Raw genomic sequence first — 144,179 nt, 5'->3', positions numbered from 1 at the left:
ATAATTGAAGAATTACGTGAAGAAGGTATAATATATTAATATATCCACAAGTAATGATCACTGTCACATCATCATTCAATGCAGTAACATTATCACTTTTTTTCTCTTTAATCATATTGAAATAGAATGACTAATGAAGTAAGTGATATCAAACGACAAGTTGTTAATGAATTACATAGACCTGCAAGACGTAATTTTCGTAGAAGAATAACTACCATCAAAGGTTTTGCAGATCTATGGCAAATAGATCTAGCTGAACTACAACCTTATGCAAAAAGTAATGAAGGATACAGATATATACTTGTAGTAATTGATTGTTACTCAAAATATCTATGGACTGTGCCAGTTAAAGATAAAACAGGTAGTACAATAACTAATGCAATGAAATATGTACTGAAGAAAGCCAAATTTTCCCCTAAACATATACAAAGCGATCAAGGGAAAGAATTTTTTAATAGAAGCTTCTCATCTCTCATGCGAGAATATAATATCAATCATTATTCAACATTCAGCACAAAGAAGGCAGCTATAGCAGAAAGAGTGATTCGTACAATAAAGGCATGGCTCTACAAGGAATTTTCGATGAGAGGTCACCACAAATGGCTTGATATTCTTCCAATTATAACTAGTAGATATAATAATAAAGTTCATCGTACAATAGGTATGGCACCCATCAATGTTGATTCAACAACAAAATTGAAATTCAAGGGTATCAATGGAATTGGAGGAAGACAAAGTAAACCCAAATTCCAATTGAATGATATTGTACGTATAAGTAAATACAAAAATATTTTTGAAAAGTCTTACACTGCGAATTTTACCACGGAGCTATTCAAGATTGTTAAAATTAATAAAACCATCCCAACGACTTATAATCTTGTAGATATGAATGAACAGCCGATTAGAGGATGTTTTTACGAAGAAGAGTTATTACGAACCGAGAATCCTGACGTATATCTGATTGAGAAGGTGTTGAAGAGAAGAAAAAATAAAGTATATGTAAAGTGGTTAGGTCTTCCTAGCGAACAAAATTCTTGGATTGATGAATCAAATATGGTTTAAATGTATCTAATAGTGACTTTTATGAATAAAGTAATATTAAAGTTCATTATTGTTTTCATTTCAATTATAAGTATGTGAATTGAAAAATATTGCAGCGGTAAACATTGCCCCAGCCATTCGCAATGTTCTGTGTATACCAGATATATATATATATATATATATATATATATATAATATATATATATATATATATATATATATATATATTTATTAATAATAGAGGACAATAACGATAATAAAAAATATAAAATGAAAAATGTTAATATGTCTCTGTGGATGTGGAACGTTCTTTGACTCTATTCCTCAATAGTTGTTGCTCGTGCGTCAAACACCAACATTGAAAAAAATGGATTCTCCTATTGGGGTAGAGTTGACCAATCTTCTCACACAGATCCCAAGTACTTCTACATGCATTGCATACATGATTCCAACAATTCATGGAATATGTATTACAACGCAAACAACGTTGCAGTGGAGCTGGAACGGCAGCACAGGTACCACAAATATTTCTACAGATACCTATATTGTTAAATATTATAGGTTCGGAACACTTCAGACACTGTAACTGTTGTTGACGATAATCCGATTTTGTTCGCTTCGGTGGATGAGAAGGAGGCGATAGTTGAATCCGCAACACGCAATCACTACACATACTAGTACATGGATTGATTGAATCCTTAGGTCTACTTATTTGACAAAAGTAGCACACAATAGCCCCTGCAATCATCATTGGGTAGACACACACTTTTGGTTTTTCATTCCACTCTTTTGGAAACGGCATTTTACTAATTCGATTAGAAATATTAAGAGATGACTTACAGAAACTCTGAATGCTCTCTCCTATACCTACGATCTCTATTTATACAAATCAACATCATGTGAAAGTATAGTGGGATAACTTCTCCTACTCTTCCACCCTAAACGAGTCAAGAGGGAGTCGCATCACTACCTATATAAGTCGACTTGCAAACCTAGAGTTCATTCATTCACTCTGCAACTGTGAGAAAACGTTAAGATGAATACTCAAAAAATAGTTGCTGCATTAAACAGAATATCTGCTATTGATACAAATAATTGGATAGAAGAGACAGATGATGAGGATGTCAACATTCCGCTAGAGGAAGTGATACTTGAAGAAGGTGTTGGAGTTGAAGAAGGTGTTGGAGTCGATGAAGTGGAGATTGACCTTGAAGTCAACGAAGTTGAAATTGAGGCTGAGAGCGATGAAGATGAAGACTTGGTCGTTGAGCTAGTCGTAGATGGTGAAGGTGAAGATGAAGGGGTTGCAGCAGACTCATATGAAGGTGATAGCGCTTTGAGAATCGGTCACCGAATGCTCAACATCACCGATACCTTAGAAGATCCTGCCGATTTATATTGCGTGATGAATGCGCATGTGCAGATCGAAACGATTGATGGCAGCATAAAAAAGTTATGTTGGTGCTGTTTCCGATTTTATTCAATAAGGAACAATAACGGTGGCTGGTATCAACACGTTAATATCCACGATACGGTCTCTATGATGGAGATGGGTCAATATTGGTGTGAGGCATGTGAAAGACCGCTTACGAATTTCACGAGAGTATCAGCTTGCGTAATATGCAATAATGTGAAACCTGTGGCAGAATAACCCTGGACCTATTGGTCAAAAAAAAAAACAACAGCCCTTTTCAGGGCTACATTATTCACACAAACAGTAGTTAGTTGTATTAGTATTCATAGATTATATGACAAATGAATACTTTGACTAATAAAAAGTCTAAGTTGGAAATTTGTTAGTCTTTGAATATCTATACATTATATGACAAATAAATTACTACTTTGACTGAAAAGTCGATATTTGGAATTTGATAGTCATTGAATATCTATGCATATGATGAGTACTACTTTAAATGAAAGTTGAAGTTGGCATTTTGTCAATCATTGTATGCATATAATGATGAATACTTTTACATACATACATTTTGTTTGAGACTATAATGTTAACAATGGTATGAACCTGTTTCTGTTTGAAAGTATAATGATAGCTCTGAAAAGAGCTATTTTTTTTTATTGTTTCAGTCTTCAATTGTAGCCCTGAAAAGGGCTGTTTTTTTATTAATCCATGCAATGGTATGGACTAACGCTCCTCATCATCATCAGAAACAATGATGATTGTATCATCATCTGTATCTGATGATATACTGATGATGTCATCCTCATAATCATCTGAATCAGACGATATACTAATGGCATCATCATTAGCATAATTATCTAGCTCGTTATCCTCTAGATCGTCTAACTCATTGACATCCATCTCTAACTCTGCCTCTACTTCCTCTTGCATACCTTCTTCCATACGTGCCGGGAAATCATCAGGTAGATCATAGATACGTTGCAGCATTTGTGCAAAATTTGTACTGAAATGATCGAACGTTGAATCTATTCCATGTACCTGGATGGGGCCTGTACTCGTCATAGAATACTCTGGTGCACTCATCGGTTCGGTGGTGGAATCAGCACTCGACATTGTGGAAGAATGATATAGAACTGGGATTGATGCTTTATTTATATTGGAAAAAAAAAGGAGGGGGTGAAGTGTAAATGTAGAACAATTCAGTGTTTGAAATTCGAAAGCAATAAGAATGACAATTTTCTTGAAATTCTAAGTGATTATTATAATGAGAAACTCTGAGTGATTATTATAAAAAAACTAATAAGGGAGAGGGAAAAAGACACTGCCCCAACCTCGCAGTGCCTCGTGTACACCAACCAAAAAGTGTGTACTCCGTGGAAGGAAAGGAAAGGAATAGAAAGGATGGGAGAAACGAGGAAACGATTACATATCATCGTCTGAATTCAGGACTTCATCAATCAGGATAGGGGATGGTGGAGGACTATCATCGGACTCATTGTCAGCGTCACCGTCATCATCGTCATCGCTGTCGTCGTCGTCTGTGTTTCCGGACTGTGTATCCCATTCGTAATCATTCCGCCAATCATAGGGATCTGGATAATCCCCATCAGACAGGTCCGCTTGATCGGTTCCAGTAACGTGAAGCACTTGTATCCGATCATCATAAATTATGTTATCATAATTCATCGAGTGAGGTGCCGTCGTGGAGGTAACGAAACCTTCATGGATAGAAGCCCAGTAAGGATGTTGATGCGCTGGGTCACTGTACGGCTCAGTAGTTGAATCAGGTTCCATGTTGAAGGTGGCTGATCAACTGAATATTCCAACAGATAATTCCTACTTTTATACTTTTGAAAGGGAGTGGGGGAGGAGTGGGGAGGAGAGGGGATTAAGTGGGAATGAATTTCAAAAATGACATGAGCTATATTCCATGAAAGAGAAAATTGAAAATACTATATGAATTATATGAAATATACTTATTGATTTCATTATGAAACATATTTTCTTTCCAAGAGATTATTTACAATAGATTAGAGAACACAAAAAGTGATGTGAGGTATTTGCATAGAAGAACTTGTAATTGAAATAAAAAAAAAGGAAATAATAATAAGACGAAGTGAAGAAAAATGCTCCAACCATCGCATTGTTCAATGTGTACCAAACCAAAACAATGTACACCCTTAATTTCACTTCTTTTTTTTATTTTATTTTTATTTCCTAAAATTACAAACATAAACTTAAAACTATCTTAATTAAATATTCCTTACTAACCTAAAACTAATCTTACTACACTTACACTTAATCTATGGGAAAGTTTTTATAAAAGTCACTAACTTTTTATAAGTCTCTATCGAAGAGGTATCTGCTTCACACTTTTTCTCCAGAGATGCATACTTCCGATCTAGTTCGGCTATTTCTTTTTCTACTTCCCTCCGTCGGTTAACAATTTCAGCCATTTCGCGCTTCCTTTTAACCAACGCGGCCTCACTAGCTCGAGAAGCATGTTCTGCTTCCTTACATCTCTGTAGAAAACTGTCCAACATTTCACTAACCTCTCCGATAGGCTGTCGCACTTGTGGCACTAACACTTCAGGATTCGTCACCGGTGTTGCCAGCATCGGCGAAAGCGGCACCACCGACGGAGTGAATACGATGGGAGCCTCCTCCGATGGGGACAATACAACTGGTGGCTCCTCCGGAGAAGGCGCCCTAGGTTGTTCCACTACTGCTGCGGGTGGTGTGGAGGGCCTTAAGCTGTTTGGAGCGGTCGACCAACTACCTGCATAAGGATTAGTCCTATTGCAAGTAGCTCGGTACTTAGAAATAGGACCAACCTTCGCTGCAGGTCGTTGGCAAACCTTCTTCACAGGCCTGACTTCCTCCTCCTCCTCGAATAAGTCAGGGCTAGCAGATCTGCACCTAACTCGCGAACGTGAAGTGGTTGCCTGGTCACCCGGCACCGCTCCCGAAGATGCTGCCTCCTCCTGGTCAGCGGACACCGGCAGAATAGACGCCACAGCATTATTCACCTCCTGTGTATTGGTTGCCATTCTGAAAAAGAAGAAATAATACAAAGTTAGTTGATATAAAAAATAACATTCCTAATTTACTTACTCAAATATCAAGTTGGTTGTTGGAAGGTACTGCCTTGTTGTGGAGTGGACTGCTCTCGATGAGATGACTTCTCGAACTGAATGTTGTGGAGTGCTCTCCGGAGGGTATCGACTTCGATGCGTGAGTGGTGGGAAAATGGTGGGAGCGCACATGCGCGTTGAGGGTAGGGGTGTACATGCGCAAATGTTGGGAGTCGGGGGGGGGGGGCTTCGGGGAGGGGCGGGGCGGGGCTTCGGAAAGGGGGCGGGGCTTCGAGAAGGGGCAAAAAACGCGCCCCGGATGCAAGTGGTGGATGTTGAGCGCCCCAGGCCGCGAAGCGGCCTTCTGAGCGATCGCCTATTAACCTAACGTAAGTATGCAGCTAACCTAACGTAACTGTTAACCTAACCTAACGAGGGAATACTAACCTAACACCTAACCTAACGTAACTATGCAGCTAACCTAACGTAACTATTAACCTAACTTAACGAGGGAATACATTCACCATGTTGGTTCCATTAATACATCATCAGTTGGTTTTGGTTTTGGTTGTATTATTTTATGATTTGGATTAATGTTCAGTCCTGGATATCCCAGTCCACCTGATGATGATGGCCTGACTTTATAGTTTCTCTCCAAAACTTCTTTATGGTTTTTCTCCAATACTTCAACTCTCTGTTCCAGTACATCATACTTTTTCATTGTAGTCCCTGTTATGTTTGACATAGCATCAAATTTTTTATTTGTAGACGCTGTTATGTCAGATATTTTTATGTCTACATCACTTGTAAGTTTGTCAAATTTACGAGTGAAAGTTATCCGAGCCTCTGCAATTTTATCGTCAAATGCTTGCCGGGCGTCCCGAGCAATATTGCCTATTGTGGATTGTATTGCAGCTTGTAGGGCTAGAAGTATAACCTCCTTTGTTCCGTTAATTTCCCCCTCAAGATATGATACAGTTACACAATCACTCTTGTCAATTGGTTCGCTTATATTTTTCAATATTTTTCTTTGCATGTCATAATGACCATCTTTTGTTAATTTAAAACCAATCCCGGGAGGACCTCGAATGACATTACCACCCAATTTTCTTTTTCTACCAAACTTATCGATTGTTTTAGACATTGTGCACTCTACGATGATTCTTTTCAAACTGATATTTCTTTCATTTACATTATGCTATATACTTTACAGTAATTGGTTAGGAAAATAGAAATGAAACAAATAATATTTTTATCATTTTTTATTCATCTAAGTAACTTGGTAAAAGTGATACATATACAATACATAATACAATAATCACAAATAATCACAAATGAGAATGTTCCGGTTTGAAGGAATAAGCAATAATACTTCGAATTATAATTCAATTATTCATCTCTACAGTCAACAAATTGATTAGTTGGTCTAAGGCGCTCTCTTGAGAAAAAGAATGAACGATTTCAGACACCCAACGAATGTTATCATTAGGATCATTTCGATAAAATTCTATATCGCTATGACCCCATGGAAGAGTTCGAGTGGTATTCGGAATGATGAATCTCTTGTCGTCATGATACGATAAAGCGACTTTATTTTTCAATTCAGTGTAAATATCATGCAATACGCTTCTGAACGAGTTCATCTTCCTGAATATCATACCTCCCTCTTCAATGATTTTTTCATAGTCTTCACATGTCAATTCATTCTTTATAACAGATCGTTTCACACCTTTGGCCTTCTTCAGTTCACCATCAACAGATTTCACGTAATACGCTTTAGCACCTGTACCGTAAAAGCTGATTATTGGATCATTTGGGAATTCATCTTTGAAATTACCCAGAACGGACTTTGTCACTGGAATATTGAATTGGTTTCCTATTTTATAATTAGATGTATCGAACTTATTTATATTATTTTTGATAAATTCATAGAAATTGTCTGTATTCACTTTGAGAATAAGGGAGTCGGTATCAGTGTAGAGTAAGGACGCATCTTCTCCAAACTGTTGTTTGATACATCCATAGAAAAAATCATACATAACTGTTTTAGATAATTCTAGAATGGAAAATCCTAAATATAGTGGTTTATCATAATGAACTTTTACTCTAGCCAATTGAATGGCAACAAAATTTTCTGTAAAAATAGAGCATTTTTTAAAATTTGGTCGCGATATGAGACAACTAGCACCTATAGTTCGTTTTATATTTTCCCAATGTGTAATGAGTCTAACATCAATTCTATTGTCTACGTTTTCCATTGTTTTTCCATAGACTGCATTATTCATTAGTTTGTAGAAATGTTTTTCAGATTTGTTATTAGACCTATTACGCATTTCAGTATTCAAATCTATATAAGGCTTCATCCAACATGATTGCTTAAACCTCAATACTCTATGTGTGTTCATCACTATCAAACCATGATTGACAGCTTGCTGTAAGTTTCTATAGTGAACAATATATTTTCTTTTGTCGTTTAAATTTGGAATTAATTTGGGAACTTTCGATTTTGCATATGGAGGTATCAAACGTTCAACTAAGAATGGTAAATCGGAATGTTTATCATGAAGTTCTTGGGGATAATGTATATCCACTTCCAATACATATCCATAAGGACTATCAATATCCACATTCATTATATCAAGATTGAGAATTTCATGAGGTGCTAACCATGAAAATTCACCTGTTGGTAATGGTTGCGACATGCTGTGACCATATAGATTTGTTGCATCCAAATATGAAATGAATGAAGATGGTTCATTTGGATTATAATCCGGTAAAAATGTATTGTTTGCTTTATGTTTCCTTTCACTACATTGACTTATTCCACCACGAATACCTTTTTGAAAGAAGTGAACCATATCAATATCAGTTAGTAATTCCAATTCAATATTAGTATATTTCAACATGGCATCCCACGATAATCCGGGTGCAGTGAAGTATTGTGCCGGATCCAATTTATATTTATCAACAGATATATTTCTAAAGTTTTCAAAAATGTCACATAATAGTAACACATCTGACTTTAAATATAAATCAGAGTATTCACCCAAATCCTGACATTCGAATAAATTCCAAACAAGTTGAGCTCTCCCATAATCATTATCTGATATATGTTCACAATTGAGTTTATCATAAAATTGATTTTTGGTTGGAAGTCTTGGATGATTCAGTTTTTCGATGTCATCAACAAAACTATAGGGAAATACACCTTTCTTTCTCATCAAATTGAAATTTTCAATTTGTGGGAAATGTTTGCGCATCTCGATACACTGATCAGATGTTAAATTTGCACCTAAATTCTCCAAAGAACTAGGCATGAATCTGAAACTATCAATGAATCTCATTTTCAAATAATTCTTCTTCACCCTACCATCTTTATCCGTATAGGAGTGTGTAAAGAGATGTTTTGTGAAAGATATATATTTCTCATTAGTTTGTGGGATGACATCCACTTTATCTTTGTTTTTATACAATTCCTTTATGAATAAATGACAATTATATCCACTGAGATTGTGAAAAATTATAGGAATGAAATTTGGCAATTTAAAATTCAAATTACAAGATGAATGAGCAGCAGGGGACCTTTTTTTTTTCCTGTGAGGTGACAATGATCCCTCACTTTGACTTCGCCATCATTAAATTGTTTGGAACAAATGCCACAATTTGTGGCAGAAGCAAACTGTTCCTCTTCCTCAGGAGTTTGTACATCCATAGGAATAGGAAACCTGAGATGATTTTCATAAATATTTTTCAAATCATCTTCGATTTTGCTAACGAATTTCTGGGCTGCATCCACACCCCTATACGAAACAAATTTCGATAAATCATCATTGTATGAACATTTAATCAAATAAGCAAATGAATAAGGCTCATGTTTGAATGTCTTGATCGAATACGAGTATTCAGGATTTGGTTTAGTGGTTTGAATCGGCTTCAGTACTGATTCAAAATCGGCATACACTACAAATGGTACCTTCATTTGTTTCTCAAAGTTTTCCGTTTTCCCATATTTATTGACTTTGAAATTGGTTGATGGTGTTGTAGTACTCAAGTGATTACAATCATTTATCTTATGACCTAATAGTAATTGTTCATTAGAAAAATATAATAAACAGCCATCACAAAAATATTTCTTATGTTCATGAGCCGATAATTGGCTTGAAACTAATCTTGAAAGATCTTTGATCCAACAATAATGATTATTACCGAAATCATCTGTGATAAGTAACAAATTGACATGTCTTCTAAGTCTTCTCTGAGAGTAACGTAATGGTCCAATTATTTCATACATTATTTTACCCTTCTCGAATTTACTTTCTAAACCGTACACATTAACTGAAATATCATTCTTGTCTTCAAATTTCACAATATCTTTCAACTTTACCGGAAAATTCATACCTGTTACATCTATGACTGTACTGAAATGTGGATACGATGAAACTTCTGATGTTCTATCGATTGCAGGATGTAGTGCTGAAGTGATAGCCCATGCAAAACAATGCTGATCTTCATTACGGACATTAACCACGGCCTTCCTACGCTCGATACATTCAGGCAGCTTCACATATGAACATCCACTGAGCGGGCTGTATTTATTAATGTTCAACTCCAGAATTTTTTCACAAGTCCAACCTTAAAAACAAAACAATATTACTAATCCATCCAATTAAAACTTGGTAGAAATGTTTACCTGAATCGCGTTCCTGGAATTCTGTAGTTTGAGCGATAATCCCATTTCGAAATCCATCAAATAAGGAATTCAAATCAGTAGTTTGATCAACTGTTCTATTCTGTGAATTGAATGATTTGGTTTCCTTCAGGTCTTGTGTTTGTAGAATATAACTCCCAAATACTTCCATATTCACTTTGATGGTTTTGTGAACCCTGATGGCCGATTCCAATAATTCTATAACTTTCTGCCTGATTTCATTAAAGAATAACATGTAATCGGTGGAAACAAGGGAACTCTGCACCCTGTATGTCGCAATCCGACGTTTGAAGGCGCTCTTTATAATTTGAACACCATCACTGAATTGAACACATGTATTATTCTTATGTTGTAGAGTTCTATTGTGAGAATTCACTTGAGTCAATGGAATCATCACATTACAACAATTACATGTGTACATAGGTACTGCAGCGTCATCTAATCTCACTCGTTTCACTGATGGACCTCCTTGGCAACTCTGGAGCTGATGACGACGAAGGTTGTCACTACGGGTAAAAGATTTACCACATTCACAAGAATACATTTTCTATGATATGTTCTCACTAACTCACTCGATGGAAACTGACATAACCAACACTCGCCCGCTTCTTAAATACCATAATCCACGTCGCCTGCGCATCACCGTAGAGAGTGAGGGTAGGTAAGGACACATCGATGCATCCACTAGAGATGCCTGACGTCACAGCCAAGCCCATCTCCCAATTTGATGCGATAACAGTTGCCGGCACGAGCAAGCAGTGGTCGTTGCGCTCTCGGAGAGGGCAGACGTTTGCACAGTCCTCGCCCGCCTGCGTGTCACCATCAATAGCGAGGGTAGGGTGATGCGTTACGTCACATCATTCACTGCTTCGAGAGCGATACGAACAAGCAATTGTCGTTGCGCTCTCGGAGAGAACAGACGTTAGCACAGTCCTCGCCCGCCTGCGTGTCACCATTGATGGCGAGTCTGGGGCGATGCGTTACGTCACATCCTTCACTACATCGAGGGAGGTGAGAGCAGACCGATGAATACGCATTACTCTGCCACACGTCGTGGAGTGAACATGTCGCTCTCTAGCCGTTGAACGGTTATTGCTGTGACGTCACTCCACTACTAACTTGGTGCCCTCACATCGATGGAGCATTCATTACTTGGAGGATCTTCGAAGTATGCAGACGTATGTTTGTACATAGACAAACAAGCACATGATGAAACCCTGTACCGTGCATTCTCTTACACACACACACACACACACACACACACACACACACACACACACAAAATCTCATATGAAAAAAAAAATCTGAACGATCCATGCACCAGACACTTCAAGGTCACAACGCCTTGACTTCACTGCACAACAAAAAAAAGCAAATAACACGTCATACTGGTGGGGGGAGGATTAGAACCGGGAAAAAATTTCTGAACGATCCATACACCACACCCTTCAAGGTCACATCACAGTGACTTCACCAAACAACAACCAATAAAAAAGCAATTAATACGTCATAGTGGTGGGGGAGGCTTAGAACCGGCTCAAATCTCCTACTCATATATCAAAATTACATGGGTCCGAAGGACCAAAATGTTGCGGAATTGATTGAGTTTGGCATGTATCCCCAAAATGTCGGGTCAAATCGTCAAAGGTTTTCACCTTACCTGTTCCTACTTTGCAGCTTCCGGGAAAAGGGAATGCATCCGCCCTATCACCAGCGAATAGTGGACTGTAAGGGGTTGATTGCTTTTTGGGTATTTATTTATTGATTACCCGTTTGACATATAACTATGTATAGAATTTGTCCAGCAATGAAGAACACATGAAAACGCAGTGTCCGTATCAATATAAAAACACTCTAAAATTAATACATAACATAAAATACGATACAAAAGAAAACTATTTCATGATATAAAAAATTCCTCAAGGTTATAAAAACAACTATCAATTAAATACTTTTTCAGATTTCGTGTAAATTCGTTAATTTTATTGAGCTCCTTAATGTCTTTTGGTAACTTATTAAAGATATTTGGGCCCATCGCATAAGGTGAATTAGAACTAACCTTATATTTACAATACTGTAAATTATATTTTTGACGAGTATTTCTAGTATGTATGATTTCATTGGTGATAATTTATGTTTTTTTAAGACAAAAATTGACAATTCGAATATATACATGCTGACAAGAGTTAAAATGTTAAATTGTCTAAGTAAACTTCTGCAAGAGGCCTTTTTTTGAGGCTTTGGCCATTATTCTCAAAATATACTTCTGCGCAACGAATACATTTGATATCGAAGTAGAGTTACCCCACAAGCTACTTGAGCATGGTATAGTGTCAAAAGTTGCTGATCTGTTAGATTTCTAAAGAGATAGCCTAATGAGTTAATTTTACTCGTTAAATACGAACAGTGGTTTCCATGTCAAACATGCATCAGTGATAGTTCCCAAAAAATTTGTCTCTTCTTTTCCCAGAATTGACATGTTCTTGATTTGAAATTGAATGCACGCAATGTTTTCGTCGATTGTGCGGAACATCCATTGAAATATTTAACAAACTTGAATTACTTTGAAGGTGGTTGACAATATTTCGTGGTGTATTTCATCAGTTCAGACTTCCATTGTCTAATATGATATAAATTGATTTGAAAACCCTGAAAAAACAATTTAAAAATTAATAAGATTAACCGAAAATAACAATTTTATTAAACGAAAAACTGAAATTACGAATAAATAACATACAAACAACAACCAAACAAATAAAAATTTAAATATTGATAAAAGCTGAAAAATAAAAATTAAAAAATTATTAATAACAAAAAATGAAGAATAAAAATTGAAGGATTTCAAACCAAGTTATGTCACGACGTTTCGATTGTTAGTATCCACAATCGTGGATATCCACAATCGTCCTCGGGTTATCACCCGGGTTATCACCCCACTGACTAATAAGAAAGTTTTTCTTCCTTATTCAGAGGAATCGGGCAAATTACGAATATGCAGTTGGTTAGTACCTCGTCCACTAGATGGAGTGACATTTTGTGATGTTCGCTCCAACTTCGGAAGAGGAATGAAATACTCTGAAAGAATTCCGATTTTCAATTGTGGAATATCATTGACTCTAGGTCGATGATGGTCACTATCTTGCACTGACGAGTGGCTAATAAGCCCGAACCCGGTCTGCAAGTGTTCTCGTTCCATAATTGAAGGTCGACTCTTTCAGTTGTATTGCCAATTGCATATGCAGGAAATTTTCTGTGAAGATTCCTGCACTGACGCCTGTCGGATATAATCCAACGCCCTTCGTGGTATTAGCCAGGGGAGTAGTTGTTTTCTGATAGGCGTCAGCCCATTAAACCTACTGTGTAGGTATATAGAGACTGGCTTGAACGTTTGAAGTTCCATCTGGTTTAGATCTTATGAACGATCAAACTGAATTGAATAATTCGCCATTATTGAATCTGTTCATTTCCTGGTAAAAATAGTTAGGTATATTTACGGTACTTTCTAAAAATTTATTGATATATAGGTCAAGATCAAAAGAGAACAAAATCTCACTCATCCCATTATTACCTTCTATAGTCTGACAATTTTCAATTGAAGGTAACTCATATACAAATTGAATTGAGAGCTAACGGCAACAATGTTAAATGTTAGAAGTAAATTCTTACCGGGGTCATTTTTATTGTCTATGCATCGTTATTGTAAATAATTGAAAAGTAAGATGATTCCATGAAATTTGCCCTCCGTAATAAGATAGCTTCTGCATATCGATAGGACATACGAGCGAATAGGTGAGCCAGTTCGTTAAATACTTTGAAACATCGGTAAACTGATCAACACTTCGGAGGTCTATTATATTTGCGTCCTTAAAATGCCATAACTAGTCATTCGGTTTCTCCATTATCAAGCGTCCTTATCTGCATAGGCGTAGTGTGTTCTGTTTCTTGTGGAGGTGACTTTGTTTTGAATTTATTAAATATATTTTGATATATTTATTAAATAGACTGTTATATTTATTAACTTCAAAATATAAGATAGAGTTGGCTGATACTTGTTTTTCAAAATACATTATCATAGATTTACATCACATTCACACTTTATTGTGAGATAATTAGTTGACCAAGTCATTAAACTCAGGTATAAATGTTCGTTAAATTCAGGTATAACTGTCATTAATTAGTTCCTAAAATATTATTAGTTTCTAGGTAGATAGTAATATTTCAAAAAGTATATATGTATAAATCACAATCAATGTAGAATTCAGTTTGTTACCGAACACGCTTGAAAAAGCTACTGTGCAGCAAAACACGTGTTGCGGATTTGTTCTGTTCTAGTGAAAATCTCACAGTAAAGTGTTTTTCAAAATACATCAACTTTAAAATAGTTTTCGAGATAAGTAAACAACTGACGTGAAAAAAAGATGACTGGGATTGTGCAAGCTCCAAAAGTACATTGTCGTCGTAGAAAAAAAAATTTATTGGAGGAGTACCAGAAAAATTTTGTACGCTATACCATTCTTTTTTTTTGAGAATAAAGCGCCAACCCTCGAATCCATTAGAACAGAGGTAATGAAGATTTGAAATTTATTTATGCCAAACGATCCAGTAAACCTGCTTAATAGAAAAAGAAGATATAGTCTCATGGCGACGGAGATATCTTCGCTCTATTAGAGAAATGCGTTCTGCTCACAAAAATATTTATTATCTATCTGGACGAAACGTGGGTGAATGCTGGCCACACAGAATCTAAGATCTGGCAAGATACTACTGTAACTAGTTATCGTCAAGCATTTGTGGACGGTTTATCAACAGGGTTACGCGGAGCAACGGGTAAAGGGCAACGACTAATTGTCGCCAATATAGGTAGCGAGAATGGCTTTTTCGACGATAGTGCACTAATTTTTTTATCAAAAAAAACGGAGGATTATCACGAAGATATGGACGCCCAACGCTTTGAAGGATGGTTTGAATCTCTTCTTCCACGAGTCGAGCCAAATTCGGTAATAGTAATGGATAACGCTTTTTATCACAGCCGATTCGTAGAACAGCTGCCAACTATGACCACCAGAAAAGCAGACATGCAGAGTTGGTTAGGACAAAAAATAATTCAATTTTCCGAGGACATGGTTAAGGCCGAGCTTATGAGTGTCATTAAATAGCATCGTGACAGATATCGTCAGCATGTGGTGGATACAATAGCTCGTGCTGAAGGTATCAACATTTTGAGACTTCCTCCTTACCATTGCGAGTTAAACCCGATAGAATTAATCTGGGCTCAAATTAAGGGTTACGTAGCTCGTGAAAACGTGACATATAAAATTTCTGATGTCCAACGTTTATTAGAACTCGCAATGCTGTATCCCATATGATCAAGGAAGAAGAGAAAATGTGCAGATTGGACGGGATGGTAGACACTGTTTTCGACCAAATAATAATAGATTGAAGTGTGACTGGGGATTCCTCTTCGGACGAGTCAATGGATTCTGAAACTACATAAGCATAACGTAGGTAATTATTTCTTTGCTTTGTAGTTCTCTTTCTATATAAAAGGAAAATAATAATTATTTTGTAAATTTTTCAGTTTTTTTGAAGTACTGTATTAGGCATAATAAGAAAATTTAATCAGTTTTACCATTGACGCCAGGTAGCGCCACCTACTATAACAATTTTTACGTAATTACCTATGTGTTTAAATAAATAAAAAAAATATTTTGGTACGCCTCTGCAGAGTTGGTGAGAGGATTATCCGTTGGTCACTTCAAGTGCGACGTTGCTAATGAATCACCTTCAATTGAAAATTGTTATAGTTTAGTTAATGATGGAGTATCAAGATGGAGTAGTAGAAAGCCAAAAACTTTCTTTCCTAATAGTTAATGAATTCATACCTGACCTTTTCAGGTAGATTCATTCATTAAATAGACGAGTAGGTAATAGGTTAGAGTATACAATGGTTGTAATTTAGAAGTAACTTTTAGTTTATGCTTGAGAAAGCTATATTGTATAGCGAAACACGTGTTGCGGTTTTTGTAAAACCCTTTATAGTGAGCGGTTTTTTGTAAAACCCTTCATAGTGAAAATCATACAGTAAACTGTATTAATTAGTTTTGAGTACTGTTCAAATGATTAGATCTGCTTGATTTTTTCGAAAACGGTGCCAGAGACTGGCTTCTCGAACGAATGGAATCTACAACAAATTCAATTCAACGTTGATAGACATTTTTGCACAAGAAATCCTCTCGGAGTACCACAGACAATTATTTACAATGCTTATCAATCATCGATATAAAAAATGAAAACCATAATTCAGCGTAAGATAAATATGACACATATGAGTTGACTGGTGATTTTCAAGATTTTCAAAAAGCATAAAAAAGATAGCAGTGGTTTTTTCAAAAGATAAATCAAACAACTTTTGTGAGTCATTTCGAATCAGAGTTGAACGAATTCAACCGCCACCATAATTTATACTTCAGATATTCATATTTAAAGTTTTTTTCATTAGTTATTCATTTTTTTAATTGCCAATGAGGAAGATTGAACTCTTCCTTTTGAAGATGATTACTTGGTGATCGAAACACGTGTCTAGGTGTTAAAATAACGGTTTGGTGTTGGGATAAAACTCCAGTAATATTCTTTACGTAATATTGAATAAATTGAGAGGGATTTATTCTTTAGTGAAGATTCGTTTTTGTGAAAATAGCTTTTTGGCTTTCTGCTTCTCCATCTTTATACAAAGATTTTGAACTTTTGTGAAGAAAAAGTTTGAACATGGTTTCTTTCTTCCTGCGGTAGTTTCCGACATTTTTTGTATGAAGATAGGTAGCTTTTTTATCGAAAAGTAATGTTTCCTAAAAAACATACCCCATTCAATTCAAGCAAGATTCTTATGTTGAATGATCCAAAACCAGGGAACGCTGTTCCAATCCGCCATAGGTCTCATTAATTGTGCTAGGCTGAACCACAAATGCATTGCTGAACTCTGTTTTCCTTGAAGGACAATCCTCCGTTAAGTAAGGGCCATAGCGTTTTCATAAGAAGATATGCCATCGCTCTTACTTAAGATCCCTATGGCTAAGATTGAATAAAATATACGTACGAGTATGCAAGTCTTTACATTCTGTCATCGTGACATAGGTAGTTTTGTTTCTTAAGGTGACATAAAAGTCGTAATGGTACAAAAGAAATGAGCGCTTCCTCGTATGATGTTATCCATGAAGGTAGCTGATGTGGTATTGAGACAGGTATGTTACTTCTAAACTTCGAAGAATACCATTGAGGATGATGGAGTGTTCCATGTAAGTGAAATTCTATACCGTAACGTCCATATATTATTTTGTTTAGCGTTACTAAGAATAATGATATCTGTTTTAATTTGATAACGAATGTACAAATTCAATATGAAAAAAATAACTTTTGTATAATTCAATATTAATATGGATATAGTTGTTTTGAAAGTATTTTTCTTTCGTGTAATTCAATGTTCATGTGAATGTAGTTTTTTCGAAAGGGCTTTGTCTTCTAGTTTATATCTGAAATTAACTTCGATGCATGATCTACACATCTTTTTTTTTTTAATTACAATTATACCGCATCAACCAGCTAGGTTATTAGCGGTAGAACAATAAGGTGTTTTACATTTTATATCATGTTAAAAATTTTGATACATTTCAAAAAACACAACAGTGAGTCTATGTTCTTGATATTTAGGATACTGGAGTATTCATTTCCTAAGCCGGATATACGTCTTTCGTTTTGGTAGCTGGGACATTCCATGATAATGTGCTTAACATTCAGATCAACGTTGCAGTTGAGGCATCGGTTGGGTGTTTCTTTCTTGATTAGATGTAGGTGAGTATACCGGGTGTGGCCAATGCGTAGTCGGGTGAGAATGACTTGCTGTCTACGACTGAGAGGGCGGTAGTTGTTGATAACTAGGTTTGGATTGATATCCCTGAGTTTATTGGGGGTTAAGAAGCTCCACCGTTCTTTCCATCGTTTGAATATATGTTTTTTTATGTCGTTATATAGATCTTCGTGTGGAACCTGGGAGTTTTGATATGTTCCTGGATATGCAATGGAAGCTTTAGCTTCTGCGTCAGCGATTTCGTTGCCTTTAATACCTGTGTGAGATGGTACCCAGACTATTTCCACTCTTTTTCTGTTGTTGGTTAGTTCTACAAGTTCTGTTTTGTTTCGAAGAGGAATGGCATTTTTGGAGTATAGTTGTTGAAGTCCTTTTATTGAACTAAGCGAGTCCGTGAATATCAGGAGTTGTCTTCGGTTCTATTGCAGCGTGCTAGAGCAGTTTTAATGGCGTGTAGTTCAGCTGTGTAGATACTGGAAGCTGGAGGTAGGCGGTAAGTATAATTATTCGTATTCGTTATAACTGCTACACCAACCCCATCATTTTTTTTGGAGGCGTCTGTATATATGTGGTTAAAAGATTGGTATTTTGATGCGACTAACTCTGAGAATGATTTCTGTATAACAGCTGACGGTGCACTATGCTTCGAAAGAGCGATCAATTGAGTATTGCACTTGGGAAGATCAATCGTCCAGGGAAATGGAATTTGGATGTTTATAGGATATGTGTTACAGAAGTTAAATGAGGCAGTAACTATTTTATTGATTTGGGCATATAGTGGTGTGGGCATGGCTTTCTTTTGTGGGAAAATGCATGCGTATCGGTTTGAGAAGATATTTCGATATCTAGGATTGTATCTATTGGCTGATATTCTGGCAGCATACTTCAATGTTAGGTATTGGCGACGGAGCTCGAGGGGTTGTTCTCCTGCTTCTACAAGTAGGCTTTCTACTGGACTGGTGCAGAAAGCCCCCATAGCAATTCTAATGGCTGTGTGATGAATGACGTCAATCACTTTGAGAACAGATTTCTTTGCTGTTGAAAAGACAATGGATCCATAGTCTAGTTTGGATCGTACTAAGGCTACAAAATTGTATTTTCTGCCCCCCAGGAAGTATTGGCTAGAACCTTCATTAAATTGAGACCATTCGTGCAAGACCTTCTGAGGAAAGCCATATGATGATTCCACTTCATTTTGTTATCAAAAATCAAACCAAGAAATTTTATCCTATCAGTGAAGCTCAACTGCTCCCCGTTCAGAGTGAGGACTGGAATGCTGTCATCAGTTCGTTTTGAAAAGATCATACCTTTAGATTTGCTCGAAGAAAAGCGAAATCCTGAGTATCGGGACCATGTTTGTAAGCTGTTTATTGCTTGCTGTAGAAGGTTGCATGTTGTTTTGGTATTTTTTCCACTAACGTACAAGACTAGGTCATCTGCATAAAGGTTGGCCTTCACTGGCATTTTGATGTCTTTGAGAATGTTGTTCATAGCTACAAGAAACAGTGTAACACTAAGAGATGTTCCTTGAGGGATGCCATTTTCTTGTACCTTTGATTCTGATAATATTCCGTTGACTCTTACTGTGAATGACCGATTGTTTAGAAAGTTAGAGATGAAGGCTATCATGTTTCCTTGAATTCCCCAGCCAGTTAGTTCATTCAGTACATTTCGTCTCTAAACTGAGTCAAACGCTTTTTCTATGTCAAAAAATACTGCAATAAGCTTTCGTTTGTCTGCAAAGGATTCAGAAAAGTCCGCGTGGAGGTTGATTAGGTTGTCTATAGTGGAGCGATGTTTTCGGAATCCGCTCTGGTGTGAGGTAATGAGATTTTTTTGTTCTAGAAAAAATTGCAATCTAGCATTCAAAATTTTCTCGAGAAGTTTGCATATGGTACAAGTCAAGGATATTGGCCTATATGAGGTAGGATCGGAAGGCGGTTTATTTGGTTTGCAGAAAGGTAATACAATGGCTTCCAACCATTTGCTCGGAAACTGTCTTGAGGTAAATTTTGTATTATATATTTCCAATAGAAATGTTTTTCCTTCTGGAGGAAATTTGGCTAGAAATATATAGGGAAGATCATCTGGTCCACTTGATGAGTTGTTGCAATTAAAGAGGACGTTTTCCAGTTCATCCATTGTGATTTTTGAGTTTAGTGGGTGTTCATTATCATCATCTATTTGAAGAATATTGTTTTCGGTTGTTTTTTTCAATTGAAGGAATTCTTGGTCATATATTTTGTTACTCGAATAATGTTGTATGCTTTCAGCACGCAGGTTAGCGATGTCATATCTATCATCAAGCGGTAGATTGTCTTTGATAAGATAAGGAATTTCGTAATTACTTTGTATTCCCTTAATAGCATTCACTTTTCTCCAGACCTCAGTTTGTGACGTAGAATGTTTTAGAGTGGAGACGTACTTTATCCATGAATCATGTTTGCTTTTTTTAATGATATATCTTTTGTAAGCTCTAAGTTTGTTGAATTCGATCTTGTTTTCAATAGTGAAATCCCTTTTGAGTTCATTAAAAGCCCTTTTGGTTTCCTTTATTGCTTTCTGACAATTCTCGTTCCACCAAGGTACAGGGTGATGTTTCTTAATCTCTGTGGTTTTTCCGATGGCTGTTTTTGCGGCCTCTGTAATGATCCCTGTGAAAGTTGCTACAACATGGTTGATGTCGTCTAGAGAAATATTCGTTATGTCGTGTATTTTTGATTCCACAAGGTCACTGTATATGGCCCATTTTTGGCTATCCGCATCTTTTAGTCGCCATTTTGGACGGAATTCTTGTCTTGTTAGCTGAGTTGGAGACTTATTTATTCTGATTGGAAAGTGGTCACTATCATATAAGTCAGGTAATACCTCCCAGGAGAGTTTATTGAAGAGTGATGTGTCACAAAAGGATAGGTCTATAGCTGAATGATTACCTGTCAGGGAGTTAAACCTAGTTTTTTCTCCGGTATTCAGTAACATCGAATTGGATATATTCATAAATTTTTCCAGTTCAATACCTTTCTGATTTGTATAAGAACATCCCCATATGGTATTATGAGAGTTGAAATCACCCAAGATTACATATAGTTTTGGTAGTTGGTTAGTTATTGAAATCAATTCTGATATATCAATATCTTGGTCTGGTGTGATATATATGTTGCAGATGCATATTTCCTGCGGAGTTTTCACTATTACTGCAATGCCCTCCAGGTTGGTGATTAGGGCAACTTCTTCTGTAGTAACTGAGTTTTTGGTGTATATGCTTACGCCACCAGCGGCTCTTACTGTGTGATTTCTGATTTCATGAAATGAATTTTAGTTTTTTACTTTATAGGTACGTTCGTTTTTGAAGTTGGTTTCCTGGAGACAAATTACAATAGGTTGAACTTCATTGATCAGAAGGTGGAGCATCTCCATATGGGGATAGACCCCATTTATGTTCCATTGTAATATGAATGTTTATGATATGTATGGTATTATAGTAAGATATACTGTTTTAATAGGTTTCCTGGGATAATTCACTATCATTTTCTGATAGTGTTAGGCTGGAATTGGTTTCAAGTTCCTGGTTGAGCTGTTTCAGGATTTTTTTTCGAATTTTTGTGATTCTCATTTTAATACTTCTCTCTGTCAGGGTCGGGTACATTTTTGATAGTGTTGCTAATAGGGTATGTATGTCGTTGGTGAGATCTCTTGCCACGTTCAAAGGATCTGATGACCTGAAAGAGTTTTCTAAAAAGCTGACCATCTGGTTAAAGTCTAGCATGTTTGAGGATTTGTCTTTTTCGAAAAGCTCTTTGGCTGGAGCAATGAGATTTTCGACGGAATTTTCAAGTTGTAGTTTTTTATGTTTTTTGGGAATTTGTGCCGATGGTTTGGGAAATTCTGTGGGAGAGGTGTTTTCCAATGTACTCTTTTCTATTGTACGGCTAGATGTCTCAGACAGGGGTCGTTTCTGGGTAGTTGTGTTCAGTACAAGTGGTGGTTGTTCACTCCGGGGGGTTTCTCCTTCCTCTCAGTGGTATACTTGGGGTTGGTTGAATTTCGGTAGTTTCTGGACAGGAGGCTGTGACATGACCGTCTTTTCTGCATTTGAAACAAGTGATTCGATCAACAGACAGGAATATACAGTAGGGAGTATTTTCAAAGGGAATAACTATGGATTCGGGAATGTTGAGATTAATTATCTTCAGGTTGGTAGAAGACCTGCCTTCTGAAACTGAGTATGTGACTGTATTCTGGTTGGGATATTCCGATTCTAAGGAAAGTAATGGGAGAGAGAATTGTAATGCCAAGATCTCTGAGGCTATTTTCAACCACAAGGTGTGGTATTGTTGAACAGACATTTGATAATATTAGGCGTGTTGCAGGAGTTATCAATCTGCGGGCTTTAATAAGTTGGTCGTTAATCACAATTTCACTGCCTTGAACCATGAAAGTATCGACTACGTTTTGGCTGGACAGATAAATGCATACTCTATTGTTTGATATTTTTGAGGAGAATATTATGTCTTTTGGTTGTACTTTATTTTCAAGAGCGAGTACATAATCTTGAATTTTCACTCCTTCAATGGAAGGAAAAATAATGGCTTGCTCTCTCGACGGAAATCTGAAGCTCTGTGTAACCGTTGAATAAGTTTGGTGTTGTAGGTTCATTGAGGGAATGTTATTCTGTAGTTCATTTCGAGTACCCCTGTAGTCAGAGATATCCATGAGGTTGGTTTCACACGTGTCCATTTTAGTAAATATTATGTAATAGGAATTGTATTACTTACGAACATTACAGACTTGCTATTAGTGAACTTCGTATATGTACACACGTTTTATTTAAACGATAAAATGTTTTTCAATGTTTTTGTTGTTTTACAACGGTAAAAAATTATCAACCTATTCAGAGACAACCAAACTGTTCACGGCGACTCTACACAGTCGAATTAATCTACACATCTTTGTAAATAGTTTGTTTTAAACTTAATTGCTCTCTATCTTCCTTCGGGAGTTTTCCATTTTTTTCTGTACAGATGGTGGAGTAGAAAATGAAAATGTTTTTTTTCTATAATACTGATTCTTTGTATTTTTCAGAAGTAATCGACTGTTTCGAAATCATCTACTCAATTGACTAACGTGAAATCATTACAATGAATATTTTTCATGTAGTCCAAAGAACATTTCATTACTTGAAAATAACCCTGTGTATTTCGAAAATATTTCCAAATAACTAAATTTTGTAAAGTATCATTCATATACATTCAAATCAACGATTTGAGTATTAAAGATATGAAATCGGGAATTTCCTGGCCACACCCCGTAAAAGTTTCATTCTACTTCATAATTATTCAAATGCAATTGGTTTTTGCCACTTTTGAATACATTCAAACTCTGTTATCCACAGATATGAATACGACCTTGCTTTTTATATAAAACCGGAAGTAGGTCTGGCAGGAGATGAAACAAAGTAGAAACACAAGAAACGGTTTTAACCAAAGTGAATGGCTACCGATGCAAATAGTTTGAACCCGGATAAGTATAATAGATCGTTAAATATGTTCCACACGGTTGAGATATCAAAGGTCATCAGTCGATTTCAATGAAAAACGTTTTATTAACACGAAGATATTAGATAGCGATGTATTCTCGACAATTTTTTTCTCATTCCTATTGATATTGTTCCTTCATGAGGAGGAAATATGATATATTGATCCAACAGTTTATACTTACCTCTAAGATATTCGAATATTTGCCTGAAAAAATCAGTATATTCGAAGTTAAAAAGTAGAGAAATAGTGGGAACTCGATAAAAACGGCTATGACCTGCGATTAAAATCTATTTAAAATCTGTATTTCCGTTAATCAGCTGTCGCCCCCATACGAACGACAACTCTCAGAAGTTGAGAAACTTGTACGAGCTAAGGACTAACGAGGTCTTACCTTTTAACGTGTGATTCCTAACAAGGCTGCAGAATCATTCCAGTTTCAACCAGATATAAATTCTCTCGAGAAAAATATCTGGTCGAGGAAGGAATCGGACCCACGGTCTTCCGATCGTGAGTCGAGCGCACTACCACCGCGGCCAATTCCAATTGTTTCAATAAATACTTATATGATTCATTCTTGCTCTAGACACTAAAACCCTTTTCATAGTCCTCCCCCAAAACTAAAAACCAGAGTATATCCTTCTTTAAAAGACCCACAAAAAAACAAATGAAAGTTATTCGATTTCTTTTCTGAACAACTGACCTCTATTATTACCTACAGTAGTTACAAATGATAGAATTACAAAAACACAGAAAGTTTTATTGCCTATTTTTCATAATATTTCATTTTCCCGATTATCGTCCCACCGTTTTGATATTGAATGTGCAATATTTTCTCGGAGTTGGTACTAAGGTACTAAGGTACAAAAAAAACTAAAGTACAAAAACATTTACTGTCAATATACAATAACGTTAGTTTTGGATACTTCATCATGGGATAGAGGGCACATATAGTGACTTTGTGAATGTTTTATATATACAATATGATAATTACTTGAAAATAATTCTTCAAAACTCAGTTGAATAATCTCCCAGAGGTTAGATGCATTGATGGCGGCTTATTAATTTTTGAATTAATGCATTGTTTGCATCTGCGGAAATGCCTGCGGAAATGCAAGAGGTATCCATTGGTAATGTTTGTGATGCCGTCAAATCGACTAGTTAGTTGACTTATGCAATGTGCCATAAAACAACGGTTTTGAAATACATTTCAGGGTCATCAAGTCTTTCGTCTTCAGCTAGATCTTCAAACTGTTTTTTACCTTACGACTTCTTTTGTTTTCGAATTCACTAGCGATTCCTTATTCTTGTGCGATTCCTATAGCAACTACAAGAGCAGTTTAAAAATCTGTTTTTCCGTTTCTGCAATAATTGAAAAATCACCTGCCTTTGATGAGACGATTCCACTATTAACACTGTTAACTGATTTCATTGTCGAATGATTTTAAGTTCTGGTAGCATAACAACTTGGTCATTCTTGGTAATTTCTTGTGTAGTATCCATTATTATTGAAAAAACTGGGCAAACTTGATGCGTTCTACTCTAAAATAAAAAACTGACCTTTTTTTCTGTGTGACCTCGAAAGGCTGTTGAAGTTAAAGTTGCATTTATAATGCGATCCAGAACCTCAACCAATTTGTTTGTTTTTTTTAAGCTCTGATGCCATTGTATAATCAACAGTTTGTTTTTATCATGTATTGAATACTACGCATGCAATAATACAGATTATAAAAGCTGTATGAATGAAGTATTATAATATTTTGAAGTTTAAGTCGATTTTGAGAGGAACTAATCATGTAAAATATTAGTTACCAAATTAGCGATTTTCATGAATCAACAATATATTAGTTGAATCGGACTCGAGAGTGGGGGATGGGCGCTAACTCTAACTTCACGCAAGTATGTTTGCCAGTCTTATCTCTATCACTTAAGGCTAGGTTTTCAACTACACCTTGACCTACGGAACATGAAGAATCAACAAACTTAATGGGCGTGTATGTATTTGAAACACATGTGTTTTACACCGAGTCAGTACTGTTATCACTATCACCTTGTTGAGCAGAAGAGTACGCGCTATCACTAAGTTGATCGGTTGAAATTAGAGGTCTATTAAAAAAAATTGAACCAAAAAGCTGAGATTATTTGTTGTCATTCAATAGTACTCTGAAATAGGTAAACTCTGCCACCAAGTCAACGGACTCCCTATTTTTGAGATCTCAGACTCAAGTTTGAATAACCCTTGACATTGATGGAAAAGTAGGAACCCAAAAAAGTTTTTACTAAAAAAGATACTTCTGTTAGGATGTTTTTTCCAGATACTAAGGTACTAATTTTCTATTTTTTCTCCAAATAAATGTTCGATATAACGAAAAAACATACCTCTACATCAAATTTGTAATATTGGCATGTTATATTGGCTTTTCATGTATTCACAAGATCTGATGATGAGAGTAGACTTTTTTGACTACCTTCCATTCCAGTATCATTTGAACAACACCAACAATGGCACGAAAGCAAATTAGGTCGCGCCCTCATGGAGTTCAACTGCTGTTTCTACTTCAAATGAAATCGAATGTATTCCGATAGGAATTATACTGAAGACGAGAAAACTAAAGTTACCATCTTTTTGATTAACTAAATATGATTTACTAGTAACAACACTGATCAAGATGCAAGGACTTGTTCAATATTTTATATTTTTCATGTAATAAAGAACCTAATTAAAGCACTATTAAATCGATTCGTGGATCATGGCGTCATCCTTTTTTCTAGCGAAAATTAAAAATATACCAAGTATATCTAACTAGCGAGCCGCCTGGGCTCCGCACGGGTGCAATGCTGATACTAAAAATAAATTCACCCACCGGAAATTAAAGGGCATGTTTTTCCAAATAGTGATAAAAAGATAATTTTGTTTTATAGACGCTCCTTTTTCCCCCGCAGCTGGCGCACCAGTTGGAATATTTAAAAATCCTTTCTTATTGCAGATCTACAACATAAATCGAAAATACATACAAAATTCAAGCCTCCGAAAATATACCGGTATAGAGAAACAATGAAGAAAAGGGAACTTCATTTTATGAACACGCCTTTTTCCCGGCGGCTGGCACACCAAGTGGAATATTTAAGAAACCTTTATTATTGCACTTCTACAATATGAAACGAACCTACATACGGAATTTCAGCCTCCAATAATATAGCGGTACTGAGAAATAGTAATGAAAAGGTAATTTTCATATGTGAACGCGCACCTTTTACCCCCAAGGGGGATCCCCAGTTGGAATATTTGAAAATCCTTTCTTGGTGTGCATCTTTGACTTAAGAAGCACTATATACCAAACTTTAGTCTCCTATGACTCACGAGCATGGAGAAACAAAGATGAATGAGTGTTAAGTCAGTCCCACCCATGCCCCCTCCCGGGCATGGGTTGGACTCACCCATACCCCTCATGGCATCCTGCCTTTAATCAAGAAAGCATTAGGAGCTCGAAGGTGGTCGTAGCTCCACTTGGTTGTCCTTCTATGCTTGTCTCTCTCTCTCTCTCTCGGAATCTGGGGTCATCCCTGTTTAGGGCATTCTGTAGATCGCTTAGTGTTGGATTGTCGTGCGCTCGAATTCTGTCAAAGGTGTCTTCTGCATGTTGCCTCATATATACGTCTACGTAGTGTATGTTCATGTCTAGATCCCGGAATATGTACCTATTCGGTACATATCTTGGAGTGTTTACGACGATCTTTACGCACGCGTTCACAAACGACTGGATCTGTCTTCTGTATGTCGCTGCGCACTGGCCCCAGGTAGTGCAGCCATACGGGATTATTGGTAATATTACGGTCTTTATCATCAGCAGCTTCACTTTTAATTCCATTATGCTTCTTCGACCTATTATTGGTAATAGGTTTTGTCGGGCAGATCTCGCCAGTTCTACGAGTATTCTCTGCTGGAGATGTTGGTGCCAGGGGTTGCGCATTGTCCCTTCTTTATCTACTGACCCTACGTACCGTCGTTTCCACCTGTGTCTCTATTTCTTCTACTTCGTCCGTGAACGAGACGTCGTCCTCTCTACACCGTCTTTCGAAATTGTCCGCAAATGCTTCCGCTTTCAAGAGAAAGCCAAGAGGTCCGTGTAGACGGTTCCTTGCTCGCCGTGTATTGGCGGGCATGGCATTTGAGATTCCTTCCTAAGAGTTTTCTGCATTCTCCATGCAGATTGCTTTAGTTCTTTTCGCAGTATTAATAATAATAATAATAATAATTCATTAAACCACTGTGGTATAATATATATATATATATATATATATATATATATATATATATATATATATATATATATATATATATATATATATATATATATATATATATATATATATATACCGGGTGTCAACGAATCTATTAGACAAGTCATAATTTCTAGACTATTAGGAGAATTGAAATGAGATTTGGTATAGTTGAATGGTATGTGGAGAGGAATGTTTTCACATATTTTTCACTTTCCGTTCACTTCCGGTTTCAGCGGAAATGGCTCCGGTTCTGAATTTTTAAATGGAACATCCTGTATATTGTAACATTTTTGGATTTCTGAGACAATTCTGGATCAGAAACTGACATTTCCGGAAGTTTTTCAGCCTACTTGATTTTTTCAGAGTCACTTTTAAAATTGCATCTAGGTGGCCATGATCGGACGTAAACTAATCTATGGACCTCAGGTGATATCAGAAAATTGCAATAGCGGAGTTTTAGTGACTAGTGTGTTGAATATGAATGAGACAAGTTTACAAAATAACATTTTCGTGTCTAACTATTATTTTTCAAATGGCGACCATTTTTTGACAAGCAATTTCCGAAAAAAGGATTTTTTGACGAATCTAACGTTACTAATTTATTTGCGATTGGATCAACAAATTTAACAAATTTAACTAATAATTTCAGCGATGCACGTAGATTTTTTGCAATATCCTAAGTTCTTGAAAATTCCACTATAGTAAATTTTCAAAGTGCATCCCTCCTTGTTCAAGACACATTTCAGCTCGTTCAATTGTTTCTCTCAACACGTTTTGTAACATTTGAGGCGATATACTTCTAAATGCCTGTTGAATCCTTTCTTCTAAGATTTCGAGAGTGGCTGGGGCTGTTGCATAGTAGACCCTTTCTTTTACATATCCCCAAATGAAGAAATCTAACACAGTCAGATCCGGTGAGCGGGCAGGCCACCGTACTGGACCGTTGGTTGCAATAACTCTATTATTAAAATGCTCTATTAAAAAATCAAGTACGTCTCTGCTATTATGGGGTGGTGCTCCATCTTGCTGGAAGTAAATTTGCCGTAAAACTTCTGAAGGCATATCATTAAGATGATCCTCGATTTCATTTTGAAGAAAACCCAAGTATCTAACCCCTGTTAACTGACCTTGAAACAATATTGGACCAATTATTCTGTTTCCAACGATACCAGCCCAGACATTGACGCCAAACCTTTCTTGAAAATTGCCCTCTCTCATTGCATGTTGATTTTGTTGGGCCCAGTACCGACAATTCTGCTTATTAAACATGCCATTATTTGTAAACCGTGATTCGTCGGAAAATAGAATGAAGTTGATAAAATTTGGGTTAACTCTATGATTTTGAAGCAACCAATCACAAAATACTACTCTTCTATTGCCGTCGTCAGCATACAAATGTTGATGTAACTGATATTTAAATGCTCGATATCCGTGCTTTTTCAGTATTTTTCTTGCTGATTCGTGACTTATCTGCATTTCTCTACTAATTTCTCTTAAAGAAACCGTTTTGTCAACTTCTACCATAGCAAGAACGTTAATCTCAGTCTCCTCATTTATGACAAACCTCTGTTCTGCGTCTCGATTTCCCTCTTGCCTAAAACGACTCTCAACATAGGGAAAATACTGATGAGATGGGTGTTGCCGATTGGGATATCTCTGAGCATACAACTCAGCAGCTTTCCTTGAATTTCTGTGGCATTCTCCAAACAATAACAAAATATCCACTTTTTCACTTTGAGTATACATTATTTCGACGAAAAATTAAACTAAAATTAACGAAAATCAAGAGAAACTTCTACTTTCTGCTCATAAAGCTTATGTCACTGTCATAACCTAGGTGAGCGTTTTGTTCTCCAAAGTGGACTTGATGGAAATAACCGCAAAATATTATGCATCATTCCTATCCATGGCACCCTTGACAAAAGTAAATGAATTTGTATCGAGTATTTTCCTCAGTAATGTTTAATTTATGTTCTTATTTGAAATCCAATCGCAAATAAATTAGTATCGTTAGATTTGTCAAAAAATCCTTTTTTCGGAAACTGCTTGTCAAAAAATGGTCGCCATTTGAAAAATAATAGTTAGACACGAAAATGTTATTTTGTAAACTTGTCTCATTCATATTCAACACACTAGTCACTAAAACTCCGCTATTGCAATTTTCTGATATCACCTGAGGTCCATAGATTAGTTTACGTCCGATCATGGCCACCTAGATGCAATTTTAAAAGTGACTCTGAAAAAATCAAGTAGGCTGAAAAACTTCCGGAAATGTCAGTTTCTGATCCAGAATTGTCTCAGAAATCCAAAAATGTTACAATATACAGGGTGTTCCATTTAAAAATTCAGAACCGGAGCCATTTCCGCTGAAACCGGAAGTGACCGGAAAGTGAAAAATATGTGAAAACTCTCCTCTCCACATACCATTTATCTTTACCAAATCTCGTTTTGATACACCTAATAGTCTAGAAGTTATGACTTGTCTAATAGATTCGTTGACACCCGGTATATATACGTACCATATGTATATATATATATATATATATATATATATATATATATATATATATATATATATATATATATATATATATATATATATATATATATATATATATATATATATACATATGGTACGTCAATTAAATCAAACTATTTACCCTTAGTACATAGTTGAAATGAAGTATAAAAAAATTGTGAACCAACAAAAACGATATGTAGTAAAAATACAAAAGAATAAAAATATAAACACTTATAAAAGCAATTGTCAGTAAGATATATCTTATATTATAATGATAAAATTAATACTGATTTATTTTCGTCAATAGGTACAATATGTACATATGTACATATGACGGGTTAATTAAAAACAAAAAGCATACTATAACACTAATAAATAACATTTATAACATTCACATTACACTTATTCATAAAATAACTACATTAAATTATCATTTAAGTGTTCCTGATGACTATAGTAACACTTTTCAATGAGCAAGGATTTAACACGGTTATAGAATACATTTTCGGATTTCAGATTTTTAATCGAGGATGGCAATTTATTATACAGGATGATCCCATTATATAAGGGTGATTTTTGAAATTTAGCTGACCTGTGGAGGGGTATTCTCAATTGATCAGCGTGACGTGTATAAAAATTGTGAGAGGATCCATTAGTTGTGAGAGTTGTAAGATTTTTTCTAATAAAAACTACACATTTAAAAATATAGAGTGCTAGGACAGACAGCAATTTCATTCTCATGAACACTGGTTTACAACTTTCACGATATTCCATGTCAAAAATTAGTCTCAGAATACGTTTCTGTCCTATAAATACCCTATTGAAATCCGAACCGCACCCCCAAGACATGATGTTCAAGGAAATATGTGAAAAAGCCATTGCATAATAGATGCTAATCAGACTTTTCTGATCTACATAGTTTTTCATCTGCTTTATTGCAAAAAATGCTTTATTGAGCTTCTTGCAGACACTATCAATATGAGAGTTCCAATTCAAGGCTTCATCCACAATTGTACCTAAAAATTTTCTTGAGTATTATTATTTCTGTTATAAAATTTCATTGTCACTGATTTTGAGGTGTTCAAGACTAGTCGGTTGCGTTCACACCAAGAAGTGAATTCATCGATGATGTTACTAATTCTGGTTACCACGTCGTCCATAGTATGTCCAGTGACTGTAACAGTGGTGTCATCTGCAAACATCGTTATGTGGCAGTCCCTCACATATTCAGGCAAATCATTGATAAATATAATGAATAATAATGGTCCTAAAACTGAGCCCTGGGGAACGCCTAGTTTAACAGCATGCTCATCTGACATGGTTTCTCCATATTTGACTGACATACAGTGCCCCTCCATATAGGAGCTTAACCATCTTAATACATTGTTTGGGAGACCAAGTGCAATCAACTTATTGGACAGAAAATTTCATGACACAGAGTCGAATGCCTTTGACAAGTCAAAGAATACATTTATAACAAAATTACCAGCGTCCAAGTTGGAATATATGTTGCTGAGAAAATGATAAGAGGCTATTTTTATAGAACGATTTTTCCTGAAACCATGCTGGTTGTTACATAATATGTTGTTGATTTCTACATACGCTCTTATTCTGGAGGCTACAATTTTCTCATACAATTTTGAGAGCGAGCATAGTAGAGAGATCTGTCTATAGTTATCAATCACAGCACAATTTCCTGTTTTAAATAGGGGAATTACCAAAGCCTTCATAAATTCCTTTGGGTAGTACCCTTGTATGAAAGACTGGTTCATCAAATAGGTAAGGGGATCAATTATAGTACTAATTATATCTTTAACTTTAATTATTGATATTTCATCATTGCCTGTTGACTTATTTTTCATTGATCTGAGACCGTCATATATTTCAGATTCTAATATTGGACTGTTATCAAAGGGGTGTTTGACACTGATATTCGTACTACTGGTGCAGGGTAGGGTTAAGTTCTGTCCAAAGTTGATGGCTATGATAGATGTAACAGTGTTTGAAAAGTACTGAGCAAATAATTCAGATGTGTTTTGCGCATTCCCAACTGAGTTTGAATCATAGTTTGAAGTAATGCCTCCCTCCCCAGCATCAAAATGCATTGGTTTCCCTAGTTCGCTATTTATTATTTTCCATGTCTCCTTCGTTTTGTTGGCCGCATTCCCAATTTTTTTAGAAAAATAATCAATTTTATTCTGTCTGATTGTTCTTTTATGGTCTCTCAATCTTATTTTATATGTAAGCATGTTTTGGGCATAAGTGGTGATCAGATGGAACATTTCTCTTAAGCATTTTCCTTCTTGAACAACATCGTTAGTTATCCATGAGTTTTTAGGCTTCTTAACTTTAATTTGTTTTATTGGGCATGATACATCAAAACACCAGGACAGAGACTCTAGGAAAAAGGCAAAGCATTTTTGTACAGACATATATAAAATTGGACACCAATTTATACCATTCAGTCTAGTTCGAAATTCATTTATATTATTTGGATTAACTATTCGCTTCATTATTGATTTACTAGGGTTGCATGCATTTACTCCCTTAGAAATATCTGTCTTGAGAATGACAATATGCGATAGATGGTCAGCAATGTTAGGTTGAATAAGCTCACAATCATAGTTAGCATCATGTAATGTAGTGACCATATAGTCAATACATGTTTTACTTGTCTGACCATTAATGTTAGTAAATATCCTTGTTGGACCGAACATATTGTTCTTTAGTTGAAATGAAACAAAAAGGTCTGTCAGTAATTTAGTATTGGTTGCATTCGCTAGGCAGTCAATGTTGAAGTCCCCGCAAAGAATAATGTTATGTGATTTTTTCTCTGCAATTTTCAGTGTCTGCAACAAACAATCCAAAAACAAATCTACATCACTATTTGGAGGTCGATAAGCAGTTATGATAACAATTTTAACACTATTGACCTTACAGCAGATACCGCATATTTCTATTTGGCACTCAATGGATAGTTGTTTTATTGCGACAATTTCCCTGAATTCAATGTCTTGTTTTGCTAAAATACAAGCTCCACCACGAATATGATTTCTTCTACAAAAAGATGCTGCAATTATATAATCATTGAAATATACATTATTAAAACAATCATGACTGATCCAATGTTCAGATAGGCATGCTATGTCATTATTGTGAGTTTTTACAAAACATTCTATCGAGTTCAAATTATTCAAAAATCCCTTAACATTAACGTGGCATATTTTAGTATGAAATAGATATTTTGTACTACTAGTCTCATTGCCAATAAAGCTATCGTGGATAGATTTATTGAATTCTGGATTGATATTCATAAGATTCAGGTTTTTGTCAGGAGTTCTCTGTGATTCACTAAAAAAGATTCACTGATATCCTGGGACCTATCGTCAATCCAGGCTGCTTGAACGATGTTATTAGTATCAGGTTCGTAGTCAAGCATCACAGTTTTTAAAGCAAAACAATTGTTTGGTTCTGAGAGGGAATTTTTTATATTCTCAAGTATGTCAAATTTACTTCCTTTTACCTGGCGTTCAATGAACATTTTTAAAGAACAGTTACAATTGTTCAGTCTAAAGTTTTTGATTCTGTTATTTAGTATTTTTATTAAGATTTCATCATAATATGAGTTTCTCTCAGAAATTATCAAGATGTTATTGACATTACTCAGTGGCAATATTTGTCTTAGTGCTAGATTTAAAAGGCGATTATTACTTACATTGCAAGTATTGAACATGACAATAACATAATCGTCACTACCGAAATTTATAGTTTCATGAAAAATGTTTTTAACCAAGTCAGCAAGTTCTGCGTTGGAGTTGAATATTTCTCTTACATGGTATTTAAATACGTCTATTGATTTTTTTAGTACATAAGAAAAATTCTTTGAGTACTCATCTCCAATGACCAGTATGGTTTTTGCAGCTGGAGTAGATGCTTCTTTGCAAGGGATAATACACTCTTTTCCCTGAATTGTTTTTGGAAGCACTTCTGCTCTGTCATCGCCAGCTGATGCCGTAATAGTGGTAGAGCAATTAGTAATTACTTTGCTTTCATCAACTGTCCCCAATGAGACATTGCCTGCTCTAGACTGTTTGACAATACATAATATGTCTTTTTTTGTCACATGGAATTTCTTTGGTGTTTTATCCATCTCAAGGTCGTGGTCATGGCATGTCGAAGTTCCTATGTTTTGTTGGTTTTTGTCAGTTTGCGTTTCAACAGTTTTTATTTCAATCACACTATTTGTTAATTTTTGTTTCAAAGATATCATTTCGATCTTCAATTCACTGATGAGTTTTTGTTGTTTTTTTATTTGGTCATTTAATATAGTTTCCATCTCAAGCGCCTCACTAATCATCTTACTTTTTTCTTCCTTCAATTTATTTATATGATTGATTTTCCAATTTCCGTCTTCAATCAGCTCAGAAAGTGTTTGTTGTAGAATGCTGGAATCGGGTTCGTCTTCAGTTTCACTTACATATTCGGTTTGGCAGCACACTATTTTGTTTCTTCCGGTAAAGGTAATGTCCTTCTTTTTTATTAAAGCACAGCTTTTATGGTATATATTAAAACATTTGATGCACACAAAATATGCACTGGTGTTTTTTTACAACATTTGAATGAATTCGAATCAGAGTAAACAGACTGAACATCTTCGGTGACAGACATCTTGACTCTCTGCCGGCTCTTTGTATACACCTTTCGTCCATTGGTGCGCGTGTCCGTTGATATCGTCTTCTAATTCTAATGATCTCCTTCGTTTCTGATGGAAGATGCTCTTGTAAGTTGAGGCGCTGGGTTGGAACTTCCCGTGCGCTTCTTTCCATTGTTTGGGTGATCGCGTATTACAGCTGTTGTGTGGCGTTCTCCAGATCAGTCTATGTTTCGATGCGTAGTATGTCTCCTATCGCATCGTGAATGGTGCGCTGGAATCTTTTCCAGTCAATGATTCTCTTTGTTGGATAATCTGATTCCACTTCACCTCTTCATATCGTAAAAAGGATGGGATTGTGGTCTGACGACACTTCGTCTAGTACTTTCATCTCCGTAGTAGTGATGTTCTGCACTATTGCGACGTCAAAAATGTCTGGGACATGGTCTTCTCATGGATAATATATTGGGGATTCTGGTGCTACTACCACGATGTCCTCGAATTCTTCTAGTATTCTGGCTGGATGTTTGCCTTTTTATTTCCATTTCTGCAGTTCCATTCGCGCGACTTTGCGTTGAAGTCGCCCATGGTAACTGTTGGGTGGTGATCTGGGAACATTTTTGCTATGTCGGTTCTCTCTAGTCTTATACCTTGCGGAGGCAGGTATATCGACGAAATTCTCAGCTGTCCGTAGCGTTTCAGTTTCACTCTGACCGCTACTGCTTCTTCGAGTTGTATTTCTGGCTTTCCATTTTCGTGTTGCGCTAGTTCGGTTTTTACTAGTAGCGCCACGCCCCCCGCAGCGCGACACCTGTTTCGCTATACAATAGCTTTCTCAAGAAACTGTTGCTTCAGAAAGCTATTGTATAGCGAAACACGTGTCTAGGTTTTTGTTAAACCTTTTATAGTGAAAATCATGCAGTAAAATGTATTAATTAGTTTTTTTAATATGGATTTTCATCAAGTATCGGCCAGTTCTATTCAATGAAACCGTTTATGTTCCACGATCCTGTTTTTAGCAACTCTGGGGTTTGTACTGGCATTACTGTTCCTCGGGTGCTTGTATTAGTGCAGCTAACACCGCTTGCGCGATCTTGTGCTGATCTGTTGTCAATTTTTCGAGTACGTTTATCAACTCGTTGCTGTTTATGTTTTTATTGCCTCCGGCTGTCTGCGCCTTCTGTGGTGTGTTTTTGGCTGTCGGCCTGTTCCGTGCTGTTTGCGCTGTCCTCGGTTTGGAGAACATTTTACATCCCCTGTAGCTAGCCCCAGGTAGTTGGCGCATTTCGCTGGCGTCTCTATTGTTTATTGACACTCTGGTGTCGTGGTTTTCTCCACACTTTACGCAACGCGCAGTTGCGTGGCAGCATCGTTAAGTGAGTGACTTTGGCATTTATAAGTATAGATTTAATCAGGTAAGCTGTGTGGGTATATGTGATATATTAAAAAGTGCTTTTCATAAAAAGTACTGAAAAACAATCTTGGCTGTAAAATAAAAAAGATCTATCGGTTATTGATGCGAGTGTTTCATATTTACTCACCGTATAAACACAACTTATAAAAGACTTTTGAGATTTGTTACATCAGATCATACAACATTGAATGTTTGAAGTGAATACTATATGTTTAACTTTTCAACTGACTCAGTTATGTACATCCATGTAACAAGAATTTGAAAATGATTCATTACTCCGCTGCTTGAAGAAATAAACTATGTAAGATATTCTCGAATATATATATAAACTAGAAAGGGAGCAGCAGAATAGCAGTGATGTCAAGGTTTCCGCGCCGTGAAGCACGGTTCCGACATAATAATATTCCTAGTTTGAAATGAATGATTGAAACTTTTTGAAGAAAATCTACTGGCAATTGGGTCAATATTACCTCAAAAAAAAACATGAATTGATGGGGAAATCACAAGTTTTGCATAATGTTCATGTATAAGAGTGGCAAAATTTTTAAGAAAAATATTTTGACTCCTGATTTAGCTAACTCATTTTTATTCAATATTATATTACCCCCTCCAACATTCCGTCACTCAATCAAATCTTGTTTGAATTTCTTGTAATCTCCAATTTGTCTTCTGGTTCAACTTTGATTAATCATAAATTCGAATGATTTTTTTCCAAAAAAAAAAAAGGTTTGCTTTTTATTCTGTATTTTCAAAAATTGGTATTATAAATAGATATCATCAGTAAATCACTGTTTGCATTACGAATGCCCATCGCTCTAAAACTGGTGAAAATTTTGAATTTCCATTTCCTTCGCTTTCGTTTCTGAGTCATTTCGGACCTTGGAAAAAAATCTAAAATTGAAGCTGAGATATGAAAAATATTGAAAAATAAAGAGAGTTTTTAATTTTATTTTAGGTTCCTTCATTCATTCAGCAATATTTCAAGTATTCTTCAATCGAGCTCATATGAACAATGGGACCTGTTACGCTGAGCCATGAAATGACAGGATTTTTACTGAAATGAAAAAAAAATTGTACAATTGATGATTCCATTAATGTAGGTAATTAATCAAACCTTTTCTCCAATAAAGGTGTTATTATTTCTTGTGTTCTACAGGGATGTAACGTTATGAAGGGCTTGTGTAATACTGGATGATCCTAAAAAAATTATTTGTCAACATTAATTGCTTCCAACCCATAAAAAAAATATGAGTTCAGTAACGTGTTTACGAAAATTATAAAACTTTATATCAGAACAACATCATCACCAATACTAAAAAAGGAAATTCATTCATCTATTAGAACTATACAGGGTGTTCCAAATTAAGTTGGCACCATTGCCAACTCCATTATTATTGATGCTACGAAATCGGTGAAACTAGTAGCATTTTTAATGTCGTTTCATGTAGTTTTATGTTTCATTCGTTTGATTTATGTCATTTTGTGTTGGTATTGCCTAAAAGACTTTAGTTGTTTTGCAATGTATTTTATTTTTTTTCAAATATATATCTAATATGTCTGATGGTTTTTAAAATAGTAATATTATCAACACAAAAAAACTACGTTTCAAGCCCTGAAGAAGAATTAATTTCAATTCGAAACGTCGGCGAGAAAAAAAATGTTTTTTTTAAGAAATAATTGATCCTGTTACCCAACCAACCTTCTTTCAGAAAAATTATTGGATCACTAAACTATTTAACTGATCATGTTTTACTCTGAACACCTAATTTTCCAGAAACCCCCAAAAATAAAAATGTAGAGGTGTCATGTCTGGTGAACGAGGAGGTCACTCCATCTGTTTCCAAAACAGTCTAGTAACATTCTTTTTACGCCACTAAGAGTATGTGCTCGTGCTCCATCTTGCTGAAAATAGATCATCTGACGAGCCTCCAGATCAATATCATCGACAAAATCTTCCAACACTCTCGTTAATGAATTAATGGAACGGGGTTCGTTCAAAGAACCATGGTAGAAAAATGGACCGATAATTCTGCCTCTAAATGGACCACACCAAACAATAATACTGAATGGTATTTGGGGATTGTGGTGATGGACTTGAAATATTATGCCTACTCCAATAAAATTATTTCTATTATACATCCCACAATTTGAAAAATATGCCTCCTCGCTCCATATATTATTACTACAGAAGTTTGGATCTTGTCTACATTTATTCATTAACCACCGACAAAACCCCAATCGTCTCTCAGGGTCAACAGGGTCTAGTGTTTGCACTAGTTTTAACTTATAAGGAGAAATCTTATGTTTGACAGACGGTGTACAATTATTTCTCTAGATAAATCTCTATTGAATTTACGTCAAAATAGGCTAAAACGCCAAATTCTTCATCTTCAGATATTTTTAAAACGTTTTTTTAGTAGCACAGCATACAAACGCCGATTAGGTAATTCATGATTGGGAAACGAATTGCTGTAGTGTTTGAATGCTCTTACGCTATTTTTCTAGCAAACCAATTAGGATTCTAACATATCAAAATTTTTTTGATGGGAAAACGGCATTTCGAAAAATATTCGAACAGTAGTTGACAGTTACGATAATTTATGACATTGTCATAGTTAACTTGAGAATATTTGACAAGTAGTATTTCAACGAAGTTTCAAGGCAACTAGATTGCTCATAATAATTCTGTTTTATCGAATCAAACACATTTTTTTTCAACCCCATCAATATGACGCTCCAGTATTTTCTGTTCTGTACAAAAACGGCTTCAATGGTTATCATTATAGCAGACATATTTTGATTCACAAAATAAATACGACTAGTGGAATGACTTTGAGATGGAAATTATCGTTTTGTAAATTAATACCAAATGGTTCAGTAGTGTCAAGTGAGTAGTACGACAAAATGATTACAGGTTTTACGGGTTATTTTTGCTGTTAGTAACAAAATATTGTCATTCGTATAAGTACCAGAATTGGGTGTTGGAGAATCATTAGGTTTCATTTGTCAAAACAAAAATTTTGTTTGTACTATTAAAATAAATGAATGTTTCCACATAAGTCGCTCATTTTCAACTTTGAGAAGAGATGTTATGTGAGCTTTTTTGTCGAGAATGTTTTTACGAATCGAAATGCATGATAAAATATAGGGTGTTCAATTTTTAAAAAAAATATTTTATGAAATATTTTGAAAACGCGACTTTAATTTTTTTTGTTTTCAGCATCGAGAATACCATTAAAAATTCTACTAGTTTGCCCATTTGACTGAATTCGTAGCATCAATAATAACAGAATTGGCAATGGTGTCGACTCAATTTGGAACACCCTTCATACATCTCATCGAACATGCGACAAAAATTTAAGGAATATTCCAGAGAACCGTCTATCCAACGATTATTTTAATAATTGAGTAAGGGCGATGTTATGTCCCACAACGACGACGCCATCTATGAGATCGAGGGAGAAATCTATCCTTGAATTACAAATAAGAACGAGGCTCCCCGAGACGCTTAGTTGCAAAGTCAAGTTTCGATATCGACCGCTGACAAGATCAGTCCTCTGTCTTTCACTGCAGGGTTCACTTCAAGGCAACTAGCTGAAAACCAGAGCCCAAAGATGACTCAACTATGATCCAACACTAGACAGCGCTATTTCGACCCGCCATGCAGTGAAAGGCAGAAGACGAACCTCTGAATGAAGAGGAACATCAACTGGTAACTGACTTATGTCTTCAGTACCAGGATACTTCTCATTTATAAGGAGAAAACCTTGTATTCAACAATGAAATGAAGGACACCATTGAAACCAAGGAAATTCGACAGGTTACAGCTACATATAGAGGAAGTGAAAACTCAAATCATCAAAATGTTGCAACAAGTTATGAATTACAGCAAGTTTAGGTACTATCCTAAAATAAAGATGCTTCTGGCAAACAGAAATGTAGAGTTGTTATTGATTACCGAAAATCTAATAAGCTTACGGTGGACGACAAATACCCTCTACCAACCTCCTAGATCAGCTTGGTAAATGCTGATATTTCAACATATTCGATCTTGCATCAGGATTTCATCAAATAAAAACCGAACCGAAAGACATGTCCAGAACAGCTTTCTCCATAGACGATGGTCACTAAGAATTCATATATATGCTTTTCGGATCGAAGAACGCTACAAGCTCGTTACAAAGAGCAATAGTTAACGTTCTTCTAGGTATACAAAGTGAAAGATGTCTTCGTATACATGAATCACATCATCCACGAGCATGTACCAATATTGAGAGAAGTATTCGAAATACTTCGAGAAGCCAATCCAAAGTTCCAAACGAGTTCCAACCGAATTCCTTGAACACGTTATCACCCAAAATTGTGTCAAAACGAACTTACAAAAATCGAATATAATCAAAATTTTCCCGAACCTAAAAATCAAAAATAGATTAAATTATTTCAAATCTTAGAACACTTCAGACGCAATTTTGCAAAAAAAAAATCCAAACCTAATTACTTCCCGCCGGATGCAGACAATCATTCGAACAACTTAAAAACAAGCCCTATTCTGATTCACCCTGATTACAATAACCACTTTACTTACTACTGATGCTACTGAGTTTGCAATTATTGCCATTTCATTGCTATTTTAGGATCAATTGGCAAATACCTTTCAATAGTGTATGCACCCAGAACACTTTGTAGTGCAGAAATGAAGTACCACTGTGGTGAGAAGTAGACGTGATGAGAAGTAGACACTCTGAAACGATTAAAGAAGAGATCGGCATAAAAATCAAATAGATCTACCGTTGAACAAATTAAACCACTGTTTCGTATTCACTGTATTGGGTTTGAGGTAACAAAAGACATTTTGAATCAAATTGGAGTTCGAGAAATTCAAGAACTTACAAAAGTCTACCTACTAGAGATGAATCCCAACTTGTAGCAGACGATGTACAAGAACTTACTCGAAAATGGACAATACATAATAGGCGACTAAAGGAATCATCCGTGATCCACCAATTGAAAATTGGTGGATCACGAAATTACGGCGGTAAAATATTCATGAAAACAAAAAAAATAATCACATTTGCCAAATAATCATCGATTTTCGAAATGGAATGAATTGATTAGATGAATAGCAAAAATTTCAAAACTCATCAAAATTTTGAAAAGTACAAACAATGAATATGAAATTATTGATAGGACTTGATAATGATCGATATCTGTGAACCAGAGGAACTGTGGAGAAAAATATATCAGAAGGAAAGCTTTTTCTGAAAAATCACTTCTCGTCAAAAGCAATATCTGTTTGAGAAAGCAACTGAAACTCAAAAAGATTTATTCAGTGATGTATGGAAGATGAATCTAATAATTCAAGTAAGATCTGATTTAGCCCGTTTTTTACGAAGCATACAGTTCCTAATATACTCGGACAAAAGTATTTCGTCATCGATGGATTTTCAGCTGTAAACTAACTCCTTTTTTTTCTATTGTCAGTAATTCCGAATCATTATGGCCATGCCAAAGATGTCAATTTCCAATTGAAAGACTAATTTCAGATGGAATCATTGGAATCGATTACTTTAGTATTAGGAACATAATTAGAAAAATGATGGTGCATACATGCCTTTCGATGCATACTATCCATCTTGAAGTATCATATTCATTATCACCGACTTCACTATTACGTCTCTTTATAGCCAGAGGAGAATATCCACATTTTTTTATAATGATGCAATACATTTTCGAGGAGCTATAGAAGGATTGAAGAAAGTGTAGAAAAAAATGTAAGTCATAATAATAACATACTACTGTTCTTTAAGTCGATAGATGATCTTTCCAAGTTTATTTTACATTTTAACGATATATAAGCTGGTAGTGCATTTCTAATACTACGAATACATTACCCTAGAGAGATATTACTTCGACTCTTTCATACCATTTTCATAGAAAAGACACTTTAGATCAATACTTATACCAAAGCAATGCCTCCATGAAAATTGTTTTTCATAAGCATAATGATGCTTCTTAATAGAAGTAATCCATTAATGTGGAGTTTTCATACCATTTGAGTAAGAGTATCATACATGTTGACATCTTTCAGATCATCATTTGATTTCCAGAAATCTTCTACTGACATGAGAGATCCATCTGAAAAAATGGAAGTAAGATTTATTTCCGAGCATTAGAGAAAACTACCTTGTTTCCATACGTTGAAACACAAAACTGGCACGCCGTAACTGATATGATAGGCAACATGATATTCAATAGTAACCAACATCATTTTATCACCATCCTTCAAAATGCTTGATTCTTTTTTGGATATATATGAACTATTGTCTTGACCCTATAATCCGACAATGACCATTTTGATTTCCAAATATCTAACTAACGTCTCACCTCATAAATGTTCATTTTCCAACCATCAAGTATTGCATCGGAAACTTTTACTATCTCCTCTACGCATTCGACAAAACGTGCGGAAGATAAACATTCCATTGCTACCTGAAACAAATCATATTTTTGAATATATATATATATATATATATATATATATATATATATATATATATATATATATATATATATATATATATATATATGTAAGTGAAACAATATTTGGGTATGCAGCAGGCCAAAAATTTTGTGTACTCTTATAACACAGATTCCAAGCTTTCGATAATCTTTATTATCATCATCAGGGATGCTACAATAAGAATAAAAAACAGTCATATTTATAAAATAATAATTCAAGCCAACTTACAGTGTATGTGAGGTTTTGTGGCAGGTTGAAAGAAATATGGACGTAACATATATGAAAAATTACTAAGATGTCACTTAGGACGTTACAGACAAACAATATATAGTAGATTTAATGATATATCATTATATTATCAAATTTAAAAACCACCTGTTCCTTGAAGAGGAAACCACGTGCATGATTCAAAAAAATGGGATATGACATGTAATCCAAAATTAGCATGCGCTGTATACGCCAATTACGGGGCTCAAAACGAATTGACATTCGACATCAAACAAATTGTTTGATCTATGACATAAAATCTTAACATTGTTGCAAAATTGATTTTCGGGCAATGACTGAAAAGTCACATGTAGTTTACGAAATTCCCTGCAACAATTGTGATAAGATATATATATATATATATATATATATAGGTCAAACAAAAAACAATTTAAAAACCCGCATAGCTCTTCATAAAAGTAATTGTAAAAATTTAAAACGAAATTCTTGTGCACTCACACAACATGTTCTAGATAATGATCATTCAGCCAATTATACTAACACCAAAATTCTCCATTTCGAACCAGATTCAAATAAAAGGCAATTTCTGGAAATGGCTGAGGTCAAAATTAAAGAAAACAATATCAACAAAAAGACAGACATCGACAACCTCAGCAAAATTTATTTATTTTTACTAACAAAAAATATAAATCTGAATACATCCTGTAATATTAACACAGTATAAATCCCCATAATGAACGATAATAAAAAATTTGAAAAAGTATTTCACATTATTCAATGTCAAAAAGTTGTCATTTTGATGTTGAAGACTTCTTTCAAAATTGAATATTCTCACATAGCACAGGTATTCTGTTTTATTATGTGTTTTAGGAACCACACATGTGCGGTTGGCTTCTGTTGTTGACTCCGTGCGTATGTGTTGTTTCCTGCTTTCGGCAAGCAAGTGTTGCCCATCTTGGCTGCACCGCGCTGATGAGGCCAATAGCCAGAAACACGTGTCCGCGGTTTGCCCCCCTTTTTTGGAGTGTTGTGTCCACCGATAACATAAAACATAACAGAAAATATTGATACTATCACTTCTAAAAAAACAAGAACGCAAAATGACAAGTTCCCAAATACACCTTTTATTTTTGTATGTTATTTATATCATGAAAATGAGTTATTATGAGTAATAATTTCATATTCAGTTTGCTCACATATATTACTAAACTTTTTTCAAAATTCCAATCATATCCCAATCTCTCGGTTGAAAAAAGATATCTTCATAGTTATTTAAACAGACTGCCGATAATGAATTGTCTGTTGCAGATCAGGGGAGAAGTTGGAGAAAGTGAGAGAAAGGAAGACATAGAGAAGTGTTTTTAAGAATGATGAAAAGTTTCTAAAATTCTAATTTCACCAGGACATTTTGTAACTACAGTGTCACACATAAAGTCTGCAACATAGAAGTTTTTGGTCACAGTATTATATTACAAATTTTGGATTATTGTTGGACCACCAGCGACAATTTTGGAAACTAACTCTTCAATTAGATGTGAAGGTTGCCTCGTCTGTCCAAAAAATGTGGTAGGGAAATTCGTTATTATTTTTCCCTCTCACGTTGAAAGCAAAATAAAAACCCTATTCGAATATCGGAATTTCTGGAAAAGAAAGTTTCTGGCCTTCTACGGAATAGAGAAAAGTGTATAATTCACCGATCATATAGAAGCATTTTTCTTTCGCGTATAATTCATTGCTTATATAAAAATAGCTGTTTCGAAAGTTTGAGTCTGAAAATCACTTCTTCGCGTGGTCAACACATCTTTGTATAAAGTTAATTTTTGAAATTGATTGCTTTCTTGCTTTCTTTGGAAGATTCCCACATTTTTTTTATCAAGATGGAGAAGTAGAAGGCCAAAAACTTTCCCAAAAATCAATCTCTCCCTAAAATATACCCTTTCAATTCAAATACCGAAATATCATCCTTCCAAATTATTATTGTGCAAAATACTTCTCGCACTTTCTCTGCTAACACCTGTATTTTCACTAACACTCCAAATATCAGTTTTTTATCTTTCAACAACGCTCAAAGAAATATTGAGTTATTCTTCTTCATTATACCCCATTGAATTATGTATTTTTTTGAAACGATTGTCCACAGAGCCAGTTTCATTCAATGTTTTCAATATTATTCCCATGTTATTGATTGAAAATATAAACATTTCGATATGGAATATTATCACCACATAAAAGAATGATTTCCACTCTTGTGTGGATAACATCGCACTTGAAACTTATTTTTGAATTATGAATGTACAAACAGCTAGAACGGAAGTCTTTTGAATAGTTATAAAACTATAGGTAGGTCATAGTTTAGGTAACAGAAAAGTATGATATTCCGGGTTTGTTTATAACTGATTCATTGATAAAAAAAATAATGAAACTAGATACAAATCTATTCAACAAGGAATAACTAGTGAAGTTAAAAGAAAGAGAAATCCATTTACTCAATACTAGATAAACTTTGCAACAACAAAGACGAATTTCTGGAGGTGCATTAATGTTTTGCCTGATAACAGGCCAATGTAGGTATTTCCTGGGCAAGATATGACATCGAAGTGTCGTGAAATTTGAATCACGTTCCATGCGAATCGCAAATCGCAACCTCTATGGCATTTTTCGAAATTGAAAAAAAAACTGGTTGTAAGAATTTAAAAAAGTATAAAATTTGACAGATTTGGAGTGGCATATTTCAAGCACAAATTCACTGCGAAATCAAATTTTGAATAAATCTATTTATGAAAAAAGTTTTCATATGTTGCGTACTTTATGTGAGACACTGTATATTATACATTCATGAAGCGAACGGTTCTCTGCAAACTTTTGATACAACACTCAAATTGTCATAATATTATTCACATTTCAAGAATGAACTAAATAAAGTTTTCAAGGTCCATGCACAGATACTGCATATACCACCAAAGGCTCTCCAAGGTAAACAACACGTTAAATTTCACAAACTCATTTGAATACAATCATCAACATCATAAAAGAGCAAAAGGAACTGAAAAATAAATTAGCAAAGGTCCGATTTATTTTTTATAAAAATTTTAATTTATTCAGCAGTAAACGTTCGGGAACGCCTTCGTAGTCTAGACAAAAATGCAGTTTCGACAAACAAAGATGGTGACTGATTCATTGCTTCAACTTTTTATTGCAATATACAGCATCTTCATATCTGCGGAGCATTCCGCAAGAACACCCACCCACTCAGAAGTCAGAAGTTATTGGGTTGATAGCAACAGGGTCGTACTGGTCAGTACGCCATCATTCATTCAGTGGTGTTTCCGTTTCATGACTAATGTGTGTATAATAGATTCAAAAATATAGGAGTTATAATTCACTCAAAAATCACAACTGCCATTAGTCATGGGATCTTGTAGTTCGTTTTTGGATTAGTAACCCTTCGACAACTCTTGTACAGAACGTCTTATAGAATTTAACTCGATCTTCATCAGAATTTTTTGTGGTACCACAATTTGTTAATACAAGCATTTTAGGTGTATTTTTTATACTACATAAGTAACTGAACTTCTCGAAACATGGATTTCTAGGAATATTGAAATCGTCTGTAGTTTTCTACATTTTGAACAGTTCTGCAAGTGCAAAAATTAGATCTACATTCTTCTTTATCAATTTACAGAGATTGTAATTACAAGCAATATTCAGTTTGAGTTATATAAACCTCTTTATGAACAATCTCCATTAATTACTCTGTTATCCCTCTTCAAGTATCTTATGCTTACAACTATATTGCAGTTTTGCTGCCGATTTCTTTGAAGTAATTGTTTTCTTCAAATGAAAGATTCATAATATTTTTGCACTTATATATTTCGAAGCCATGCCTCTAAACAAATTTTCGTATTTTTTAAACCAGTATGAATTTCACACATAAACAAATAATGAAGTACAATCAGTGCACATTGAATAATTTCAACCCCTAGATTCTACGAATTATACTAATAATACTGTTAAAAAGCCAAAGTTTCAGGTTCTTGAAGTATACTTCCCTTCATCTTTCAAATTTCTCGCCATATTACAAACTGTTACAATTTAACATGAGCTTTTTTTACACTTCTCCAGACTCCGAGAACAATTGTCTTGGTATCAATCTGAATGAAGCTTTCGCCAGACGCGGTTGTTGTTTGAAAAGGATCACTACAGGAGAAAGAGAAATGAAAAGGATCTTATAGAACATAATTTTTACGTTTTACTCCCATTTTCCATGGTTTAGACAAAGTTTAAGGCTCTGACAATACATGACTTGAACATGTATCCCACACTAGTATATTCTAGTAAAGTTTATTTAATTTTCTTACCGGCTATGGTCATACCGGCGCATATTACGAATTCACGCTTCAAAACTACTCTGTCAAATTGTATTTTCAATTTGAGTCAGCTTATTCAAATGTATTGTAAAAAACCTGAGTTCCCGATTTGAGTTAGTTTACTTCAGTTTTATTGTTGAAAAGTTGTAAATTAATAGTCAGTTTTACTTGTTTTCTTACTAACATTACAATTGATTGTTTAAAATAAATTTTAATCGATTTCAATACACACTTAGTAAATTCTGTATCATTGTAAATCCTAGATAGCCGTAGCTTCAAAATGACGAATTATATATTGTTTCACAACTACCTCTATATGGGTATGAAATGACAAGGATTGACTAGTAAAATAGTAGTCAACCTTGGAAAAATGCAAATTCAAGATTGTCGCAGCTATAAAATGGCGGATTACATATTTTTTCACAACTACATCAATACGGATATCAAATACAGGGCTTGACTAGTAGAATATCCAAATTCAAGATGGCCGCATCTACAAAATGACGAATACATATCACCTTGTAATACTGAGGAACTAAAAAATGAACTAAACAGAATGAGAAAAATTGAGTAACAAAATTCGAAACTAAAAACTTTTTTATGTTGAACAGTTTTATTGAAAAAAAAAGATTTATTATGTTTATTGTGTAGATTATGTATGTACTAGACACTAAAAAATAATTCGGAAGGTCCTAATAGTCATTACTCAAGTTACATACCGTAGTAAATATGTTAATATGTAAATACTACACCCAACAATTTTATTATTTTTTTATCTGATCAATACCGTAGATTGCCGAGGAGTGGTGTGATGACTGCTACCTAGGACCTTTCGAATTAGTTTTTAGTTTTTGATACATTATCTAAAGCATTATTTCCTTTTTATTTCAATAAAACCGTTTAATATATTTTTTTTATTCATTTTATTTTATTAAATAGGCGGTTCTTTGTGACGCAACTATTTTTATTTATTATGAATGATCTTTATATAAGACAGGAGAGATATTCTGAAAAGTCCATACTTATTTATTTATTAAAACTACAAACCATCGAAAACATTATTTCTCAATTCAAATTGTAAGTTTCTTAACCAATTATTTTATTAAATGAATATTACAATGAATATTACTGAAATTTTTTTTCAACACCAAACCGTTATTCATTACTACACCAAAGGTTCCAAACGGTGCATCATAAGTACTATTATTTTACTACCTGTGTCAAGACATCAGAATTTTCCAAATTCTATTATCTTTCAGATTCCTGTATTATTGGTAGATCTTGGGTTGTTTTCAATTGTTTCTAATAATGTCAACACAACGAATAATGAATGCTACGATTGAATCAGAGCTGTATTTGGTTACTTTAATATCAATATTATTGTTCAACTCGGCCATTGCGTGAACTTTGTCTGGACTATCGGATTATTGCAGTTCTTCTGAACGAATAATTCAGAAAATATTTTCAGTTTTCACTAGAATCATTTTGTACTTCTTACCGTAGAAGCTACTCGCGATTTTTTTCGGGATCACAGACAGTAGGAAAATCAAATACATCTAGTACGGTCGGTTTACTACTAACAATAGCACCAAAAATTGTATGTGCGTAACCAATATGAATCTTTTCATCGATATTTGATAAGTAACGCGGTGAAACGCTGCACCGAAAAGAGATTATACAAAAACATAAGTTTCACATATTCCCATTGATTTTCTACGGGTTAGACAAAGAAGAAAAATATGTATTAGAGTGAGTTAGGGCTCTGTCGTTATATGCTTTAGAGATGTATCCTCGACCATCAACGAATTCACTTACTGTTATAGATTTTATGAAATCGATCATTGCCTTCTGTTAGATTTTTTATCAATTAAAGGTTTGACAACATTGAAATAGGTAATATGATGACTTTTTGATGCGATATGACCTGAACAAATATTTACTCTGGGTTATCAGTTTCGGCGATTGAAACCTTATTTTATTTACAATACTTTTTCAACATTCTTTATCTCATGATTCAATGAAAGTTCCTTTTTTTATCAAACGATTATAATCGATAAAATAAACATGATCGCCTCACCAATCACATGAATCAGTAACAACGCCAGTGATTCAACTAGACTGACTCATGCCACTTTTTCAGAAACAATCCAGTCAAAACAATTCCCATTAATTATTTACCAACACAAACGGAACACCATTTACTACAATATTCATCAGATAAATTCCCTGAAATCCCCTCACTCCGCCCTCTCATGCCGCCAGACACTCTCGAATCGAAGCAGTTGGCAACGGTTACTAAGGTCTGCTAGCTACGGACGAGTAACAAGCTGCGACATATGGCGAGACAATTTCCTGTCCAGTGAAAGGCGTACAATAGAAGATGGACGTCGTAGCTTGGGGATTTTCAGGCATGTGAATTTTGCTGCATTTTGTTTTTCTTCTCTTCGACAATAACGATCAGTGCTGGCAGGGGGGCGAAGAGAATGCGGTTTGGGATGTATTGCATACCTACTTTGTTTTGGCGATATGTTCGAGGAAGGTTTTCATGGAATCGGTCATCTTGCGGGAATTTGCATCAGCTGAGTCAGTCAAATTTTGATTATAATGTAATTTAATGATATATACATTGTCTAGAAGTATTCTCACCTGCCATGACGAAGTATTAACGTAGATTCTACACCCGTATTAAATTGGCGACCTCTATTTTCCGGAAATTCCCGAAAGACCATAGGCGTGCGTGTATCTGCGTAATTGAAAAGGGTTGTCAAATTAATTATATTGAATCATGTGTGTTTGACTCGAACAAATAAAAATTCAGAATGATCTTATTGACTATGAACATGGAGCAAACAAAAATCCGCCTTCAATGAAATATTCACAGTTGAAGAATATTACTCAAACAAGGTGAGGAAGCAAGTATAATGACAATAATAATAAGCGAATCCTTCTAAAATGATAGAAATGTTGAATGAGATATAGGACCAGTGACCCATGACACTGTTAAAGTCGGTAACATAGGTATGGGATTTTCTTACTAACATACCTAATTACTCAGTTGAAAATGAATTTTAGCATTGGTCTTAGTTTGAATGAGATCAACAGGAAATCTGGAAATGTCACTTTTGAATGGAGTTTCAAAAGATGTAGTTTCTTTCGTAATTTCATGACCTATTCCATTTTTCGGGTCCATGTAATTAATCATAATGTACTCCATCATAACATCAAAGGAGAGAAATCGCAATGCATCATAACGCTACAAAATCATAATCGTAATATACAGAATACATAATGCAGAGAAACGTAAGCCATCATAATCGCAATGCATCATATTCACATTGTATCATAAACTCAATGTATCATATCGCTAAAACGTAGAAATCGTATTGTACAGAATCCGTTAACCATCATAACCGTAATGTATAGAATACGTAAAGTATCATAACGTAATCCATCAAATTTGGTTGCGCGCGCATCAAGTCTCTCACAATAGCTCACCGGTGCCATAGTCGATGGGCCGAACACAAATATTCTAAGCAGAATAAACCATCATATTCTTAACGGAAATTTGCTATACTACGTAGGGTAAAATTTATTTCAAATGCATTTTACTTTGAGTTTCATCAAAGATAACCAAAATTATGTGGATGCTTCGAACTAATATTAAACGTTTTCTAATTTTTTCATTGATAGATTCAGTATAATTACTAGAGAGATGTTTGATAATGATTATTATAATAAATAATCAATTTCATTTTCATTTCCATTAAACATATGCAATAAAAACATTTTGTGAATAGATATCAGGTATTTCAAAATGGCCGATCAGTTACATAATTACATCAGATGGTGTATATTGATTGTAATAAACTGCTTCGTATATTAATTTAGTTCCTGTATTTCCTGGTTTTACATTCTTTGGCATATTAGGTACTCTTCGTAGCGGTTCAGTCTGAAAGCATTGTTGATTTACGTAACTCAATAGAATCCATAACGTTAATATTTTGTATTATTTTATTGAAACTTGTGGCTCACCGTCGTACTGTTGGATAATATTGCTTTGAAGTGACGTCATTTCTATCGGTTTCTTGAAATTGAAGGGCAATTCCGTCAAATCATTTGCAGAGAGACACGGCTTAATTATAACTTTTTGCTTAGGTTGTATAGAAGGGTTGCATTTTTTCAAATCTATTTCGTCTACACTATTCTATTCACTGGTATGAAACTAACTGTTATCAATCAAACTTGAAAAATCACCTTATCAACATATCTTGCGGCTCTTATATCTGTAACCTTGTATTTTGAAAAGATTCTCAGATGAAAAAGTTTGACATTTCGTCAAAACTAAGCAATAATCAAAAAGGGCCCTGTAAGGTTTGCCAAATTTGTATGAATTTTTTAAATGTATTGCTAGAAGCGTCGTGTAATTACTGCTACCATATTTCAAATCATCAGGATAAGAATTTAATCCCGAGAACTTCGTTATTCCAGAGGATGAGACTGATGCAGACTGTCAACTCCAGGTCGAGACATTTCACGAGTATTATAAAATATACGCAGAAACACATACTTTCCAGATGGTTTCTTACACGTACTTGTTCGAGGATAAAAGCATTTTCCACAAATGTCTTGTCATATTTCATTAAATTTAGAACCTTATTTGCATCAAGAATCTCTAGAATTTCCATGTACATATTATTTTTCTGAGCCACAAACTTTTCTTGAAATGGACGAAGGAAAATGTACAATGTATGGTATGGCTAACAATCTTTTCAGCTTGTCTTTTGAATTTGTACAAGAGTATTTCTGATATTTGAAATAATATAAAAAAAGTCATTCTTAGTATTTAGTCTCATCATCAGTTCAGTAGTTCTATGAAAAAATAATACTTCATACAAAAATTTTACGCTTTCTGGTAAACCCCAGCCTGTCCTAATATTATTAACCTATTAACAAAATCTACATCAGTAAGAACCTATTGATCTTTCACAAATCATAGGAATGGAAATTAACTCTTACTAATCTTTTGTACCTTTATTTAAAGAAAGATGCTACAAGTTTCAATAGTAAGGATTATACAACCCACTTTACTTTTACTCTACAAAAGTTCAACTATTATTTCAACCCTCAGAGTACTAATAATAAGACGATAGAGTTGCCATGCCTATACGGTGCCTGTACCAATACAATACATGTATTTTGAAGCGGGTATCGGACTATCCTTTTCTGTACAACTTATGGCGGGTAATGAGAGATTGTGGAGAATTTGTTTACATTTGAAGTAAGTTGAACCATAAAACAGTGGCGGTTGGTTTGTTTGATAATCGGAGGAATATTATATATTAATAAAATAAATCATTTCACCTACTAGATTTTTATTTATGTAAGGCTTTATAATAAAGCCCGTGGTTTACTGGGTTAAAATTAAATTATTTCAAATGAACTAATTCATAACAATGATAAATGTTAATTTCAAAATGAAAAGAGAAATTAAATTTTCTATGTTTTTTACCACTTTTATTTGTAACTAACGTTACTGCAGTTTCGTACTATATGGACATTTTCAAACTTAAACAATAAACTCCAGAAAAATCTGGAGTTTATAAGCTTAAGTGTCCGGAGTGTAATAGTGTTTATGTGGGACAATGCGGACGAAATTTCCAAAAACGGTATGCTGAAATGAAAGGTCCTTCAGACTGGGAAAAAATGATTCGACGTTTCCAAACCATTCCTTGGCATGCAACCACAAGTTTCCGAATCTAAACCATACGGAAATTCTGCACTATGCAAGGAAGGGTTGCAAACTCAATTATTGTGGAAATTCACAAGCATAAACATTGCGGGTGCAACCTGTTAAATGACCAAATCGATTTAATTTACTCTCCGTTTTTTAAATTGGCACATGCGCATTGTGAACTGTAAATTCAGGTACTCAATCAAGTACCTATTGTATATTAGCGAATGTAATGAATCATTTGTAGTTGATTGTTTAAGTTTGAAAATGTCCATATAGGACGAAACTGCAGTAAAGTTAGTTACAAATAAAAGTGGTAAAAAACAGAAATTTTCAATTCTCTTTTCATCATGATCTTCTATTTGAACAGAATACATTCTCACCTGAAATGATTTATTTTATAAATATATAATATCACTCCGATTATCAACTAAACCAACCGCCACTGTTTTATAGTCCAACTTATTTCCCGTAAATAAAAAAAGTTATGCTGCCTTCAATAAAAGGATGGAAAATGCCTCTCTATTGTTTTTTGTTACTCTGAGTTTCAACCTAACAAATTGACCATATTCAGTGTTGTCATATTGCCATGCGACAATAGAACTAGCGTCTAGCGACCACAATGATACTTTGGCTGCAGAGCTTATTGACAGCTTTGGTTCTCTTCTATCATTAAAATCACACAAAATCCGTTCTACTTCCATAGAAAACACCACATACTCCATCATTTACTTGTTTTCAACGTTTTTTGAGCAGATAAACTATTATTTTTCAATCAAAATCGAAAAACCAAAGCTGTCGTGAGCAGCCAAAGTATCGTTGTGGTCGCTAGACGCTAGTAACAGTAGAGGGCTATGTTGCGTACGTCGTACATGCCGCTTTCCAATGGGAGAGTTTCGTTAAAGTTACATTGTTGCCAACTGGATGAACTAAAAAGTCGCTACACATAAACCACTGCTTCATATTCCGCTACGCTTGTATATCTGACGCAATCAGTTTGCGGATGCGCCTCATCCAAAAATAAATACCACAGAACTTACAGATTGTAGTTTGTGTACGGTTCAGATACTACAAAACTGAAATGTCACAAATGTCATGAATAAGGATTATACTAATTTTCAACTGCGCAAATCAGTAGAAGCACCGTATATAAGTAAAGTGTTTACTTCTATACGGTGGTAGAAGGTACTTAATTTTCTAAATTTACAGCAGTTGATTTTTGAAAGCTATCGTCTCGACCAAATATTTCTTAGCTTGAAATAATGATTTTGAAAAGTAAAAATGAATATCAATTTGTTCACGTACGTATAGTCACAATGAACTATTGAACGACCATTCGTGACAGGTCTAATTCATCCTTTCAAGTTGGAATCAGACAACCATTGTTGAGAAAAAGTTTGTTTTTGAGACTTTTTGTATTTTTTTAAACATGTCCCGTTCCCATCAATTTCAACTGCGGTATCTCTTTCGCTCGAGCTACAATCAGATGAACTATCTTCCATTTTCATTGTAATTTGTACCATATACTTTATAATACTCGAGACAGTGGAGACTTAGTTTCAAGATAATGGAGGTTATATGGTTTATGATATGAATGAAAATATTCAAAAATATTCTTCTTCTCTTTCTTCATGTAATAGCCTCAGCTACTAAGACTATAACGTATTGACTGAGCATTCGATTATTCAAGTGTCAGCTTCGAGTGCTGTCCACTGCCTCTTCTTCTTCCATATTTTTTTCCACATTGATTATTCGAAGAAAATTCCGCTACTTTATATTCAAATCCGCTACGCCGCTACCGTCGAGTAAATTCCACTACAGCAGCGGAATTCCGCTACGGTTGGCAACTCTGCCAAGTTGCCAACCTACATCTTCATGGAAAACCTATATCGATATCGCTTCAATTGTGTAGAAAAATTGAGAATATATCCATGCCATATATTAGTTTTGGTCATAATAGGTCACATGCATGTTTTTTTATAAATATTCCAATCGATTATACCTACCATTCATTCAAACACAGGAAAAATAAAATAACCGCCAGAAGTACCAATAGTTGACAAGAATTAAAATTATTTCAAAATGAAGGCAAGTCAAACAGTCAATCTTTGGCGGACGGATGAGACGTCAAAATACTTACATGTTAACAGGTTATCCAAAGGTGTGATGCACTGTTTGGAACTTTTGATGTAGTAATGAATATTACTGTAATCGTGACGTAGCTAAGAGCGAGCGAATGTACGATGTTCCCTGCCGCTCAAGAAGCAAGGGCAATAATGCTACCGACAGAATTTTGGCGAAATTTTCTAGCGCATTCAATTACGGTATAGAAAGGCTCGCCACGAACATACCAACACATTAAAGTGGAATATACAGTGCGGTACGCGAAGCGGTCTAGACGAATAATGGTTGAAGTTTTAGTTGAAATGATTATTGTATTAAAATTGAAATAAAGTTAAGTTTGATTATTCAGTGTAGTCAATTATTGGACAACCCACGGAAAAACGTAACATTTAGAAAAAAAAACTGTTTTTTCGTTAATCAGCTGTCGCACCCCTACGAACGACAACCCTCAGAAGTCGAAACTTGTTCGAGCTAAGGATTAACGAGGTCTTACCTTCGATCGTTCCGACTAGGGCTTGAACCACCGACCAACATGGCAGTCAATTCGAGTGAGTGAACAAAGCACCCATGTCGAACCGCCTGGCTACCAACCTAATAATTGATAAAAAATGTTCTTGTTTTATAGTGAAAACAAGGAGTGTCGATTACGACGAGATGAAAGAGCTTATAAGAAAATGTTCGAGGCTTTGCAAGCGGGCCTGGCGGAGAATGAAAGTCTCAGAAGAGAAGAAGATAAACACAGAAGACGGGAAGATGAGCGCAGAAGAGAAGAAGAACAATTACGCCGACATAAAGATGGTGAATTACTGCAAGGTATTCAGGAAAAACAGGAAAAAGACAGAGACTTGCTGGTGAATATTAAAAAAGAACAGGAAAAAGACAGAGACTTGCTGGTGAATATTAAAAAAGAACAGGAAAAAGACAGAGACTTGCTGGTAAAATTCAGAAAAAACAGGAAAAGCAGGAAAAAGACAATTAGATTTACCTTCATTTATTGGAAGATTTAAAATATGCCCAAGTGAGTGAAGGGGAGGTACAGGAATATATTCAGGAAGAATTTAAGTATTTCAGGAAACAAAGGATGGATTGTAAAAAGTAGTCGATGAGAAGCTTGAATCCATTGAAAAAAAATTGAAGAGGAGTTGGAAGGAGTCGGAAGGAAACTTGAAGGAGTCGACATAAAGTTCGATTAAATTTTCCGGAAACTTCGTAAAGAATTACCGGAGCCGAAAAAGATTACTGTAGAAAAATGCATATCGGAAACGACATATTCCCCTTCTAGCAATAGTTTCATTAAAATTCCAACTTTCGATGACGAATCTTCATGGTCAATTTATCGCGGACAATTTGAGGCCGCTGCGGAAAATAATGGGTGAAGAAATGAGGAGAAAGCCACAGCTGTCATACTGGCACTACGAGAAAAGGTTTCCGAAATTATGCAAAATAATCCAGAGGATGGGCAGAAGGATTATGAAGCCCCTAGGTATTCTATTTTCATGATTGGACGTAACAGTAACAGCTTAGTTGTCGACGGATTCCTAAATAATCATCAGTGCCTTTTCACCATCGACACTGGAGCAACGAGGTTAGTAATGAGAGCCGACATTTCCAACAGAAGCAGTTTTTGAAGAAATTATCAGTAGTACCTGTTCTGAAAACAGCCACTGGAGATGAATTGAGAGTCTATGGAAAATCTGAAGTAAGACTTAGGATTGGAAACTGCGAAATGGAAACTAAGGTATTAGTGGCCAACAATCGACGAGTTCATTTTGGGACTAGACATCATGTCCCCCTACGGATTCGTGGTGGACATAAGGAACAAACTGTTGAAGTTTGGAAATGAGGAAATTTTGCTCGACGTGCCCCTCAGCCTTATTACAGCGCTAAGGTGGTTATACTGGAAGATTCCAGAATCTCTCCAAACACCAAGAAAATTATTCAATCGGAAATTGCTGGGCATGACGGCTTGGGTATAGCATTGATAGATCTATCCAACGGCTCTGAAGCAGGAATTATTGTGGCCAGACCCCTCATGAATGGTAACCATCAGACCATTCCAGTAAGAATAACCAACCCTGATAATAACAGAGTGACTCTCAAGAAAGGGCAAGTAATAGGCACCTGCGAACCGATCGTGAAAATCGCCAGAATCGAAGAAAAAGTCCCTCTACAGCGTGCTCAACCAACCGCAAAGAACTCATAGACTCTTTCAAGAAGACGTGGAACCATCTGTCTGAAGAAGAACTATGCAAGGTCACCCAATTTGTGAAGGAAGAGAACGACATGTTTGTGAAGGACAAATTCATTGGTCAAACGGATCTAGTTCAACATTACATCGATACCGGCGATGTCAACCACCGAGACGTCTTCCCTTCGAAAAGCAAGACGAATCTGTATCTATTGTTAAAGACATGTTGGAGGAAGGAGTAATTGAGGAATCAAACAGCCCCTGGTCCTCACCTGTTGTGTTAGTGTCTGAGAAAGATGGAGCGACGAGATTTTTCGTAGTCTACAGGAGGCTTAATTATGTCACCAGAAAGGATAGTTACCTTCTCCCTAGAATAGATGACACCCTGAACATCTTGGCCGAATGCAGATGGTTCTCAACATTGGATCTAAAACGCGGATATTGGCAGGTGGCCGTTCGCCCCGGGGATAAAGACAAGACTGCTTTTTCCACCGGCAATGGATTATGTAAGTTTAAGTTCATGCCGTTCGGAATATGCAATGCATCTGCATTATTTAAACGCTTGATTGAGTTGGTGTTGAGAGGACTCACCTATAAAATATGCTTGGTCTATCTTGATGACATTTATAGTCACCGGCAAAAGTTTTAACGAACATCTGTCAAACTTGAGGAGTGTTTTCATGAGGCTACGGAATGCTCATTTGCAGAGCATTCCCAAGAAGTGCTGCCTCTTCCAGGAAAATGTGAATTTCATGGGATACGTTGTGTGTTCAAAAGGAGTTCAAAAAGATCCAGAGAAAATCAAGGCAGTGCAAGAATGGCCAACACCGAAGAGCAAGCACGACGTAAGAAGCTTCCTTGGACTCTGTAGCTAATACCGGCGTTTCGTGAAGGATTTTAGAAAAATCGCCAGACCGCTGCATATCTTGACTGAAAAGAGAACACCTTTCGTTTTGTCCCCAGATTGCCAACAAGCATTTGCTACCCTAAAGAGACATTTGACCAGCGCACCGATCTTGGCATACCCAAAGGAGGAGGACTTGTCTATACTGGACATGGATGCATTACAACATGGAATAGGAGCAGTACTTTCCCAGGTACAAGAGGAAAAAGAAGTCGTCATCAACTATTTTAGTAAGTTGCTGGGCACGTCCGAAAGAAATTACTGTGTTACTAGAAAAGATATCCTCGCAGTGGACAAAACGGTGGATCACTACCACTCCTTTTTATATGGCCTTAAAATTTTTATCAGGTCAGACCACTCAACACTTCAGTGGCTCTTCAACTTCAGAACACCAGAAGGCCAAACAGCCAGATGGATTGAAAAGATGCAAACTTACGATTTTGAAATTCAACATCGGAAAGGAAAGAGTCACGGAAAAGCAGATAGCCTCTTAAGAAAACCATGCCTGACATCCGGATGCAAATTTTGCCAACGCCAGGAAGACAAGGATACCCAGCTACCAGAAGAAGAACTTCCCACCAGACGTGCTAAGGTACCGGGCAGAGACTCCTTGATGGACAGCTCTGATAGCTACCCTACCTCCCACTGCTTCAGGTTCCCTCTGACCCGGAGGATAGCAACCTGTAAGGGTCCCTTGTCTAGGGACACGAACAAACAATTTGAGGAATCACTTGAATATGGTGTGGTACGGTCGTTAACAGCTTCTGAGGGTTACACTACCTTCTTGACGAGGCAATATATCATCATAGCGCAGAAGGAGGATCCCGTCCTGAAAACTGTACGAGAATGAATTGCCAAGGGAGTGAGGCCGGAATGGCAAGAGATTTCCAAACACGGCCAGGAGGTAAAGAGTTACTCGTTCCAATGGGAGTCCATGAGCATTCGAGATGACCTACTCACTCGGAAATGGGAAAGCCCAATTCCAGATAATCCTTTCAAAGACGTGTATTCCGAGTATCCTTGAACAGTGAATAGAACTCTAGTGAGAGTGCGTAAGAGGTACTATTAGGTCAATTGCCGTCGAGACGTGGAAGAGTGGTGTAACCGCTGTGACCTGTGCTCTTCGAGAAAGGGTCAAAAGACAAGACAAAGAGGAAAGTTGAATCAGTACCTCAGTGGATCCTCTTTCGAAAGAACCGGTGTCGACATTTTGGGACCACTCCCTATGGCCACATCCGGTAACAAGTACCTTATGGTTGTGATAAAGGCTAGCCACTAAGTCAAGTGGAAGCTACAGTGCGGTACACGAAGCGATCTAGTAAGGCGATAGACATTCGAATAATAGTTGGAGCGATAGTTGTATTTAAAGTGAAATGAAGTTAAGTTTGATTATTCAGCCTACGGACAACGTACGGGGAAAAACGCTACAATAGCTTAGGGGTGCAAGATTCACAAAAAATACCAGAAATGAGTTCTCCCTCTTGACAAAATGAACGTGTTTCATCGTTTTTCTAAAAGTTTGGCTCATTCTTTGATAGTGTCTCTGTTTTGTTCTCGTTTTATTACCCAGATCAGAATAAAATAGATTTAAATAATACGAAGCGTTACATATTAGTTATGTTTTATCGATTATTTTGAGTTTTTTCTCATTCCATAAGTTTGCCTTTTCTACACCTGTATAAATTTCTTCACTATTATTTTTATATTTTTTATCTGAAAGGTGAAAAACTTCAAAGAAAAGAATAATGTAAAACTTGTGATTTTCTCCACGAATCCATGAATATTTTTCAAATACTCATTCCAGAAATCTAAAACACTTTGATATAAGCTGCAAAAAGCTAGATACAAGAACCATTTGAATTTGAATTTCTTCCTTATATTTGATATATTGTATACAGTAAAAAACATTTTTGTTATATCGAATATCACATTTTTGTAAATATAACTCAACCTCAAGTAGGTAATTTACCTAAATGAAAATTGTTGAAGAAATTTCAAAAAAATATAATGTTCAAATAAATAGTGAATGCATTCGAATTTATACTCATTGAAAAAAAGAAAATATCTTAGCAGCAAAGTTTCACGTTGAACAGCCATAATAATCCATATTGAAAAAATCAATATGACTATCTTGTTTAAGAATTATTAATAGATCTAAAGTAATAATTCATCCTCAAAAAACTCCTCATTAATTTTCCTCAATTAGCCTGTAAAATACATCAATTCAATTAACGTATAATATTCTAATGAATACAATTTGTCAATCAAATACGCTTATTGACATTTCAAATAATTTGAGAAATATGATTTAAACCAAATCAAAATAGGAATGTAGGTTTTTCACGGCTGGCGTCAATGTTTTTATTGGCTTCCGGGTTTCGCCGTGGTCTTCTTTCGTTATAATCTCCAAACTTTTCAACTGCACCTGCGGCAGCCATCTTCAGTGGCGTGGTCGAAGTACTCTTCTTGACGTATCAACTGACACTTGACCACGCCACTGAAGATTACTGCTGCAGTTGCAGTTGGAAAGTTTGAAAATTATAACCAAAGAAGACCACGGCAAAACCCGGAAGTCAATCAAAACCTTAAAACAAAACTTCAAATCTATAGATGGAATAATCAGAAAATAACGAAATATCTTATTAGTGCACAGATATCAACTGGACGCTTTGGTTTTCGTAATTATTACGTGCATTCGGGCATCGCCTTTTGTCTGTATGACGTAGGTTCCATTAACAAGAATAAATCAATATTTGTCTCATCCTTGAATTCTAGGCGAGATTACATTAACGCGATAACAATTTCAGAAATCTTCTTTGTCAAATGTTGCAGCTGCTAAATCTTCCAGCAAAATATTGTTCGTGCTCCTTATGCGATAATGATGTTACTTTCTTTGGTCTACTTTGAGGCGAATCTACCTGGCCAGGTACTATTTTTAACAATGAATTAGAATTTACCAGTATACAGTAAAAGATTCGAATCGAATGCAAACTCACGTTTTCGTTGAGATTTAGAAAATATATTTGCGTTGTTACAAATGAAAATATATTTTTTTGTTTGGAGATCTCATTTGTCATTGTAACTTCGACTATTAAGAGACGAATAATTATTAAAAGGGAATAAGGTAACCTTATAAGAAAATTGTTTTCACAGAAAACAGTCATTAAAATTTTCAATTTTTTTATAAACACATTTTTGTTAGATGTATAAGACAATTCTGTCAAAAATTGTGTGTATTGATAATTTCTTCGACTCTTAGATTTTTAAATATCATGTCGGATTTATGTCTTATACAGCACTGTCAATATTAAAAAAAAACGCTGGAATATAGGGAATCTCTTCCAAAATATTTTATGAAAAATATTCCTGAGTTATAAATTCAAGAGTAAAAAATGAAGCTATAAAATATTCAAAAGCAACTCTAGAAAGAAAAATTGCACCTGTCGATGAAAACTACGAACTTGCATTTAGAATAACAGTGCATTCATTCCATTTTGAGGACATATCGACCTTCAACAAAATGAAAGAAGACCAACGTATGTGCCCAATGATGAAAAACTTATATAAAACTTCAAAGGAATCGAATAACAACTGGAAAAACAAAACAGAAAACCTCTCTTAATAAAAAATTATTAAATTATTTGCTGGAGGATATACAATTTGAGGCAAATAAGAGAGTTTCGACGTGAGAATGAAAATATTTATTTTGTGGACGAAACTTGTCTTAAAGCAGGATATAACTTTTGGAAAGATGTGGCAAGACAAGGAAAACGACTGATTATTACCCACATTGGAAGTGTTGATGGTTTTGCTGAGGACGGTTTATTGATATTTTATTCAAAGCATTCTGGTGATCACCATGAAGACATGAACAGCGATGTTTTTGACACCTGACCACTTGACTCTGTGATTGTGATGGATAATGCAAGTTATCATTTCAGAAAAGTTGAAAAAATACCAACTAATGCATGGTGAAAAGCAGATATCCTTAAGTGGCTTCGACAAAAAAAAGCATACCATTTAATGGAAGTATGGTTGAAAAAGAACTATCGTCCATAGTATGTTCAAATAAACCTGGTTGCACGGAATATGTCGCATCTATGATATTTTGAAAAACACTAGGATAGAGGAAATCTGTTCCGGAAATATTTTTTGAAAAATGTTTCTGAATATTTCCTCATTACCAAGATGAATTTTCATGACTCTATACTTCACCCTAATTTTTCATAACTTTCTTAAGATTATACCAACAAAAAATTCAGCGTATTCAAATGATATACGTTGAAAAATTGTAATTTGAATTTTGTAATGGATCTCTTGAGATTTTCACTCACAAATTCATTTTATTTTTATTTCGCAATCATAATTCCAAGATATTCCATACAATAAGTTCATTATTTTTTGGGAAGAATTCAAATTTGAACTAATCGAAATATATTTGTGTTTTTTTTTAATTCATTGTCAGTACCTGAGTTATGATTAAGGCAAATGTTAGTCATTGTGAAATCTTCCTCTACTAGTTCCTCATTATCAAGATGAATTTTCATGACTCCATACTTCATACTAATTTTTCATAACTTTCTTGAGATTGTACCAACAAAAAACACAGCATATTCAAATGATGTATTTTGAAATATTGTTAAAAAAAATGAATTTTGTAATGGATCTTCTGAGGTTTTCATTCACATAATCATTTTATTTTCATTTCACAATCATAATTCCAAGATATTCGATACAATGAGTTCATTATTTTTTGGAAAAGAATCAAATTTGAACTAATCGAAAGATATTTGTGTTTTTTTTAAATCATTGTCAGTACCTGAGTTTTCACTAATGAACAGATTGATTCAAATGGAATGTTTATCAGTACAAGTATAACTTATCAATGGTATGTGTGAATTGGTTGAAATACGGCGATGTTAAACATAAGAAATCGAAACGGTGGTGCCACCCTGATACCTACGGGCGTTCATCGAATACGCTATCGAATCTCTTTGAGATATAACTATATAAAAATTGAAAGGAGGATATTTTATAGGAGAAATCAACTTTTGTTATACTAATATTAAGTCTCAAGGCCAAACGAAGTCCGTTTTTGGCTTAGATTTGAGCATACCATGTTTTTCACACGGAATTATACGTGGCATGCTTTCGAGTGGGCAAACCATCCAGTTTGTGTTAGGTAAACATAGACTAACGAAAAATATTGTAGATACCATAGCATTGAAGGATTATTAGCTATTATTTGTATGTGTTATTGTTCTGATAGAAATGATTTATGTGACAAAACAAGATTTGCCGGGTCAGCTGGTTTCAGATAAAAACTGAAAAAGAAAGCCCACTCGAAATAACTCCCGAATACTTTTACTATCAACGCTGGTGTTCACCATGAATCCATAATGTCTCCAACCCTCTTTTAATTATAAATGACTTATTGGAAAAAACGAAGAATCTAATATATAGCTTTGGTGACGACAGCACACTTGTCTCGTCCATCCATTTGGATTCCAGGACATTGTCTGCGAATGCACATCTTCACTGGCAGCGGAACTGATTTCGGATGGGGGTGAAACTAACGGTTCAATTCAATGCCACAAAAACCCGGGCATCGGTTTTTTCAATGTCTCCGAACCGTATATAATAGGTTCGTTCCAACCAGCGTCAGAAACAGTTTCTGACAGTCAGGATTCTGCGCAGTAATGTGATTGCGTTCCAACGTGAGTTTCCAACCATTAGTAAACTATCAGTTTTCTGTTCCATCCAAGATTCAAACCTGTTCGAAATCTATCAGAATGGTTTGAGGATTATCTTCTAACCATTAATCTGACGCATGCGTATTTTGCGTATTCCGTATTACTGTTTCTGTTTTATGTTCATACAACTTGCAAACAACATATCCTGCAAAAATTGTTATAAAATAAATTATGTATTTGCTGGCGCAGGAAAAATTAGAAATTCTTTAAGAGAACCTAAAATATGAACATCTTTGATTACACAAATTAATTATTGTGGTGACCTACTTTTACCTCCCAGTTCCATGTTGATTAGTAAATAGAATAGAGATATAAAATACTGCAACCTTCTTTTACTCTTTTACTGATGATACCCTTGTATATACGGAAAACTGTGATTTAAAAGAAGCTGTACAAAATATCAATATAACTTTAAAGAACATTGCATTATATCTACAAGTGAATAAACTCAAATTGAATATCAATAAAACTAAGGCAATGATAGTTACAACAAATTCGAATCAAAGAAAGATTGATACTAACGACGTTAATATCATCATATTCAATAATCAACTCACGATTGTAAATGAAATTGATTACCTAGGATTCATTATAGACCATCAATTAAATTTGAATAAGCATGCCCAATATACCATTAGAAATATATGTAAGAAAATTATTTTTTCTCTAGAATTTCAAAATCTTTATCAACCTTTGCTAGACTAGCATATTACAACTGCATAATGAGGCCACACTTTGACTACTGTGCCACACTGATGTATCTATTCAACCAAAATCAAATGGGACAGTTGCAGAAACTACAAAATCTATGTTGAATACTCTACATAAAAGCCGGTACATAAAAGACTGTATTATTTGAGCATGATTTTTATTTTCAAAATTTCGAGTGGGATACAACCAGCCTATCTTAGCAGATATTTAGTTCGAAATAGTAACATTCATTCATATAACACAAGAACATGTAATACATTTCATAGATCCCGAACAAACTATAAGAGTGGAATGAATTCATTGTTCTTTAAAGGTCTAGATAGTTTCAATAAGTTACCTGATGAAATAAAACATGTAAATTCCTTAAAAGTATTCAAAAAATTATTATTAGAATATATCAAATTGTAATACATGACGCACTGTAAAATTATATACGTATATAAATTATTCATATATGTATAACTATATATTGTATATTAGGATTCCTAAAATAAAGTCTACTACTACTACTACTACTCTCCAGAAATGCACTTGATTAGATTTATTTTTAAAGGTTATGTTGAAATTCCATGCTAAACTTCAGTTGAACTATCAGCTGTTCCAATCAGAAATTTCAAATTAATCAGAAACCAATATCTACCAGACATGCGCGTTGACAACGATTTACAAACTGTTGAAAATATGTTGGTGACTCAAGGTTGGAACGAACCTAATACAGGACAGACAATTTACTTTTCTGCTTCGATAAGTTTGTTGTCTTGGCACAATCATGTCGCTGTAATTGCAAAGGCCGCTTCTCCAAAGCTTGGAACACTGTTCCGAGCCAGAAAACTGTACATACCTCAGCAACTTTTGATCCTGATCTCAGATCAGGTCATCTTTGGAGTATTGTTCTCATTTATGGAGCTCCGCCCCTAAACATACCTGAAAAGATCCATCCACCTGATTGGAGACGCGAAAATCACTTGCAACCGTGATAGTCTGGAACATCGAAGAAAGGTTGGGAAGTATTCAAGTGACTTGGCATATTTGATTCCACCAAGAGCGGTACACACCAAAATACGCGACGGACTGTGGCTGCTCATCGTTTTGAGGTTTACCTCAGTACAAACTTCACTGTTTAAGAACCCTTCCATTTGGAAAACTGCGTTTATGTGGAATAACATTCCTGAGAACGCTTTTCCAAATGGATTTAAGCAGTGATTCAAATCTATTGTGAATCGCTATTTTCGTACAGGCACCGCTCTTTGGAATTTCCTGTATTGCTTGTTTTTTCTCCATTAAAAAATCGATATGTTTCGCCAGAATTAATCATTTATCTAATTAAATTCTGACCTATTATGCCAATATATCACCTGTTTTCATAGGAGTAATATTGCGTTGTATTTTTTTTCCAAATCTACCTGTTTAAACAGATTTTCTCATTTATTTAATAAGATTTGTCATTTCCTACTGTTATATAAAAGACGTAGTAACTGATGAAGATACCGTGTAACGAAACGCGTCCTAAATAAAATTTATTGTGAAAATTCTATAATCATCATCATTGATATTGATGAGATATTTTGCCAGCCATACAATACCAGCCAACTCATTTCGTTAATAATCCTTCTGATACTCCAAATCCGCCGTCAGTGCACCTAGACGAGTCGCGTCTTTGCATGTATTTCCGGGAGCCTGCATGTCCGCACTTGCGCCGCCGCGGCATATCGACTTTCCTTCTAAACCTTCCCCAACCCCTGATTGTCTAGACTGCAAGGTAGCGTACGTCACACCCGTGCTCCCATCTGCAATGGCTGCTCTGACCCCATTCATAATGCGACACGTGTAGTATTACTGATTATTTCCCTCAAACCGATAGAATGAAAAAAATGAAGGCTTGGCCACCAAAACAGAGTTTTACGGCGATAAAACGATTCTTTCCAATAGCCATAAAATTGACAGTCATGAAATTAATATCTAGGTGCCATTATGCTTGAATCTAACGTGCCTCTTGGAGTATGGTTATGCATCATTCTCAGAATTTCAGTCACAGTCACTGCCGTTAATTTGATATTATGACTATGACAGTTGCTTGGCCCTGACTACTGAGACAGCTCAAATGAATGTGGGAATGGAATAAAACTCGCCAGTAAAAGAAACAGGTACAAGAGACCGAAATGAAAAATGAATTGGCACAGTACACTGATTCACATAATCTCTCGAAAATACAACAATTTTTCAAATAAAACTACTATTCAAATACCTACCAACGTATACATGATATCCAGAAATTGTACTTTCAAACACATGTTATTCTAAAATTTCTCGTTTTCATTTCAGAATTGATATTTTGTTCTTATCTCTTTACGAATTGTTCTTATAATCTTTACGAATACCACCCGACCTAAATGTCCATTTCTTCAAACTTAAGACTTTGTTATTTTTGAGCAAAACCAATTGAGTATCCAGCAAGTTAAAACTGATCGTCCAACGTCCACTGTTTGCTTTCATGGTATTGATAACAATGGAGTTTTTGTTAAGAAATGGAAAAATTGGCCAATGAAATTTTGAGGTCTTGTGGTAGGTATTACTATTGATAATAATATATTCAATTAAGTACAAAACAAGTAGTTTTTCCAATCAACAAAAATGCAGTACTCTTCTCGACGCGCGTTTCACCAACAAAGTTGGTGTCTCCAGGGGATTAATTTTTCTTCAGTTTTCTTCATCTGCTGAAGACGCCATCGATTGATAAAACGTACGTCAAGAAGAGTATTGCATTTCTGATGATTGGGAAAAGTGCTTGTTTTGGATTTACTTATTTGGTTATCAAAAATCAAAACGGTTGTCTCAACGAGAAATATCTGGAATGAAAAAAAAAATCAATTCGGCGTTGTTTTGTCATGATTTCAAAAATGTTCACAAAATTCTTCTTCCTTTGACTCTGAACTCATAAAGTACTTAGGGGACAAAATGATGTTATCCCAGGTGATATTAATAAAAAATTGTTAGTAACAATGATTATGTCGAGGAATAAGAATCTATAATGAGAAATTTTGATAAACGATTATATTAGACTGCTAAATCAGAGTTGTTTGAACCATTTTTTCGTAAGACACAACATTGAAAGAATGCGCTGAATAACTCGATATGATATTATGGACCACCATCTCACAGTTCTTTCAATAAAAATATCTCTGTCTACCTATTGTTTATCGAAGTATATCTATAAAACATACATTAGGTTTGTTCTGGTTCTAACATCCGAAACTGTTTGGAAACTGCGCAAGACATGGTGCGTACAAGCAAAAAATCTCAAACGGTCCGAAATAGTCTCGGACACTTGTTTAAACCAGAACGCTTTTGAGGAGACCACTGTGCCACCTATCGTATATATGAAGAGATGAAGACAAGAAAATACTATTAATTATGTCCATTTTGTTATGTAGCGTATCCCTATAGTCAGTTCAAATGTTATCTACCCTCAATCATCAATTATTCAAATCAAATAAATAAAAAAACATCCTAGCGAATACCCCAAACAAATTTCCACACGAATGCGCATGAGCAACGGGAACAGTTCTCAACAGTTCAGCCTAGAGAGCAAGAACGGTTCGGGACGGTTCAAAACAGTTTAGGATCATTTCGCAGTCGAAACCAGAACAGAGAATTCATCAGTCCGAAATTATCCTCAATAAACCAGAACGCTCTATATCAACTGCGCATGATCCTGACGTCCTAGAACCTGAATTTCGTAGAACCAGAACAAACCTATTGACTACCACCAGCTCAAATATCATTTGATAGCAGAAAGTTGGAACGAAATGTACACTCAAAATCATGTAGACCAAATTGCTTCAACATTCGATGAAAAATTTAAATATTACATACATAAAACTCCAAATACCCAAATAACAACAAATTGAAAGAAACTCGCTGCATACAGAAATAACTTCAACTAAATCGTCAAGATATCGAAAAAAAACTGTCTACTCAAAACAAATACAAAAAACTAAAAAACAACTTCTATATAGCAGTTTATGTGTGAGAAAAAAATTAACAAAAATAAATTATTGACAAAATTATACAGTTGAATGTTTTAATCTGGAACATAAAATGTTTGTTTACCACACAAATGAATTGGAAATTATGGAAAGAATTATAATTATAAACCAAACGAGTCATCCGGATGTGATAGATATGATCAGAAACTTGAAAATGAGTAGCAAATGAGATATGCTCTCCACTAACATTTTTATGCAACAAATGTTCCATTGAGAAATCATCCTGACACAGAAAAACTTACAGAAGAAACACTCAGTACGAAACAGAAACCATCAACTTTTTAACAAATGACAATCATGAGGGTGAATACTGTCAACCTAAAAATCTCCTCATTATGTTAGTGAACGTTAGTTTGGATTAAATATTGGTCTAAAAACTTGCTGAAATGACATCGTGAAAATTTCTCAACTATAAAATAAAATTGTACAGTGTGTCCGCAAAGTATGGAATAAATTCGATATTTCCAAAACCAAAGGTCATTTTACAAAAACCTGAAACACGTCGATTTTTAATTTTGATATTCTATATTTCACAACAAAATTTCATTATACAGGGTGATCCATATTGATGTGATGACGTCATCGGTAATTTTTTTAAATGCAACACCCTGTATTTGATGTCAGTTTAAGATAATCCGTAACAAGCTGATTCCGAAAAAGTATGATCCTTAGGGTCTGAAGAACAGAATTTGAAAGATGTGCGCTTGGAAAATAAATTTTATTGATATCTCATGAAAGTAAAAATTAATTATTTAATATTTTTTTCTAATGATTAATTTAACAATGGGAAAGTAATCCAGTAATAAATACGTGACTTTATTTTGAATGTTCAAACTGTAGTCCTGTATTTGACAGTAACCTAAACGTTGAATAAATTCTTGTTGAACCTTGTTTATGGTTTCTTGAGAAATATTGTTTATTTCTGTTCGAATTATTTCTTTCAATTCTTGAATATCTGCTGGTTTCGTTTTATAAACATCATTCTTCAGATGGCCCCCACATAAAGTAATCCAACGGATTTAAGTCTGGCAACCTCGCTGGTCATTCCATATGTTCACGTCTACCAATCCATCGGTTTGTACACTCGAAGATCTGCAGCATAATGTGGAGGCGCACCATCCTGTTGAAACCATAAACTTTCATCAAAACTTCCAGGATTAATTCTACTGAGGAATAAATTGATTAAAGTAGGTACAAGATATCCCCTTAAAAACTGAAGGTATGTTGGCCCGTGTAAAGTACCGTCGAAAAAGTAGGGTCCCATGATCCTGTTCCTTACAATGCCAGCCCATACATTTACCTTTTTCGGGTATTGTGTATGATGCTCACGCATCCAGTGGGGGGTTTGCTTTGGCCCAGTACCTACAATAATTATGACGGTGTGACGGTTCTAGAAATGATTAGAGAGAACAAAATCCGGAGTATCGAGCTTTTTTGGGTATTTTCACCATTCGCAATCTAAAAAAAATATGAAAATTGTAATGGAGAATTTTATACAAGTGTAGAAAGAGCAAACTTTCAAGTGCTGCCTAAATTCAAAGTATTTTTCACAATTCATCAGTAACTTATCCTTGACAGATGTCGAAGGAGTTTTTAAATGTAAAATATGTCAATGTTGTTTGACTTCTGGAACATTCGATGTAGTACAAAGTATTTTCTGTATATTCAATTTCTAAAGAGTCGTTCGAAATACACTCCTCTGCAGATATAAAAAATACATATCCTACAGTGGGATTCATTAGCAATCATTCTCGTCTTGTTTTATTCAACTCGATGTTCACCGTACGATTTCAAAATGTATTCTGATAATTCCAGTTCTGTTAATTGTTTATATCTGATGCAATCTTTCTTGATGTTCATTCTCAAGCACATTTAATGGTCTCAAAGTTTTAAGATCTATTTGTTGTTTTGTAAGTTTAAACATCATATTGTTACATTTTCCCCGTGAGTTTGCCAATAATTGACTACATTGTACAATTAAACTGAACTTTTTTTCACTGTTACACTGACCATATACTTTAACTAGCGCTTTCGACAGCTGGTCGTGCTGTCATCCTCTAGGCACTATTCTATCTGATCGTGTCCTGCACGTCATCTTGATTTCAATCAGGTTGGAGCCTGGCTCCCTTACCCTTTGAACGGATGTTTGCCAGAAGGACAAACGGGTCATAACTGATGGTGGGTGTTGATGGTATGGCGGCATGAATGTCCTCAGACATCAGTACCGCCCTTCACGATGTACCCCTACCTGGCTGGGGTGAGTTGGATGAAGAAGTTGTTCATTTTTCAACGGAAGATATAGGGGCCTCATACGACAGTGTCGGGGCCTTCTATATCGGGAGAGGTCGTCTACAGTATAATCCATAGCTTCCCTGACTAATGGGTTTTCATGAGTTTCTGCACCTTCGAAAACTCTCTGATTTCACTACTGCGAATGGACTGCCGAATGGAAGACAGCTGCATAAATCAAAAGGAAAAATTTGTGGACAGAACACTCAAAAAATGGAGGCAAACCGCAGACACCTGTTTCTGGCTATTGGCCTATCATACACACTCAATAAAATCTTTATTTCTGTATTCATATCCTGGACCCGGAAGTCACGCAGGTAGCTATAGCTGCCTACGTGGTGATGTTAGATGAAGCCTGGGAATGCTACGTCATTTAATTGAAACCACAAATGTGCAGTTAGCTCCTGTTGGTGACACCGTGCATATGTGCAGATTTTTATTTCAGGTAACCAGTTGTGTCCATCTTTGCAATTGGCTGCACCCCGCTAATGAGGCCAATAGTCAGAAACACGTGTCCACAAATTTTCCCTTTCGATTTATATCATACACACTCAATAACATCCTCATTGACTGCAACCTCATGAATTTAACCGATTTATAGTTAATCCAGTCACTAATTATTCTGTTATATATTTACAGGGTCCTGCAACAGTGGCGCGGTGTTCCATATCTCTATATAGGAAGCAGATAGGAATCTAATTTTCTATAATATTACCTTATTGCTCGAGCTCGACAAAATAAAAATATTGGCGGTCACACAGGGTGTTCGATTTTTTCTGGGCGGATCCCAACTGTGTCTTTTTAAATGGCAACCTATATTTTTTATCGCTATTTCGCTTTTTTCTTGAAAATAAAATAAACTTTATGTATATCTGCACTTCGAAAATATTGACGGTTTTCGAGATATCTAGCATGACAGGTTTTTTTTTCCAATATTCGTCACTCAGAATATTTGAAATTATAAAGTGGTGCCAAGTCCAGTTGAAATTTTTTTTTGGTCGAATATTCTACATTGGTAACTCTCTCAAACGATATATCTGAAATCGACCTGTGATATACAGGGTATGAAAAACCGCTTGCCAAATATTGTAAATGAAAATTTGCAAAATCTTCCTTATATTAAATGGAACACCCTGTATATTATTGATCCATAAGAAGCGCCAACGAAACCTCAACAAATTTCATTAAGTATTCCCTATGGCTAAGTTCAATAGTTTTTCTTAAATGAGCATTTCTTTCGAAAAATGGTCATTTTTTCAAAGCGAAATCCATTTGACGACTGATAAGAATATACAAAAAATACCCTTTCCTTAAAATATCGCCCATTCCTAAAATTACCTGTTGCTAGATAAACAAGTTGCGAATTACACCACAAAATGGACGTTCTTGAATAGTTACAATAATTTCAAAAATCTCGGAATTTGTGCCATATTCTTTCGGTCTAAAACAACCTTTCAGCGAATGAAATATTTATTGGAAATCAAGTAGTCTGGCAAATGACAGAACAAAATATTTGGCTGCAAATGAATATTGAAATTTTTAGTCAATCGTGAAGTTGAACTGTCGGTATAATTTCATCAGAATGTTGTTATCAAAAAGTGATTTGATTGATATGATTTTCATATTAGGTGAATCAGACAGGAATTGTTTATTGGCAAGTAGAATTTATTCTCAACGGTATCCAGATAGAAGGCATCCAGATGAAAGATCTTTCCGAAAGGTCTTGGGACGATTCGTTGAAACTGGATCTATTAATTATTCCAAACATGAGCGCATCAAGCCAGCTACTAATGAAGATAATGAATTGCAAGTTCTTCTTGCTGTTGAAGAAGATCCTAGTAGGAGTCAACGACAAATTGGGGAAATAGTGGATATAAGTGAGATCAGTGCAACGAGTATTGAAGAAACATCGCTTGCATCCATACCACGTTCAGTTACATCAAGAACTACTGTATGCTGATTTCGAGAAAAGAGTGAGATTTTGCAATTGGGCCATGAACAAAATTCGTCGAAACGAATATTTTTTCAATAATATTTTATGGTCGGATGAATCGACATTCCATAAAAATGGATTTGTAAATCGACATAATTACCATTATTATGCGACAGAAAATCCTCACTTATTGAGACAGGTGGATTATCAACATAGGTGGTCGATAAATGTCTGGGGAGGCATCATTGGAGAATATGTAATTGGTCCATACTTTTTTGAGGGACATATGAATGGTGCAATGTATCTCAATTTCTTACGAAATGATTTACCAGGTTTGTTAGATGATATTCCTCTTGACCTCCGCAATAGAATGTGTAGATTTTTTCTTATGGGGATACATAAAAAATATGGTTTACGTTGAGCCACCAACTTCTCCCGAAAATATGCGACTTAGAATAACGAATGCTTTTCGCAGCATTACACCAGCTGTCTTGCGCAGGGTAGAACAGTCTTTCAAACATAGACTTCAGCTCTGAATTCAAGAAAATGGAAGACATGTTGAACATATTTTATAAAAGTTTCATTATCAACCTTAATTAAACTCTCCCTTTTGTAGTTTTGTAATTTGCCAGTTGACAAATTTGAATATCTAGAACTCAAGCTCTGAATGAATATAACAACATGAAAAAAATAGTTATTTATAATGTTTCTTTCTTTTAACTTGTTTGGTTTGATATTGCACGATTTATGAGTGAAATTCTGCATCCAATGAAAAAATAATTTTCCATTTAGCAAAAAGTGATAGGTACATACATTTATTTCGTTAAAAAATATTTGTTTGGACACCTTCTAATGTACAAAATTGAAACAAGATATCTTTCGTATATTTTTATCAGTCGTCAAATGGATTTCGCTTTGAAAAAATGACCATTTTTCGAAAGAAATGCTCATTTAAGAAAAACTATTGAACTTAGCCATAGGGAATACTTAATGAAATTTGTAGAGGTTTCGTTGGCGCTTCTTATGGATCAATAATATACAGGGTGTTCCATTTAATCTAAGGAAGATTTTGCAAATTTTCATTTACAATATTTGGCAAGCGGTTTTTCATACCCTGTATATCACAGGTCGATTTCAGATATATCGTTTGAGAGAGTTACCAATGTAGAATATTCGACCAAAAAAAAAATTTCAACTGGACTTGGCACCACTTTATAATTTCAAATATTCTGAGTGACGAATATTGGAAAAAAAAACCTGTCATGCTAGATATCTCGAAAACCGTCAATATTTTCGAAGTGCAGATATACATAAAGTTTATTTTATTTTCTATGAAGAAACCGAAAAAGCGATAAAAAATATAGGTTGCCATTTAAAAAGACACAGTTGGGATCCGCCCAGAAAAAATCGAACACCCTGTGTGACCGCCAATATTTTTATTTTGTCGAGCTCGAGCAGTAAGGTAATATTATAGAAAATTAGATTCCTATCTGCTTCCTATATAGAGATATGGAACACCGCGCCACTGTTGCAGGACCCTGTATATATATATATATATATATATATATTCAACTAGTCTAGTTGAAAACCAGACATCACCAGAAGATGACAAATGAGACTTTGCCGAAACGTTGTGAAAATAATCCTTATGGGGAGAAAATACACAGAACACGGAGCGAAACCCGAGAAAACAGCTCATCATACTTTATCCGTGAGAATCTTCGAGTTAACATATATATATATATATATATATATATATATATATATATATATATATATATATATATATATATATATATATATATATATATATATATATATATATATATAAATATATATATATATATATATATAGAAAAAAGTAGTCTTTTTGCTGACTAGTCAGAAAATAAGTGAAAACAATATTTGGGTATGCAGCAGGCCAAAAATTTTAGTGTACTCTTGTAACACAGATTCCAAGCTTTCGATAATCTTTATTATCATCATCAGGGATGCTACAATAAGGATAAAAAACAGTCATATTTATAAAATAATAATTCAAGCCAACTTACAGTGTATGTTATGTAAGTTATAACCTCACATACACTGTAAGTTGGCTTGAATTATTATTTTATAAATATGACTGTTTTTTATCCTTATTGTAGCATCCCTGATGATGATAATAAAGATTATCGAAAGCTTGGAATTTGTGTTATAAGAGTACACTAAAATTTTTGGCCTGCTGCATACCCAAATATTGTTTTCACTTATTTTCTGACTATATATATTTATATATATATATATATATATATATATATATATATATATATATATATATATATATATATATATATATATATATATATATATATATATATATATATTACCAAATATTAAACATTTGGTACATATTTTTTCATTTATTTCTTTAGCCTTTTCACCTGTAACGTATGTGATATTTAATTTCTATGGATGTATTCTGAGGAAAAGCGGAAAAGCCCAAACCAATGAAATAATACCAAAAATAAATAAAATCGCATCATTTATTTTTTAGGAGAACGATAGTTTATTGCATTTAACAACAAATCATTAAAAAGTAAAACTGGAACCTTTGGCGTAGAATAAATCCAAAACAAATACTTTTTCCAATCACCAGATTTTCTTCATCTCCCAACTTGGTTGGTGAAAAGCGCGTCGAGAAAAGTATTGCATTTCTGGTGACTGGGAAAAATGCTTGTTTTGTCATTTGACAAATTAGCTGTCAGCCTCCAACACAACAATATCAAACTGCCCGCAGATGAGTGTCTTTTTTATACGAAATTCTGTGGCCAGCATTTGGGCGAACTAAAAGTTAAAGTAACTCCTGAGCCTAATGAAATAAAATAACTACTATGTGTCCGGTCTTATTAGTATCAATGAAAGAATTATCGTGGATGTAGAATAATAAGCGGCTTCCGAAAGGGTTTGCAAAACATTTAGTGGCTTCCATCATGTGACTATATCAAAGTAGCAATTGAAAGTGCTCTTTGAGCAAATATTTTCAGTTTTTGCATTCACACATTGACACTGAAATGCCTAAAAATCCAGATAGTTTCATAGAATTTCACAAGATCAGGAAATTATTGCTACAAGTGGAAAAGCATACCCAAGGACAGAGTGGCAAGAAATGAGATATGGCCAGATAAACGACAACTGTTATCTCTTGCGGTATAGTACCACTTTCAGCACTTGTAATAGGGGGGCCCAAGCGGGGATTTCGGGATTTACTAAAGCGTAGCAGATTAATGTACAGGGGGATACCTTGTACCCGGTTAAGTACCTTCACCAAATATGAGCCCCATGTGAGGGATAAAGGATCAGATTAGTAAAAAAAATGTATCGTCAGAAATTCTCGAGCGCGTCAGATTAAGCAAGGGTGAGTTAATTACCTGCAAAAAGTGTATATTCCAGTAATCTGACAATTTAACGTAAAGAAAGGGGAGGGCAACAAAGTTGTGAAAAAATAACGTCATTTCGACATTCTCGAGCGTAGCTTATTTCTTTTCATTTTGAAGGAAATGATTCAAGGATGACGAAAAATATATGCTCAGACGATTTCCGCAAGCCGAAGTAATAAAAATTCGTCGATAAAGTTTAATGCGTGCAGCTGTGTGATACCTATATTTCCCTCTTCGAGTTTCTATTCCTCTATTCTCTATTCACTTTTTCTCTATCTATTACTCTCTCACTCCGTCCCCACTCTGAATTATGTTGCCATGACGCCATCACAGCTGATCACAGAGACTCGTTCGTGATGAAGATGAAGATGATGATTAATCAATCAATTATGATGGATGTAGCCGTTACTACGTGGTAGGAAATCTTAATGAAGAAAAGAGAAATTGAACTTTCTATGTTTTTTACCTCTTCTATTTGTAACTAACGTTACTGCAGTTTTGTCCTACAAGGACATTTTCAAACTTATACAATATCTAAGTTTGAAAATGTCCTAATAGAACGAAACTGTAGTAACGTTAGTTACAAATAAAAGTGGCAAAAACATAGAAAGTTTAATTTCTCTTTTCTTCATCAATTATTCAATTGATTATAAAAAATTAAAATTTTTTGAGCATTTTTTTAAATTTATTTTCTTATAAATACAAGTATTCTACTTAAAAAAACATATACTTATTTATTTGCATGCTATTTCCTGAGCTTTTCAATTAATCAAGTTCAATGGATTAGAAAAAAATAAAAAACATATTGTTTTCGTCAGATCAAGCGAAAACCTCTAGATAATCGTCACATTATGAGACAGCACGTCTAAAACATAAAGATGAACCATATATATCTTAATCTGACGCGCTTAAGTATTTCAAAATGGCGAATTTTTTTTGCACATCAAAATAATGACCGCGAGTTTGCGTCAGATCGAAATCGTCAGATTATTGAATGAGAGCTTTTTGTTTTATTGCACTTAACACCCCCTTAGAAAATCTGACGCGCTCGATTGATTTCTTTTCTTTTCACTTTCAACCCTTACATACAACCATCCACATGCAAACGATCAGACTAACATACCAACATTATTGAAAATACGTAGCGCATTGATGCTATCAATATCTGACGCGCTCGCGTATGTCCATGCAACAGTAATTTTTTACATATTTAAAAATCTATAGCCGCTTCCCACACTGATGAAAAGGTATATATTATATAACATTCTTTTCTTCTTAGCTTTGCAACCTAATATGTCTCAATGACGCTCGAATAAATCCCCATTTTGCATCGTTGGCTCCCCTGCTATTGTTAGATGAACAGCTTTTCAGCTAAAGCTAATCTTAAAAATCTTAAAAAATGTTGAAGCGTTAACTTTTGTACTTTCTCATTAGAATTGAGATTTTTCAAAGACAAAACACAAGTACGACAGGAAAATCCTTGAGGCGCTCTAAGATCGATGCCTGTGCGGAAGTAGTGATTCACATTGGATTTGAACTGCTGGAAATCAAAAACATTTGGAAAAAGGTTCTCAGGAAGTTTATTCCACATAAACGCAGTTATCTAAATGAAAGAGTTCTTCAACAGTGAATTACAGTCACAGTCCGACGCGTATTTCTGATACGTACCGCTCCTGGAATCAAATGTCCCAAGTCACTTGAATACTTCCCGTGAAAGTATCTATAAAAGAGAGACAAATCTCCAACCATTTCTTCGATGTTCCAGACTATCAGGTTGCAAGTGATGTTCGTGTCTCCAATCAGGCGGATGGCTCTTTTTTGGATGGAATCCAACAGCTTCAGGGTACGCTTAGGGGCGGAGCTCCATATATGAGAAAAATACTCCAAAGAAAGTCTGATCTGAGCTTTATAAAACATTAAATGTTGCTGAGGTGTGTACAGTTTTCTGGTTCGGAGCAGTGTTTCCAGCTTTTTAGAAGCGGCTTTTGCAATTCCAGCGACATGATTGTGTCAAAACATATTGGTGTCTATTTCAACAACAAAATTATCGAATCAGAAAGTGGAATTGTCTGACTTGATATTATTATATCCGGTTCGGATCTTTTTGGAAAAAATCCATGCCTGGTTTTTGTGATTTCAACAAGAATATTTTCAGCACAATCCGAATTTACTTCTAGATTCTCATCAAGATATGAAACCTCCTGCTGCCGGTGAAGATGTGCATCCGAGGCCCTGGAATTCAAATGGAATGATGATACAAATGTGCTGTCGTCAGCAAATAAATATATTGGATTCTTTTTTCCCCAATAAGTCGTTTATATTCAATAGAAAGAGGCTTGAAGACAATATAGATCCCTGGGGAACTCCATCGTTGATGGTAACAGTATTCGAGAGATGGCCACTTGCAGGGAATGTTCTTTCAGGAAGCTGAAGAGTCATAAACAAAAATGATCCGATAAGCCATAGCTTCGAAGTTTGATCAGCAAGCCTTCACGCCACACAGAGTCAAAGGCCTTAAAAATATCAAACGCTACAGCTCTTGACTCTCCATGTTCCCCGATTGCGTTATTCCAAATATGGATGACATACGATAGAAGTTTGCCTGTTGATTTTTGTTTCCAAAAGCCATATTGAATATCGCTCAAGATGTTGAAACCTTTCAAATATTCACCGATAGCAAAGCGGCTGGCCTACAGTTATTTGGAAGATATTTCTTGGCCTTTTTGGGAATAGGCTGAACGCCAGAAATCTTCCAACAAGAAGGAAAAACCCCTTTCTTGTGAGACAGGTTGAGAAGGCTACAAAATACTGGTGTGACTTCATTTGCGCACTTTTTAAGTACAATTAGGACCAGACGCCTTGTTGATGTTGAGAATTTGCCTAACTAGACGTTGTTGAAGAGTAATTTCCGGCATGGTGGATATAGTGTGGAAATAGTGAATGGTACCTTTCCCAGAAAATCAACTGTGGAGTGGGACGCAAATTGTTCAGCTTGTTGATTAGCTTTTTCTATTGCTGTTGTTGCAATTGAACCATCCGATTGTGTTAGTGGTGTTTTTGATAATCTTTCAATACGAGACAATTTTTTGTTTAATACTTGATTCCCACAAAAAAACATATAATATTTATGAACGATAATGATACAGTAAAAATAAAAATCTCAAAGTGAAGAACATTATCTCGATTTGAAGAAATCTTGCTCTCCTATATTCATGCAGAATTATTTTTAAATTTGTTGAATTTGAATCATTATTCCAAATGGACTGAATAAACGCTTCTTTTAAGTAAAAAAAAATATTCCACCAAGATTGTGCATACATTTCAATAGAAATAATCAAATTAGCTCAAGAGAAGTAAGTCTGCATTCTTTAGTCTGAGCAGAATTAATCTCGAAGCAAAACTGTTTTGGATTTTGAAAGAATGATATGTTTACTTGGAACATTACTAATATGTCTCCATATGAGAAATTAATTGTTTTCCTTTGAAGAGAAGCATTTTTCATTGAAACGCTTCTACTTGTATAATTCAAATAAACTCATTTGAATTGAAGGGGTTAATTTTTAGGAATAATTAATTTTTGGGAAAGTTTTTGGCTTTCTACTACTTCATCTGATACAAAAAAAGGGATGAGAGAATCTTCCAAAGAAAGGAAGGAAGTAATCAATTTGAAAGTAAGTAACTCTATACATGGATATGTAGATCATGCAAAGAAGTAACTTTCAGGCACAAACTGAAAGAAAGTCCTCCTGAAACAGCTATTTTCATATAAAAATTGAATTACACGAAAGAAAAAAATTCTTTCGGAACAAATACTTCTATATGAACACTGAATTATACAGAAGATACTTTTCTCTACTTAGTTTGTATATCAAACATTCGTTGTTGAATGAGAATCAGATATCATTCACATGAGTTCTACTTTGAATGAATGGTAATAAATTGTACTCACATGGAACACTGTCACCCTCACTGGTATACATCGGTGTTTCGCCTTAAGACACTTGCCCTAAGGCTCTTCAGTACCAAATTGGATAACATTATAGAAAATACATACACTTCATTCATGAATTACGATTTTTTAATGTCACGGAATAAGCTTGATCTACTTATGTCATCGATGACATCATAATGACATTCATTCACCTATTTGATTAATCCCAGCTAAGAGGAATCTTATTTGAAATGAAGGTGTTACATTTTTGGGAAAAAGGTGAAACAACAAAATTTATATGTTCAATTAATTGTTTTTTACTCATTTTTACTGCCCTGTCCATAAATTGGATAATGTTAGCGACTGGAGAAATGTATGGCAAAATGGATTAACAGGGTCTCTCAGTCAAAAAATCAAAAATCAAACTCTGCTTTACTTTGCCAAGCTTTCGCTTCTAATGGGAAGCTTCTTCAGAGCAGTAAAAATGAGTGAAAAACAATAAATTGAAGATATAAATTGACGTAAAAAGTTGAACATTAATGGAGTTTTTTTAAAACCAATTAATTGTCTTTTACTCATTTTTACTGCCCTGAAGAAGCTTCCCACTAGAAGCGAAAGCTTGGCAAAGTAAAGCAGAGTTTTTGATTTTTGATTTTTCGACTGAGAGACCCCGTTATTCCATTCTACTGTATTACTGTACTGTACTGTACTATATTACTGTACTGTACTGTACTATATATATATATATATATATATATATATATATATATATATATATATATATATATATATATATATATTTTATATATATATATATATATATTATATATATATATATATATATATATATATATATATATATATATATATATATATATATATATTATTTTGCATTAGATATCGAGAAAATACAGCTTGAGACACTTGTGAATATAAGATCCAGCAATATATACTGAAATTCTTATGCAAGTAGAACACTTAGCGACTTGGCAACACTGCGCAGCAATGTAGTTCTATCCCAGAATTGACATTGATAATCTCAGCAGTATATACAGTAACTTACTGGAACTACACCAAAAATCATAATGAAAATAATGAAAATTGTATAAATCAACTTTCCCTTTGGAGTCAAAGATTATCAAATCGTCAGCCCTTTGAAAAATGACATTTATGTGAAGGTATGACAATTGTCAAACCAAAAAAATCTATTAATATTTAAATTTCTTTCGTCGATTTATATGTTCAATTCATTGTTTTTTACTCATTTTTATTGTAAGAAGGATTTGTAATTCAATTCATTGGCAAAAAAACCACAATTCAATAAATTATAGGGCCTGAAGAAGCTTCCCACTAGAAGCGAAAGCTTGGCAAAGTAAAGCAGAGTTTTGTTTTGACTGAGAAACCCCGTTATTCCATTTTACTGTACATTTATCCAGACACTAAGATTCTCAACCATATATATATATATATATATATATATATATATATATATATATATATATATATATATATATATATATATACACAATTAGAGATTTTTATCGAGTGTGCATGATATAAATCAAAAATGAAAAATTCGTGGATACAGCACTCCAAACAGGGGGGCAAACCGCTGTATCCACGAATTTTTCATTTTTGATTTATATCATGCACCCTCGATAAAATCTCTAATTGTATTCATATCCTGGACCCGCAAGTCACGCAGGTAGCTATAGCTGCCTACGTGGTCGTGTTAGATGTAGCCTGGGAATTCTAGGTCTTCTAACTGGAACCACAAATGTGCGGTTGGCTCCTGTTGTTGACTCGGTGCGTTTGTGTTGTTTCCTGCTTTCGGCAAACAAGTGTTGCCCATCTTCAGACTTGGCTGCACCGCGCTGATGAGGCCAAAAGCCAGAAACACGTGTCCGCGGTTTGCCCCCCTGTTTGGAGTGCTGTATCCACGAATTTTTCATTTTTGATTTATATATATATATATATATATATATATATATATATATATGAAATCTGAAGTTTTCACGGATAGGAATATGCTGAACTGATGATGATGACAGTACTACCAACTGTCGAAAGCGCTCGCAGATAATTAATAGAAGATATAAAGCTTCAAATCCTTTTTGTAGAATTTAATATTGAAATATATATATATATATATATATATATATATATATATATATATATATATATATATATATATACCGGGTGTCCCACATTTTATGTGACAGGCAATATCTGGTTTGTTGATATAATTTTTAAATATACAGGGTGTTTGCTGTAGGTGCTACAGACCAAAATTCCATTTTTTAAAATAGAACGCTCTGTATATCATTACATATTCAGATGCTACGTTAAATTCTGATATCATTTCATGTTTGGTTTTTGAAATTCGGTTACGGCGTTGTTGAGTTATTGCTTAAAATGTAAAGTCTTGAGAACGACTAATATTTTTAAAAATATCTCATACAATTATTCTCTCTGCATCAGATCACATGAAAATTAGTCAAAATTTTGGGTGTTCGAAGTAATGGTTTCAATTTTGAGTTGTGGAATTCAGTCGGGAATCATTTTGAATATGAAACAATTGCGAAATTGAAAGAGGTGTATTCGAAAACAAATCTTTAATTAATAACAATGTAAATAATATAACTTGATAAATCATTTCATAAGAATGGTAGGTACCTAGAAATAAGTCATAAAAATTGTTCAAATTGATGCCCATTAGATATTATACAGGCTTCGAAACGTCGAATCACTTCTCTCGTACAAGTGGCTCTTATAATATCAGGCGTAATATCACTGTACGCTAGTCGAATTTTCATTTTCAGATCATCCACATTCAAAGGGGGAGTAGTGAAAACAATATCTTTTAAATAACCCCATAGGAAAAAATCAAGCGGTGATAAATCTGGGGAACGAGCCGGCCACCGAATTGGACCCTTATTACCAATCCATCTATTTGGGTACGTTCTATCCAGATATTCAGTAACAACCTGTGAATTGTGAGGAGGAGCACCATCTTGTTGCCACCAAATTCCTTGTCGTTCTGCTATGGGAATATCTTCCATCAACTGGATCAAATCATTTTCTAGAAAATGTAAATATCGCAATCCATTGAGATTTTCATTGAAAAAGCAAGGTCCTATGATGCGGCCATTGAACAATCCACACCATACATTAATACCCCAAGTAGTTTGAAAATTACTTTCGCGGACCCAGTGGGGATTTTCTTGAGACCAATAGTGACTGTTATGTCGATTCACAACTCCATTATTGTGGAATCGCGATTCATCGCTCCACAAAATTTGACTGAATATGTTAGGACTTTCATGTAATATTACCTGAATACAAGCAATGAATTCAAGTCGTCGTTCAAAGTCCGTGGGTTTCAAACCTTGTACTAACTGAATTTTGAATGGGTGGTATTTATTTTCTTTCAGAATTCTCTGTACATTAGATTTACTCACACCGACTTCTTCTGCAAGAGTACGGATAGAAACATGTGGATGAATAATAATATAACACATTAACAATAATAATAACACATTGATCTCTAAATCTTCAGTTCTAACAGATCTCGTATGATGACGAAAAAGTCATTCGTGACGGAATGGGTCTGTCTGGAAAACGTTCTTGGTATAGACTTTGTGCTTGACGGCAGTTTTTCTGACATTTCCCAAAAATTAATAACATATCAATGCAATCACTTGGACTAAACGCGAAAGGCATACTGGAGTTTTCGCACAAAGAACACAGTTACTGTTTTGCAAAGAATCACTGAATCGAACTGACAAGTAGATACAATTCAACAACATTTGTTACTATGGCATCAACAAGCATAAGCTACTTGATGAAATTGTGCAATATAAAGCAATTCACCTCAAGTTAGTCATATTCTCAAGAATTTCAATATTATATTCAACTGATATCGATATCGTATCGTAGAGGTGAGAATAATGGTTTGTATTCAGTAGTAGTATAGTTCAATTCAATAAAAGATATAGACTGGATTCGTGTACGAGTAAATAAGTTTTTTTGAAACTTTATATTTAAGGAAAAGTGCAATAACTCAACAACGCCGTAACCGAATTTCAAAAACCAAACATGAAATGATATCAGAATTTAACGTAGCATCTGAATATGTAATGATATACAGAGCGTTCTATTTTAAAAAATGGAATTTTGGTCTGTAACACCTACACCAAACACCCTGTATATTTAAAAATTATATCAAAATATAGCTCTCATGAAATTCCAAAACTTTCGTATGAAACATTTTTGTGTATCTCCTTCAACAAACCAGATATTGCCTGTCACATAAAATGTGGGACACCCGGTATATATATATATATATATATATATATATATATATATATATATATATATATATATATATCTGCTCTTTCATTATATTTTATTATTATTTTTACTTTATTATTTCATTTTATAGATCAGACTCATGTTCTAGTAGCATACCCATGCACTCACTCTGTTGTACATCTAAATATTATGAGCAAATGAATTATTATAAGAGGACTATGATTTTTTTCAATTGAATCTTTTGAAAATGTATTAGTAGGGCTAATTTTTGATTGGAATAAAGACGTCTGAGCACATCACATTCGCATTTAATGGAGAAACCATGATGGTTATAGCCGGGGACTACTTCGAAAAATTCAACCTCCATCCATTCAACTTTTCATTCTCTGAATTTCATTAGTTCGGACTTCCATTGTCTCATATGATTCTATTATGATTCGAAATTAATGAAAGAACAAATAAAACAAAAATGAATAGTTAAAACATCAATTATATTAAACAAAACGTTTAATGAAAATAGAATAAAACCGATGAAATAATCAAGATACAAAATGAAAATAACCACAGAGTAAAAAAAGATAACTTAAAAAAACTAATAAAAAATGAAGGAAAAATATAAAAAATAATTTAAAAAAGATTTCAAAGCAAGTTACTTCGCGACGTTTTCATACTCTGTTGAAATCAACTGATTGGACTCTGGAAATGTTGATGATCTTTATATTGCTGATTTCGATGCTTTATTTTCGAGTAATCGTTAGTCTCCCTCGGTGTAGAGATCAACGTTGGTGAATGTGCGGAATGAAATGGAAGGGTGTATAAAAATAGAAATTTCTGCTCAAACAGTAAACCAACTCTAAAGGCCGGTCCAGACGCTACGTTTTGCACAAATTCTTTTCTGCACAGGTGAACGTTGCACATAAAACGTTGCGCGTAGATTGGAAAACTGTGCAGTTTTGAGTCCGGCGCGAAGACGGAGTTCAGAAATAACTGAGCTAGAGAGCATAGATTTCCTCGAACTGTGCGGACAAGTCACTGCATGTAGACGGTAGCACGGATTTCCGATTCAATTTGCTCCTCAGTTTCAATTCGTCAGAGAACAATGACTGGCCTTTGGCAATGTTCTCAGGAGTTTCTCACAGAATGTATTGCATTATACAAAAGCTTCCCATGTATTTGGCGTGTCAAATCCAAAAAAAAGGGGGAGGCTTATGAGAGTTTAGTGGAAAAAATCAAAGAAATTGATGCAACCGCAAACAGAGAAACAGTTGCAACAAATGATTCTTTGAGAAGTGTTGAAACAATTGACAAAAGGTAATACATCGATTCGATCTGGGGCTCGAGAAGACGAAATCTACCAGCCATCTCTCTGGGTTTTTGATTTATTGATCTCTGACCACCATAGCATTATTTAAAATCTGGCCCCTTGTTCCACGCTGTAGGTCGTGTAATAATTCTGGGTCACATATTTCACCTAGTTCCACTGTACATTCAGAAATATATTCCTTTAGGAGAGGTGTAGTTTCAGGGGGACCTTCTGCACACAAAGTTGTGTAAAGCGCAACACGCAAGAACTTGGTGGCAAATACGAAATCGTGGAGCCAAATTCTGAACGTTTTTTCAACAACACGCCTCACCCTAGACAGGTGGTAGATGAAAATTCTTAGCTCCCTTGTTGATGTTTCTTGTCGATACGGTTTAAGAAGTTCTCGATTCATAACAATGGCTTCATCACCAACAATATATCCTGAATTTGTGAACTTCCAATGCACTGGAATTTGGAAATTCTCAACATGTTGTTAACGAGCCTCTCACAAAGTTTAGTGTTATTTATGACTCCTGCATCTGAGATCCTACCGTTTGTGCCTATATCACAATACAAAAATTCGCAGTTGGCATTGGCTCTTGCCATAAAATCAACAATATGTTTTTTTTTAAATTACATAATATGACCCACTTCCTTAAGATAATAACAATTATATTAGGCAAAAAAAAGCTGAAATGAAATTACAAACGAAATAAAATACAATCAAAAAATAGAACAATTTAACAAAAAATAAAAAAAGAGATTCCCAGCCAAGTTCCTTTGGCTACTCCAAAGCGATGGTGGAACAGACTTCGGCTGAAAGACAGCAGGAGCCTCGCAAGGAAGAGAAGTCGTCACAACCAGTACTTGCACTTCCCTACATCTGAGGATTATCGTAAATGATAAGAAGTATTCATTTTTTAGCACCTTGAAAATAGCTTCACATGTTTCGGGAATGATTTCACTTAACGATTGTTTCGATATAATATTTGTGAATTCTAGGTCATTGTAGCTTCTGTCAATTACCAAAAATCTTAAAGTTGCTGTTAGCCTTTCATGTGGTGATATTGCTGTTCTCTTACAAGTATTTTCTTTGATGGAATGCGGTGTCACTAATTCTAATAAATAAGTATACGTGTCTATGTCCATTTTCAAATAGTTCCGCCAATTATTAGGTTCATTACGTAATTCATGCAGTAATCTACTTTGGGAAAAGTGTTGACTTTCTAGAAGTTACTTCCGTGACCACTTTGAACGCAGCGTACTTCTGAGACATTCCAATTTTAAAAATTACTCTAAAAATTACGTATTCATTCCGTCTTAAGACTGCGCAGACAAAAGGTTGTCTGCGCAGTCGTATGGACGTATGGACCGGCCTTAATGGTCTTGTGTGGAAAGCACCAATTGCCAGTTTATGTAATGAATTGAATCGAGAAAATTGAGGTAAGATCATGACGTCGGTGAGTCAACTGTGGAACCGTAGTCAATCTATAACTGTGAAAAATTACGGAAATTGTGACTCTGAATAGTTAATAATCCGTTAAGATTTATAAGCAAAGTAACTCGTTCAAAATTTCCAAAAAAATTTCTTTGAATATACATCTTTTACCAATGAAGCAAAAATACATACTATTTAAAAACGTACAAGAAATTACTCAACGGAATACTTATGCAAATTATTAATATGTATTGTATTTCTCACAAAAAGTGACGCCGAAAGGCAGGGTCAACTCCTACCAACCCAAAGCGGTGCACCCTGAGGAGAGTGGTGTACCAAAAAGTAAATAAAGAAAATATAAGGATCAGATTAATTCTAACTACGATCAGTCATTATACATAAGACATTTTAGACTAACTCATAAACACATATAAACATATTCATAGTTTATGATACTCACACACATGTAAATACACAGTTCAAATGTTTCATTGCAAATGAGCGATCACATTATGCCTACCTATCAAAAATGAAACTACCTGATAGTAAACGTTTTATATCAATTTCTTTAAACAGGTCAGAGGGACATTTCTAAGATCAACAGGTGTCCTACACACTAGCCAAAAAACGTTATACAATGTAAAACCCTGGAAAATACTTGTTTTGTGGATGGGTGGAGTAAACACTTATTTACCTACTGTGAACATTGATATTATGTACATCCGTTGGAAATCTTATTTTGTTAAAGATATACGGTTGGTTTTTTCATCTAGCATGTAGCACCGGCTGTTCAGCCATATCGAGCGAGAAGAGATTTCTCAAATGAAATGATACATGATCTCTTCTACGAAGGCCATATATGAATCGGACAAATGTATTTTGAACTCTCTGAAGTTTGGTCTCATCCGATTTCAATAAACACGGGCCATATACCGCATCTGCATAAGTAGCGTGAGAGAGGACTAAATATTCACATAGAATTGTTTTGGGTTTTTTTATTTAACAATTCTTTGTTAGAATACGTCAGTTTTTGTAACCTAAGTTACTTGGAGGTTTATATAATGTCTTAACCGCCCTATATTGGAATCTTTAAAAAGCAACGAATATCATATGATTCTCCCCTCCTTCCTATATATTCAAAATTCTGGATGCGTCTTCGGTTGAAGAATTTGTGACATATGTCAAATATTTGTCGCAGACATAAATTGAGGACAATATGTATGTTGAAATTTACTTTCAATTTTCACATATGGTAGATGTGAAAATTGAAAGTAAATTTCAACACAATTTGACCGCATATTACCTCTGCCACAAATATTTGACTATATGACTACCCCATATTGGCCTTTCTAAAATTATTTTCCATTCCCCCAAATTTTATTTAAATCGATCAACTGTTTCTCGAAATATCCTCATGGGAGTTTTCAATGAGACAACACGATAAGTTCTATTTATATAGTTCCTTGAACGCACTTCACTGTCGCGGTTTTTGTATCGTTTAATTTGTGTTGAATTCGTCCTTCGTCTAGTCTGTAGTAGTAAACAAGCTTTGTCTTGTTTTTACAGGAATCCGTGATTTTCGAAAGAGTTCAGAATACAATGAATTCATTACAGTAGGAAGTGATACTTGAAACTAAATACAAATCAGGAGACTAGCCAAAATACAGGATGAGACTTACGAAATAACTGTTACAGAGAAAATGTACATTCAGAAAAATATCTGAACTGATATAATCTCTACCAATTTCATAAAAAGAATAATTAATAGTTTAAAAAATTAACAAACCCGCTTTGACAGCAACACAAACTATAGAATAAAAAATAATTCCTATGGCTCGATGTAATTAATGACTTTTATTAAGTCTGAAATCAGAATAAATCTTTTCACAGAAAAATATTTCGTTGTATAAAAACGTGGGATGATTTAAATTATATTATAATTATGGCTCCAATCTGGCAAACAGCTTCTAACCAAGCAGGGCCGTCGCCATGGGAAGGGGGAGAGCCTTCCCCCCTGCTTTTTCGATTTGGGAAAAAGTTGGGAGATCCCATACTTTGAAATTCCGAGTTGGTTGAAAACTTCAAAACAGTTCAATTTTTCCCAAGTAAGAGAACAGTTCTGAACAGTCCACAAATTTTAAAGTGACCATTTTACAAAATTCCCAACTTTTCGCTGTCTTTTCGACTTGGAAAAGTTGGGAAATTTCGGGCCGTGAAGATAGAAAAAATAATAGTAGTAAACAATGAGCACAATATTATTTAAGTGTTGTTTCCTTTCATTTGTATTGAATATTCCTATACATGGTGGATATGGTGGAAGAACAAATACCTTGGTCCAAAGTAGAATAATTCCCATTATTATTTTTATAATTACCACAATTTATTTTTGTTTGTGCATACCCTAACGGGCATAAGCATTCAGCCAATCTTTGGATAGCTAAGTAAGAAAATTAATAAATTATATCATACAGTATATTATAGTAGTAACTAATCCGTTGGCTTTCATTTGGGAAAATTTGGATTTCCTCCCCCTCCTGGTTTTTCTTTTCGCTACGGCCCTGTAACCAAGTATTTATAACAATGGATATTTAGCACCCCACGCTCTTTCACAACAAAATTCATTTTTGTGTAAATAGATTTTTTCTGATTTCAGACGTATTGAATATCATTAGTTACATCAAGCCATAGGACTTATAATCGATGTTGAACACAATCTTAAATCAGTTTCGAATTATTTTTCATTTCTTAATTTGTGTTGTTATTAAAGCGTGTTTTTTCAGTTTTTTAAACTATTATTCATTTCCCACTTTTTAGTTTGCCCTATTTCAGCCATTTGTTTTAATATAAAATATATGCGTATGCGCAGTCAGTGTGGTTGTCTCACTTGCTCTCGCACAGAGACTGTGTGAGGATATTATTTGATCTTAGCGATTTCGATCAGGATAATGAGATGAACTCATGAAATTATTGTGTCGTCACCGATTCTTGATAAGTTTACAAAGTTTAAAATATATCTATCAGAACATTGAAATGAGTTTTTCAAGCATCAGCAAGTCAGAAGTCTTTTTGAGCTCAGGAAAAAAACGGTAATACTATAATTAATGAGGTGACAATTCCAATACCGGAAGTATTATGTTGCTTGTAATAACGGCACTGTAGTATACAAAATTCATTGAATGAAAAAAATGTTATTGACGAATCACACACGGAACATCTCAGAAGAACAAAGTGCATAATTAAGTGAAAAAATCCAGTGAAAGAAATGAATTTCTGCTAGAAATTCAATTTATCCGGTCAATCTAGACATTGGAAGGTATACATTTACAACAAGCTGCAAACGCGTGTAATTGTTCAAAACATAGTTGAAAATAAGATTTTGAAATTCCGAATGATTGCGATGCCTGGAAAAAAATTTATTCGAGGTAAAAGGTCAAAAATCTCGAAAAAATTGGTTTTTCGCGATTTTCAGGAAAACGATAAGTTTTATCACAAAATAACATCAGATAAAAATTGTAGTTCTTAAAATTCTCTGAAAAAAATATTTTAATACTTTTTTTATTACAGCCACCGTTTCTGAGATACGACGAGTCAAAAAGTTGTAAAAGTTGTAATCCTCATTATATCACACGTTTTCACGCCACCTATGAGGTAGTGTACTTAGCGCGTTTTTTCAATGTGGTTTTTCTAGTAGGCCTATTCCACATGTCTGTTGTGATTCTGTCAAATTGAAAACTTGCATAATAAAATATATTAGGAAGGGTTGGAAATTATAACTTTATTGATTTATTCATCTGAGTCATAACCTTCAAATAGTTCTTGTCGTTCTTCTTCTTGGTCTTCTTCTTCTTCTTGATATTCTACTTCTTCTTGATGTTCATCCTGGGTGTAGGTAAACTGCGTCAAGAGTGATGTATCGCATGTTTCCTCGTTGGTATCAAATGAATCATCCTCTATTGGTGATTCAACATTAGAACATGACTGGCCTTGACAATGTGTACATGCCAGAAAACACAACAGTCCAACTTTTTTACAACCACATTTAGCACTGCATCCCTTTTTACAGTTGCAAAAAATTGTGTTCAGCAGTTTTTCCGGCGCAGGTGGGAGTAAAGTCTGAATAGGTTCTAATGCATTGTCGACCAACTTCCAACTCCAGTCTTTTGGGTCTAGCTGATAACCAAGCCACACTTGAACTTGGTAATATACCCGGAAAAGATGTTGATGAGCAGCAACTGAGGTTGGAGGAAGACAAGCTAATTGCACCTGTTTCTTATTTTTAGTGTTTTTTACGAAACATGCATATCGATACGTATCTAAGCAGGTGGTTTTTTTCGGAGCTTTGTACATAGAAAGAAGAAACTGAATCGTGTTTGTGATAATTTCTTTCTGAGTCGAATTACTTTTTTTAAAAACTTCAGCACATTGAACTAAATCTTGTTTTTCAAACATTTTAAAGACTGTTGCTTTACCCCTTCTGTAAAATGCAGACGTCGTATCACAGCCAGTTATTGCCTATAAAAATAGTACACGATTTTGACTCTTTGCAAAAGTAGATAAACTTTTTGACGAATATATTTCGGTTTGACTTTGAGCTACCTGATATTCTTATATTTATACTTAAGTATACCAATAGAAAAATATTTTTACTCAAATTACAACTTCAGAGATGTATATACGTGGCATACTTATGCATATAATAACGATTACAACTTTCATAACTATTTGACTCGTCGTATCTCAGAAATGGTGGCTCTAAGAAAATAAAGTATTGATACATTTTTTGTAGAGAATTTTATGATCTACAATTTTTATCACAGATTGTTTTATGATAAAACTTACCGTTTTTTTCGAGATATTTGACTTTTGACCTCGAATAAATTTTTTTCCAGGCATCGCAATCATTCGGAATTTTAAAATCTTATTTTTAATTATATTTTGAACAACTACACGCATTTGCAGCTTGTTGTAAATTTATGTACCTTTACTCTTATTTTTAGTCTAATTTGACCGGACAAAAATGTATGCATAAGACCATCCCTTCAAATAAATTATGTTATGTGATTTATACGAACGTTCGTCTGTCGTTTCAAAACTGAAATGTGTATATTTTAAGGGGAGATTATTTTTGGGGAAGAAAAGTTTTGTCTTTCTACTTCTCCATCGTTATACAAAAAAAATGTGGAAATCTTTGTACAGAGTGCATTTCATTGGTTTGGACTTCCATTGTCTAATATGATATGAATTGATTTGAAATCCCTGAGAGGATCTATGAAACCTAAACTACCTAGAGGATCACCATGTTGTACAGATATGATAGTATTTTTTCCAAAGTTTGAAACTGTTGGTTGATGAAAGGAAAAACTTGCGGAATAATTTCATAGGTTTTTCGCAAAATAATGTTTCTGTGAATTATGCGTTTTTATATTCTAATTTAACAAAAATTTGACAAGATGGATTGGGACGTTCATTTAAAAAGGGACGGGTAGCATGTGCAACTGCTACACATCCCCGTGAAGTTCCAAATCCAAATTGAATAGGACTAAAAAATCAGAGATATCCATAAGTTTGCTACAGGATTGAAATAGCAATAGCAATGAAAATATTATCACCTTCTTTTTTATTCAATGCTACCACAGAGGCACCGTACAAAATAGGACAAATTCCAAGATTCATTTGGCCGTTCAGCAAAAAATTACACAATAATGTCAAAGAAGACAGAAGCTTTCCACCTCCATACCCAGAACTTTTTGATATCCACCTGTTCGAAATGATCTGATTGCTTTTTAACCTTGTGTTCTGAAAACTTGGTGTTGAAGTACAGTTTGTGACAGGTATTGGTTCTTGTCACACGTCAGTGGGATATTTAGCTTGAAATTCAATCAGGGTAAGGTAATCAAAATCTGCGAAATATAAATGTTTTTATTGTTGAAAGTATATTTACATTTCAAAATGTCCAAAAGTTTCTTTCGCATTGTTTTATAGTGTTCCCGAATAAGCTCCCTCCAAGAATTGAAGCGTCGTCTAATTAACTCGCTAAACCAAAACTCAATTCAATTTGATGAAAAGTCTTACTAGGTTATTCATCAAGCATTACTGTACACAGTAAAATAAATTGATGGATGTAGCCGGTTACCACGGGGTTACTACTTTCTATTTTTTTACCACTTTTAAAAAAACTGGTAAACACTGGTTAAAAAACATAGAAAGTTTTATTTCTCATTTTTCACATGCACAGTAAAATGTGAGGTAATACAGTGGATATATACAGGCCGTTTTTTCAGCTGATCCCACAATTGCTATCTCGAAAACGGTAAGACCTACAAGGTTGGTTAAATTGGACAAAAGTTTTTTATTTTTGGAGAACTAGAATAATATCTTTTCAGATCGAGAATATCAATAACTAGAATTGTCGAATTCCGTTTTATTGGTTCTACGTCGTCCATATAGAATGATATAGAAATAGGAAGAGACACTTCCAATACTGTTTCATATTTGCTATAATCTGATATAAATCAATTCGCAATGAGACTTTTTTAATATGGATCTATATTGTAACATAGGTGAATTTATTATTACAGTGGCTACAAAAATCGATCAAAAAAACTAGAGGAACTAAAAAAAATAAAGTTGATGATGAAATATAATTAACGAAACGTCGCATTGCGAATTCATTTATATCATATTACAACAAATATGAAACAGTATTGAAATTTCATATTCCTTTTCAGAGGTAGAGAGCGGTAGAGCCAAAAAACGAAATTCGACAATTCTACTTTTTGACGATCATTTCAAAAACAATCACTGATATTCCCGATCTGAAAAGAGAATATTCTGATTCTCCAAAGAAGAGAAAGTTTTCTTCAGTTCAACCGACGTTGTTTTCAAGTGAGCGATAGTGGAATCAGTAAAAAAACTGCCTGTATAAATTCTCGAGCCATATACGTTTATAATCTTCAACATTGTCAGTATCTGAATCATGCTTCGAAACAACACGAATGACGTATCCCCATGACTATATGTAAAATAACTTTGTGTCGTCAGCAAACGGCAATATTTAGTTGTATAATACTAGGCAAATAGCGGAGTTGGTTATCAGTATAGATAGACTATGGCGCCTGCCTGCATTCACGTCATACCGTTTGACGTGGAAAGAGATTAATTAAACAAAATGACTCATCTGAGAAAAATTGATTGCGATCATTAGAGCAGTCTTTTTAGAAATAAACTTTGTTTGGCGAATAGTCGTAGTTCCAGGGTATTTTTGGTAGATTACAGTCAAAATAGACATTTTATTTTACAATAATTCGCATACAACAAAATTGGTATAACTCCAAAATACACTATTTCAGAAGTCCCCACGGATCTCATGTACTCGTATGCTAAAAATGTAGTAAAAGTCAAAAATATCAGTTTTTAATATACAGAAAGTTATCAATGACGATGTCTGCCGCAGTCTCAGATGGAACGTCAAGTACGAAATCCTTCAGGCCACGGCTAATAAACCGGAAACATCGAACAATCAGTGTTATTGTAAAATCGGTTAATGGAAAGTTTAAAAAAGTCCAAAATCAAAAGCAATGGGAGAGTGCAAATTAGTATTTTCAAAGATTGAAATAGCGATATCTCAGGAATGGTGATTCCCTAAGATAATAATACTTGAATTTTACGTACTTTATTCAACATTTACCACTAACGAGAAAAATGCATGAAAGCATATATATTTGACATTCAATTTTGATAACTTTTTAAACATACAAGGACTTTGATATTTCATTTATACCTGTATATACTATACAATATATTCACACTTTTTCATGGCATCGGCCGATACTTGTTGAAAATCCATAACGTATTCAAGAAACACTTAATTGTGAGATTTTCACGAAACAGTTTTACAAAAACGTAACACGTGTTTCGCCATGCACAATGGCTTTTTCAGGCGTGTCTATAATTTGATCCGCTTGACTGGACTATGATAGCAAGAAAAGAAATTCATTAACCGGGAAGTTTTGTTTCCCAGATTTTCACAGTGATATGCAGATTTCTGGGAATTAAGATAACGGGAGGACTAACATTATACCAGAGATTAGAACTAAGATTATTGTTCACCGAAAGGAAATAATCTCAATTCCTGAAATTTCAATAATGAAATGAAAATCGAAAAATGCAAAAACAGTAAACTTCAACTACAAACAACTTTCATACCTCATCAGTTTTTCATTTCCTAATTATTCATTCATCGTAGCAGTTCTGAATCATTTCTTTAACGGGAATCCTGAATCATATATACTGTAAGCTGAGAGATAAGCGGATACAGTCACATATAAAGGATGATGACGTTTTATCCTGTTATTGCGTTGGATTGTCCTCATTCCGAAACAAATGCTATATAGAGTGCTAAACAACTTCAGACAAACAAACAGGCGATAGTAAAAATTGATGAAATAAATTGATAAATGATTCTACTCAAGAAGCTTTATTAATTTTTTTAATGACACCTTTAATTTTTGAATAGTTTGGATATGAGTTTTGAGAGGGTACACTATGAGTAACCAATGAGATCTAAAAATGAGAAAAAGCGCCGTCTCTTTGGTATTAGTTCATGAATGGGATGCTTTTGAAATTTGGTATCATCTAGATGCCTTCTTGCGTAGTGAAAGCTATAGAGAGATGAATGGCGATCTCTTAGCTTGACTTACAAACTGGCGCTGGCACCCTCCATCATCTATGATAAGTTTGAGTTCTCTGTCAATACTTCGGTAGAGTTTTGTAGAGTCATCATACAGATTTCTAACTATTGTTACTTTCGATCGTTGTCACTCATGTTACATTTATATTTGTGGCCTAGTTGAAATTCATGCCGAATAGGCATAAATCCTCCTAAAAATATATATGAACAATAGCATATTGTATTCGACTGACGAAGAAAAAAAATGTATTTCAACAATTTTATAAAAAATATGATAGTGTGAAAAAAAATACCACCAGGCCTCTGGTGATTACTCAAATACTATCAGTAAATGAGAAACAAAAAATTATAAAGGACTCTGAAAATGAAAATTTTCTAAAATACATAATAATGATTCATAATAATGATACATAATGATAAAATACATAACTTATTTTTCGCATAAACTTCAACAATACTGTGATGATATCACTGTAAGAAGTAATATTATATTAACTTCTCACTTTTCCCTTGAAGATAATAATATTCATTAGATATCGAAATACAGTAAATATAGTGTTATAAGGGTAGAAAATAATAATAACCTATTCTAAGTCTGTGTCAAAACAATAACAGTTACAAATAATATCAATCCTCTAATGCTATAGTGTGTACAATATTTTTTCATTAGTCCATGTTTAGCTAACACAAACAAACTGGATGGTTTGCTCACTTGAGAGCATGTCACGTATAATTGTCCATGTGAAAAACATGTTGTGCTCAAATACAAGCCACAAACGGACATTATTTGGCATTGGGTGGCATGCCTGGCAAATCTAATGAGTTCAAAAACTCTGTTAGAATTTGGATAATGCACAGCTTTGTTGGACGCAAACTGTATCTTGGCTCGATGGATAAGCAATAATAGTTATCGAAAACTGTATAGGGAGTGAAAGAAGGCTTATTGTGTGAGAGAGACAGGAGACCGGCTTCGTTCTCATCCCTACTCCGTGAAAATCTCTCAATCCCTTGACAACAAGGAGATTGCGGTTGCTGTATTTCTTGATATTGAAGTAGCATTTGACAATGCACTACCTAAATCTATAGGATTGTCTTTGGCTAGAAAGGGTATAGAATCGACCATAACTGGCTGGATCTATGCCATGCTAGTAAACAGAACTGCAACGATGGCTCTTCAAGGCGAGGCTGTCAGGTTCAGGGTCACCAGGAGCTGCCCTCAAGGTGGGGTACTATCTCCCCTTCTGCGGTCGCTCCTGGTGGATAAAGAATATTACTAGAGTTTTTTCCCTCGTGGATATTCTGCTTGATGTCCTCGACAAAAGAAAAGTTGATCTGCAAGCTTATGCAGATGACCTTGTCATCCTGGCAAGGTCCACGTCGGGAAGAGTAGCTTGTAATATCCTCCAAAACGCGTTGGACGTTGTTCACAGTTGGTGCCTGAGGGAGCAGATGTCTGTCAACCCCAGCAAAACTGTGTTCATCCCCTTCACCAAGAGAAAGAAATTGGACGATATAACGCCACTTTCCCTCAATGGTGTGGTCATTCCATTTGGAACGGAGGTGAAATATCTTGACATTGTCCTTGATAAAAGACTCACCTGGAACGCTCACTTGGAAAAAGTTTTACACAAAGCCAGACTGTCTCTATGAACATGTCGAAGGATTTGTGGTGAAACTTGTGGTTTAGGTCCCAAACAAATCCATTGGATTTATGTGATGATTGTCAGACCAATGATCACGTATGGTGCAATTGCTTGGTGACCGAAGGCTTTACAGAAAACGGCCCAAGCGAAGCTCTCTGGCTTACAGAGAAAGGCTTGTCTGGCTATCAGTGGTGCCATCAGTACCACACCGTCAGCGGCCATGGAGATCCTTCTAGATCTACCTCCTCTCCACATTTTTCTGGAAAGAGACGCTAGATGGACTGCATACAGACTTTTGCACATTGCCAATTGCACAAATCAATTTAATGCAGAGTGCAACATAACTGTTGGTTGACATTGGAAGTCACAGCATTCTGGAAATGACCTCTGACTTTATGCCTACAACTGTCAACTACGAAGTGCCTTATAATAATAATAATAATATCTTTATTTACCACTATGATACAATTTGTATATATGGTACGTCAGCCAGAAATTTCACATAGATAAGTTAAAAAACTAAAATTTAAATGTTAAAATATAAAATATAATATATGAAATATAAAGCACACAGGTATATTTATGTAAAAATAAGGTACCTAAATCTAGGTCTATTAAACGCATAACTTAAAATTTCACATACACGTAAACACGTACACCCATTTAAAAATATAGGTATATATTCACACACATACACATATATATCTACAAACATAAATTCACAATGAGTTGTTTGTGAGGTTGTCATTCAAGAATTCTTGATAACTATAATAGCACTTATCTATTAAAATGTTTTTTATGATTGCCTGAAATTTTATGTCGCTTCTAATTCCTTTAACTTCAGTTGGTAACTTGTTGAAGCAAGTAATGGCATTGTACTGAGGAGACTTCTTAAAAAGTGTCATTCTAAGAAGGTCATCATTACGTGTATTATAGTAATGCTCGGAGGAGTTTTCTCTGAATAGGTGTAGGTTTAATCTGGCAAACATTATGGATTTGAAGATGAAAATGGAAGGAGCTGTAAGAATTTTCTTCTCTATATAGATAGGTCGACAGCTGTCCCTGTAGCTTATGTTATAGATAAGTCTTACTATTCTTTTCTGGCCTAGAAATATTCGAGAGAAATCTTTAGCCATACCCCAGACAAGTATGTTCATGCTCATATGAGAGTAGGCCATAGCATAGTAGATGCTGAGCAGGCCGGATTCATCTAAACTTGGTTTCAGTTGCTTGAGGGCGTAGTAACCTTTATTCATTTTAGAGCAAGTGTGATCGACTTGCTTTTCCCAGTTTAAGTGAGAGTCTAGGTAGGTACCTAAGAATTTGACTTCAAAAGAGCTTTCGATATCATTTATGATCGGATTTACTGGGTTATCTCTACTAAAGTGAAACTTCAACGATACATACTTGTTCGTGTTTAAAATAAGTTTGTTTCTTTGACACCATGCACTGAATATATCGATTATGATGTCTGATTTGCAGATGACTTGTTCAACATTATTTCCAGAAACAGTTATGGTAGTATCATCAGCAAACATTGTTAGGTGAGCATCTACTATATTTTGGGGTAGGTCATTGATATATAAGAGGAACAGTAGTGGACCTAGTACCGAGCCCTGAGGTACGCCAAGTTCAACGTTTTTGGCCGTAGAGGATGTCCCGTTATACTTGACTATCATATTTCTCTCACTCACAAAATATAAGACCCAATTTCTAATATTACCCGGAAGACCTATGTCTTGAAGTTTACGGCTAAGAAACTCGGGACACACCATATCAAAGGCTTTGGGTAAGTCGAAAAATAAAGATAGAACACACTTGTTTTTGTTTATTTCATCATGTATGTGGCTTAGTAAGTGATACGAAGCTGTCTCGATAGATTTGTTTCTCCGAAATCCGTGTTGTGAATCAGACAGTATATTATTATATTCCAAATAATTCGTTATTCTGACTGCAATTACTTTTTCGAAAAGTATGGAAATTGAACTCAGGAGTGAAATTTGTCTATAGTTCTCAATGTTTGTTGGACTTCCTTTTTTATGCACAGGAATGATAATAGCTTTTTTGAGAGCCTCCGGAAAATAGCCCTGTATAACAGATTGATTCATGAGGAACGTTAATGGTTTAATAATAGCAAATATTATTTTCTTCAGGGTAATTACAGATAGTTCGTCATATCCAGCAGATTTTTTGTTTTTCATTCCATCAAGAGTACTGACTATTTCATAGTCGGTAATAGGAAGAGAAATAAATAGTTCCGTTGGATTACATGCATTAGAGGTAGTACATGGAAGAGACAAATTTTGGCCTATTCCCGAATAGAGAGGACTGGATCCTGCGGGATAAGGAAATATTAAGAGCAGACAGTTGTTGGTTCCCAGATGGATCAAAAACACCTTCCGGTTCTGGTGCAGGTGTTTTCAGTCGCAGACTCAGGACAGAGTTATCTACCTGCCTAGAAACTTATGCGACTGTATTTCAAGCAGAAATTTACGCTATTGAATTGTGTGCGGAGAGATTGGATAAATCCAACCTGCGGCGTTGAAAGCTCTTGGCTCTCACCGGGCAACGTCTGAATTGGTAGCAAACTGACAAAAAAGACTCGCCTCGATAGGAAGACTAAACAGATTGTCTCCGGTCTGGATTCCTGGCAGCTTCATTGCCTGGAAGGCAATGAAGCTGCTACTCTCTTGCAAAGGAGTGTGCTGCAAGCGGCTTCATTGGACCAGAACCTGTCATTGGCATCGCTTTGGGCTTTACCATACAAACACTCAACACTTGGATGGCAAGAAGAGTTATGGACTTCTGGCAGAATCTTCCAGGATTGGCTCACTCCAAGGCGTTTATTCACACTTCGAAGCTTGATTCCAAACAGTTGTTGGACTAGAGTAGAAATGAACTACGATGTCTAATAGGCCTTCTTACAGGTCACTGTCATTTGAATCATCACATGCAGAGACTTGGACTGTTGGAAGACAGTGTGTGTCGCCTCTGTCTGGAAAATGATGAAACTGCAGAGCATATACTTTGTGCCTGCCCCGCTAGGGACCGAATCAGGTTCTTTGTGTTCGGCAGATCCATACTCTCACCATCTGACCTGAAAGACCACTCACCATACAAACTAATACGCTTTGTTAACCAGCTGGGTTTATTTGGTCGAGTGTGAATAGTTGTGAGTCACAATAAACGGCTGCTGGTTGCGGCGTACTTAGACGTACCTACGTATATTCTTCGTGCTGTTTACTGAGTATGAAGTGGCGAGAATAACGGGCGGGAATAAAATGATTAAATTACTAAAATGACTATAAAAAATGGGTGATAGAAGGGTAAAAATTGAGGATTATATGTATTTTTTAATGACACATCATAAAAAATCAATAACAAGAAATTTTGTTTTAAAAATAAAATGTTTGTGATGAATTAGTTTTCCGAAGACATATTAAGAAAACTTCACAAATCTTCACAAATGTTGTATTAAAAACAGATAGTTTAGCATAAGATCAATAGCAGGTAGTAGTTGGGTAATACCTTACTAACCTTTCAACTTCAGCTCCAAACTCTTGCAAACTTTCTGATGGACCTTGAGTTCTCACCTTCAGTTGAGTTACCACTACCATATCTGACCTCCAAAGCTGATACGACTGCTTCATAATCATTCTGCCCATTCACAGGATTATTTAGCAGAAGTTCAGGAACCTTTCCTCGTAGTGCCAGTATGCGAGCTGTTGCATTCTCTTCATTTCTCCACCCATTATTTTCCGCAGCGGCCTCAAATTGTCTGCGATAAATTGACCATGAAGATTCGCCATCAAAAGTTTGAATTTTAATAAAACTACTGTTAAAAAGCGAAGATGTCGTTTCCGATTTGCATTTTTCCACAGCGATCTTCTTCGGCTCCGGTGATTCTTTCCCGGAAAGCCTCTTCAAACTTTTTCCCCGACTCCTTCAAGCTTATTTTCAAATTTCCTTCGAGCTCCTTTTTTTTCTCTCCTTCGTTCACTTTCTTCATTTCAGCGTAATCGTTCTTCCTGTCTTCTTTGTCCATCTTTCTCTCTTCTGCGTTCATATTTCTCCTTTATGCGTTCACCTTCTTCCCTTATACGATTTTCATTCTCCACCAGGCCCGTTTGCAAAGCCTCAAACATTTTCTCAAGCTTTGTTACGTGTTAATTTACTTTTTTTTATGATTTTCGTTAAATTAACTAGAAAAAAAATATACAACTTCGATGTTTATTTATTTATTGTTATGACATTTTTGAAATAGTGCTTCCATGAGATCCGTTAAATTCTAAGTTTTTGTAACCTGAAAATAATACGCTCTGTATATTCAATTGCATCTAGTTATCATTCAATCACTTACCATCAATCAGTTCTTGTTTATAATTGCCTTGTAGTAATTGGTGCTTCGAGTGTTCTCTGAGATTCCTGTGGAATACAAATACGAGAAATAAATAACCTAACATTCTCATATTTAGTTCTTCAAAATATACATTCACATCACTGTTGAGTTATATTGGCAATCTGTGTCACTTCTGTTAAGTTCATATCATTGAAAGGTTTGATTAAAAGGGTTCACCTGTGACGTCATTGAAGATGATTTTACCCCGAACAGACCGTCTGTGACATCAATAACCATGACGACCAGATAACCGCAATAATTAACCCATTTCATGGGATTGCGAAATAAAACTGACTAGATGACAAGTTGACATACCTTTGAAAGGGGGATATCCTGTTCTTTTTTTGATCATCACGGCACATGGCAGGAGCTGAATTTGAGAATTGTGCTCACATCTTGGATGGATTTGCCTTATACGTATTAGGAGGTGAATATAAGAGTTTCTTATTCTTGAGAAAAGAAAGAAATATCCACTTCAGTGTTTTGGGATTTGAATTATTCTATCTTCCTAATCAAGCCGTAATCGTTAGACCTCACTTCAGGCCGTCCACTATATACAGGTACATCTTCCACTAGCTTGTCAACTATCCATTGAGAGGTATCTTAATAGGCACCTCTCCCAAATAAAACTGGAACTTGGCACAGAATTGTTCGTATAACCTTACTTTGTTTCAGGCCTTTTCATTTTTGGCCCCTTTCGCTTTATCTCTTCGTTGTACGTTGGTTACATCTTGACGATTAGCTTATTGTTACCTTTGTTACGGTACTACAAGAAGTCTCTGACAACCAGAAAATCATTGATTACAACTATAATACTTACCACAGATTCTCAAGATCATTTATGAACACACCAGATCTCTACAAAGTTTCGAACGAAGAAAATATCCATTGGAGAAAGATATACGCTGGCAACACCTTGATCAGGCGAGCTCTTTCCATTATTTCTATTGCTTTACTTATATTAATATTACACCTTTTGTTGCTTGTCAATTATCCTGTTTATTGGTTACATTTGAATGCTGCTATTTGGCTGTGAAGCCTTATCTACCAGTAATTCTGAAAGAAAGAATACAACTAACTAAATATCACACCTCTGAGATTATATTTACTTACCACTTACTAGTTTATATATATGTAAACTCTGATGTATATATACATAGGGGTATCAAATGATCATGTCCTTCTCCCCATGCTGAATGATTCAATGTTAAATCTATATGTAGTTAAGTCTACTTGCAACTTGCACAACGAATAAATCCCCTTCCTATCACACGAGAGTATTTCTTCCACGACCCACTCTCCGAAAGTAGCTAACCACAGTATTTTAATTAGTAAAAACCCCATTATAGCCCCCAAACGTTGCTCCTATCATTTAGAGGCGTTTGCAGGTTATAGCTTTTCCATCCTATCGTAATCTACATTTCTTGTTTTTACCATAACACAGAAAAGATTCAGTCGATTATTTCACTTCCAACACCAAATGTTACGTTTTCCCCGTGGGTTGACTATACTGTACAATAATCAAACTCAACTTCATTTCACTTTTAATACTTCAACTATTTTTCAAATGTCTATCGCCTTATTAGATCGCTCCGCGTACCTCACTGTCACTTCTACTTGACCATATCGACATGCTCGTATACAGCGTTTATATGTGGCAAACGAACTATTCCGAAACTAGTGGAGAATGCCTGTGAAATTCCTCAGATATTGATATATGGCTACCAGCGGCGGCCGAGGTTATTTTCTTCAAGGCATAATTTACAACAATAATAAAATGAGTAAAACCAAATTGTTCATAAACCATTAACAGTTGGCTGAACGGAAGCTTGGTGGGTTGACGTGGGTGATTTGTTTCATTCACTCAATTGACTTGTGTCAACCGGTGGTTTGAACCGCAAAACCGGACGATCGATTTTTACTTCCTATCATCCAACTCGTGTTAGGAATCACACGTTAAAAATTAAGACCTCGTTAGTCCTTAACTCGCACAAGTTTCGACTTCCGAGAGTTGTCGTACGAAGGGGAGCGACAGCTGATTAACGGAAAAACAAGGTTTTTTAACAGTTCAGATTATGTTGGTAATATTTTTGATAGTCAATATTGTTCCAGAATATATTTTATTTTATTTCTATTTATAGAAAGTTTTGTGATATTCATTTAAAGTCTGAAGATATTATTTGTGATACATTAGATTTGCAGAGTTTGAAGTTTGCAGAATTTGCAGACGAATATTCAATAAAAATAATTTCAGGATTCAAAAGTTCAGTTATGAAATTTTCCTAATTTAAGTTTGTGGTGTTTTTGTATAATAATCTTTAATGTTTTAAATAAGACGCATACATTTCAGTTACATTTTATTGAATGTCTCGAGAATCGACCTCGAACCCCAAAAACCTGTCCAACATAAGAAAAAATAATAAAACAAAATAACATTCAGTTTTTATACATAGCTAACCAATGGCAGGTGGTATTCTAATTTACCACAATACCTTTCCCCTTAAATTCAACTCATCAAAAAAAAACATACTAACAATTAAATAAACAATTTTTTTTCCAACTTTATTACACATCCTAGGACTTATTTCTGCTACGGAGGTTATATCTATTTCCAGCTGCCAGGGGAGCATCACTTCCAATAATTGCAGTTTCCGGATCAATAGATATATCTTCCGATACACAAGAAGATTTTTCAATCAAATCAGAACATTGGTTTTCTGTCGTTAATTCAGCAGTAGCTTCGGCTGTTGGATCAGTATAAGGCAGTGTTTCTCAAAGTGTGCGCCGCGGCGCCCTGGGGCGCCGTGGAACCTTTACTGGGGCGCCGTGGGCCATGGGTGAGTGTCTCAAGTTACAACGTTCTACAACATAGATAACTGAGAGTAAAGGTAATACGTCGGTACCTATTAATAAAAATCCTCTGATAATATCGGTAATTGCAAAATGCAATCCGTTCAGACAGCCACCTACCTACTTTCAATAATTAAATATCTAGTGTAGTCTTTACGTTCGGGGCGCCGCGATAACCTTCAAAAAACATAAGGGAGCCGTGAATTCGAAAAGTTTGAGAAACACGGGTATAAGGTGATTCAGACATACATGATCTAATTTTCCCTTTCTCTAAATCGATTTCAAAAGTAACATTTCCTGATTTTCTGGAAATCTCTTCTGGAATCCAAGTAGGTTCCTTGTTTGAAAAGTCTTTCACTACAACTTTTTCACCTAATTCAAAATTTCTTTGTTTACCTCCGAAATTATCTATCTGGCTCTGAACTTTCAAATCATTAATAAGTTTTTGAGAAGGGCGAATGAGATCTAAACGGGTTTTAATATTTCTGCCAAACATCATCTTTGACGGACTAACTTTCGTCGAACTATGTTCAGCAACTCGATAATCGAAAAGAAATTTTTCTAAAGATTCCTGAATATCTTTTCCTGCCATTTTAGCTTTCTTAATGGCGTTTTTTACCGTTTTCACGAAAATTTCGGCAGAACCGTTGCTTTGAGCATGATAAGGCGGAGAAAATAAGTGTTTAATACCATTCATTTGTAAAAACGTTTCAAATTCCGCGGAAAAAAATGGAGGGCCATTATCGGAAACTAAAACATCTGGAAGTCCAAAATGAGAAAATAAAAACCTTAACTTTTTTATGACTGATTTTGCGTTAGTGCTTTTGATTTAAAATACTTCAAGCCATTTTGTATGTGAATCAGTAACAAGAAAATATTTCTTATCATACACCGGACCCAAAAAATCTACGTGGATACGAGACCATGGTTTTTGTGTTTGTAAAGTAAAGTTTTATTTGGATTTTGTTGAAATTGAGAACAAATGTGACACTTTTTACACATTTCTTCAATTTCCTTATCAATGTGAGGCCAATAACAATACGACCGAGCAAGAGATTTACTTTTATTAATTCCCAAATGACTCGAGTGAATTTCCTTCAGAATTGAGTTTCGAAATTTCTCGGGTACAATTCTCAAACCCCATAAAATGCAACCGCGTTCCAAATGCAATTCATTGCGTCTATTAAAATAGGGTTTTAATTTCTCTGACAATTTTTCTGCATTTTCAGGCCACTCTGTACTACAAAATTTGTAAATCATATTCAAAATACTATCACGTTGAGTTTCTTTAGCTATTTGTTTATACTCCAAGGGAAAGGTTGAATTTTCGAAATAAAATAAATGACCAAAATCGGGTTTGCCATTTCATTCATCAGGAAGTGACAAACGAGAGAGTGCATCCGCGTTACAATTTTTTTTCAGAGGATATGTATTTTATTTCATATTGATAAGCTGCAAGAATGATAGACCATCGCTGCAGACGGCTTGCGGCTATTTGAGGAATACCTTTTTTTTCTCCAAAGATAGCTAGTAAAGGTTTATGATCGGTATATAAAAAGAAATGTTGTAAATATAAATAATCGCGGAATTTTTTTACTCCAAATATTATACTCAATGCTTCTTTGTCAATTTGGCTGTAGTTTCTTTCCGATTTATTTAAAGTACGTGATGCATGTACAATGGGTCTGAATTCGCCATTTGGAAAAATATGGAATAAACAACTACCGAGGCCTGTAGAACTGGAATCACAAAACATTGCAATTTTCATCTTTGGATTATAATGTGCTAATACTTTTGAAGATGCTAATTCTATTTTTAATTAAATCGAAAGCATATTGACACTTTCTGTCCCACTTCCAAATGATATTATTCTGCAATAAATTATACAAGGGTTGTAATTTTGTACTCAAATTTGAAATAAATTTTGCGTTAAAATTCACAAGTCCAAGAAAGGATTTTAATTCCGTTTTATTAGAAGGAATTTTCATTTTAGAAATTGCTTCAATTTTCTCTTTGGTAGGATGCAGTCCGGTAGAATCGATTCGGTGCCCTAAATAATTTATTTCTTTCTGTAAAAATTTGCATTCATCTAAATTTATTGTGAGACCTGATTGTTTAATTTTTTCGAAGACAGCCCGTAACCGAGTAATATGTTGTTCTGTATTTGAACCTGTGACAAGTACGTCATCCATAAACACACTTACTCCTTCCATATTACCAAAAATTGTATCCATTAGTTTTTGAAAAATACTTGAACTAGATGCTATATACCATACGGTAAACGATTGTAACAGAAAATGCCTTTCGTTGTATTTATAGTAACAGTTTTTCTGGAGTCTTCGTCTAGTTCTATTTGTAAAAATGCTTGGGGATTCCACCGTTTTTTTTACAACCGGAACAATCGGACTTGCCCAGTTACTGTAATCCACTGGAGTTAAAATGCCCTCCTCGACTAACTTATCTAGTTCCTCTTCAACTTTCAATTTCAAATTCATAGGCAAAGATCTAGCCCTACAAAACACTGGAACAGATTGAGGTTTCAAATGTAAAGTAGCTTTGAAATTTTTTAATTTTCCTAATTTGGTGCCAAAAATAGATGAATATTCTGAAATGAGATTTTTCATTTGAACACCCTCTTTATCTGCAGATATATTATTACAGGCAACATTATTGATAATATTGATATTTAGTTCAGAGAGCCATTTTTGATCGATGAGAGGTGGGCCTCCCCTCGGAATTATGTAAAGATTCAGAGGCAGAGAGATTCTTTCGAAGGTAACCTTAACAACAATATATCCTAAAGTTTCTGATTACCTATATAAGAAGACAATTTGGTCCTGCATTATATTCTGCTACAAAACTCTTTTTTGAGTCAAAATTCTATATTAAAAAATACGAAAGAATGTTGAAATATTGTTTGGTTTTTTCAAAAACTACACCTCACGATTTGACCTCCATTAAAGTTTGTGGAGATCAAATCGTGAGGTGTAGTTTTTGAATTTACTATTGATCTTCATCAAGTAACGGTCGAATCAATCAGAAAATATTTGGTTTTGTTTGATACTATTCCTAAGTTACAGAAAATAAGAATATTGTTGATTTTTACTGTCGAAGTAGGTAGATACCTACTCCTCCGGCATACCTTATAGAAGAATTAACTTGTTATATTTCTTAGTCTATTCATTTCAATGATGGCGTCATTATTACATGGCCGAGTCAAAGTTAATTTCGAACAGTCTAATTCTTCTATCAGGAGGCCTTCTATTGATGTGACCCTACTCAAAGCCACGTACGCTTGGCCGGCTGCGAACAACTTTGAACTCAAGTATACAACAGCATGGTCAACCGTACTACCCTGCATTTTGTGAACTGTACAAGCCCAGCATAAAACAATTGGCAACAATCTACGTTCAGCTGTACCATGACTGAATTTAGCTGGAAATTGTACAGATTTCTGTTGAATAACGTGGATCCCATCTTTGCCGAAGTCGATACGGACTGATGGAATGTCCGTGTCATACATTTGTGCTCTCTGGAAACAGGGCCATATAATTTCTATCGTATGACCGATGACACCATTCACTAGACTCTTAGACACATCAGCATTGTATCGCAACATCACCTTGGCTCCCACAAATATTTCCAACTCTTTAGGCCACCCTCCAGTCTTGTTTATATCAGATGATTTAATATTATTTAAATCTATAATATAATTTTTTCTAGAACAGTCTATTAGACTATCTTGTGCAATTATTTTATTGCAATGTAAATAAATATGGGTTCTTACAACCTACTACACCATTTATTGTCTTCTTTTTAGAGTCGGGAAGTAGGTATTTGAAGGTAAAAGCTTGATTTGATTATTTTCTAGAAATATATTTTTTTAAGCCATCCCTGGATGTGGCATCTATTTCATGGTGGGCCTACCAACTGCCTATCATAAACGAATGCGTATATAAAATTTCGTGTCCCTGCTATTTACCGCTGAGGAGATCTCTCGTACGGAGCCGATCCTGGCAGCAGCATCAGGTCACGTTTATGATTAACATGCATTGTCATCGGTTCTGGACCAGCATGCAAAATTTCAGGTCAATCGGATTCCGGGAAGTGGACCAAATGAAACTTGCAAGATTTGTTAACATACATACTAGTCAAGTTAAATAAAAGCTTTTAATAAAAATCAACACAATGTTCAAATAAGGTTGAATTCATGAATAAAATAGAGGGCTTTACGTTAAATAGATTTTTTTACAAAAAAGTACTGAAAGAATTACACCTTAATTTGTTCTCTAACCTAATTTTTAAATTGATTTGCTTGTATCTATATTTTTAGTCATCATTTAATAACTTGACATGATTATGACAGACAATTCCATGAATAATTAATATATTGACTAGTACGACATTCGTTATAAGCGGAAGTTCATCAAAATTTACATCACTACATGCAAGAAGCGTAATTGTCTGAACGCCATTGTTGTCTATTTCAGAATACAATTGAATGATACAAAAAAATTGTCTCTAGTACTTTCAGATCCGGATATATATTTTTGTTTACTTCTTTTTTATTTGCAGATATTTAAAAAATCTGACTACATTTTATCATGGAAACTTTGAATGGACTATCAGAATATGTTCACAGAAATTTCAAATACAAACCTGCAGGTATTTTTTATAGCAATTTTTTTGATCCCAACTATCCATTTACTCTTGAGATATTCAATTATTCCCAATATATCTCAGAGTTTTGGAAATTTAATGAACATCCGTGGGCATATTTAATGATTTTAATGTCAGTAAACCCAGGAGAAAACGACCAAAAATCCAAAATTATGTTGAAAATACTGCCAAAGAATATGATGACAATGAATTCGAAGTACAATTTCGTGTATCGAGGTGAACAATAATTGTCAAAAAACTTGATTTTTTTCAACAATCTGCTTTCAAATCTGTTCATGCTCCTGGTCGACCTAATGTATCTGCAAAGAAGGGAGTCTGGTATTTTGCTAACAGGAATTCCTTTCGAGAGGTTTCTGATAGGTTTGGAGTTTCTTTCAGTACAGCATAGAATTATTTAAAAAGAGTGCTGACATTTCTCATTTCAATGAAGAAAAAATACATTGGATGGCCTGATGAACCACAAAAACTTCAAATTTAACAGGCTTTTTCCAAGAATAATGGCATTCCTGAAGTAATTGCAGCTATTGATGGCAGCCATATTGGGATACCAAAAACTGAGCAAAACCAGGATTCATATATAAATAGAAAGGGATATCATAGCTTGTTATTACAAGGAGTTTTGGACAATACTAAAAAGTTTTTAGATGTATTGAAAAGATTAGCTCCATAAGCAAGAATATCATAAAATCCTGTGTTCATTGATAATTTCTTTTTATTGGGCGATTCAGCGTACCCCAACTCAACAACAAGTTCTCAACAGGATGTTCAAATTGGAAATGTGATAGAACCGGCCGATACTTGATGAAAAGCCATAATAACGTATTCAAAAAATACTTTAATGTGAAATTTTGACTACCGCGACCAGTTTCGCCATATGATAGCATCTTCAGACGTATTTCATCGGGACTTCCATTGTCTAATATAATATAAATTGATTTGATTTGATTTGATAAACCAAACAAATAAAAATTGAAATATTAATAAAAGCTGAAAAAATTGAATAAAATAAAAATATTATTAACAAAAAATGAAAAAATAAAAATCAAAAGATTTCAAACCAAGTTATGTCACAACGTTTCGATTGTTAGTATCCACAATCGTCTTCGGTTGATAACTGGACTTATTCCTCCGAGATCTGACTATTTATAGGTCATTCGAGTGCTTTCACCTATCCCCTCTTTCCGCTTCATTGGTTTTGGCGGGAGATGACCGTTTGGCGGGAGTTGGTCGTTTTTCGCTTGATTAGAGGTTTCCATATGTTACGTATCTCTACGCTAGCTTGACTAAATGCGTTGTTGGACAACATATACGCGGCTTCTTTGAATTTTCTTCTAAACCAGTGTTCCTCTTTGTGAATGATTTCAGCTTGAGCCCACTTGATGTTGTTTTGATGAGTCCAAACATGCTCTGCTATTCCGGTTTTTCTGGTTTCTCCTCGCTGTGTATGTTTCTTGTGCTCAGCAATGCGAACTTTCAATGGCCTCTTAGTTTCACCGATGTATGATTTAATTTTTTTTCATTTTTTGTTAATAATATTTTTAATTTTATCAATTTTTTCAGCTTTTATTAATATTTCAATTTTTATTTGTTTGGTTGTTGTTGTATGTTATTTCTTTGTAATTTCAGTTTTTTAGTGTAATAAAATTGTTATTTTCGGTTAATCTTTTTAATTTTTTTCAGGGTTATCAAATCAATTTATATTATATTAGACAATGGAAGTCCGAACTGATGAAATACACCACGAAACATTGTCAACCACCTTCAAACAAATCTTCAGACGTCTCAATACAGACAGAAAAAATGAAATACATTCTGCCTAATGAAGAAGAAAGTAAATAAACTAAAGGATATCGATAGACCGAATTCTACACCTATATTTAGAACAATAATGTACAAATGCAAATTTTCATGAGTTTTACAATAAATAACATTGTAAAAATAATAAGTATACAAACTGTAAACAAAATAACATAAAATAGAAAAGAACAAATTATTCTAGAGCGTCTGTATTCAAATGAAGCAATTAAGTTTTCAACTGTAGAGAAGAGTCTGACAATGAACTACAGTACCATTTCGAGAAAGGAATCTACTAAACAAGTTACCTTACCTATTTATTTCGAAACATATATGAGGAGAGTAAAACATAAATGATTTTCCAACAACGGCATTTGTGTATTGACATCTGAAAGTCATTAAATGTTGTCTACAGATAAGTAATTTGCCTCTTATAATCCATGAGTCATTGAAGAGCGAAGAAATAACCACTCCTAACATTAACTGCATCTATTGCCTCGCCAGTTCCCAAGAAAGTAACTTTCAGAAATGAATACACGGAAATGCCGATCTTCCCAACAAATCGGTTCGCCAAAAAAGAAGTCCGACATTCCAATCTTACGACGTGTAGCGCGGTTGACAAATGTTTCGAACTCGGAAAATTGAGAAATCGTGATGATATTGGTGAGAAATACACGAGATATTTTTTAGTCAATGGAAATGTTCAAAACACAAATAAAACTACTGACGTCCCTCTCTCCAACTCTTATTGGAAAATAAACGTTCATATAATTTGCAATATTTTTTGTACATGCCACAGAACTAAGCTAATGTTATATTTTGGACTATGTTTAAATCAGAATAAATAGTGTATATGAATTTTCAATTACTGATTTGACTTGGATCCCATCTTGAAAGGTAAGAACATAAACAGTTTCAAAGTTATAAAGAATTAAATTTCTCTAAAAAGGGGAGACTAATTTCTCGAAAGTAATACCATAACATATCTTTGATAAATTTTAATTTTTCAACAGAAACTTTTTTATTTAGCAATACCATGAGTCCGTAGGACAATTGGTATTTCTCGAAAAATAAAGTTTCAGTTCAAACAAACGGGCATGCATTTATCTGAGAAAACTTTCAGGTCGAGTGGTATTCGTAAAGATTATTTCCTGAAATATTTGTGCTGAGTGATATGAGTGATACATATTTTGTATTTTTCAACAATAGGATTTAATTTCTGAAATCTATCCTGCCTAGAAATGATACCGCAGATCCAGCACCTGAGCTACTTCACGCTGGTAGATTCATCACTAGAACGTCGCGTGTTTTTTCCATTTCATTGAAATTCAGAATGAAGTTTCCATTCTAATTGAAAACCTCTCATTATGCGAATGAGTTTCGAATATGATCGTGAGATTTCTGGTTATCATGTTAAAATTTTTTGTATTCAAGGTGGAGTTTGAATTGAAGGACGGCTGTCCTTATCTGTTCATTGTACAGTTGAGTTTTATTTGAATTAAATGTTACTTTAGTTGCCTCAGTAGAGTTAGGGCCATAGCACTGTCATAGTCATAATATCAAATAAACCCTGTGAATTTCTGTAGAAGTATTTAGTCACAGTCATATTTTAATATTTGATTCCATTCATTCAATTGGATTCGGGCAGATATTCAAGAATAATGAAACCTCGATATTATTTTCATAGCTTTATCGGTTTGAACAAAACAACCGAATTTAAAAAGTTCAAATCAAACAATGTTTGAAGAGGAAGAAATCAACACAAAAATGTCAAATTTTTAAAATTTTATCTCTGTTTTTACTATTTTTTATTATTGTTGAAATATAATTCCGCGCGGTGAGCACTATGCAGTTACCCTACTTCGAAACCAGCTGTTCAAAAATTAGGGTGTTTACCAATGACATTCGAAGAAAAAAATTCAGTGACATTCAGACAAATATTTATTGAGACTATTTCTCTTCACGATGAACTTTTGATTGCTCTATATCCAACAAGGCTTCAAGGAGAATTTTCAAGTTTCATATTAATAATAATGAATTATTCAAACATTAGAAATATATTTGAAAACTAGAAAGAAGAGTTGTAAAACCCTTTTATTGAAGTTAACTTATATCACTATTTCAAAATTCAAATAAATCGATATATTATAACATTTGTATATACATAAAATACTTATTTGTAATTGAAATATTCACATTTCGCTTGTCATGAAATCTCATGATTGTTTCATTCATTTTTCATCATTTAAGTAATCTTTTTTTTTCATTACAAATCGGGGTTTATGTGTAAAAATCATTTGTAAGAAATAATGTGAGTTGATTGGGTTAAATTTTCGTTTAGATTCGAGGAAATTTATCTAAAACTACCGTTGGTAATAAAATATTATTGTTTTCTGTATTTTGTATGGGGTTTTCAATAAAAAATGTAATGAATATTACTGGAGTGTTTTCCCAACACCAAATCGTTTTTTTAACACCTCGACACGTGTTTCGATCACCAAGTAAGATATACACATACACATACCACACTTAAAATAAGACCTGAAAAATCAGCAGTCGCCCATCATATTTTGCAACAAAAACATTCCATAGACTTCAGTTCATTAAGATTAGTTAGATAAGTTAACAACAACAGGCAACTAGATGCCTATGAGAGTGTAGAAATGACTAAACACAATAATATTATGAATAACGATGACGGACCTATATCAAAGAGCATACTATATAGCTTGTTAAAATAAAATAAAATAATGTTGTTGGGTTTACTGATCACTACATAAGGATACATTGCAAAAATAAATTTGAATAGGCAATATTGTGAAATTAATTTTTATATAGCTGAAAATTGTTTTATATAAACATATATTGTAAAATAATAGATAAGGCAAAATTGTAAAATTAATTTAAGTTGGTATACCTTTATGGTTGGTACGCCTGGATGGTTTACCTGTATGGGTTACCTTTATAGCATAAATAGGATTAGGTCGCACTCGTTCTTAGTTTTAATCTTCCTCTTTGAAGATGATCACTTGGTGATCGCAACACGTGTCGAGGTGTTAAAAATAACGATTTGGTGTTGGGAAAAAACACCAGTAATATTCATTACTACACCAAAGGTTCCAAACAGTGTATCATAAGTAAAAAATGTAATCAACTGTACTGATTAGCGCTATATTCATCAAAAATATTGAATCTGAGGTAATGTATATTTGAGACAGTTCTATAAAAAATAAATTCATGTTTTTTATAGACCGAAAACAAATGTTTAACTGTTATTCAACAAATACTACTTTTTGTTGCGTTTAATAAATCAACCGAACAATTTTTCGAATCAATATAGTTTTTGAAGATATTTTAACTCTCAGTATAACAAAACTAAATTGGACAAATCTAGTTTTTAACGAATATTTCAAAAACAGCCACTGATATTCTCGATCTGAAAACAAATTATACTAGATTCCCAAAAAATTAAACATCTGTCCAGTTTAACCGACCTGGTAGGTCTTACCGTTTCCGAAATCTCAATAATGGGATCAGCTGAAAAAATGGCCTTCTCTTTCTTTACAAATACCTTCATGAGCGAGCTCTTCGAAAATTTCTGTCAGAAGTGGAACCTCTGGAGTAGAATGATTTCAAAACAAACACTGCTTCACTCATGAATTGCAACACTTTTTTCGACGCGTGATTCACCAAGTTGGCATATCAGGTAGCTGACGTTACCAGGGTATGGACTGTCTTCCAATGATCTTCAATTGGTGGTGGTGAAACGCACGTCGAGAAAAGTCAGGAGATAATTTATTTCTGATGAGGCATTTGATTGGTGATAAATGTGTCGAGAAGAGTACCTACTGCAGTTTTGGCATGAAGCATATTTTGTTTCACCTCCACTGCGTCTTTAGTGGTATTCAATTAAAAAATTATTTGTATGTCCTTTGTTGTGTGTGGGGAAATACATAACTGGCAGTTATTTGGTTGTCTTGGAGCTTAGCAAATACACTTGATATGTATGCAATATTCTCATAATTAAATGACACAATCTGAACCATCATAAGGTCATTTTTATTATTGAAATGATAAGTGAATATTGATACGGATTATGCAGGAGAAGGTCACGAACTATGAAAAATTTCTCAGCGATAAAATGTCATATCACATTTGAGCAGAATTTAGGGTCACGAAATGTTTCCAATCAAATCAGGTATATCTGATTAGTCTTATTCACTTTAAGTTTGTTATCATTTTGCTGACTCTTGGAATATCAGATTCAGACTCATTTATTTCATTCAGAGACCCTGTTTTTTAATAAATTGATGAATGTAGCCGTTGTTACTACGTGGTAGAAGATCATCATGAAAAATTGGAAATGAGACTTCCTATGTTTTTATCACTTGTATTTATACTAACGTTAGTGCAGTTTCGACTTATAAAAACATTTACGAAAGAATACGATAAACTGAAATAATTAACAATTTTAACACTTACATATCTACACACCACTATAGGTAATAACAGACGGTTCTTAACTTGACTGAGTACCTGACTTTTGTTTACCTTTGACAATTTGGGTACTCTAATTTGAAAACCGGTGAGTAAACCAAGTCGATTTGTTCATTGAAAAGGTTACATCCGCAATGTTTTTGCTTATGCTTATGAATTTCCAAGGATTCCAAATAATTTGAGTTTCCAACCCTTGCTTGCATAGTGCAAAATTTCCCTATCGTTCAAATTCGGGAACTTGTATTTGCATTCCAAGGAATCGTTTGAAAACGTAAAATTATTTTTAGCTAGACCGATGCATTGCAAGTAATGGTTTCTAGGTAATCTAAACGATAGGGAAATTTTGCACTATACAAGCAAGGGTTGAAAACTCAATAATTTGGAATCCTTGGAAATTCATAAGCATAAGCATTGCGGATGTAACCTATTAAATAACCAAATCGACTCGGTTTACTGGAAGGTTTTCAAATTAGAGTACCCACATTCTCACAGGTAAATAAAATTCAAGTACTCAGTCAAGTAAATGATCGTCTATTAATACCTACAGTATTAAGATTGTTAATTATTTCAGTTTACTATATTCGTTTGAAAATTTCTTTATGGGATGAAACGCAGTAACGTTAGTTATAAATACAAGTAGTAGAGAAACAGGAAGTTTTATTTCTCGTTTTTCACCCTGTTTTTTCTTGATATTGTAAATTTCTCAAAGTTCATTATGGTGTTTTGTAAGATATGAAAGTCTTTCAACATTTTTACTAGAATTTTTTATATCGTGTGTCTTCCACTGGATTTTCTGTAATCATTTTTATGTTTTTTGTTAGTAAAAGGAAATCATTGGTCAACTGCGTTATGAATTCAAAGTTTTTGTAAAAAAAGATCAAAAGATCGTTCAGATTTCAGCAAACTTCTGTTTGTTTGGGTTATTGCAAAGTCTACTATATATGTGTAGCCACAATAAACTCTTGCGGATTGCGGTGGAGGGTTGAATAGACCCACTCACTTTGGACCTAACTATACGTGTGTGATGCATTGACGGTTTTATTTTCCTCATGCGGATTGATTGTTATTATTAATGATCTGTAATCCGACAAGAATGTCAGGATTATTTTTGCTTTTACGATTCCAAAAATCTTATCAGTTCTAGTACTGGTGAGTTCAGTTTCTCTGGTGTTTTATTATGTCCAAATTGAGACATCATATTTGTGATTCCATTTTTTTAGGACAAAACACAAGCACTACAGGAAAATCTTCAAGGCGCTCTAAGAGCAGTGCATGTGCGAAAGTGGTGGTTCACATTGGATTTGAATCGCTGGTGGTTGAATCCATTTGGAGAAATGTTGTCAGGAAAATTACTGCTGCACAGCATAAAAACAAAAAAGAATTAACTACTTATCACTATAAATATGCTACACGTCGAAATAATAGTATCGTCATACCGTTAATGCTCAAATCAGTGGGGCAGAAATCCTTTCGGTATTGAGGACCAAAACTCTACAGTTTTCTTCCTGAAAATTCAAGATGCGAAACAAATCTCAAAAAATGTATGACAAAGATTAAATTATTTGTCAAGAATATACCACGAACAGAGATACATAGACAAATAAATTTAAATACTTACTTCCACGATTGTGGATATATATTATGTATTGATTTGTTTGTAGTCTGGAACCATCATGATTAAAATCTCTATATCCATTGATTGTTTGATTTATTTATATTATGTCCAAATGTGTCTAGTTCAAAGTTATGTTTTTATCCATACTTAGTATCCATTCAATACATTAGTTTATTTTGATTCTTCATATTCTGTTTGAATATGTCCAGTTTAAACTTATATTCTTATCTATATCTAATAGTACTTATTTCAATAGATTTATTGGTTTTATTTATTAATATTCTTTTTAAATGTAGCTATTTTAAACTTATATCTTAGTACTTAATTTGAAGCATGAATCTCATTCAATGTCAGATTCAGTATTCTCATTCCTTACACACAGGCAGATCATTTTGCCTCGTGAGATGTATTTTATTTGTTCACTGTTCATTCCTATATGTACATGTATATTTACTATAAACAATCTTAAGAAAGTTAATAAATACATATTATTATTATTATTACTTGAACACTTCCCGTGAAAGTATCTATAGAAGAGAGACACATCTCCAACCTTTCTTCGATGTTCCAGACTATCAAGGTTGCAAGTGATCCAGCAGCTTCAGGGTATATTTGAGGGCGGAGCTCCATACATAAGAAGAATATTCCAAAGAAGCTTTGAGCCGAGCATCCTTTGTAATTCCAACGACATGATTATGCCAAGACCCCCACAACAAACTTATCGAAACAGAAACAGGAATTGTCAGGCCTCACATTATTATATCCGGTTCGGAGACATTTATCTTTTTGGGCTAATCCGATGCCTGGATGTATGTGTAATTATGTGTAATTTCAGCAAACTTCTGTTTGTTTGTGTTATTGCAAAGTCTACTATATGTGTGTAGCCACAATAAACCCTTGCGGGTTGCGGTGGATATTGAACCTGGTTACTTTCACTCTAATTCGAAATTACTTCCACATCCTCAATAAGATATTCAACCTCATGCTACCGGTGAAGATGTGCATTCGCAGCCGATATCCTGGAATATAAATATAATGACGAGACAAGTGTGCTGTCGTCAGCAAAGTAATATATTGGATTCATGGTTGTTTTCAATAAGTCGTTGATATACAATAAAAAGGGGATTGGAGACAACATGGATTCCTGGGGAACACCAGCGTCGATGGTAAAAGTATTCGAGAGATATCCATCGGCGGCCACTTTCAAGGAACATTCTTTCAAAAAGCCGCAGTGCCATACACAAAAATGATCCGACAAGCCATAGCATCGAAGTTTGGCCAGTAAACACTCATGCCACACACGGTCAATAGCCTTATAAATATTAAGCGCAACAGCTCTGACTCTCCATGTTTCTAGATTGCGTTATTCCAAATATGGGTGGCATACGATGGGAGGTCGCCTGTTGATCTTTGTTTCCGAAAGCCATAATGACAATCGTTCAAGATGTTGAGGCCTTCCAAATATTTGAGGATATGATGGTTTACGGCTTTTTTCATAATTTTGATATCACTGATAGCAAAGCGACTGGTCTATAGTTGTTTATAAGAGTTTTCTCCCATTTTGTTAATAGGCTGAACCCAAGCAATCTTCCAACAAGAAAGGAAAACCCCTTTCTTGTAAGACAGGTTGACTAGTCTGCAAAATACTGATGAGGGTTCATTTGCCCTCTTTTTGCTTCTGAGGAAGGAGTATCAAAATTTATATTGAAATATACTTGAATCTAAAAAAAAACAAGTATTAATAATTTCCTCCAGCCTAGAAATACATTCATGAAAATTTCCAATGGGAGCTCTGTGCATATTGATGATGACATACTTCTATTTGAAGTCCATTTCAGACAGTACTTTACCCAGTGAGTATTGAACAACTCACTTGAGATTTTGTTCAAAAATTGCTATAATTGATTTTGAAAATTATACCAGTCGTTACATAACATTTCTGTGCTCCAATTTCTTCAGTGACACACATCAACACATAAGAAACAATTTATTTTAATTGAAGGGGTTATATTTTTAGAAGTGATTAATTTTTGGGAAAGAAAGTTTTTGGCTTTCTACTACTCCATCTCGATACAAAAAAATGAGGGAATCTTCCAAGAAAATATTTTCTATAGTTATATCCAATTTGGCACTGAAGAGCCTTAGGGCAAGTGTCTTACGGCGAAACATCGATGTATACCAGTGAGGATGACAGTGTTCTATGTAAGTGCAATTTGTTACCATTCATTTGAAGTAGAACTTATGTGAATGATATCTGATTTTTATTCCACAACGAATGTTTGAAATACAAACTGTGTAAAGAAAAGTATCTTCTGTATAATTCAGTGTTCATATAGAAGTATTTGTTTCGAAAGAATTTTTTTCTTTCGTGTAATTCAATGTTTATATGGAAGTTACTTCTTTGCATGATCTACACATCCATGTATAGAGTTACCTATTTTCAAATTGATTACTTCCTTCCTTTGGAAGATTCCTTCATCTTTTTTTTTGTATCGAGATGGAGTAGTTGATTACTTCCTTCCTTCCTTTGGAAGATTCCCTCATCTTTTTTCTGTATCGAGATGGAGTAGTAGAAAGCCAAAAACTTTCTTTCCCAAAAATTTATTTCAATTGGTTCTGAAGTTGAGTTTGCGATGGAAGTACTTGAATACTGTGTTAAAAACCAGTTGAACATTACTGATATACGAGTTCAAAGATATTATACAATGTTTTTATAAGAAGGTTGGTCACCTTTATACCAAAATGCTATAGCGAGCATATAGAGCGTGTTCAACGCAAGTGTCAAGATATTTTTTACAATTATAATAATCGCCACTATCCGAGTTGGGGATATGTATCGAGGCTAGTTTCACGGCAAAAAAATACGTTACATATCACATTTCCTCGAACTAATTAATTATCCAAATCTCTCATCAGCTCAGAAGTCTCATACCGCGAAGAATGGATGAACAGTCTTCCTGAGAATATGCTCGGCAGGAACACAGGTATACAGACGGGCCAAAAACCATACATGGAACAGGAGCTGGAATTTACTGTGCGGAGAGAAATATTCATTTCAGTTGCCCACTCAGTCACTACATATCAGTTATCCAGGGGCTGAAGCATATTCAATCTGGCAATTTGCAAGAAACATTGGTCGGTCGGTAGCTAGGCTGTTCGACGTGGGTGCTTTGTTCACTCACTCAAATTGACTGCCTTGTTGGTCAGTGGTTCAAGCTCCAGTCTGAACGATCGATTTTCACTTGCCGTGTTAGGAATCACACGTTGAAAGGTGAGACTTCTGAGGGTTGTCGTTCATAGGGGTGCGACAGCTGGTTAACGGAAAAACAGATTTTTTTTAAACATCAGTTTGAGGCCCCAACGAAATTAGCAGATCAATATTTTAGAGACAGCCAGGCTGCCCTTGGATCACTGATCAGAGCTAGTATGTGAATGCCATAAAGAACTGAGGTCAAGAATGAATTGACTATTTTCTGGGTACCAGAACATTTAGGCTCCGCAGGCAACGGAAAAAGCTGATGAATGTGTCAAACATCATCAAATCCAAATATAGACCCTAAACCAGCTGTGGAATACCAAAGTCTTTGGTATGGAACTAGGATAAAAATTGGGTGAATAAGAAACATAGAGAGTACGGGACCGTCAGAGAAAAGAACTGAAGAACTGCTTCAATAAATCAGGGATTGGCTCAGAACAGTTACAGAGCTACTCAATGTTATCTGTACATTGAAAAGGAACATAAACAAAATAGGGTTGTATAACGGAGATCTAAAAAACAGGCAATGTAACAAAGGGACATAAATAGCTCGTCAAGGCAAACCATTTATGTACAACCCAAATTATGTCAAGAAAAATATGACAAACATCCAGTAAGAAACCTGTAAAAAGTAATTCAGGGCATAAGAGTGTTTATATGGGTGTCATGTGGAAGATGGGAGAAAAACGCAACAGGCCCCTGAGGCTGTAGTGTTTTCCGGAGTGTTGGAAAATCTAGATGTATTTTTTGATGCTGAACAACTTTTCCAAATAACATTTCCCAAGATTTTTCAAAATAAGAGTACTTTACTCTTATCTCAAAATCAAACATTTGAAAGCTCCTCATAAATTATATGTGTTTTACTGTATTCCGTTGGTGCATGTTCAGTTTTAGGGGATTTTAAATTTTATATTGGCAACACTATTGTTAAATTTTATATTAACAACACTATTTTATATATTTTATACTTCATATTTGATTTTTATATTTCCTTTAATTTATCTAATATGATATAGAGATTCTAGATCTATGAAGACAATTTTCACTGTAGTCGAGGTCCGCCTCATGGTATTTTGTCTAATTTGATCAGATCCACGATAAGGCTAATTATACGCATCACTTTTACCTTTGTCTGTTCTTATATAAAAATATTTCATAACCTCATTCCACTTCAGAATATTTACTCACAGGTGAGTTTTACACTACCAACAGCAACGCTTGCCTTGTTGGGTAGTATGAATTTATTTACCACTAAATGTCTCCTTCCTATTGTAACAAATTAAAGAATTTACTGTCTTAAACAAATTTATTTTAAATAATATTTCAGTAATCATAAACTAATTTATTTACAACACTCAGCAACTAACACTATTTGAATTCCTTGTTTAACCGCTCGATTCACTTTCTGACCTTTCCCTTGGGTCGGGAAGCCGGTCTTATATAGTGACACTATTCTTTCTCGAAATTTGTAGTCGATAACTCGATTCAATACTCAACTAGAGTTTTACCGGCGGTTGCCGACTTCATTCCTTTTGCGGTGATGTCATGTGTTTGTTCGCTTGCCGGCAAATCGGTCAGATGCGGCTTCAGATTCGTTACACTATTGTATTCTTCCATTGTACATTTGAGGTGAATAAATATTATTATAAAGAAGTTTCTTTCAGATACAGACCAGAAGAAAAATTTCGTCAGAGAGCACTATGTAGCCATAACAAAATTGGTTGTTAAAATCGATGAGAAATTTTGAAAACCGACTGTTGATTTCAATTGCACGTTAAGAGGTAAGAGATACCCCCTTTTGTCAGTTCCAACAAGTCTGACAACAACTCTTGATGAAACCACTACTTGATGGTAAGACACTATCTATATGGAAAAGTAAGGTTTTTACTTTCTACTTCTCCATCTTTATACAAAAAAATGTGGAAATCTTCCAAATAAGGAAGGAAGCAATCAATTTCAATAAAGAAGTAACTCTATACAAAGATGTGTAGATCAAGCGTAGATGTAACTACTTTCATATAACTACAGCTACTTTCATACAAACATTGAATTACACGAAAAAAAAATACTGTCGTGTAATTGTTGTAATTGTAGAATCATTTCTCAGAATATCGCAGGTTCCTGAATAACGAAAATCTGTAGTTTTACTAGCGTATTATCTATAGCAATAACGATTCGACCGTTCGTCTGCTTTCTGCTTTGTTTTAATATAAAGCATAATTTTAAGTAGAATTTAGTCTGTATAAAAACGCCTGAAAAACTATTGTATAGCGAAACACTCAGGCGGTTATTTACGCTTTTGTAAACCGTCCAATGAAAATCTCATATTGAGGTGACTATTCTGTAAAAAAAAATCGCCGAAATTCAGATCCTACAAGGAAGGAAAAAACATTTACATCAATCATCTCACAATCAATCCATAATCCAAAGTAAAATTAATCTGCTAATCGTAGTAACATAGTCTACGTTAGATACTAGGAATTGAGTGAAAGGCAGATCGATATTTTTAAAAGTGAAGACATATGTGGATCAGACGTCAGACTACAATTATTTCTGTTTTATCGAACATTGTCGATTGCCAGTCGAATCCTAACAGCTACATTTTTAGAGTGGCCCCTCAACGCCTCCATATTTTCAACCTCTATTAAAATATTTTCGTCAGACTACTCGTCCGTGATTCAATTTTGAGAAATCATCAATCAGCGTGGTTTAACTTCTGGAAATGTTATCGCTGTGCGAATACGGCTGACTGTAATTCCCAGAACTGATAACTTTTCAAGTTGGTAAGATGCGTTTTCCATGCCGTTGTTTCTTGGATTCCTGGTATTAATGTAGACAGTTCTCCTAATAGCGTCCAATTATCCAGTTATTTGGCTCACAATCGATTCTGCATTCATAATGTCCTGCATTCTTCGTCAAATCTCCGAAGAGCAACTGGAACCCGAAGCAGGAATGTTGATGGTGACGAACGTGAGCCTTTAGTGCGGTCGATGATGAAACACTTTTTCGCCAAATAGAGTTATTAGATGATATTCGCGTTTATATTCAAACTGAAAGACGAGTTTCAAATCATTATACGATTGAGATTTAAAAAAGATTTATTATTTATTGGTGTCCACGTGATTGTCTTGAGTGCAATAAAAATGCACATTTATTATGGAATTTAAAAAGGATGCAATTTGTAGTTCCCCTTAGATATACAGTTTTGGTAATATTTTTGCAACACTCCCTTTTAAGGCTCTATATATATATATATATATATATATATATATATATATATATATATATATATATATATATATATATATATATATATATATATATATATATACGGTAAAATAGATTAACAGGGTCTGACAGTCAAAAAATCAAAAATCATACTCTGTGTACTTTGCCAAGCTTTCGCTTCTAATGGGAAGCTTCTTCAGGGCAGTAAAAATGAGCAAAAAAAACAATAAATTGACGAAAAAGTTAGTATAAGATTTTTTGTTAGTTTAACAAATGCCACTTCATTTGTGAGTGTTTGGCAGCACTGTACCCCATGTCACTGTCAGCCATGGTGTTGGTGTCCCTTTTGGTAATCATATGCAAAATATTATGGACAGACAGAACTTTGGAAAGATTTTCAAGGAACTAGGTATGAAGGTGGTTTTAAAAACAAGTCATACATTGCAGAGCCTTTTGGGAAGTCCAAAAGACAAAGTCGAGAATTCGGAAAAGTCTGGAATTGACGAAATTGCATGTAAGGACTGCGATGCAAAATATTATGGATAGACAAAAAGATCTATTAAAGTGAGCTATAAGGAAAACATACCACACTTAAAATATGGAAGACCTGAAAAATCAGCAGTCGCCCATCATATTTTGCAACAAAACCATTCCATAGACTTCAGTTCTTTAAGATTAGTTAGACAAGTTAACAACAACAGGCAACTAGATGCCTATGAGAGTGTAGAAATAAGTAAACATAATAATATTATGAATAACGATAACGGACCAATACCAAATAGCATACTATATAGCTTGTTGAAATAATATTGTTGAGTTTACTGATTACTACAAAAAGACACATTGTAAATATATTTAGATAGGCAATATTGTGAAACTAATTTTATATAGCTGAAAATTGTTCATATATAGCTGTAACATTTAAACATACATAAGGACATATTGTAAAATAATAGACAGGCCAATTGTAAAATTAATTTAGGGTGGTACACTGGTATGGGTGGTATTACTTACTGTATACCTACCTGTATGATGTACCTGAATAGCATAAATAGCTTTAGTTTTGAGTAGTTTCTAGATTTATCTTCCTCTTGAAGATGATCACTTGGTGATCGAAACACGTTTCGAGGTGTGAAAATAACGATTTGGTGTTGGGAAAAAACTCCAGTAATATTCATTACTACACCAAAGGTTCCAAACAGTACATCATGAGTACCTTTCAGAGTTTGATTTGAACTCAAATTTTTTTTTGTAGGATCATGGAGAATTGTTCGAATACATCATCTTGAAACATTTCTGAGTCGTTATCGCTAACAAACTCACTGACCAACGCAAATAATCCAAAAATCTAATTTTCTTTGGAAGGCAGTTATTTTGTTACAGGCCTCGAACACTGTTGTCTGTTTACCTTGCAATGATAAATTTAATGCGTTCAGTTTTTTAAAGATATTCGTATGTATACATGTATATACATGTCAGAACAACCAAACGGTCTTTCAAATTGAAAGAAATAGGTATCTGAAAGAAACATTTGTACTCGGCTAGTGCAAATACCCTTGTTAAAATCTCACCTCGAGACAGCCATCGCACACTAATTTTAGATTTGACGGCATTTGCTTCATCGCAAGTGCTTGTCCATGCAGGATACAATAGCTTGAACTACAATTATAGGCGCTTTATTTTTTATTCGTGACATTACTCCTGCTATTTTACTCGTAATCGCATTGACCCCAATATTAATTTTATTGAAAATTTCTTCTCCGGGTGTTTTTGGGCGGCGGTACGGAAGCGTAGAAGGGCCAAATATTATTTGTTCATTTGATTCACTTATGATGCACTGAGGAAGAGGAAGATTAAACTCAGTTTAATCTTCCTCTTTGAAGATGATCACTTGGTGATCGAAACATGTGTCGAGGTGTTAAAAATAACGATTTGTTGTTGGGAAAAAACTTCAGTAATATTTATTTGATTCACCATAATTTCGACCTAAAAGTCGAAATTTCGACTTTTATCTCGTAATTTCATCTTTTATCTCGTAATATCGACTTTTATCTCGTAATTTCGACTTTTATCTCGTAATTTCGACTTTTATCTCATAATTTCGACTTTTATCTCGTAATTTCGACTTTTTGCTCGTAAATTCGACTTTCACTTTGAAATTTCGACTTTCATCTGGAAATTTTGAGTCAAAAGTAGAAATATGGTTCCTTGAGTGCATTATAATTTACTACGAGGTGATGTTAACAGAAGGTTTGTGAAATTGTTGATTACCAGCAAGATAGTCAAACCAGGGATATCAGTTGACTCATCCATTTGCAAAACGATTCGTGTTTTTTATAGACGTGTAACTTGTTTGACGTAGCTTGCCAGATCACGAATTCTTTGTGAAACAGTATCGTTTGATAGGGGCACAGTAGGAAGAATCTTTGCAGATTTTTCATCGAGCATACATTTTGTTATGTCTATCACACATGGTTCTATGATATTCTCAGCCATAGTGTGCGCTACCTGCTTCTGCAATGCGACAGCTAACTGATTATTTCATTAGTTCGGACTTCCATTGTCTAATATGATATAAATTGATTTGAAATACCTGATAGAATCTGTGAAAAATTAAAAAAGAAATTAGCTAAAAAAAACTATATTAAGCAAAAAACTGAAATTACAATGAAATAAAATACAAGCAACAACCAAAAATATAAAAAAATATATTATGAAACACAAGATGAAAATTAAAAGGTTATTAACAAGAAATGAAAATCAAAAATTAAAAGATTTCAAACCAAGTTACTTCACGACGTATCGTTCTTAGTATCCACAATTGTCTTCGGGTGATTCTTGGAATCACAGTCCGCGTGTGGTGGCCTGGTGTTTCCGGATCTGAAGCAAGTTCTCTAATGTTGCACTTGGAAGAAACTCTCCTCAGTTTTCTGTGCAGAGCGAGAGACAACAACATCATCCCCAAAGATTTTCTGCTGAAATCGCCAATCCCTGGAGAGAGAGCCAAACGCATACTGGAACATGCCAGCTGAGCACTGATAAGGTCTCAAATTAATTATCACCGTTGGAAGAGGTCAACTTTGTTGCAGGATGCCACGGAACGATTTGAAGAAATAAGAAGAGAGACATTGGAAGAGGATCATGGACCAATCTTTGCCAAGATTGAAAGCACGTGCTTGAAGATCCGCCAAGAAATGGAGAATACCCACAAAGTTACTGAGGAAACAATACCCAAATGCAGACCGAAAACAGGACAAATATGAAGCCGCCAACAGCATCAACAATGGAAATCCGAACTAATGAAATTCAATATTTCGTATAACTTTTTTATTGGACCAACTTGGAATTAGTTACGTGCAAAGTCATTTCTAACTATTTTCTATCTATTTTCTTGAAAAACAAATTGATGATTGAAGTTTTTTGTCAATCGAAGAGGGACTATCAGTAGGATAGGATATAAAGTAATCTTGTCTAATTTTTATCCGACTACGGCAAAGCCAAAAAGACGGTTTACGATTTGAGCAATATATGTAAGTATGTTCATTTGTATTTCAACATGTTCCACCACAACGCCCCAACTATATTATAATGCCTGAGTTAATTTTAATGAATGAGGTGTCAATCGATTCGTTCTATGGTCTGGTTGATAAAGGCACAGTATAGAAGTTAACACCAGTGTTCACTCTCCGCCATATTTGGGTCAAGATTTCCCACCTCAATTTTTATGCGCGGCCGAACTACAGCGCAACCGACTAAATCTGAGCCGTTTACCAAGCGAGCCAAATTGAGTCATGGTATATTATTACAGAGTGAGTCGTTTTAAGTGGTGGTTTTGTATTTGTGAAAAATTTGTGTCTAGTTTCAAAATGAGCAAGTGTCAAGCTGTGAGTTGCTGTAATTTGCAGGGTGGATGTCGGCATTCATTTTTTTCCAATTGATTTCTAATTGACGAAAAAAAAATCTGTTTAAAATCTGTTTTCCCGTTAATCAGCTGTCGCCTCCATACGAACGACAACTCTCAAAAGTTGAGAACTTGTGCGAGCTAAGGACTAACGAGGTCTTACCTTTTAACGTGTGATTCCTAACACGGTTGAAGAACCATTCCAGCTTCAACCAGATAAATTCTCTCGAGAAAAATATCTGGTCGAGGCGGAAATCGAACCCACGATCTTCCGATCGTGAGTCGGACGCACTACCACCGCGGCCAATTCCACCAAAAAAGGTATGTTTTTCTATCATTTATTATGTAAGATTGGAGTAATGAACATATAATGAAAATCATTGAATAAATTGTTATAGACCATATATATATATATATATATATATATATATATATATATATATATATATATATATATATATATATATATATATATATATATATATATATATATATATATATATATATATATATATATATATATATATATATATAGTGAAGTCAATAATATGCATATTTTTTATTATGAATTTAATTTGATGAAATTGAACTTTACGAATAGGATATGCCTCCAGTTCCACTGGACATCCACGAAGGGAAATAATTGTTAAACCACATCAAGTTTTGATTTGTATCTGTAGGAAAACAATTACTTCCACTGAAATTTTTTCAAAACCAAAGTATCAAATGTATATTCAAATAACCTTTTTTGGAGCCTACTTTCCATTTATGTGTTCCAGATAATCTACTATAAATAGCAAATATGTCTTTTGTTAGATTCTGTCATCAATAACAAAAAACATTAGAATTTCATTTGATTGACACACTTCATAATTAGCAAACCAGGCAACCAAAAACTAGGACATCTGTATTTTATTTTGAAGTTTTGATTCACAAACAAACCAATAATATTAAAAAAAATTCAGAAAAACGATCAAAACAAAATGAAATTCTGCAAATGCCTTAGTAGTAATGGCAAAAGGCATACATTCGAACTGGAAACAGCCTGTTGCATACTTTTTTACCAATTCATCCACATCAATACTGGATATAAAAAGTATTGTGATTGAAGCTGTTAGGCAATTATCAAAAATTGGATTGAGAGTTAGGAGTAGCATTTAAAATTTAGGTTCTAATTTTTATAAACTTGCCAGAAAAGATCTCGAAGTGATTGTAGAGCAGCCATATTTCTTTGTTGATGAGAAAAAAGTATTTTACATCTGCTGAAATGTAGCAGAAACCATTTTTTAAATGACTTTTTGAAATTTGATGAATAAACGAACAAAAGTCATCTTGAAAAACTTTACAACTTGGATAAGGAAAAGCAATATAGAGTAGCACCCAAACTCACTGATTCTCATTTATTCCCAACTAACTTTCAAAGGATGAAGGTTAAATTAGCCAGTCCAGTTTTCAGTCATTCGATGGCTACAGCGATGAATACCTATGTCAGTTTCAATCAGATACCATCAGCAGTAATAGGAACGGCTACATTCATTGAAAAAATGGATAAAGTGTTTGATATTCTAAATTCAAATAGATTTGACGGTGTGAAAGATTTCAAAAAACCTTTTTTTACAACATCAAAACAAATTGATTTTCTGAGGCACCAGTCAATCTTCAAACAAGACTCAACCTCTGACGGAGGCAAGAAACTCTTTTAAAGTTTCGAAATAGATGAACATTTCAATCTAGTAGACCACTATTAAAATATTCATGCAGTCATTGTTCACTGTGGTTCTGGCGTTGAATTTTGTCATTATTACGCCTTGATTAAAGACGAAACGGACTGATTTAAGTTTGACGATAGTCGCGTCACGAAGTGTTCTGGCGATGTATTGAATTTATTGGAGCCTCTGGAGACACCCTACATTTTGTTCTATGAGAGAGAGAACTTTGGAAAATCAAGATCTTCAGATTATGTGGTGCTTCACTGGAATCAATGAAGTCGCCCCGGAGCACCAATTAATTTTTATTGTTGTTTTCTTTTCTTTTCGTTGTTTTGTAATTTTTTAGCAAATTAACTGTAATATCAAAAAAAGGAAAAAACACGACTGGACAAATGAGATTCATTGAGGGGTAACAGATAACAACCTACATAGTGGAGGACACTCTTACATATTGACGAGGACTATAAATCAGGACTGTGTGGAAAATCATTTTGGTCAACTTGGAAATACTTGTAGAACTACCAGAAACCCAAGTCCTATTCAAATTACCAGAGCTTTCAAAAACACATTCACTCTTCAGTATTTCACACAGACAGAAGGAACTGTCTAGTCTAGAAGATACTAGTGAGATTCTATCTAGTAATACAGAGGCAGACATAAATAGAATGAAAATTCTTGTGGAAGTTCCAAAAAATCCCTATAAACCTTTGAGAGTAGAGACAACAGCTTGGGCTATGTATGTGGATATCTTTTGAGAAAATGTTTAAGAAAACATTTATGAGAAGTATGTACGAATTTTGCCACGGCGGCTACTACCACACTGAATGAAACAAATTTAGGTATATAGTAATTTCAAGGCATATAGTAATACAGTAGCCAAACAGTTTGGAAGTTTATATATGCTTCCAGATTCATTTTTACAATGTATCATTCATCTAGAGACAGAATTTCTTAATCATTTCAACAATTTATGTGCCACTGATTGTGATAATTTTCCTTTGGATCATTTATTTTCCCTTTTCACAAGGGTAAGAATTTATTATACTTTGAAATTTGCCAAAAGAAATTTGAAAACAAAAAAAATTCAAAAACTCATCATTCTAAAAAAATTTTATAATTTTTTTCAATTCCTAAACAGTTCACAATCATATGAGATATTTATTGTGAGCTCCTCGTACCAATGATGAAGTCAGATCATGGTCACATATTTTTTGATCGAACATCGTGCAGAGGTGCACGATAGCTCTCAGCCTACACCCTCCTGCCCCGCCACATGCCAGCAAAAAATAAAATATCGACACGAAACATCAAAGAGACCGACGGGAGTGAATTTACTTCTGTTTACTTATGTACGGTGATAAAGGCTACATTTGTATAAACGAATAAAGCCAATGGAGACGCCGTCAATCAAAATCTAAAACATGCATGGCACTCCGAATTTATGATAAATCATAACGTTATTTATGTCAGCAATCAGAACATAACTTGTTTCTCACTTATTTCATTCCATTTTTGTCCTTAGACAGGTTACAGTTCTTTGAACTTTTTTTTCGATCAATACTTCAATGAATATTATAACAAAATTTCGATACTTGTTCATTAATATTTTTTTTTATTAACAAAGGGTTTTTTTAATCAAAAGAATCATGAAATATAAATCAATTAACAGAATTTAGCTTATTAAAAGAGAAATATTTCACAATGCAATTGTAAAAAATGGAATACGTGTATTTGAAGACAGCATATTTATTTCGTTTTCGTTATGAAGGTCTCTGTTCCAAATTTTTCATGTAATAAATATACTTGAAACAATTGATCAACGAATTTTTTTGAGTTATTCAAATTAATTATGCGTTTGAAGAATCTTATTATCCAATTTTGTAAAGACTGAATTGTACACTTGTTGGTGTAATATAGTTACCAAAAATGATTAAAGTTCATGAAGAACTAATATTTTCCCAATTTTCTTTTAAACTAATTTTCTAATTCTTGTTTTACCTACATAGGCACTCATTGGTATTAACTAAGGAGGGCGTTGAATACAAATATGACAAGTTCTTTACAGGTAGATATACTATATAGTGGGCAAGTCACTTCTATTGAACTTGTATTGAAAGTAAAAATAGAATAATTATCAATTCTGATTGAGGATTTAGGTAGTTCATACATTCCACGCAATAATCTGTGATAACTATGAGTAGTGAAAATTCATTGACCAACTTATATATATTTTCCCTTAGATAATATATACATCCATAGATGATAGAATAACTTCCGTGACTTCAAAAGCACATGTTGATGGATCATTAGAGCTGAAACAAACATCTAGTCAGGAAAAATTTCGAAGATGGTTTTGAAGATCCTCCCATTCAACACTAAAATTAGTTTGTAGTCTACACCGTTTGGTATTACCTAACTACTACCTGTTTTATTTATCCTATGCTGAGCTATCTGTTTTTAATAGCTGTTATTTGTTATGTATTTCATCTATGTTAGTGATTATCTCCAATATCTATCTGTTTTTTATTTAGAATTATTACGTATGAGACCAAACAAAGGACTGTTCGAAAGAGGACCTTTGTCGCTATTCATAGAACTCATTCCGCACTTTTCGATTTCCAAGCTTTCGAAGGCATCCAGAAACCTGTACCAGTTTCAACAAATTTAAAAATTTCTCACTTATTCCATGGTCGTTCTCTGTGGCATGTTGAGCGACACTAAATTTCTCCGGTCTATGAAACCGAACATGCAAAACATGTTCCTTGTAGCCAGCGACGCGCGTCGAGAGACCGTAATTTTTGTCTTGGTGTTGCGAAAGTGTTTTCAATAGATTCGTTTTGCACCAAAGGTTCCAGGTCGAACTATCAACCTGAAGAAGACCTCATGATGACTGTATTAAGTTCTGGATTGGTTATTAGGTATAGATACAGAAAACTAGAATATTCTCCACCACGGTCAAAAATCCTAGTTGGCTCATTTATAATCAGAGTGAGTCCACTGCTTATTGCAAAAGCCCCAGCTTCGCTACCTTGTTCGTTGATGATATTTGAACACTTGAGCCATTCGATATTGTGGACATTGAAATCATCGAATATGGTAATTTCAGCACTGGGATGAGTGATTTGCAGAAAGTCAATGGTGTTTGCAAGTGAAGTGAATAATGCGATACACAATGATATGCGATACACAATGGTGTATCGCATATCATCTTCTGTGATATTATTTTGAACCACAAAACATCAAAAATTTGGGGTTCCAGCATTTCCTTTCGTTGACAGGAGAGATCGCTTCAGATGAAAAGAAATGTTCCAAACTCACGTCCGAATTGGGAGTGGAAATCATAGCCGAGATATAGAAAATCCACGAAGTTTGTTGGTTTTGGGTACATTTTTGAATATATACTAATGAATTCGAAAGTAGCAAAGTTACATTCCAAAGAGAACTAAGGAGATTTTAGCAAAAGGGTTTCATTATGTGAGAGGATGTGGATTTCAATAATTATGACTGTTTCATAGAGATATATTTTTGGCACCATGTATTTTTCAATTGCTTGCTTTTGGTTACCCTTGCGATAATGTTAGTCTACCTACTCAATCAATGGTAGGTAGATTAAAATTACAGATTTACTAGTTTTTGAATTTTCAGAAATGCGAATTATTTTTTATAAATTTCAATTAAATGAATCAATTCCCAACCTTGAAGTCTCACCTGACTTTATGGTTTGTATAATGTGATCCATTCTGTTTGTTATTAAATTTGTAAAATAACCACTTAAGTAATTAGTCTCATCGTCGCTATTATTCTGAATGCGTTTCTCTAATTAAATTGTTATTTATTTTTTATTATTGTCACTCTGTGTACCGTCTATGTACCGATTAGGACTCACCTATAACTTTTTATCCGTTCTGATATGAAAAAAATCATGGCTGATATGTTATTTCAATTTAGATTAATATAGGAACATATGCTTTCACTGCCGGTGTATGATTGAAAAGAACAAATTCCAGGCTGGTAGATCGTGGTTGAATTAGAACCTGAAGTACAAAACGTTTGATCTACGTTTCTCTTGATATGTAGTCTAATCAACAACTTATATCAATAATATTAATATTCAAGCAATTTTGAAAAGAGCTCGTTAAAGAGAAGGAAATTTCCGATAAAAAAGTCCCGACCCCTGAAACTCTATCTCCATTATTTATAATTTTAATTTGACATTGAAAATAGGGTTCCGCGCGGTTGTTACGGGATGCGCGCGCTGCCGCTAAAGAGAGTTTATCAAAAAAATATCTTTTTTTATAACAAAAAAGTTTCATCACCATTTTCCAAAAAAGTTATTCAGTTGTTAACTAAAAAATTTTTTTCCAATCTCCGTTGGCATAAATAATGGGATAAAAGGTATAAATAACTGGCCTATAAATTTTAAACTTCGTGGAGCCCTTTTGATATACCTATATACTTCATATGATCCTGCGATAAAAGTTCATAAAAATTTATCAATTTGTTAATTATGATTTTTTATAACTATTGCAAAATGAATATCTAAAAATTGTTGATAAACATTTTTTTTTCAATTGATATTTAGCTATGTCTGTTTTCACGCACATTATACAATGACAGTTATTGACATAGGATATGAATTTTTTACGTTATGTGTTTATTAAATTGTTTTAAACAAATAGATATTTCTGAAAACATTTTTTTGCTCTTTTGTTGTCTAGAGATAATTATGATTTGAAAAACTGTTTTTCTCAATTTTATTTTTTAATTGTTTAAAACTGTTTTTTTTATATTTTGATTGTTTAAATAATTAGTTAAGAAATAATTTTGCTTTGAAAAATCATGATTTACACTTTTGAATAGTTTGTCAAAAAAAATTATTTATTATTTAATTGTTTATTAGTTTAACAATTTGTTATGAACAAATATTGATCAACGTTGTATTTTTTTTCTGAAGCAGAAAAAAATTATAAAAGCAGCGGTATATAAAAAAGTGCCATGAAAAAAATTTTTTCATTACCGTAACGTATGATATTGTAATAAATAAAATTGTAATATGGAGTATTATAATAAATTAAAAAAAATTATGACACTTTTTTATATATAGCTGTTTTTATATTTTTTGTCTGCTTCAGAAAAAAATATAACGTTGGTCAATATATGTTCATAACAAATTGTTAAACTAATAAACAATTAAATAATATTTTTTTTGCCAAACTATTCAAAAGTGTAAATTATGATTTTTGAAAGCGAAATTATTTCTTAACTAATTATTTAAACAATCTAAATATAAAAAAACCGATTTTAAACCATTAAAAATTAAAATTAGGAATTTTTTTTAATCATAATTATCTCTAGACAACAAAATAGCAAAAAAAATTTCAAAAATGTTGAATTTCTCTATTTTTTTAAAACAATTTGATAAACAAATTACGTATAAAATTCATATTCTATGTTAATAACTGCCAGTGTTTAATGTGAAAACAGACATAGCTAAATATCAATTGAAAAAAAAAATGTTTATCAACAATTAATTTTTATAAACTTTTATCGCAGGATCATATGAAGTATATATATCAAAAGGGCTTAAAATTTATAGGCCAATTATTTATATCTTTTATCCTATTATTTATGCCAACGGAGATTGGGAAAAAATTTGTTAGTTAACAATTGAATAACTTTTTGAAAAATGGTAATGAAACTTCTTTGTTATGAAAAAATTATTTCTTTTGATGAACACTCTTTAGCGGCAGCGCGCGCATTCCGTAACAGTCGTGCGGAACCCTATTTTCAACGTCAAATTAAAATTATAAATAATGGAGATAGAGTTTCGGGAATCGGAACTTTTTTATCGGAAATTTCCTCCTCTTTAACGAGCTTTTTTCAAAATTGCTCAAATATTAATATTTTTTGAGTTATTAACGAAAAACTAAATACCATTTTTTTTATCTTATGTTGTTAATAACAAATGCAATTTTTTACCTGCACCAAAATATTTCAAAATATTATCTCTATTTTTTATGTCTTTGAACTTGTTGATTAGACTAATGGGACATATAATAAAAATGAAACTGAAAATTATTACGGAGGAAACAAAAGTAACGATAACTGGTAGGCACAACTTATTTGAAATATAAATAATTATAAACAATAACCATAATGCAAAAATTGGATTCATTTCTCCCCAATTGTTTTTAATTTCTCTTATTGAAAATTGATTTTCAGGCTTGAAAAAGGCCCAGAAACTTTATGGAGAATGAAATATTTTTAATTTAGGAAAGGCCATACAGTCGCCATACCAAATGAATTAGTTTCAGTTTTCATATTATTATCAATGAAAATGCAATTGTAAAGTGGTATAAGTTATTTCAATTTGGTGTGGTAATTAGCAGGGAATTTTCACATTTTTTGCTGCCGAAACAAAAGGAGCCATATTATTTTTGTCATAACTTGCAAGCACAGTTTTGATGCTAGCGACTTTTATAAAAAACAAAAATGAAGAATTTTCCAAGCACTTTTCTGGCTTGTGAAGTGCTCGAAAATATTATGGATTTGAAAAAATATTACATTATTTATATTTTCATAGATGCTCCTAGCACCATACTTTCAGTATATTTTGCTAGAGTGGCTACAGAATATAAGTGACCGTCATTCTGCTGTGCTCACAATTTTCTATGCCGAGAAGTTCAATCCTCGATAATCATGACGTTATTAAAAAAACTATTGAAAGGCTCAACCATTCATTTCAGACAAAAAAAAATGTCTCCATCAACCAAGCATCTAATGAAATAATGCTTGCGATAAAGATATTAAATAAATATATTTGGAAAAGCTGAATACACTTAATGGAATTAATGAATCGAAGAGGTTTTTTGTATTAAAGTGTATAATTTTTAAAATTCTTTCAAAGCGTTTTCGACTTTCGTCATCATCAGTGCTCACCTGAAAGTAAGTGATCTAATTGAAAAGGAAGTTTAGTGAAAATTGAAGTTGTAAAATTTTTTTAATAATCATTAAGGTTAAGAAATTTGGAAAAATTGTTTAAGATTACTTACTTGTCAGGCCACAGGAAGTTTCAAATTAAGTACATTGCACATTTGTAATATTTGACTCATATAAAACAAAATAAGCTTATAGCCAAGAAAATACATTTATGGATTGTGGCCATGTGGTTCGGTCAAAGTATTATATGAAGAAGAACAACTTGAGACAGAATGTGTCAAGTGCCATGTTAAAATAATGGTACCAACTTGAGGAGTGACCCATTATGGATTTGATTATTTATGTAGAGGAAAAATATTGAATAAATTGTATTAGTAAAATGTGATTATAATAATTCATAATCCTTTTATGAAGGGGAAGGAAATCTCTGTTTAAGTTCACTTGAGTATTCAAACAATGATCATTAATGGAAAGTTCTTTCCAATTAATCAATAATGAAAATGCATGAAAAGGCACACACAAATCATCCATGAGTATAGAACAAAAAAAAATAAAAAATGTTCGCAATCATGTTCGAATTTATCTACTATTACAATTGTTTGTGCATGCAGTTTTAATCTTCCTCTTTGAGGATGATCAGTTGGTGATCGAAACACGTATCGAAGTGTTGAAAATAACGATTTGGTGTTGGGAAAAAACTCCAGTAATATTCATGAAATAAAATGAATGATAAATCTATCCCAATTCAAATACAAAGTCAATCAAATTCTGTGAAAGTGAGACTTTCTTTCTCATTCTTTCTTGTCTATTATGTAGCTATTTGTCTATAGGAGTACCTATTTTTAGAAACAAACAATGGTAGCGATGTGTTGACTAAGTGCAACTATATATCGAAATTGAAATCGATTTAAAAATAATTTTTTATCAAGTAACGGGTCAGTGTATTAATAATTTTAAAACAAATAGAAACCTTTGTCATTTCCACGGTTTCATGAAAAATCCTTTATTTATTTTTAGTTGTCATTTTTCAATTATTATATTGTTATGTATTTTCCTTTTATAAACTTTGTATTATCTTGGGAACAATAAAGTTGATTTGAATGGAAATGGAAGAAGTTTTATCAGTCGTTGTGATTCATCTTCCTGTCTATATAACTTACCACTCAGGTATGTATACCATACACGTCTATGTTGAAACGGAATACTGCGATTTTTCAACACAATCGACCGTTCTAAATCGTCACCAGTCGCTAGCAGCGAGGACCTTGCTACGACCTTGGCTCACTGCGATGTCCATTTTAACAGGCGAACACGGCCTCCTTTGCCTTAGCAACTAACAGCAATGGGGGCGGCGTGACGTCACCAAATTGTGATCTCGTTCGCCGACCAGAATCACGGCACGACCAGCCGGCGGCATTCTCTCGGTTCCTTATTGTCGTTATTTTTTGGTTCGCAGGTCTGTGTGCATGCGGTTTGCATGGAGTAGGCGAATCTTGGGTTTTGTACTTGCCGGTATATTCACGTAAACCTAATCGTAGGATAAATGACACGAAGCGCTTGTCTAAGCAGTAGAATATTCCAGTCACTACTCGATATATTTTTATCGTCACTCGGTTGGCCATGGGAATTCCAAGTTGGTCGATGATCGTTGCCCCTTCGAGTTTCACAGAATGCTGAGTAATCTTTTTTCGTTTGTTTCGTAGAACAAATACGTAAATATTTTCAATGCTATTTCATGAAACGAAGACGTGTTATATAGTAACAGGATGATATTATTTCACGATAACAATTATTAAAAGTGCATCAATTTTATACTGAAACTTTCCTAGTAGAAAATAGAAAAAATATTTTGCTTGATCATACAGGTAGTAGGCAGGTATAGTAGCTACAATGAAACCATTAATAGTCCGGTGTACAACGGTAACCCGCAGTAAGTACCAACCTATGTCATTTTTTTATTCATTCATAATTAACTCCTACGAAAGTTTTCTTCAATATGGGATTATATTTTGCTAATTTCTTCAAAACAAAAAATATTTGAAATTTTCATTATTTCATTTTGTTCAAGTACGACATTCTTGAAAGAAATTTTCTACTACCGTTTGTTATCAACAATTTGATGTCACATATTAGGAACAAAAATATCTTCCTGAAGGTTAATAGCCAGTCAATCTTTTTTCCTTTATAATTTTGCCAAACAGCATCGATGTTCATGAACATGAACATGAATTTTGGTTCTACTACACAGTTGAATTTATACTGAAGGTTGCTTTTACCTTGAGAGTGGATGCCACCCCTTCTCTTGTGTGAAAATAACCCCGGAATGGATAGATTGACTAATATGTCATTAATTTTAGAGTCATTTGCAAGTGGAAGTGTCACTCTTTCAACCAATAAACTAATTTTTCAGAGGGTTTTTCGTAAAAAACTCAAAAAGTATGGTATTAAATTGTTTTGTGAAAATTTAGCTTGTTGAGAGTTGGTTCTTATTTGCAAAATGCTAAATACCCCAACTTGGTTGAAGAAATGTGCGTCTGGTGATCAAGAAAAGAGCTTGTTTTGATTTATTCTACGCCAAAAGTTCCAATTTTGCCATTTATTAACTCAAAAATCATTGGATAGGCAAAATATAGTTATAATGTGTATGCATCAAAGCTGCAATTGAACGTTTTCTCTGGAAAATTGCAGAGATGCTCTTTTCACTTCAAGCTGTTTTTTTTTTTTCAAAACTAAATATTTTTAAGCGGTACATAAATAAAATACAAGTACCTATGAATAGAATTGTAAAGAGGTAACGATTACTTCAAATTGGTGTAGTAATTAGGCGGTAATTTTCACATTTTTTTGTCGCCGAAAAAATAGGAAGCCACATTATTTTTGTCATAACTCGTCCAGTTTCGATGTTAGCAACTTTTATACTACTTACTCAAATAGATATACAATCGATCGCTTCAAAAACACTTCACTAACTTTCTTCGAAAGCTTCTGATAATTCCTCTTCCATATTATCTGTTTCACTATCACTGTAGTCATTTTAATAAAAAATGAATTCATTTCCACCATTAATATAGAAGTGTCCAATCTCCATATAGTTTTTTGCAACTAAAGTAACTTTTTTAATCCTTTTCTGCCAGTCTTCTTCGATAATATTAGATACTTCTTCTTTAATTAGCTCTATTACCTTCTTATCAAATTTTGGAAAATTATTTTTACGCCTGAGGCTTTGTTTCAATTTTCCCCAAATCAACTCGATGGGATTGAAAACACAAAAATAGGGGGGAAATCTCAGTAGGGTGTGTCCATACTTTTCAGCAGTACTCTCAAGGGCATAAACTTTTTCAAATGTTTTCATCTGTAAAACTTCAAGCATTTGGTTTTTGGAACCATTCCCCGAAAATATTAGCTTCCATGTTCTTATGATAGTTAACATTGCAGTCCTCAAGTTTTTTTCCACATAATTTCTAAGAATTAGGAACCCATCCATTACTTTCTCCGCAATGCACAATGATTAGTCGCGATCCTTTATTTGCTTGCATGTTAGGCATAAACATTCTCGAACCATCAGTCCACCCTTTCGTAACTGTGTCGTGAGTATCATACCAAGTTTCGTCCAAATAGAAAATTTGCCGTTGTTCTTATCTATATTTAGTTATTTGTTCTAAGCATTTGTTATGCAATTCCACTATTCTTCTGCTTTCCATAACTGATTGACGTTTATTCAATATTTTAAATCTAAATCCTAGTTTCTTTATCCAATCCTAAAGAGTTTTGTCACATCACCTCACGTTATGGCCGAAAGTATTCAATTTTTTTCTTATGATTTCAGTTGTAGGAATCTCATTGCTTTTGTAACAGTCGTATATGGTTTTTTTCAATGATTTTATTAGATGAACATCTAATGGTTTTGGTAATCTTGTATCACATCGCGTCTTGCGTTCATAAGGTTTGTTTTTGACTAGTTCACGTACAGTTGAGAAAGGAATTTCGGTCAAATCTGATGTTGCTTGTAATAGTTTGTTTCCCTCGAAACCAAACTTGAGAGGTAGATTCTTATATACATTCATTCTTATATACAATATACATTGAAACATACTCCCAATATTCAAATGCATCCGAATCTTATTCACTGGTATCTCTTTCTCGCATTGTTCACCATCGCTATTGGAATCACTACACAGGAAAAAGTCTGCGTTGTTATCACACTTGTTATTACTATTAGTACTTGTCCAAGGACGCCACATTTTAAACCGATAACAACAAATTTAAGTAATTATACTTGCACCAATATCGAATTTCAACACTCAAATCGCGATCAGTTCCTGAACTGAACATTGACGACACAACGGCGATACTCATCCCCACGTTCTATTCGTCACCGCAACATGACTTCAAATTTAATTTTATGACTGTTCAATCATAAAGCTCGGTTGGTAAAAATTATCTTATACGAACCGCCAAGTCTACAGTCCACTTGGACTAGTTCGCTGCTGATTCATTTCTATTTATTGGTTTTTTGGCCTTTGAGAGTGCCGCCTACTTTAAGATAATGGTGAAATGATAATGGTGAACGGCAAACAATTGTCCTGAGATTTGTGTCTAGGCTGAAAAAAGAAAAGTTTATGGAGACGTCTATCCGAATATCAAAGGCGTTGACGCCACACTCCCAATATATGTAAATGAAGCGCTTACCGGACAAAACAAGACTTTGTTTGGCAAATGTAGAGAATTTAAAAAGAAGAACGAGGTAAGATTTTTATGGGTGAGAAATGGTTACATTTTCATGAGGCAGTCCGAAAACTCCCGTATATTTTTAATAAAATCTGAATCAAATTTGAACGATGTGCATTAAACATAATTACAAAAAATTATGGGTGAGTAATGATAACATTTTCATGAGGCAGTCCGAAAACTCTCATATATTTATAATAAAATGTTAATGAAATTCAGGTAAACGATGTGCATTAAACATAATTACAAATTACAAAAAATTTATTATGAATTATCAAAACGTGCAAGGATTTAATTCGAAAATCAACGAGTTCATTTTGAGTTTGAGTGCTGCAAATTATGATGTCATAATATTAACTGATACGTGGCTGTCCCTCAGTTTTTTTGATGGGGAACTATTTATTTATAATAATTACAAGGTGATAAGGAGAGACAGACATTTTTGTGATACGAAAAAGACGAAAGTAGGAGGATTAGTAATAGCTGTTAGGAAAGATAATGAATGCCAACAATTATTATATTCTTGCAATGATAGTAATATTGAGAATTTATGGGTTAAATTGCATTTTTATGGTAGCAATATTTTCATTTATTCTTTGTGTGTACCCGATAGTATGAATTTACAAACTTATGATCATATCTTTGACAACATAGAGAATAGATTACTAGATTCGAATGATGTTTTTTTTTTGATGGTGGGGGATTTTAACATTCCGGAAGTAGTAAATATAGGCAACAAAGAGAGATCATCTTCAATTAAACAAAGATATCTGAATTGTTTGAATTTAATTAATGCTGTGCAGTACAATAATGTACCAAACGGGCTCAGTGGTTATCTGGGTTTAGTAATTAGTAATTGTTCATCAGTTTAGAAAAATGTGATATGCCACTTGTGGTAGAGAATGAACACCACCTATTATTATTTTTTAACTTGAAAGTGAACCCTGGAAGTGAAAATAACCAACCAAATAAGAATTTGAACTCTCAATTCAATTTTAAAGAAGGTGATTTCAGAAAACTGTATGATATCTTGAAGGAAACATGTTGGGATGAATTTGAAAGTAATAATATAATATAAATTCTTTAGTACAAAAGTTTTATGATATTTTGTATGGGGTCTTACAGGAGTGCGTCCCTTTGGCCAGGAAAATTAAAAAATTCTATCCACCATGGTTTTCAAGAGGAATAATAAAGGATTTAAAAAGAAAAGATGAATTTCGTAGGAAATATAAAAAATTTATAATAATCCTGGATTATCAAAATTTCATATATTTGAGAACAAAAACAAAAAAGGAAATTAAAATTGCTCATAGGATTTATCTGCAACAAATTGAAAACAGCATATCTAGTGACTCTCGAAATTTTTAGTCGTATGGTGAAAGAAATAAATCAATCTCAAATTCCTTGACTTAAACCATGGTGAACAGGGGGGAAATCAAGTCATCAAAATATTGCAAGAGCTTTCGCAGATAATTTCTTGAGCGGATATTCAAAAGATCAAGCTGATTATAAGACAGAAAATCTTAATGGATTTTTTAACGAACTCTTGTTTAGATATAGATTCTGTAAATGATGAAGATATTCTGAGAGCCGCAAAAAATTCAAACAAAAAAAATATTGTGGCCGAGATATGATTCCTTCTTATATAGTTGAAGGATGCATACAACTCTTGATAAAACCCCTAAAAATAATATAAAACTTAATCTTGCAAACTAGCACTTACCCTACACTATGGAAACGCGCTAAAGTTTGTCCAATATTTGAAAGTGGCATTAGGGAGAATATACAAAACTATCGGCTAGTAGCACTGAATTGTGCACCCAGTAAGCTTTTCGAATCAATTATTCATAAAAAAATTTTGAATCACGTCTAAGTGAAAAACAACATGGGTTCCTACCTAAAAGGTTTACGATAACTAAACTAACATGTTTTATACAAGAGGCAAATCAAGTTGTCGAGAATAATAGTCAACTAAATATTATTTTCACAGATTTTAGTAAAGCCTTCGACAAGGTCTACCATGAGGTTATGTTGAAAAAACTGTACACTTTTGGGTTTTCAGATCGACTCTGGAAGCTGTTAGCTTCGTATCTTATAGACAGCAAACAGTATGTCGTTTATAAGGGATGGGAATCAGAGGATTTCTTCACAAGATCTAGTGTACCCCAAGGGTCCAATCTAGAACCCCTCTTTTTTTATTACTAATAAATGATCTGCCAGAGGTAGTTCAGGACTCGCAATGTGCACTATTCGCGGATGATTTAAAATTATTCAAGGTAATCAAGAGTCAAGAAATGTGATTTTGCTACAAAATGACCTAGATAGAGTTTACGTGGTCCCTGTCAAATCGCCTCACATTTAATGTTGACAAATGCTTTAGTATGTCAATTACTAGTAAAAAACTACGGAATGATTTTCAGTATAAGATGAACAATGAATATTTAGCCAAGAAGACAAAATGTAGAGATTTAGGAGTTACGCTGGATGAAAAACTTACTTTTGAGCAACATATGACCAACATTATAAACAGAGCATATAGAATGCTTGGCT

At 34.3% G+C, this 144,179-nt stretch overlaps 1 protein-coding gene and 2 long non-coding RNA genes across 7 annotated transcripts; 1 reads left to right on the top strand and 2 right to left on the bottom strand.

The window, feature by feature from the left end:
* Nucleotides 1–24,509: 24,509 nt before the first annotated feature.
* LOC141480355 (uncharacterized) lies at nucleotides 24,510–25,477 on the bottom strand. The gene is made up of 2 exons (XR_012464290.1): nucleotides 25,019–25,477; nucleotides 24,510–24,962 (listed from the first exon to the last, which is right to left on the bottom strand). It is a non-coding gene; the product is annotated as an uncharacterized lncRNA (long non-coding RNA).
* An 11,960-nt stretch (nucleotides 25,478–37,437) lies between these two features.
* On the bottom strand, nucleotides 37,438–138,488 carry Atg10 (Autophagy-related 10). 5 transcript variants are annotated; one of them, XM_074170275.1, is made up of 6 exons: nucleotides 138,062–138,488; nucleotides 42,890–42,994; nucleotides 42,689–42,836; nucleotides 42,555–42,640; nucleotides 37,620–37,702; nucleotides 37,438–37,559 (listed from the first exon to the last, which is right to left on the bottom strand). In XM_074170275.1, the coding sequence occupies exons 2-6, from the start codon at nucleotides 42,986–42,988 to the stop codon at nucleotides 37,475–37,477; spliced, it is 501 nt and encodes a 166-aa protein (XP_074026376.1). In that variant the 5' UTR covers nucleotides 42,989–42,994; nucleotides 138,062–138,488; the 3' UTR covers nucleotides 37,438–37,474. The 5 variants fall into 5 exon arrangements, with proteins under 5 accessions (XP_074026376.1, XP_074026377.1, XP_023026906.1 ...); XM_074170276.1 differs by lacking the exon at nucleotides 138,062–138,488 and adding an exon at nucleotides 49,698–49,919 and having other exon boundaries at nucleotides 42,555–42,622; XM_023171138.2 differs by lacking the exon at nucleotides 138,062–138,488 and adding an exon at nucleotides 49,698–49,916 and having other exon boundaries at nucleotides 42,890–42,990.
* Nucleotides 37,490–42,780, top strand: LOC141480351 (uncharacterized). The gene is made up of 2 exons (XR_012464287.1): nucleotides 37,490–37,605; nucleotides 39,726–42,780. It is a non-coding gene; the product is annotated as an uncharacterized lncRNA (long non-coding RNA).
* Nucleotides 138,489–144,179: the final 5,691 nt, after the last annotated feature.

The sequence above is a fragment of the Leptinotarsa decemlineata genome, unplaced genomic scaffold, assembly GCF_025532065.1.
Source record: "Leptinotarsa decemlineata unplaced genomic scaffold, Ldec_3_MD MMD2_P_RNA_scaffold_7, whole genome shotgun sequence".
Classification (NCBI taxonomy): Eukaryota; Metazoa; Arthropoda; class Insecta; order Coleoptera; family Chrysomelidae; genus Leptinotarsa; species Leptinotarsa decemlineata.
This window is presented reverse-complemented; position numbering and strand designations above follow the sequence as displayed.

What these genes read in the sequence shown, in the direction of transcription:
- Atg10 (XM_074170275.1), bottom strand. Translation starts at nt 42,988, where the DNA reads ATGGAATGTTTATCTTCCGCACGTTTTGTCGAATGCGTAGAGGAGATA. An exon ending in GGAAAATGAACATTTATGAG is followed by an intron (nt 42,837 to 42,889) that starts GTGAGACGTTAG and finishes GTCGGATTATAG; the next exon opens with GGTCAAGACAATAGTTCATA. An exon ending in ACACCTTTATTGGAGAAAAG is followed by an intron (nt 37,560 to 37,619) that starts GTTTGATTAATT and finishes TTTTCATTTCAG; the next exon opens with TAAAAATCCTGTCATTTCAT.